At 52.5% G+C, this 139,691-nt stretch overlaps 1 protein-coding gene and 1 non-coding gene across 9 annotated transcripts; one reads left to right on the forward strand and one right to left on the reverse strand.

Annotated features, from left to right (window-relative positions):
- Positions 1–5,527: 5,527 nt before the first annotated feature.
- On the reverse strand, positions 5,528–82,431 carry LOC138824871 (monoglyceride lipase). 8 transcript variants are annotated; one of them, XM_070019282.1, is made up of 9 exons: positions 82,366–82,431; positions 80,622–80,766; positions 46,804–46,910; positions 29,084–29,220; positions 27,867–27,977; positions 21,749–21,826; positions 18,336–18,425; positions 9,527–9,742; positions 5,528–7,818 (listed from the first exon to the last, which is right to left on the reverse strand). In XM_070019282.1, exons 2-9 carry the CDS (start codon positions 80,744–80,746, stop codon positions 7,693–7,695), a joined length of 990 nt encoding a protein of 329 aa, XP_069875383.1. In that variant the 5' UTR covers positions 80,747–80,766; positions 82,366–82,431; the 3' UTR covers positions 5,528–7,692. The 8 variants fall into 8 exon arrangements, with proteins under 8 accessions (XP_069875383.1, XP_069875382.1, XP_069875379.1 ...); XM_070019281.1 differs by lacking the exon at positions 82,366–82,431 and adding an exon at positions 81,600–81,702; XM_070019278.1 differs by lacking the exon at positions 82,366–82,431 and adding an exon at positions 81,040–81,121.
- Trnaa-ugc (transfer RNA alanine (anticodon UGC)) lies at positions 29,376–29,440 on the forward strand. The gene has a single exon. It is a non-coding gene; the product is annotated as a tRNA-Ala (tRNA).
- Positions 82,432–139,691: the final 57,260 nt, after the last annotated feature.

Genomic DNA, 139,691 nt, shown 5'->3' on the forward strand with positions numbered 1-139,691 from the left:
CCGTCAGCACTGCACATCCCGCCCCCGCCCCTGCCCTCTCCTAGAACGTTTCGGATCTTATCTTCCCTGTCTAGAACATTTTCATTTTTTTGTTTCTTAAGATGGGGAGGGAGGGGGCCGCACCAGGAGCTGGCAGAGGGGATTTGCCTGTCTGGAGCCAGAGAGACAGAGACGGCTCCCCGGGGGCCTCAGGGCTGGGCTCATCTGCAGGAAGAGGCCAGTGCCACCCTGGTCTGCCGTGCCTCTCCCTACTGGGCTCTGCTCTGCCTCCATTTACCCACCAGTACACTGGCAGTTGAAGGTATAAGGACCACATTGATGCCAGGTGCGGGCTGCCCGGTGGGAGGAGTCAGCAGGCTTGCATTTTCAAAGCCTCACTTTAAGCCGGGCACCAGTGGCTCACGCCTGTAATCCTAGCGACTCAGGAGGCTGAGAGGATCGAGGTTCAAAGCCAGCCTGGGCAGGAGAGTCTGTGAGACTCGTATCTCCAATAAACCGCTCAGAAAACCAGAAGCAGCGCTGTGGCTCAAGTGGTAGAGCGCTAGCCTTGAGCTGAAGAGCTGAGGGACAGCACCCAGGCTGATTTCAAGCCCAGCAACCAACAAAAAAACAATAAACCTTGCTTTGGTGGCCAGAAAGGCCAGACTAGAGGCCTCCGGCCACACCCACCCTGGTGGGTCAAGGTCAGTAAGAGACATTCAGACCTCTGTGGAACAGACTTTAAGTGACCACGTGGTTAGTGGAACAGCCGGCTAGGACACTGACCTGCCTTCTGGTAGCTTCCATCTCCACTCCAGACCACGGAGGAAGTCAGGGGAAAAACAGATCAAGCTTCCAGGCTTGCTGCTGTGGCGAGCAGGCCTCCAGCCAAGGCATGTCAGCACCGCGCCCCTGAAGCCAGGCCTCGGGCTGGGGTGCGGGCAGGCCCCGAAGCCAGGCCTCGGGCTGGGGCGCGGGCAGGCCCTGAAGCCAGGCCTCGGGCTGGGGTGCGGGCAGGCCCTGAAGCCAGGCCTGGGGCGGGGGCAGGCCAGGCCGCGGGCTGGGGTGTGGGCTGCTCCCCCACTGCAGCACGTGGGTGGGAACCACTTCCTGTACGCGGCTGTGGTAGGCAAATAAACCGGAAGGCACAAAGGGCCCAGTCCCCTCAGCTGGCTGGGATTGGACTCGAAGCAATGCTCCCCGGGGCTGGACTGCAGATCCGAGGCCTCGGTGCCGAGCCTCAGGAGCCAGGGCTGCTCTGGTCACAGCCAGGCCGTGGCCATGACCTCTCAGTAGAGGCCCAGTGCCCTGGGCTTTAGCCACCAGCTTCCCTGGCTGGCGACTGCTCTGGCAAAGCCTCAGCACACTGCATGGCCAGAGGTGCAGCTCCCCCACCAAGGCCGGACTGACCTTGCCTTCAGCCTCAGCTGACCTGGCTCTACATTTCTGTGGTTCTTTTGTTGTCCGTCGAGGAGCTTGAACTCCGGGCCTGGGCACTGCCCCTGTGCTCTTCAGCTCAAGGCTAGCGCTCTGCTGCTTGAGCCACAGCGCCACTTCCAGTTTTCTAGTGGTTTATTGGAGATAAGAGTGTCACGGACTTTCCTGCCCAGACTGGCTTTGAACCGCGATCCTCAGATAGCCTCCTGAGTAGCCACCGGTGCCTGGCTTCCTCATCAGTTTTGGGGTTCTTCCCAGGCCGAGTCCAGTAAAGATACACTGCAGAAGGAAGCAGCCAGCTTCTACAGCCAGAGAGGGGCGTGGCTGGGGCATTCCACCAATCACAGCAGCCCTTCATGTAAATTAGGGCTGTGTTTGCACCAATCACAGCACGGCCACCGGAGGCAGTGCGCCCCCTCTGGCCCGGTGAGAATTGCAGTTGGGTCATGGAGAGTTGGCGGAGGCTGGTCTTGCTTAGCTGGGGCTTCTGGGCCCACACAACTGGAGCTTGTCTTCAGCTGTGCTGTGATTCTCTGCAGCTGCTGCAGGGTCCCCAGAGGGAAGGTGAGGTGTCCAAGACAGCCACTTGCCACTGAAGGGACTGCTGGGGCAGCTCCCCGCCCACGGCGGCCTTACTCCAGTGTAATGAACGGCAGAAAGCATCACTTTTGCTGCTCAGCATTATTTATGCCTGCACATGAATTTTTGGATTAATTCTGTGAGTAGTGACATTGGAGTTTTGGTAAGTTTGCACTGCATCTAGACTGCTCTCGGCAGTATGGCCATAATGATATGGATTCTGCCAATCCCCGAGTGTGGGAGGTCTTTCCATGTTCTGGTGTTTTTTCACGTTTTTTATCCTTCAAGGTTTTATAGTTTTCAATGTAGAGGTCTCTTATGTTGGTTAATGCTTAGGTATGAGATGGTTTTAGGAACTACTTGTGAGTGTAACTGTATTCCTGATTTCTTTCCCAGCCTGTTGTTAGTATGTAGAAAGGGCATTGAATTTTGAATATTGGTTTTATATCCTGCTGTCTTTCCAAATGTGTTTATCAGTTCTAGAAGGTTTTATGATGGGTTCTGTAGGATCATGTACAGTACAGGGTCATGTCATTAGCAAATACTGATACTTGATTTCTTCTTTCCTTATCTGTGTTCCTTTTATTTCCTGCCTCATTTCTCTGGTTAGGATTTCTAGTACCATACTGAGTAAGAGTGGAGAGACTGGACGCCTCTTCTCATGATTTCTGTTTTGCCCATCAATGTTCTCGAATTATCTTTGTTGTTGTTGTTATATCTCTATCTGGCTTTGGAATGAGCATAATTTTTTTTGGCTGTCCTGGGACTTGAACTCAGGGCCTGAGCACTGTCCCTAAGCCTCTCTGTGCTTAAGACTAGTGCTCTACCACTTGCCACAGTGCCACTTCTGGCTTTTTCTGCTTATGTGGTACTGAGGAATTGAACCCAGGGCTTCATGCATGCAAGGCAAGCACTCTACCACTGAGCTACCTTCCCAGTCCTGGAATGAGCCTAATTCTTGCCTCATAGTATGAGTGTGGTAGCCTTCCGTTTCTGTTTCATGAGTTTGAAGAGTATTGGTGTTTGTTCTTTTTTGAAGGTCTGGTAGAACTGAGCTGTGAGTCTGGCCCTGGGTTCTTTATTATAAGACTCTTTTTTTTTTAAGCATTTTTATTTATTTATTTATTTTATTTATTTTTTATTTTGCCAGTCATGGGGCCTGAACTCTGGGTCTGGGCACTGTCCCTCAGCTCTTTAGTTCAAGGCTAGCGCTCTACCACTGGAGCCACAGCACCACCTCCGGCTTTTTCTGCTTATGTGGTGCTGAGGAATAGAACCCAGGGCCTCATGCTTGCAAGGCAAGCACTCTACCACTGAGCCACCTTCCCAGCCCCTATTATAAGACTCTTTAGTACTGTTTCTATTTCATTACTTGTTATAGCTGTTTAAGTGGCTTATATAGTCTCATGGTTCAATTTTGGTGGATCAACTGTACTTAAATTTTTATTCATTTCTTCTAGATTTTCCAGAACTTGCAAGTCAACTTGGTATGGCCTGCTTTATCTAATTTCCATGCGTTGTCATGGAGCTTTGGCAGACCTGTTTTCAACGTCCTTTGTTACTTAACTTTTAGATTCAATTATTTTACCATTTGGACAATTGAGCTCCAGAATTCTGACTTATTTTTTCAGTGTTTCCATCTTTCTGGAATTTCTCTCCCACACTTTGTATTGTCTTTTTTGGTTCATTCAGCTGGCTGTATTCTCATTTGTTCACATCTACTTGTTTACTTCGTTCATGTTATCATTGTTTGGCTGAACTCATTATTTGGACTTTCTTCCTCTCCGTTGTCACTTCTTTATTCTGGCATTATTGGTTTTTGAGGAAGACATGTTGTCTTGTTTATGAATTTTGTGATCTCTCGCTGGGATTTATGTGCAGGGTCCGGGATTTGCTGCGATTTGTCTCCTGCACCCTTGTTGGTATTTTCCTGCTGCTTTGTTACGATGAGGTAGGGCTGAGTGGAGAGCTGGCTCTGGGAAGCCACCTCAGGCAACAGTGGCTGCTGACTGTGAGCGGCTCTGCCTAGGCCCTGGCCCAGCTTCTTGCGGGGATTCAGTCACTAGGCCCTGGCCCAGCTTCTTGCAGGGATTCAGTCACTGCACCCTGGCCCAGCTTCTTGCGGGGATTCAGTCACTGCACCCTGGCCCGGCTTCTTGCAGGGATTCAGTCACTAGGCCCTGGCCCAGCTTCTTGCAGGGATTCAGTCACTGCACCCTGGCCCAGCTTCTTGCGGGGATTCAGTCACTAGGCCCTGGCCCAGCTTCTTGCAGGGATTCAGTCACTAGGCCCTGGCCCAGCTTCTTGCAGGGATTCAGTCACTGCACCCTGGCCCAGCTTCTTGCAGGGATTCAGTCACTAGGCCCTGGCCCGGCTTCTTGCAGGGATTCAGTCACTAGGCCCTGGCCCAGCTTCTTGCGGGGATTCAGTCACTGCACCCTGGCCCGGTGGAGTTACTTCTCTCAGGGCAAAGCAGGGTCCCGTGGAGGGCTCAGTAGGGAGGAGAGAAACCCTGGACCTGGTCCAGCGCGGCCGCGCAGCTCCCTCCCTGGAGGCTTCCTTTGCCGTGGAGGTTATGCGGGTGTGCCAGTCTCCTCTCTCCCTGGCCCTGACTCCACAGCTCACGTCTGTGATGGCCGCCGCCTCCCCTGGCCCTGACTCCACAGCTCATGTCTGTGATGGCCGCCGCCTCCCCTGGCCCCTCCACAGCTCACATCTGTGATGGCCGCTGCCTCCCCACGGCAGGTGTTTGAAGCTGCTTTGGTGGGGCATTCCTTCTCCTTACTCTGGCCACAATGGACTGCAGACAGGATCCAACCTGGATGCTGGGGCATCCCAGCCCTCACGTGGTGCCCTGTACGCGGGACACTGTCCAGCCTGTGTGCTCTGCCCCGAGCTGCTCTCCAGCAGCTACCCTGCACTGCGGGGCAGGTGATGGATGACATCTCTACAACAGCAAAGATGGAGCAGACTCCCCACGGCTCACCCATACAGGACAGCCGTCTGCAGGCCACAGGGATTGGTACTATGGAAGGCTCCACCTAAGCAATCCCGAGACAATGACCTCCAGGCCATTTAACACTTGGAACCCCGCCCCCTCCCTTGCCCCTCTCCTATTAAAACCCAAAGTCCAAGCCCAGGGAGAAGAGCACCCGGCGCCTCCCCACTGGGCACTGCCACCCGGTCACCATTGCCTGTCCCTCATCTGGTGTGTGGCTCAGACCCCGTGGGGCCGGAGACAGCGGCTCAACCTCACTTTGGAGGACCTGACCGGCCACGCTGTCCGGGCGGAGCCGCGGCCTCCAGCGTGGGTGCGGGAGGGTCTGGCGCCACACGGAGCCGAGCCAGCGCAGCGGGCGGGCCGAGGTGGAGGCGGGCCGAGGTGGAGGCGGGGTGGGGCTGTGGGATTGTCTGGAACTGGCCGTGGAGGCAGCGTCTGCTGCGTGGCCACAGCATGGCGACCTCCCTGCAAGACGCCTGTCACGCAGACCAGGCCAGTGTGGCCGGCCGCAGGCACACACGCACAGGACACTGTCGGAAAACACCCGGTTTATTAGAGTTAGCAGAAGCGCACATTGGTTCCTTTAATATTTCTAAGCAGACACACGTGTTCCCCACTAGAGCACACACGTGGACACGTGTCAGGCCGCAGTGACAGTGACAAGTAGAAGTCATGTGACCCGCTAGGCAGCGGCGTGTGACTCTGAAGAGAGGACAGTGTGAGGCAGACTGGGGTGGGCGCTCCAGCCGCAGTGCTCCGCGTGGGCTGGGGTGGGGAGGGCGGCCCCGCCCCTCCCTGCGGGTGTCTCCGGGTCCTGGGTCCTGCCCTCCCACTTCCTCCCGCGGGCAGAGCCGTGTTATTCCTGCCAAACCCTCGCCTCCGGTCGGCAGGGCTGCCAGCTTTGGCATGCCAGAGAGGGCGCCCTGCAGTGGGCAGTGGGCGGGCGGCAGCGCGCACCTGGCGGGTCCCAGAATCTCCGGACTCATCCACCAATGCAGGGCGCCCCCGCCCTCCACCCCCCAAACAGTCCAGTCCAATCACTCCACCCCTTTCCAAGTATGAATCCTTTAACCAGACATCAACATGTCTGAGTTTGAATGCGTCTCTACAAGAGCTTTCATGTAAAAACACCATGCATCTGAGTGACACCCTGGGCCAACCAGGTGCCGTCACTGGGTGTGGGAGGCGGTGGGAGACGGGAAGACTCGGGCGCCAAGCAGGAGTCACAGCTCCAGGCCCCAGCACCGAGCCGTTGGGGCTGAGAGAGATTCCTGCTTGGAGCACAGCCTCGAGGCTGCCTGGTTTCATGGGGCAGAGGGGCATGGCAGGGTCAGCTCCGGACTCTGCCTGGAGGGCACGTAGGACCTGGGCAGTGGACACGACCTGCCCCCCCCAGAGGATCTTCAGCATCGGTGCAGCCAGGGTTGCAGGGGCCAAGGGTCCACGCTCTGGGAGCCCAGAAAAAGTCTGGAGCCGGACCTGACTCAGGGAGGGAGCAGCCTTCACCCAGGGGCCCGCGGCGGGCGGGACCATGGGGCCCTGAGGCGCACCTTGTTGTGGGGCTTGGGCACCGGCCCCGCCCTGGGGCTGAGCAGGCCTCCCGCCCTGCCCTGCAGCCCCACAGCTCACCAATGAGACGCCTGAGGGAAGTGCCGCTGCGGGGGCAGGGCGGTGCGCGCTCCCCTTTATTGCTGGCGCCAAGGCCAAGGGCAGGTGGGCGGGGGCACCTGGGTCCTGCTGTGGTCTGGCTCCCGCTGGGGCGTCGCTGGGGCGTCCCTGGCTCCGGGGGTCCCCAGGCGCTTGCATTGTGTCCTCCGGGGCTGCACGGTGGTCTCCTGCCACCAGAGGGCGCCAGGCCACTGCAGGCCCAGGTGGGCACCGCGTGTTCTATGGCCCCCTAGACGCGTCACTGCCCACTGGGGAAGGGGGGAGGTCCTGCCCCACCCGGGAAGGAGGGGGGCACCGTCCCCAGGGAGGGAAAGGCTGGACTAGCCCCTTCTTGGGGTGCAGTCCACTTCCCCACCCATATATCTCTGCTTTAGAATATACTTTCTATTAGAAATTCCTCTTCCGCATGGCTCTCCTCCACATTCAGGCAAGTTGGGGGAAGGGGACTGGGGGATATGCACAGCGCCCCGCGGGCGGCCGTGCCTCCTGGCAGGAGGAAAGGTAGACGAGAGCCAGGCTCCCCGCCCAGTGCTCAGCGGGGCAGGGCCCGGATGCCCACTTCCCCATCGGCCGGGACCTACGAGGTCCCGGGGTCCCAGGGGCGTGCGGGGCACGTGCTGGGGGCGGCTGGCACCGTGGGGACCTGCCACCAGCCACTCAGCTCAGGCCCAGAATGGCCAGGGAGAGGGTGGAGAGGGGGCTGGGGTATTGCGGTGGCCCCGCAGCCGGCGCTGGGGGAGGTGGGTGGAGGCTGTGCTTTGGGGGCATCTCCCTGCGGGGGGGGGGTGCTCAGCCCGTCTCCCCCGCCTGGCCTTTCCTGTGCACGAGGCCTCCGCCCGAGCAGGTCCGGCGGCAGCCTGCCTCACGCAGGACCAGGATGTCTTTTTCTTTTTAAGTAAATTGTGCTAAGGATTTCTCCAATTGTTTTGGTTTGGCTTTGGGGTTTTCTGCGAGCCACGTCTGAGAAGCCAGCTCTGCCCTCCTCTCCCGTGTGCCCGGGCGTGAGGGCCATGAGCGGCGCGCGGCCCTCAGGGTGGGGACCCTGCCCCTGCCTGGGCTGTCCTCTGCGAGACCCACGTGTTGATCTCCTGGAAGACGGAGTCGGTGACTTCGGGAAGCTCCTTGTGCAGCACGTGGTAGGCACCCTCGTAGATCTGTGGGGCGCAGCGGTGTCAGGGCCGGCCCTGCACGGCCGCGGCCTGTCCCCACACTGCCCGACGCCCCTCGTACCTGGACTCCAGCGGTGGCCCACACAGCCAGGACGGCGGGTGGGCTGTGCGCCCGCCGCTGAGCCGCCACCCCTTCCCATCCTCCTGCTCAGCTCCAGCGACCGTCCCTCTCCAGGGACTCCCTAGCCCACCCTCTCCCAACACTCCTTCAATTTCAAGACAGCCCTTCACGTGGAATGACTCTGGAACTTTCCTCCAGCTTCCTGCCCACAGCATTTACCTATATTCCCCAGGAGGTCTTAGTGTTTAAGGGGCCATGGGCATCACACCCAGACAAGGGGCCACGGGTGTCACCCACACAGACAAGGGGCCACGGGCGTCACACACAGACAAGGGGCCACGGGTGTCACCCACACAGACAAGGGGCCACGGGTGTCACCCACACAGACAAGGGCCATGGGCATCACACCCAGACAAGGGGCCACGGGTGTCACCCACACAGACAAGGGCCACGGGTGTCACACACAGACAAGGGGCCACGGGCGTCACACAGACAGACAAGGGGCCACGGGTGTCACACACACAGACAAGGGGCCACGGGCGTCACACACAGACAAGGGGCCACGGGTGTCACCCACACAGACAAGGGCCACTGGCGTCACCCACACAGACAAGGGGCCACGGGTGTCACCCACACAGACAAGGGGCCATGGGCGTCACCCACACAGACAAGGGGCCACGGGTGTCACCCACACAGACAAGGGGCCACGGGTTTCACCCACACAGACAAGGGGCCATGGGTGTCACCCACACAGACAAGGGGCCACGGGTGTCACCCACACAGACAAGGGGCCATGGGTGTCACCCACACAGACAAGGGGCCACGGGTGTCACCCACACAGACAAAGGGCCATGGGTGTCACCCACACAGACAAGGGGCCACGGGTGTCACAGACAAGGGGCCACGGGTGTCACCCACACAGACAAGGGGCCACGGGTGTCACACACAGACAAGGGGCCACGGGTGTCACAGACAAGGGGCCACGGGTGTCACCCACACAGACAAGGGGCCACGGGTGTCACCCACAGACAAGGGGCCACGGGTGTCACACAGACAAGGGGCCACGGGCGTCACACAGACAAGGGGCCACGGGCGTCACACACAGACAAGGGGCCACGGGTGTCACCCACAGACAAGGGGCCACGGGCGTCACACACAGACAAGGGGCCACGGGTGTCACGTAACCCTGCTCTTCCTGGAGTCTTTGTTTTTTGTTTTTTTTTTTTTTGGTCCGGTCATGGGGCCTGAACTCTGGACCTGGGCGCTGTCCCTCAGCTCTTCAGCTCAAGGCTAGTGCTCTACCACTTGAGCCACAGCGCCACTTCCGGCTTCTTTCTTTTTGCTTATGTGGTGCTGAGGAATCGAACCCAGGGCCTCTGGCATGCAAGGGAAGCGTTCTACCACTGAGCCACCTTCCCAGCCCCTCTTCCTGGAGTCTTAAGGCTGTCCTGGAGCTTGGACCTGACACTCCCAGAGCTCATCTGCCCAGTGTCCACTGGGTTCTTTTCTAACCACCGTCTCCGGACGGCCCCCTTCTCCATGAGCTCAAGGCATGAGCCCAGCGCATGCAACCTGCCGCAGGGCATCCGAGCCTGCTGGCAGCCCGAGGGGCGGTGAGGGGGCCATGCTCACCTTGAGCGTCTTGTCCAGGCTCCGGGCGGAGCCCATGAGCTGGTAGGCCCCCCTGCTGTCGCACAGCCGGTCAGCAGAGCCCTGCAGCAGCAGGAAGGGCACCGTCAGCTTGGGCAGGGCGCGCTCCACCCGCGACACAGCGTTCAGCAGCTGGATACCAAAGCACACCTTCAGCCCTGCGCGGCAGATCAGGGGGTCCGAGTTGTAAAGCTCGACCTGGGGAAACAGACAGGGCCAGGTCAGCGGGGAGGGGAGTCCCCACACCTCCCGGCCCAGTCCCCTGTGCGCCTTGCCCCAACAGACAAGCCTCCATCAGCACAGGGCAGACTGGTGGAGGGCCTCGCGGCCAGGCCTGGCGGGGGCAGAGGGCAGCGCCTCCTGACACGACAGGGCTCCGGTCTTACAGTCGCAGTGACGGGGGTGGGGGGCCCTCGCTTCCGCTGCCGGGCCTGCAGGCCTTGGCAAGGACTGCAGAGACATCAGGCTTCCTGCGGTCACCCCCCACACACTCGTCCTGATGCCAGACACGGGGGCCGGCGGAGACACGGGGGCCGGCGAGCCTCTCCCGGCCGCCCAGGCTGAGCCCTGCCCAGCCAGGCCATCTGTTTGGCAGGCCGTGAGGACAGGAGGCTGGCGGTGCTTGGGCAGCCAGTTAAGGCCGCTGTGAGCCCTGCTGGAGGAGAGCTGCGGCCCCAGCAGAGCCCAGCGCCAATGCTGAGAGACACAGGAAGGACCACACAGGGCAGACTAAGAACAGCGGACACCTGACCCTCGGGCGTCGGCACCAGGCGCTAGCGTGCCGCCGCCATCTGACCCTCGGGCGTCAGCACCAGGCGCCAGCGTGCCGCCGCCATCTGGCCCTCGCTGCCTCCCTCGCTGCCTCGTGTTGGCCGCGTTACACCCACAGGTGTCCTCTGGCTGCTGTGGGGGGTAGGCCTGTGCTCCTGGTAGGAGGCTCGGCGGCGGCTGCCTGGCGGAAGCAGTCCACTCTCCCCGTGGGAGCCCTGCTACTTTCTGAGAACCAGCTCCTCACCCCAGCCTCCCTTGCAGCCAAGTGCAGGCCACAGGACCTTGTTCTGGCCAATAGGTAGGCTGGAAGGCTGATGTGCACTAGGAGAATCTTTGCCCTTTGAAGGAGTGGTGGGGACATGTGGACAAGGTCACGGTCACAGACAGATGTCTACCAAGGACCAGCCCCCTCCTGAGCAAGACCTGTGGCCTGAGGTCTCTGTTCCGGCAGGCAAGCTGCGCTCTGCGTCAGCTCTAGCCTGGGTCTCCTCCAGGGGTCTGGGACCATGGCCCTGTGTGTGTGTGTGTGTGTGTGTGTGTATTGTGTTGGTATGTAGGTATGTGGGTGTAGATATGTGTGTGGATATGTGGACGTGTAGGTATGGACATGTGTATGTGGATATGTGTGTGTTGGTGTGTGTGGATATGTATTACATATATGGATGTGTGTTGGTGTGCATATGTGTGGTGGCGTGTGTGTGGATGTCTTTGTATACGTGTGGGTGTGGGTATGTGCGTATGTATGTGTTGTGTGTGGGTATGGATGTATGTGGATATGCAGATGTGTGTTGGTGTGTATGTGTGTGTACACAGAGGTGTGTCTGTACACACGAGAGGTCCAGCCTGAGGCTGAGATGCATGCCCTGACCGCCTCTGTCCCGAGCTGGACAGCAGGGGGCCGTCCAGTCCTCTGACCTGCAGCGCAGAGGGCTGGCCCCCTGGGAGGCTCTCCGCAGGCCTGGGGCTTCCTTCCCGCCAGGGCTCAGTTCCTGTCCTGGTCACGTAGACCCTGTTTACACAATGTTCTATCTGAAGCTGCCAGATGTGCAGGGGAAAGGGCTGTGTGAGCAAGGCCAAAAGGCGGGCTGTGAGGGGAAAGGTGAACTGAGCAGGGGGAGGTGAACTGTGAGGGGTGGGGGGGAGGGGGAAAGGTGAACTGAGCAGGGGGAGGGGGAGGGAGGGTGAACTGTGTGGGGGGGGAGGCTGTGTGTGTGTGTGTGTGTGTGTGTGTGTGTGTGTGCAAGGCCAAAGGGCGGGCTGTGAGGGGAAAGGTGAACTGAGCAAGGGGAGGGGGGGAGGGAGGGGGGAAGGTGAACTGTGGGGGGGAGGGGGGAGGGGGGGAAAGGTGAACTGTGTGTGGGGGGGAGGCTGTGTGTGTGTGTGTGTGTGTGTGTGTGTGTGTGTCTGAGCAAGGCCAAAGGGCAGGCTGTGGGGGGGGGGGTGAACTGTGCGGGGTGGGGGGAGGGGTGGGGGGGGAGGTGAACTGAGCAGGGGGAGGGAGGGAGGGAGGGAGGAAGGTGAACTGTGTGTGGGGGGAAGGCTCTGTGTGTGTGTGTGTGTGTGTGTGTGTGTGTGTGTGTGCAAGGCCAAAGGGCGGGCTGTGAGGGGCAAGGTGAACTGAGCAGGGGAAAGGGCAGGCTGTGGTATGAGCATAGAGGGAGAGGCGGAGGGAAGCTGAGGAGAGGAGGGGCACAGGGAGACACTGAGGCCCCCAAGCAGCAATTCTGAACCAGCCACAGAAACTTCTCTTTCTGGTGACGATTAGAAGGGCAGCCTAGGCCTTGGGTTCACTGAGCAAACGCTCTGTCACTGAGCCCAGCACTGAGGTGACATTCTTGCTCGTGCACACCATGGTCCTGGGGCTTGAACTCAGGGCCTAGGTGCTGTCCCTGACTGTTTCTTTTCCTTTCTTTCCTCAAAACTTGTGCTCTACCACTTGAGCCACCACTCACCAACAAGGTCAGTGTTTGCGTTGTGTGCTAGGATGATGCTGCGGACCTCAGCCTACCAGCGTTCTCCACTGCCAGCCAGGCCTACCAACCTGTGACGGAGTGGGTGGCCGCTGGTCCACCAGAAACCAAGCAAGTGGCAGAAAAGACAGGCACACAGGACACACAGCTGGTCAGACTGCGACGGAACTTGGCAGAGCCCAGAGGTGAGGGGAGGATGGGCCCTGGGCAGGCTTCCTTCCCAGCCCTCCCCCCCTCACAGAGCCAGCCCCCCGGGGGCCAGTGCTCCGGGGGACGCGGCACGCCCCGCAGGCTCTCTGAAGACAGGTTTCCCTGCCCACCCGCCCTTCCTCGGCAGCCCAGACTCTTCATTCCTCTGGGAGATGAGAGCTCTCCGGCACAGCAGAGAATGTGGGCACCGGCAGGACCAGGTGGGCGGCGCTGCCTGCGGCCCGCTCCTGTCCTGAGCAGGAGGAGATGGGCTTGCTGAGGAGAGGGGGAGCATCAGCCAAAAGGAGACTATGAAGCCCTGACTTGTACGACCGGAGACTCTGTGCGACCCCCTGATAATCACAGTAAGACGGCATAGAACACTCTTACCACGGCCTTCGTCTGGCCTGCTCTCTGTTGGATGAAACTTCTGTCTCCCTTGAGCTAAGACTTCACCGAGCCCTTTCCAGCCTCATGTGGGTGGCCTGCCTGCTCCCCACTGGGGCCTGGTATGTGGCCAGGGGGTCACTGGCTATTGTGCAGCGTGCTGGGTGGGGGGGGGCAGGCTTATGGAATATTCTGAACTCACGTAGAAAATGCCGGAGGAACTGGGCTGTGCACGGAGCACAGGAAATGCGGGGAGCAGCAGTGCGGGCCTCAGCCGCCCACCCTGTGGCCTGCTGGGGCGCGGCTGCCCGGCAGGCCGTGTGCATCGGCGCCCGGCAGGGACGCCCGACCCCTCCACCAGCACCTCTCCTTCACGGGCACCTCTGCCCTCACACGGCCACAATGATGGACCCCGGCTCAGCTGCCTGGCCCCTCCCAGGGCCCCTGGGCCTTGCCCTGGCCCTCAGCCTTCTTCCTTTGTGCGGAGCCCTGGCCCTGCCATCCCCAGCATCTGTACGTCCTTCCCCCAGCCGCCAGCCACCCGCACACCCTCACCGAGCGCCTCCCCCGTGGCCCACACTCAGACAACCCTAGTGACAGCACGCCAGACATCAGCGGGGAGAGGCATGTCGTCCCCGGGTCAGACGAGGAGGAGGGGGGGGAGGAAGAGGAGGATGAGGAGGAAGAGGAGGGGGAGGAGGAAGAGGAGGAAGAGGAGGAAGAGGAGGATGAGGAGGAAGAGGAGGAAGAGGAGGGGAGGAGGGGAGGAGGATGAGGAGGAAGAGGAGGAAGAGGAGGGGGAGGAGGGGGAGGAGGATGAGGAGGATGAGGAGGAAGAGGAGGGGGAGGAGGGGGAGGAGGAAGAGGAGGGGGAGGAGGAAGAGGAGGATGAGGAGGAAGAGGAGGAAGAGGAGGAAGAGGAGGGGGAGGAGGGGGAGGAGGAAGAGGAGGAAGAGGAGGGGGAGGAGGGGGAGGAGGGGGAGGAGGAAGAGGAGGGGGAGGAGGAAGAGGAGGGGAGGAGGGGGAGGAGGAAGAGGAGGATGAGGAGGATGAGGAGGAAGAGGAGGGGGAGGAGGGGGAGGAGGATGAGGAGGGGGAGGAGGAAGAGGAGGGGGAGGAGGGGGAGGAGGAAGAGGAGGGGGAGGAGGGGGAGGAGGAAGAGGAGGGGGAGGAGGAAGAGGAGGGGGAGGAGGAAGAGGAGGGGGAGGAGGAAGAGGAGGATGAGGAGGAAGAGGAGGGGAGGAGGGGGAGGAGGATGAGGAGGAAGAGGAGGAAGAGGAGGGGAGGAGGAGGACGAGGAGGAAGAGAAAGGGGAGGAAGGCGAGGAGGAAGAGGAGGAAGAGGAGGAAGGAAGGGGAGGAGGAGGGGAAGGAGGTGGAGGGGGGAGGAGGAGGAGAAAGAGGAAAGGAAGGAGGGAGAGGAGGAAGAGGGGGAGGAGGAGGAAGAAGAGAAAGGGGAGGAGGGGAAGGAAGAGGAGAGGGGGAAGGGGAGGAGGAGGAGAGGGAGGAGGAGGAAGAGGAGGGGGAGGAGGAAGAAGAGAGGGGGAAGAGGAGGGGGAAGAGGAAGAGGAGGAAGAAGAGGAGGGGGAGGAAGGGGAGGAGGAAGAGGAGGAGGGAGAGGAGGGCGAGGAAGAAGAGGAGGAGGAAGAGGAGGAGGAGGAAGAGGAGGAGGGGGAGGGGGAGGGGGAGGAGGGGGAGGGGGAGGGGGAGGGGGAGGAGGGGGAGGAGGGGGAGGGGGAGGGGAGTGAGGTCCAGGCTTGGAGTTTGCACTAGAAAGCTGTGCTCTTCCCTCAGGTGGCCTCCCTCCACTTGGCTGTGCGGTCCCAGGGCTGCCGGCCGCCCAGTGGGCCCAGGCCAGCCCTGTTTATGAGCAGGCCCGCATCGGGTCCCAGGGCTGCCCGGCCGCCCAGTGGGCCCAGGCCAGCCCTGTTTATGAGCAGGCCCGCATCGGGTCCCAGGGCTGCCCGGCCACCCAGTGGGCCCAGGCCAGCCCTGTTTATGAGCAGGCCCGCATCGGGTCCCAGGGCTGCCCGGCCGCCCAGTGGGCCCAGGCCAGCCCTGTTTATGAGCAGGCCCGCATCCGGGCCGAGGCTGCCGGCCGCCCAGTGGGCCCAGGCCAGCCCTGTTTATGAGCAGGCCCGCATCGGGTCCCAGGGCTGCCCGGCCGCCCAGTGGGCCCAGGCCAGCCCTGTTTATGAGCAGGCCCGCATCCGGGCCGGGGTCTCACACCACCCCAGGCCAGTGCAGAGAAGAACCATTCAGAAATAAGGCCTTGCCCCACCCCCACCACATTCTCCTGATATCCGTGAACTGGTGGGGTTGGCCTACACCCTGCGGTGCTCAGTGCACTACAGCTCCTGCTTGGAGACCACCCCGAGCTGCCCAGTAGCCACAAGCCAGATGTGGTCTGTGGGTCATCACCTGGGGCAAATGGGAACCTAAGCCCACCCCGAGGTGCAGGGGGCCCCTCTGGAAGCCAAAGGGGCTCTCCAGCCAGAAGGGTTCAAAATGTGGGCCCCTCTTGCTCCGGGGAGGGGCTGCAGACAGGGCTCCCAGGCGCCCGGGGAAGGGGGCGGCACACGGGCTGGGCCTTCCTGTGGGGTTCAGGGGTGAAGCCGGGGCTGCTGGAGCAGGCAGGCACACTCGGCTGACAACCACCCTGCAGCCACAGACAGGTCACAGCCGTCCTGTGCTCAGGCTCAAGGTTTTGTGTTCTTATCAGGAAGGAATCAACTTAGGGGATGAAGACAGCTGGTTCTGCTGCCCCTGGCCCGTGGGAGGGCCTGGCCTTGGTCTCCCCGCGAACGCCTACCTCTAAATGGGGGGGAGAGGGCAAGTTGGGCCTCTGCTGCTGGGAGCCAGACTCCAGGTCCCCGAGCAACAGCGTGGAGCCTGAGGTGCAGTTTGCTCTGTTGCCCTAGCCCCTGCAAGCCTTCATCCTGTGGACAGATCCTGCTCACTACTTGCTTTTTCTTTGTGCAAATGCCTTACAGACAGACACGCTGAACTATGTGTGTGCTGCTTCGTCTCCAAGACCTTGGGGTGCTGGCTGCCCACGTGGTCCCCTCCACCCTGCTCTCGTGTGTGTGTGTGTGTGTGTGTGTGTGTGTGTTCCCTCACAGACAGCCTGACTGGGCTGGCCTGTGGTTCTCGGCCACTGAGGATGGCCTTGAGCTCTGGCATGTGGGCCCCTTTCTACCCTGGGGCGAGCTCCTTTTCTGTGGCTCTGACCACTTTTTTGCTGTCCTGTGGGCAAGCTAAGGGGAGCCTGACAGCGGTCACAAAGTAAGACCTTCCAGCCTCGCGCGCTCCTGCAGGGCAGGAGGGAGGGTGGGCAGGGAGGGCGGGGCGGGAGGGCGGGGCTGGCCCATCCACGCAGAGGTGCCAGGGGGCACGGGCCTCCTCCCGACGCGGGGCACGTCTGAAGCACTGTGTGGAAGGAAATAAGCAGAGCTGCCCCTGTCCCGAGCTCCTGGTGCCAGAGCTCACCTGGCCTGGCTGCCCGCATCACAGGGGGCGCTGGAGACACTGGGCTTCCACAGGAGAAGAAAGAGCACCTCCAGGGCTCCATGGGGGAGCCCTCTCAGGGCCCGCGTCCCTCCCTGCCTCTCCCCTCCAACCTCCCCACACTGCTTTCCCCCTGCCTTATAGTAGGTCCAAGGCTTAGCACCGCAAGAGCCACCCAGCCACCTCTCCCTCTCCCTCCTCTCCCATCCAGGACCAGAGAACAATTCAGAATCACACCAAGGCTTTTGGGGGAGGGAAAGCACTCTAACCAGGCACCCCTGGTGGTCACAGGCAGCAGAGGCCTGTCACAGCCGCCAGGCTCAGGGTTGCCAACCAGGTCCAAACCCCTGGAGCTGGGCTGGGACGGCTGGGCTGGCCTCTGCTGGGCCGCACAGAAGTGGGGAGACTGTGCTCGGGGTGGGGGTGGGGCACGGAGCAACCCAAACACACAGCTCCCTGTCCACGTCCACCACAGTGACACCTGCTTCCTCGGCCATCCACCCCATGCCTGGCCTGTGCCTGCAGGCCCGCCCGCCCGGCCTACATCACCTGCACCCCGGTGGGACCCCGCCGGCACCCCCTTACCTAGCTTGTCAGGGAACGTATCTGCCTTTGGAGGTTTCTATAGCTGCAGGGGTCCTGGGATACCTGGGCTGAAGCTGTGCCTTGGCACGGATGAGGGGGCCGAGGGGCTGAGCCCCGTGCGCTCCCCAGCTACAGTGCAGGTGTCTATCCCTCAGTCCAGGGCGCCGGCACCCCACAGGGGGGCACCCCGGGCTGGAACGCTGACTCTCACCAGATCTGGTCACTGGAGTCCGCACCCTTCTTGCATCTCCCAGAAGGAAAAGGGGGTCGTTTTAAACAGCTCCACCCTCCCCTGACCCAAACCTGGCCATGGTAGAGGCTGGAGGGGAGGAAACACTACAGGCTCAAGTCCAGAAAGGTCCCTTCCATTTTTTCTCCTGATCAGACCTTCAGTAATTTAACCAATAGATCAAAGCTCCGTAACTCCACGTTTCTCAGCAGGGAAGGGGGTCTGAAATAATTCTTTCCTCTTTATCTCCCAGACCTTTGTAGAGGGGAGAAAGCAACCTGGGTGCTCCGACCCAAAGACCGCACAGGCAAGCTAGTCTGTCTGTCTGTCTCTGATGAAGATAGCTGGGCTCTCCACAGGTCCCACGTTCAGGCCAAAGCCACGGTGTGCGGGGTGGGCAGGAGAGAGACCCCTGCCGCCCACCAGGGCTCCTTGCACGCAGCAGCGGCGTGGCAGCTCACCAACAGGAAGGCTTCCCCATGTCCAGACCCAGGACCAAGCAGGTCCTCAGTGAGCCAAGGAAGTGAGTTGTTCACAGGCCTGTGCGGCGGTCTGTCCTTCCTGTTAGCCCAATCCTGGAGCCGCTCTTCCCCTACTCTCAGGCTATGAGTTTAGGTGGGGCTAACACCACTCCTTTCCTAGACAAGAACCCAGGCCTGCACAGTCAGTCAGTAAGAATCTGCCCGAAAGGGGCTGTCTGCGCCCCAGGGCGGCTAGGGGAGAGCTGCCAGCGGCCGCCTTTGCCCACGCGTAGGCCCAGCCAGCCTGGGAACCAAGTCGAGCCAGAGGGAATGAGGGCCGAGCAGAGGCGGATGGAAAACAGGACTGTAACGCCCTAGATCCAGACACGCCTGAAGCTTTCAGTTGCTGCATCCAATAAATCTTTTGCCTAATCTCACTTTGGATTTTGGTCACGTGCACTCCAAAGCGAGCAGGCTGCTGCTGGTCCCCTGGTAAGCTCCGCAGACTGTGAGGACACAGCTCAAACACTCAGCCGGAAGACGACAGGACCGCTTCCTTCCTGTGTCTCCCATCGCTGGGCACAGGGCCATAGAACCCACTGCAGGACAGACCCCAGACAGCTTCCCACCGGGAAATACACTGACCTTACTCAAAGGCCATGAACGCACTCCAGGCTCACCCCAAACTCTCACCTCTGTCTTATTCCTTGAGATCACGCTGGAGTCGATGGGCCCCAGTGACATGTTTGGCATGACCAGGTTGAGTACTTTTGCGGCAAGAATCTAGAGAGGAAGACGAAAGAGAAGCCATGAGCATCCTTGGACCCATGCCCGGCCCTCCCTGGAGACAGCTGACCCCCCCCCACCTCCCCCCCAGCTGCCCTCCCGGGCCTGGGAGCGCAGAAGCTCCAGGGCCCATGGGCTCCAGGACCTCTGCTCTACGTGTCTGCCTGCTTTGAGGTCTGCACAGCAGCCACCCCACAGTCATACAGGGTCTTAGGGAATCACTGCGCACTGCTGCCCAGAATGCAGTGTGCACAGCCCTTCCTTGCAGCAGGGACAAAACCATCCAGAACCATCCAGACCAGCGGAGAGCAAAGAAGCACGGCCTTCCAAGCTGGGAGGGAGGAAGTCGCAGGGCCCCTCAGGAGGAGCCCGGAAGAGGGCAGGAGGCCCGGCGGAGATGCCCGCCGTGAGCGGGAGCTGGGTCCTCACCGACCAGGCCTCTCCAATTTACTAGCTGGGGCTCCAAGAGGCTACAGGGGGAATTATGGACACCTGAGGGCAAAGCCAGGCAGACAGCAGGTGTTTAACACATGCACATGGCACCTGAACCTGGTTCTGGTCTCCCTCTTCCCCTCCCCTTTCCCCTTTTAGATTAATGCATTCTCAGGGAAGGAGAGAACTCAAAGGGGCTGTGATGAGCACATACTCAAGGTGAAGATGCTACTTCAACAGTGAGCTGTGAAGGCTGGGAAGGTGGCTCAGTGGTAGAGCGCTTGCCTTGCAGGCATGAGGCCTGGGGTTCGATTCCTCAGCACCACATAAGCAAAAAGAAAAAAGCCAGAAATGGCGCTGTGGCTCAAGTAGTAAAGCGCTAGCCTTGAGCTGTGAGGGGCAGCACCCAGGCCAGAGTTCAGGCACCAACCACGTCTGACCAAAACAAACAAAAAAAGTGTGAGCTGTGAAATGCAGGACTCAGAATGGACAGAGTGTGTTGAAGGTATAGTGACGGAGGCCAAGCCTGCTTCTGACAGTGTCTCAGCTCTCTGAGACAACTGACCTACACCTGACAGTGAGAGTTCACTCCTGCTGACTGCTGCTCAATCACTGTCCAGGGCTCTGTCTTTGGGCTCCGGGGGTGAGGTGCTGAGGAGTCCCACTGGGGGCTGGTATCTATGTGGTCACCGTCCCAGAGTCAGATTCTGTGGGCCAGCTCTGCACACACGCGTGGGAAAGGCTCAGTGGTGGACCACATGGTGCTCCAGGGAGACATGCACTCCCCGAGAGGAAACTGTGAGACACTCATCTCCAGTGAGCCACCAGAAAACCACAAGTGGCACTGTAGCTCCAAGTGGCAAGATTAGCCTGAGCCCAAGAGCTTAGGGACAGAGCCCAGGCCTTGAGTTCAAGCCCCACAACTAAAAAGGAGAAATTAGGTGCGTTAGCTTCTTCCCATAATAAAGCAAGAAAGTGGGGAACTGTTTCTCCAGCAGGATGGCTTGAGCCCCACCTTCCACCTCCTTTACGGTGGGCTGGGGGTGGAGGCAGAGTGGGAGAAGAGCCTGAGGAGCAGAGCAGGCAGACTGCACACAAGGCCCTGGGCAGCAGGAAGGGACAGCCAACAGCGAGTCCCAGGTAAGTGTGACCATCATCTCCAGCCTCCACCAGTCCCCAGTGCAAGGACAGGCGGTCAGCCTCCACCATGGACCTCAGAGCCCGATCTCCAGTGTAAGGACAGACGGTCAGCCTCCACCATGGACCTCAGAGCCCGATCTCCAGTGTAAGGACAGGCGGTCAGCCTCCACCATGGACCTCAGAGCCCGATCTCCAGTGTAAGGACAGGAGGTCAGCCTCCACCAGGGACCTCAGAGCCCAATCTCCAGTGTAAGGACAGGTGGTCAGCCTCCACCATGGACCTCAGAGCCCGATCTCCAGTACAAGGACAGGTGGTCAGCCTCCACCATGGACCTCACAGCCCGATCTCCAGTGTAAGGACAGGTGGTCAGCCTCCACCATGGACCTCAGAGCCCGATCTCCAGTACAAGGACAGGTGGTCAGCCTCCACCATGGACCTCAGAGCCCAATCTCCAGTGTAAGGACAGGTGGTCAGCCTCCACCATGGACCTCAGAGCCCGATCTCCAGTACAAGGACAGGTGGCCAGCCTCCACCATGGACCTCAGAGCCCGATCTCCAGTGTAAGGACGGATGGTCAGCCTCCACCATGGACCTCAGAGCCCGATCTCCAGTACAAGGACAGGTGGTCAGCCTCCACCATGGACCTCAGAGCCCAATCTCCAGTACAAAGACAGATGGTCAGTCTCCACCATGGACCTCAGAGCCCGATCCCCAGTGCAAGGACAGGCGGTCAGCCTCCACCATGGACCTCAGAGCCCGATCTCCAGTGTAAGGACAGGTGGTCAGCCTCCACCATGGACCTCACAGCCCGATCTCCAGTGTAAGGACGGATGGTCAGCCTCCACCAGGGACCTCAGAGCCCGATCTCCAGTACAAGGACAGATGGTCAGTCTCCACCATGGACCTCATAGCCCGATCTCCAGTGTAAGGACGGATGGTCAGCCTCCACCATGGACCTCAGAGCCAGATCTCCAGTACAAGGACAGGTGGTCAGCCTCCACCATGGACCTCAGAGCCCGATCTCCAGTGTAAGGACGGATGGTCAGCCTCCACCATGGACCTCAGAGCCCGATCTCCAGTGTAAGGACAGGTGGTCAGTCTCCACCATGGACCTCAGAGCCCAATCTCCAGTGTAAGGACGGATGGTCAGCCTCCACCATGGACCTCAGAGCCCGATCTCCAGTACAAGGACAGGTGGTCAGCCTCCACCATGGACCTCAGAGCCCGATCTCCAGTGTAAGGACAGGTGGTCAGCCTCCACCATGGACCTCAGAGCCCGATCTCCAGTGTAAGGACAGGTGGTCAGCCTCCACCATGGACCTCAGAGCCCGATCTCCAGTGTAAGGACGGATGCTCAGCCTCCACCATGGACCTCAGAGCCCGATCTCCAGTGTAAGGACAGACGGTCAGCCTCCACCATGGACCTCAGAGCCCGATCTCCAGTGTAAGGACAGGTGGTCAGTCTCCACCATGGACCTCAGAGCCTGATCTCCAGTATAAGGACAGGTGGCCAGCCTCCACCAGGGACCTCAGAGCCCGATCTCCAGTACAAGGACAGGTGGCCAGCCTCCACCATGGACCTCAGAGCCCGATCTCCAGTACAAGGACAGATGGTCAGTCTCCACCATGGACCTCAGAGCCCGATCTCCAGTGTAAGGACGGATGGTCAGCCTCCACCAGGGACCTCAGAGCCGAGCCCCCAGGACAAAGATAGTCAAGGAGGTGCAGTGGGGAGAGGAATGCTCACCCATACAAGAAGTGGTAGCCAAACAAATGTCAATCTCAATTTCGTTCGTGTCCAGTCTTGCACAGTCCTCGGAAAATCCTGTGGGGTATGGAGAAACCTATGGGCCAGCCGGGGAGGAGTCGGCCAGCTCTGCAGCTGGGCTGCAGCCTGCCTCCTGTAACCGTGTGCCGCCTCAAAGCCCTGTCCCAGTGTCCAAGGAGCAGGAAGCCCGTGAGGACACGGGCACGGCCACCACACCTCCACAAGCACATCCACGGCCACCACACCTCCATGAGCACACGCACGGCCACACCTCCATGAGAACATCCACGGCCACCACACCTCCATGAGCACACGCACGGCCACCACACCTCCATGAGCACACGCATGGCCACACCTCCATGAGCACACGCATGACCACCACACCTCCATGAGAACATCCACGGCCACCACACCTCCATGAGCACACGCATGGCCACACCTCCATGAGCACACGCATGGTCACACCTCCATGAGCACACCATGGCCACCACACCTCCATGAGCACACGCATGACCACCACACCTCCATGAGCACACGCATAGCCACACCTCCATGAGCACACGCATGGCCACACCTCCATGAGCACACGCATGGTCATACCTCCATGAGCACACACATGGTCACACCTCCATGAGCACACGCATGGTCACACCTCCATGAGCACACGCATGGCCACCACACCTCCATGAGCACACGCACGGCCACACCTCCATGAGCACACGCATGGCCACACCTCCATGAGCACACGCATGGTCATACCTCCATGAGCACACACATGGTCACACCTCCATGAGCACACGCATGGTCACACCTCCATGAGCACATGCATGGTCACACCTCCATGAGCACACGCACGGTCACCACACCTCCATGAGCACACGCATGGTCACACCTCCATGAGCACACGCATGGTCACCACACCTCCATGAGCACACGCATGGCCACACCTCCATGAGCACACGCATGGTCACACCTCCATTAGCACATGCATGGTCACACCTCCATGAGCACACGCATGGCCACCACACCTCCATGAGCACACGCACGGTCACACCTCCATGAGCACACGCATGGTCACACCTCCATGAGCACACGCATGGCCACACCTCCATGAGCACACGCATGGTCACACCTCCATGAGCACACGCATGGTCACCACACCTCCATGAGCACACGCACGGTCACCACACCTCCATGAGCACACGCATGGTCACACCTCCATGAGCACACGCATGGTCACACCTCCATGAGCACACGCATGGTCACCACACCTCCATGAGCACACGCATGGCCACACCTCCATGAGCACACGCATGGCCACACCTCCATGAGCACACGCATGGTCACACCTCCATGAGCACACACATGGTCACACCTCCATGAGCACACGCATGGCCACCACACCTCCATGAGCACACGCACGGTCACACCTCCATGAGCACACGCATGGTCACACCTCCATGAGCACACGCATGGCCACACCTCCATGAGCACACGCATGGTCACACCTCCATGAGCACACGCATGGTCACCACACCTCCATGAGCACACGCATGGCCACACCTCCATGAGCACACGCATGGCCACACCTCCATGAGCACACGCATGGTCACACCTCCATGAGCACACGCATGGTCACACCTCCATGAGCACACGCATGGCCACCACACCTCCATGAGCACACGCACGGTCACACCTCCATGAGCACACGCATGGTCACACCTCCATGAGCACACGCATGGCCACACCTCCATGAGCACACGCATGGTCACACCTCCATGAGCACACGCATGGTCACCACACCTCCATGAGCACACGCACGGTCACCACACCTCCATGAGCACATGCATGGTCACACCTCCATGAGCACACGCATGGTCACACCTCCATGAGCACACGCATGGTCACACCTCCATGAGCACACGCATGGCCACACCTCCATGAGCACACGCATGGTCACACCTCCATGAGCACACGCATGGTCACCACACCTCCATGAGCACACGCACGGTCACACCTCCATGAGCACACTCACGGTCACACCTCCATGAGCACACGCATGGTCACACCTCCATGAGCACACGCATGGTCACACCTCCATGAGCACACGCATGGTCATCACACCTCCATGAGCACACGCACGGTCACACCTCCATGAGCACACACATGGTCACACCTCCATGAGCACACACATGGTCACACCTACATGAGCACACACATGGTCACCACACCTCCATGAGCACACACATGGTCACCATACCTCCATGAGGACACATGTGTTCCTCACATGCATGGTTCTCAAACCTCCACATTCCACAGACTTGTGTTCTCCACAGCATTCTCCCCACATCCAGTCCTGACCTCTAGCCCTGAGAAGTTAGGTAACTGCCATCAGGCCAGCAGCATGAGGAAGCAAATAGCACCCATGCAGAGAAGCAGGGACAGGGGGCTGGGGAGCGTGGGGACAGGGGGCTGGGGAGCGTGGGGACAGGGGGCTGGGGAGAGTGGGGACAGGGGGCTGGGGAGTGTGGGGACAGGGGCCTGGGGAGCGTGGGGACAGGGGGCTGGGGAGTGTGGGGACAGGGGCCTGGGGAGCGTGGGGACAGGGGGCTGGGGAGCGTGGGGACAGGGGGCTAGGGAGCGTGGGGACAGGGGGCTGGGGAGCGTGGGGACAGGGCTGGGGAGCGTGGGGACAGGGGGCTGGGGAGCGTGGGGACAGGGCTGGGGAGCCTGTTGCTCCCCCACAGGCAAGGCCAGCTGGCCTGCTGGGGCGGGGCCGTGGGCCGCCAGGCACAGCGTCCATCACCATAAGCAGCAGATGCACTAAGCGCCTTTATTGATCCTCAAGGTTTTAATGGCTCCCTTGATTGTGTTTAAGCATCTGCCAGTGGAGGACTTGTGGGGAAGAGGTGATTATCGTTTTTCTTCCGGCAGAGTGGCTCAGCAGCTAACCTCTGTCGGGCGTGGAGTCGGGACCCTGTGCCTTCTGTGGGGCAGCGTGGCGCCCAGGGCAAGGGACCGCCGCATCTGTGAGACCATCAAGAACTTGAGGCCGCCCAGCTTTGCTTGGGAGGAAATCTGTGCCCCGTGGGGCTCCCCGACCACGGGAACCGCTGTTGGCGCTGAGGGGCTGGGTGGCACGTGCGGCAGAAACTGCTCATTCAGTCCCACGTGTCCCGGCTGTCGGGAGCTGCCAGGCACCGGGCGAGGGCCGCCTTCTCTGCCACCTCTGCTCCCTCACACGGCTGCACTGCCGGGTTTCCCAGCCCTGTGGCCAACAGCAGACCCCTGGCCTTGAGAGGTAAGTGGCTCAGGCACATTAGGGCTGTCCCAGCCCTCCTGCCCGCTGCTGCTCAAACAGACCCCGAGCAAGACAATGCCTCATTTCCTCTCCCACAACATGGCCACCACGTCCTTCCAGTCATGGTGCCAAGAGGAAACAGCACAGGCCAGGCCTTGGGACCCACGGACCTCGGGACTTTGCCCACAGTGACAACCCCTTCTCCCAGCACGGTAGGGCAGACGTTTACCATGTGCTCCACCGGCCAGGCAGAGCCCTCGCCACAACTCTACTCAGAGAAAGACAGGGCCTGTACCCTACAACGCTCTGTGTGGTCCCAGACAAGCCCAGAGCAGGAGACCCAAGGCCACGGGCGGGGGGGGGGGGGGGGGGGGCGTGACCAGGTCCATCTGAGAAACAAGGCCACAGCTGGGGGCCAGGGCCCCTGTGCCCCTGTGCCCCTGTGCCCCTGTGCCCCGGGGCCGCAGGAGGCCCAGGAAATGGCCCCACACTCAGCTCTGTGGAATTTTTGTTGCTAGATTTCTGTGCCCCCAGGGTCTTTCTAAGAGCTTCCCAGGTGGGGAGGAGGATCCCCCTTTCTCCTGTCTTTCTTGGGCGTCGTATTCTTCAAGCCTTACCGGCCTGGGAGTAGAATGTGCTGTCCCCCACCTCTGGGGCCTCACACCTGGCTCGGTTCAAGGATTCAGAGCCCTGTAGCGTGCACCTCAGCAGTGGCTGGGCTTGCTTTACCTGCGGGTATCCAGAGCCAGGAGACAAGCTGTGGAACCCCTCATTCCGTGGGTCCTGGGGACGCCGGGACCTCAGACACGCTGGGGGAGGCTGGGAGGGCTGAGGAACAAGATCAGGACTCCAGGCCGCGCTCTGCTGCCCCTCCACAGAACCCCAACCCAGAGCACAGCGAGATGATCACCGAGGCTCAGAGGGACCTGAGGTCAGGCACGGGCCAGGAGCTATCACTAAAGGGAGACCCAGAGCACCAAGAAGAGCGTGTAAACAACCACAGCAAAACCAAACCACACGGGAAAGGGAACCAACCGTGCTCCCCAAGAACCTACACAGGCCCGTTCTCCTGCCCACACGGGGGGCCCGCCACCTGCGGAGTACAGACAGACACCGCTGCTGGGCCTCCCCCCAGCTAGGTCCTTCCCATCTTGAACTGACTGGGCAAATTACTGCTAAATTTCAGACCGAACTATAAGAGAAAAAGATTCTGAGTTGCTTGAGACCTTGTCAGAAAAGGCCCGGTCACCTGTGGGAGGCAGGCTCCTGTCCCGGGCAGGTGGGCCAGTGAATCACACATGCTGTCAATCAAAACGACCAGGAGGCAGGGCAGAGGCCTGGTTAATAAGAGGAGACCCACCTCCCCCCAGGGACAGCGGGCCCCGGATCCACAGGGTCATCTATTAGCACCAGGCCCGAAAGGTCGCCACACAGACCGCACCAGAAGGGCAGTCTTGGCCTGCACTGCACAAGGCTCCCAGAGCCTTGTCGGTCAGTCCCTCCTCTGAGCACAGCTGCTGTGTCCTCCCTGTGCACTTTGCCCGGTCCCCAGCTTCTCCCTCCGGGGCAGCAGACATGCACCGTCTTCTGTAGGAAGCACCTGACATGTGGAGCGCCCAGACCCAGACCCACCAACAGACTCCAGCTGACTCACCAACAAGTGTGGGTGGCGGTGGAGGGGATGGTCTCCGTTTCCCCACCAGGAACATTGGTCCTGACCTCTCCCTAGGCTGAGGCAACATGTGTGAGCTGGGGGCCTGGTGAGCCGCACGCAGTCCACAGTCAATCGCTGGATGCAGGGCACCTTCCTCCAGGCCCAGCCTTGCCTATTCCACTTTAGTAAGGACCTGAGACTTACTCTTCCCCCACCACATCACCACCGTGACTACCGGATGCTCTAGAGGTCACATCTGCGCTGCCCCTGCCTCGCGCGTGGCCCATGGCCGCCCACAGCCTCCCTCAGCACGGAGATCTACCGACGGTCCTACGGCAATGGCTGCATCGTCCCGGTGCTCTGCTTCACGTGGCCCTGCAGAGCTGCTCTCCCCCTCTCTGCTGGGGAGGCTCCTCGTCTGCCATCCCACCCCGACCTCGGAGGAAAGAGATCCTCTGGTGGAGCGTGTGGCATGGGATGGAAGGTGCTGGGGTGCTCCCGGCGGGCCGTGCTGGGCGGGGGGCTGGTTCTGAGGGCACACAGAACCACCTGGCACAGTGTCAGCCCTCAGGACAGGTCTACACAGACACCACAACCCCTACTCACCAGCAGACACCCCTGTGGGCTGCTGGCTCCGTCTCCCTTCTCCCCCTACTTCCAGGTACTGTTTCTGGGCTCATTTCACCTGTCAAGAGGAGCCCAATGCGTGCTGTTCATGTGGGACTCTATATCCAGAGAAACAAAGCAGCGATGAGGGCCTGGAGCTGGGGTGGGCTGGGAATGCCCCATCATCCCCTCCCGCCCCCGACTCCTTCCTTCTGCAGACGCTCCAGGAAGAACAGCTCAAGCCCCTTGAATGGGATTTGTTGGTGAGCGTGATTCTGCTGGACACACAATACACACAACCTTTCCCCTCAACTTCTGCCGATAAAGCCGGCACAAACAGGAAGGCATTTTCCTGCTGTCTTTGGGCCTTTAGAAGTGATACAGCCCCAGTGACGACAATGTCTGGTACTCGCCCAGGTGTTTGCACAGTGGCGCACAGAGCGTGGGAGTAGTCTCCAGCCCTTTCACCAGCCCAACCACAGCCATGTCCCCAGGCTGGGGCTCGCAGGGACTGTGTGGCCCAGAAGGCGCTTTACCTTGAATGTTGTTGCTGACTCGGGACTGGCGACCACCAGAGGTGAAATGAGGACCATGCCGGAGAAGTGGCTGGGCCTCTCGGCTGCGGTGAGAATGGCGATGGCCCCACCCTGCAAGGCAAACGACAGAGTGGCTGCGGTGCCGGCTCATGCCTGGGGCGCAGGCCGTGGCCGGCTGGTAAACCGGAAACCGAAGCTGCGGTGATTTCATCATAGCCCCTCCCTGGTCCGGGTTTCCACGAGCAAACGTGTCAGAGATGTAGAGTAAAATAATAAAATGAAATCAGTTTCTGCCGTGGGTGGCCTGGACGCTAAACACTAACACACTCTGTTTCATTTCAAGCCCAGGCCGGTGGGCCTCCCCCATTCTGGTGAGTTTTTGTTTAGTGGGGTGGGGAAGAAAAGGCAATGCGGTCACGGGGTGGGTTGCTAAGGGTTTCTGCTGGGTGCTAAAGATCCCAGAAATGAACATTCCAGGAGAAGTGCCCATAGGGAGGAAAGAGGCCATGTCTGTCTGGAGCTCAAGGGTCATTTAAACCTAAGGCTCAGCCTCTGGGTGCACAGGGGCCGGCGGGGATGCAGGCTCAGCCCCCCCCCCAGCACTTCCCAGACCCCCACCTGCCAGCCAGGAGGAATGTGTTTTCATCACATTCCTTCCCCTCCTCTCTCCCTTTATCTCCCCTTCTTCCTTCTTCCTCCCAGCCTGGATATTGAACCAGGGCCTCTAACAACGCTCTGCCTTTCTTTTTTTTTTTATGGAGACAAGGTACAGCTACATTTTTGCCTGGGTTGGCCTCAAACTCACTTCCTTCCTGCCTGGCCTCCCCTCCTGCTTGGTTTATAGGCATGTGCTACTAAGCCCTAACTAGCTTTTCTGTGGGGAGATGGGCCTGCACAGCTGTGGGTTCAGAGGTTAAACATGGCTGAATCCCCTTTCAGGGAGTTCCCACCACGGTCTTCCCTGCCTGTGGCCGCCTACAAGGTGGGGGTCTGGGAACCTTTAGGTACTTCGCACTGACGGAGCCCTGTGCCCCTGAGATGGGGCAGTTGCTGGCCTTGCTGTGTCCTTGCTATGGAATGGCCGCCTGGGCCTCTTGGGCGGACTGGCAGTGCCCGCTGGCCCTACAGCCCTGAGGAGGGTGGAGAGGGGAGAGGAGCTCTGAGGGGGAGAGGAGACCCGCAGGGAGTCAGGGCGAGGCTCTCTGTGCTCTCCTTACCATGGAGTGACCCAAGAGGAAGACAGGCAGCCGGGGGTGGTCCTTCTGCACCAGGTCCACGTGCTGCAGCACATCCCTGACAAACACCTGGAAGTCAGACACCATCATCCGCTCTCCCTCACTCTGTCCGTGGCCCACTGGAAGGAAGGAAGGAGAGAGGCTCTGTCGCCTGTGTGTCACATGTGCCCTTCATTCACGGGCTCTTTTCAGCCTCTCAAGCCAGTCTAGAATGCTGGAGTTTGTCCCCACCCATTTTGCAGATTAGAAAGTTGAGGCACAGAGGGGCTGGGAAGGTGGCTCAGTGGTAGAGCGCTTGCCTTGCATGCAGGAGGCCCTGGGTTCGATTCCCCAGCACCACATAAGCAAAAAGAAAAAAAACAGAAGTGGCGCTGTGGCTCAAGTGGTACAGCGCTAGCCTTGAGCTGAAGAGCTGAGGGACAGCGCCCAGGCCCAGAGTTCAGGCCCCACGACCGGAATCCCCCCCGCCCCCCCCAAAAAAAATTTGAGGCACCGAGTGGTTAAGGAACTGGCCTGGGGCCACGGGGCTCAGAAGGGCATCACCACAGACACACTGCGCTCCGCCATGGTAGATGACCCAGAATGCCCGCCATGCTGTCTGACCACACTCTACGCCAAGTTCTAACATGGGTGTGTGTGTGTGTGTGTGTGTGTGTAAAAGTCCTCGCTCCCGTCCCCAAACGGTGATGTCTCCCTTCCACAGAAAAGCTGCTGTATCAATGAAGTCCGGTCTGCTTCTGGATCTTATTCTGTTTATTTACCTGCTCTTTGGAGCTGGAGGGTCTGCTCTGTTGCCCACGCTGGCCCTGAACTTCTGGTCTCAAGTGATCCTCCTGCCTCAGCCCTGAGTGTTGTTACTACGGTGAGCGCCATGGTGGCAGCTCCACTATGTTTTTATTGCATCCTGACGCTCTAACACCTTATGCCTTGTGGATCCTGGAGGGGCTGCTCCTTCCCTACGCCTCCCTGTCAGCTCACGCCAGGAGGCGGAGCAAAGCCTGAGCTCACCTTTATTAAACACCAGCCAACCAGGCCCCCCGTGGTCAGCCACCTCCTCCCAGGCTCCCAGGCTCTGCTCACCTCAGTCACCCCAGGACAGGATCAGGCAGGGCCTGCGTCTCTGAAACCTCCCCCGCCTGCATCAGTGCAGCCTCACCCTCTCCTCACCCTGCCTCGGTCAGCACGGCCGGCTGGGCCTCTTGCTTCTAGGGGTCCATGAGCAGGACTGCGCTTCGTTCATCACAGTCATCTGTGCATCGCCCTGTCTTACCATCGTCCACTACAGCACAGGACACTAAAGCATTCTGGCAGGGGCTGGGGTGCAGTTCACAAGTCAGTGAGTGCCTCACAGAGCAAGGCCCCGGGCTCCATTCCTGTACCCCAAAATAAAACTAAACCAGGACACCCAGAAGTATCTGACACAAAATATGCACTTAATACATCTAACAATTAACCAGTCTCCATGTCTTTGTTCCCAGAAAATGCTTCTACTTGAGAACAACTTCCCACGTTCCCGGGGGCACGTCCAGAAAGCTGATGGCCACAGACCTGGGGTGTCCACCTCCCTGTTTTCCCAGAACCCTACTTAGGACTCACTTTCTCATGGAAGAGAAAGCTGGTAAAGCAACCAAGACAGGCAGACCGGACGCAGAGCAGGTTACAAAGCACCACCAGCGCTCATCAGCCACTCCTAGGTGTGTGGGCCAGGGCTTTGCGTTTCCCTTTGCCGCCTGAGGATGCGGACCCTCAGGAACTAAGTGGTGGAGCTCAAGGCCTGGCCAGCGAGGGGGGTAGGCAGGGACTCTGCCGTCTCCAGTCTAGCACCTGCAGTCATGGGTCAGGGCAAAGCAGGCAGGAGGTCAACATCTTCAGGGGGGAGGTGGGAGTAATCTGCTGGGAACACTTGGGGCTCCCCCCAGCAGGTCCCCAGGGGCTTCCCTGCTGCTGCGCAGGCCCAGGGCTGCATCCTGCTAGGGGGTGAAGGTGGGGGGAAGCAGGTGGGCTCTGACTTCCCAACCAGTCTGCCTCTGCCCCAGGAAGACCCCAGAGCAGGTTCCCACTCCTCTGGGTCTCGCCGCCTCCTCTTATTCAGGGTCGCCACGGGCCTCTGGATCACCAGTCCATCAGAGTCCATGCCGGCTGACCGCTCTGGGCGGCGCTGGACCCAGAGGAGTGGCCGATAATTATTAGTGGTGGAAATGCCTAGAGAGGCCTCCAAGGCACAGCGCAGAATGAGAAAATGCCCGCTGCTTGAGCAGCGCCTCAGGGCTGGCCTCAGGGCTTTCAAAGAGTCACACAACACTCTCCAGGGCTGGGAAGGTGGCTCAGGGGTAGAGGGCTACTACTTCAACAATGCCTCCTCCTCGCCTTCCTCCTCCATTTCCCTTGGGACAGGCCCGCTACGCACACACTCTACCACCGGCTCCACCTCCGCTTTTCCGTTGTTTTTAAGCATCCCTTATCTTCACCCTGGCTGGGAGAGAACTAGAGAACCCAACAACAGGTCAAGAAGTAGCCTGGGCTTTGGAGCAACTTGTGTGAGTCCTGATCGCCACCCCCAGTAGGTGGGGCCCAGGAACGGCCTCCGTTTCAGCACTTCTCCACTATTGTTTTGTCTTCTGGTTCCGGTCTTTAAGGTCTTTAACCTCCGAGCTCGGTTGGAACGAAGACACCAGTGTCCATGCGCTTCCTTTTTTCTTTATACTCCACTTGACAAAGCCTTCAAAAGTTTCAGTGTCACGTTTTCCAACTGAGCTTTCTAGTGAAGGTCACGTTTTCCAACTGAGCTTTCTAGTGAAGGTCTGGCTTGTCTCTTGGCCTGCAAGGCCCATGAGGATAGCAGAAAACCCTAGGACAGTGACAAAGTCGAAGAACAGCGTCCTTAGACGAGAGGACATATGTCCATTTGTTGCCCTCAGAAAGAGCGTCTGGCCATCCACCAACATCTTGTCAGTACTGAAAACAAACATTCCATCGATGGCAGGGCTCACCGGACCAGGGACTCAAAGTCAGAGGTCAAAAGCAGGAGAGAGGCTGGGCACTAGTGGCTCGTGCCTGGAATCTTAGCCACTTGGAAGGCTGAAATCTAAGCATCATGGTTCAAAGCCAGACCAGGCAGGAAAGTCTGTGAGACTCTTATCTCTACCACCAGAAAGCTGGAAATGGAGCTGTGACTCAAGTGGTAGAGTATCAGCCCCCCAAAAAAGGGGGGTAAGGGACTGGCTGGAGATTAGGCAAGAGTGGCGTGCCTGTGTGGAGACTAACTTCCCCTCTTCTAGCAGCGGCCCAGGCCACGCGGGAAACGTTTCCCTTCCTCTCTTTTCCTAAAAGTACATCTGGCAAAAGTCTCAGACCACAGCTCAGGCTGGGAGAGCGGCTGGCTTCTGCCTCCTCTGTCCAGTGTCCATCTGCACACTCAAGGAACCGGCTGTGCCGTCCACTCTTCACTGGCCCCTGGGCACCTTCGCTGAGAGCAGGATGCCCCTCTTCAGCACCCAGCACCAGCCTGATTTTGCAAAGGAGACCAAGGCAGAAATTAATTTCTGTGCTAATTGACAACAGCTTGGGAGAGGCACAAAGATGCCAGAATTTAGCATATGGGCTATGGAGACACATTTCGACTCAGATTTTTTTTAAGCTGTTACAACATGCTTTATAATGTAACTGACTAAAAGACTTATCTGCGCTGTGTCTTCGAAGCAATGCATCCTCAGGATGTCATATTTAGAGGATTTATTTGGGAACACCCCACTTCGGTTGTATAAATAAGAGGAAACAGCAGGACAAAAAGTGTCATAACTGTGGTTCTTGGCATCCTTCCGTGCCGTGCTGGGGGGCAGCGTCTGGGGGCTCAGCCGCGGCATTCCCGAGGCCTGGCCGTGCTGGCCCTCACTTGTGGGCTTCTCTCTGCGGTGATGAGGCTCTGGCCACTCCCGGCTGACCAGAATCACCCAGAGACGCTTCCCTGTCCCCGGATTCTTCTGGCGAAAGTGGCTTCTAAACAGGCAGTAGCTGTGGGGCGGACAGAAGCTTTTACCACCAGACTTCCAGGATGTGACAGATCTAGGAATAAAAAGTCTGTGACAGTAACAGGATGCCCTGCAGGTTCCAAAGAATGCTTGAGATGGCTGCAGAGCGCCCACCCGGGGCCTCTTCAAATCCAGAGAAAGGCTTAGCAGAAGAGCAGCCTTCCATATCGGCAGAGCCAGATCAAGGGGAGGGGGAGGCCGGCAGAGGGATCGGCACGTCTGGAAGTCAGTGAGGTCCTGGCGTGTCTGGGTTTTTCAGAATACTTCATGTTAAATATTTTCTTCCTATCCCTAAAATAACCTTTATTTGTGTTGGCAGACAAGTTATTCTTTTTTTGGGGGGGGATCTGGTCGTGGGGTCTGAACTCTGGGCCTGGGCGCTGTCCCTCAGCTCTTCAGCTCAAGGCTAGCGCTCTACCACTTGAGCCACAGCGCCACTTCCGGCTATTTTTCTTTTTGCGTATGTGGTGCTGGGGAATTGAACCCAGGGCCTCATGCATGCAAGGCAAGCACTCTACCACTGAGCCACCTTCCTAGCCCTGGAAGACAAGTTAAAGAGGCTCTTTTGTCAGTGGCTCATGCTTGTACTCCTAGGAGACTGAGAACTGAGGATCAAGTATCGAAGAGCCTGGCAGGAAAGTCAGTGAGATCCTTAGCTCCGACTAAGATGGAAGTGGCGCTGTGGCTCAAGTGATGAGCTCAGGAAGAGAAGAGCCCCAAATTCAAGTCCGAGGACTGGCAAAAAAAAGAAAAAAGAAAGGAAGACTGTGCTTTGCCTAATTTATTTCCTCCATGTCGTAATGCTGTCGAGTAGTGTTTTTTGAGGACAGCAGAACAAAGCCTCACTTCAGCAGGAGTCATGGGTTTGGATGGGGAGCCCCGCTGCGCTCTGCCCAGGGGGAACTGGTTACCTGGCAGGTTGCTGAGGAGTTACATGAGACAGCACCCACCACACAGTACACTCCAGACACATGCCAGTCTTCCTTCGTCCTCGTTCCAGGCTTTGTTCTTGCAGGCAGCGCTCCGGAACAAGAAGGCCTGCTGAGAACATGTAAGCTCTGGACGTGGTGGCTGGGCCTCTTCTCCAGCCCAGTCTCTCTGCTTGTGGCCAAACGAGGCGGCTGCAGTGGTTGGACTCTAGCAAGACCTGGTGTCAGGGTGCTGTTGCTATGGCAACTGTCCTCCTGAGTACAGACCTCACAGGGAGAAAGGTGCTCTGACCTCTTAAGACCAGACGTGGAATTGAACGTCTCTGTGCACAGTGGGACCGCAGGGCGGTTCTCCAGGCATCCATCTTCCCGCTCACCCTCACCCCTTCCTCTGAAGGAATGTGTGCTCCTCTCTGCCACGCTCCTCACTCCCCGCATGTCTACTGGACTGGGGCCAGGCCTCCACCTTCTCCCCGCTCCCTCTCTGACACACTCCCCCAGCCCAGCCGGTTCCACAGAACACACCCCACCCCCCCCCCCCCCCCCCCGGCCCTGGAGACACTCCTGGCTGCCTTCTTCCCCTTTTCCTCAGGAGGGCCTGCGGATCTGGCAGCTGCACCCCGTCAGGAGGGGTCTCCCTCCCCAGGGCGCCCTCTTCAGCTGCACCCTCTGCCTGGGTATGTCTGAGCCGGGCCTGGACCTCAGGCAGGACGGTGGTCACCCTGCTCCCCAGAGCCCCTCAGCCATCCTGTGTCTGGGCACTGGGGGCCTGGCCTGCTCCCGCTCTGCTGGATCTCTTCCTGCGGGCCTCCTCTCCTCTCCCTGTGCGCCCACAGAGCCAAGTCTGCTATGATGGCACAAGGCTATGCTCTCAGAAACACCATCTCTACCGACCAGGGCTGGGGGAGGGGGTGGGGTCTTGGGAGTGGGAGAAGGGATCCGAATGAGCAGCGGTAACCTGTGGGTCACTCACAAGAGGTTCACTCCAAGGAACTAAGACATCATGGGGCTCTGAACACAGCTCCTACAAGTCAGTCCCAGAGCTGTGTGCTGGAGTCTGGCCTCGGCTAGCACACCGTGGTCCTGAGGAGGCTTGCTCTGCACAGAAAAGTGACCAGGCCACATCCTGGGGCACCTGGGCTCAGCCCTGACACTCTGAGGGCTGCTGTCTGGGCAGAGGTGCTCGGCGCTCTGAGAGGGTGGCCGGGTCCTGGCTGTCAGCAGGAAGCTCAGAAGGATTCTCGCAGCCCTGTGTTTCCCAAGCTGGGCTGAAGCCCAGGGCCCCATACAGAAGCATCTAACTGACAAGTGTTTCAAGTAATCCAAAACAGATCCTGGCTGGCCAGTCTCCCTGGTGTGCATGTGTGTCTATGCACAGGCACGTGTGCATACATGCATGGGTGTGAATTAATGTCTTCCATAAGCTGCTCACCACATCCACTCCTACCAGGCCCTAAGATGCTCCCTGAAGCTCTTTTTCCATTTTTTCAGGTAGTGCAAAAATCAGGGATAAGGCCTGCAAAAAGGTGAGGCTCGATCCAGGGTCTGGGGGGGGGGGGAGGGGAGCCCAACGTGCTGGCAAGACACTGGCCTGCTGTTTTTCCACTCGTCTCTCTTTCTCTCCCTTTTTCTGTGTGTCTATCTGTCTCACACACATACACAACAGGACATACCACACACAGGCTCTGGGGTATTGCTGGGTGATCGATGATTAAAGCTATTTTCATTTTTTGGTCTGTTTTTGTGGATTTTCAAAATTTCTGCAACAAGCTAGTATTTTGTCATGAAAGGAAAAAAACCAAAGACAAAAAAATCACACTTGTACATATGTACAGACACAGAAAGCATGAAAGTCACACTGCCCGGTGTGGCCTGCAGCCAGCAGCCAGCTGCTCTGGAGATGTGGCCGTAATTGGTGCGTTTGTACGCTGCACAGAGGTGCTTGGCCGCGGTGAGGTGCTGAGGACAGGAAAATAAATGAGCTAAGTGTGCGCGGGGGCGGGGCGGGGGCAGGCCAGCAGCGTGTGCACAGCGTTTTTGGAGCAGTGTTTCTGCTGGCCTGGGTTCCAGCCACCGGCACGGTCGCCCCAAGCAATGCTCTTCCTGCTCTGAGAGGCACAGCCTCGCTGCTCAGTAGGCAGCCAGCACTCTGCGCATCCAGGACTTCACAGGGCTGGTGCTGAACCAGGCGGGGCTGGGAGGGGCCCGCAGTTCCCTGGTGAGCTCCTCAAATCCAGCCGGACCTGCAGAGGACAGGGACTCTCCCCGCAACTACCTACCAAGTCAGCCCCGTCCAGAGCCGACTGCCCCATTGCAGTCACCACCCGCATGCGGGCCAGCCCTCCTAGGCAGAGACAGACAGACACCAGAGCAGCCCCACAGACACCTGCGGTGGTAAGCCTCGGGTCCTGGGGCGCAGTCAATGCCGATGGATTGACAGCTGTCACGTATCTGGACAGACTATAGCCGGACTTGAACTGGCCCTCAGAGAATCCTGTTCCAGAACATGAAGCTCTAGCCACCGTTCCTGTGACAAATGGCTCCTACTGACTTCAAGTCAGTACTTACTGTATACATCCTGTTTGCACACACACACACACACACACCACGCCCACTCCCAGGCACACTGTTCACACTGACTCCTACTTCCACGTGCCTCCCTTCCACTCCTGTCTTCCCCCTTAATATCATGGAGTCCTTTCCACAGCCATCCTGGGGCTCGAACTCGGCCTGGGCGCTGTCCCTGAGCCTCTTTGGGCCCAAGGCTAGCGCTCTACCACTTGAGCCACAGTGCCATTTCTAGATTTTTCTGAGTAGTTAATTGGAGAGAAGAGTCTCTCCAGGGCTTCCTGCCCGGGCTGGCTTTGAACCACCATCCTCAGCTCTCAGCCTCCCGAGTAGCTAGGATGGCAGGCGCGAGCCACCGGCGCCCAGGTGGAGCTCCTTTCTCAGTCATGGTCAGGTCTCAGTATGCCTTGGTTTTCCTGCCCGTCCCTCGCTGTTCCTGACTCTCCAACAAGCAGCTTGGTCTCAGGAGTAACCCTTCCCAAATCGGAGCTGCCCGCCACGTCCCTGTCTCCTCTGCCTGCTCCGTGCAGTGCTTTCTCCCAGCCTCCCCGTCTATGGAGCATGGGCTGGCCAGGCCTCCTCTCCCCGACTTGAATCTAACCAACGCATACGCAAGGGCTATTTTTTCGTAAGAGGGTGAAAAATCACCCTCAACTGATTTTTTTTTTTTTTTGCCTCAATGATCCCTCATTAAAAAAATAGAACACTTTCTTCTGTTGAGCTTGAAGATGAACACAGATTCAGTGAGAAGGCCCTGAGGGGGGGTGAGCATGACAGAAACGGTCATGGCGCTCCTGGGGTGCGCACAGAGCAGCCCCTGGACGCACGCCGGCGCAGCGCAGGAGCAGGGCAGCAGCGGTCACAGCACAGCTCACGCATGGGTGTTCTGGAGGGTTCCAGAATGCTGCGGGAGAGCCCAGAGTGGACGGACGCACCCTTCCCACAGGGCCATCGGCACCAGCTTCTTTTCAAGCCAGGCTCCACACAGTCTCTCACTCTCATTGGCTCACACCGGGAGGCACCTCCTGTAGGCACTGGCCCATCAGCTCTGTACAAAGCCCATCTGAGGTCTTCGACTCCCTGGTCTCGGCCCCTGCCGTGTCCGGTGTCTCACTCATCCTGAGCCTCACAACGTGAGCAAGGGACCCTTTCCCCTCAGGACCTCTGCACCGGCTGTCCGCCTTCCCCAAGCCCCACAGGTCTCCAGCCACCGTTCTCAGCTGGCTGCCCCCATCCACCCTGACCTGTTTTATCTGTGTGTGGCGTTGGCTCACAGGGACCTACACTGCAGCGGTCACTGCGGTCTGAGGGCAGGAGTCTGCATCTCTCAATCCAAATCCTAGGTGAAGGAGACACCTTGAGGACCCCATCAGCCTGTGCCAGCTGCTCTGTAAGTTACAGAGTAAACGAGCTAGTGAGTGAATGAACCAAGTTCAGAGATGCGGCCCTCGCTGCAGCTGTGCCTGTGCTGCTGAGAAAGGTGCCCTGCTCGGGGGCCCAGAGGAGGGCGTCAATCTGCTTGTTCACGATGCTGCCGTTCGCGCAGCGGGAGAGTGGGGGAGGCCCTACAGTTTTCCTTTCTCTCTTGTGCCTTCAAAAGGCCTTCAAGAATCAGATCCACTTTCTAGAGAGACCGGGAGAGCCTGCCAACAAAACCCACCACTGACAGCGGGCGTGGTACGCGCGGAGGGATGGGACCGGCACTCTGACACACAGACGCCACTGGCTGTGCAGGGCTGTCCCTCTGGTAAGCCCTGGCCTCTGGCTCTAACAGCTCGCACCAGCACGGCCCCTGTGGCTGGGACGCACAGGTCGGGTGACCCCAGCCAGCGCCTCACCCCCTCTGGGGCCCGGGCCCCTCGGATGCACGAGCAGAGTTCGCCGCGTGCCAGGCACTGAGCAGGTGCTGGCTAAGGCCAGTATGCCTCCCCCCTCTGACGTCTACAGGACGCTCCTCTGGGTGCCGGTCTGTTCTCTACCTGCCTCCCCCTGGGGAGGAAGGCGGGCACCTCAGCTGGCTCTGGCCCCAGGGGCTCTCGTGTGTGCCTGGAGAGCAGAGGACGGCCTGCACCTCCCCACCACGCCATCAACCTAGCCTCCTCCCACACTCTCCGGGACCAGTCTCCCCCTCCTGCCTGTAGACTAAGTAAAGCATTCTTCTCCCTTTTTTGGTAGCAAAGCTTGCTCTGGATAAAAGCCGGAAGCTGTTTTCCGCCCTGCAGTGACTGGGGAAAGCACTTTGAGGGGGACTCTGCCATCCTGCAGGCGGCCCCGGCCCACGGGCAGCCTGTGGGCCGCCACTCAGCCTGCACGGGCCTGGCCAGCCAGCTGGCAGGAGCTGGCGCGGGAAGGCAGGGTGTTGTGGGTAGGAGCCGGCGTGCGTTTCCCGGATCTGAGTCTGTGACACATTCTGTATTTAGTGTTTCTGCAGGAAGTGGCAGCCCGGCCCTTCGCTAGGGAGCCTGAAGCCCGGAGAGAGAGAAGGAAGGGGTGGCGCTGGCAGCGCACACATGGGCAGGCCCGCACCTCACCGGCAGATTCAGAACAGCTCCGCAGCATCCCACAGCACCGTGCGAAGATGGTGTCTGTGTTCCTGGGCTCTATCCAGATGGCACCTGGCTCTCACCGGTTCAGGAGTCCCCCCTCCGATGGGAGGAGGGGTGCCTAGCAGAGCCCTCCCTCCGATGGGAGGGGTGCCTAACAGAGCCCTCCCTCTGATGGGAGGAGGGGCGCTAGCAGAGCCCCCCTCTGATGGGAGGAGGGGTGCCTAGCAGAGCTCCCCTCTGATGGGAGGTGGGACGCTAACAGAGCCCCCCATGGGAGGAGGGGCGCCTAGCAGAGCTTGGCCGGGGTGGGGAGCTGGCACAGAACCCTGGCACCCAGCTTCTCCAGCTATTTCTGGAGCCTCGGCTGCACGTGGGTCACACAGTACAAATGCCCAGGGCCACCTGCCCAGAGATGGCTCCACCCAGATGCAGGGGGGGGGCAGGATTCTACAGCGCCCCCTCAGAGCATTTCCCCAAGTTAAGCTTGTAGCCAGGTGGGCGGGCTCTGTCGCCTTGGGTTTGTCTCCAGAGGAGCTGCCGCCCTCCTCTCTGTGCGGCCCTGGGACATCAGTGGTGTGATCCGAGAGCACTGCCACCAGCACAGACATGACCAGACCTCCCTGTTGGCATGTCAACAAGGCCGTCCTCGGGTCCGAACGTACATCCCCACACAGCTGATTCATGCATGAGGCTCAACTTGGGCAGGTCCAGAGAAGCTGCGGTTCTACCAAATGCCTTACACTATGGCAGTACTGGCTGAGCAGCTAGAGCGCGCTGGGGACCAGGCGCGGTGTAAGCAGTTTGAAGTGGAAGAGTTCACTCAGGCCCCATTCTGCCCACAGCGGCCCTGGGCCGCCTGGCTCTGCAGGGCTCACAGGGCAATGGGTGTCACACACTGGGTGCCATCTACCAGGGCCTTTGACTGGGGCTGATGCCTTGGGGGGTGTGAGATGCTGAGGGGAATGGGCAGGAGGTACCTCGCCAAGGCCGGCGCCTTCAGAACGCCGTGGGGACAGGGGACGGGGGGGGGAGCCTCAACGGAGCCCACAGGAAGCTTGGTCCGAGTAACCACCCCACGGTGGTCCAGGCTGGGCCGGCCAGGTCAGGGTCTGTGGCTGCTTGGCAAGCCACTGCTGTGCACACGAGCCCTGAGCGGACCCGCACAATGCCGGCGGGCCCCCAGGAACCTCACTCTTTCGTGGCAGGTCTCCCATGGAACTCACTGGGAGAAGGAAGACACTAATTGTGCGTGGCACGCCCGGGCACTGGCAGCTAGGCCTGCCTGCCTGCGCCGCCCGGGCACAGGCCCTGGCGCTGCCGCCTGCCCCTCCCTCCTCTGGGAGGTGAGCTCCTGCCTGCCTGCAAAGCCCCTCACACACTGGAGTTAAACAGGGCCACGGAGACCTTCAGAAAGCCATGGCAGGAACGCAAACAGTTCTTTCTTTCTTCTAAGACGGTCGCGTGGATTCTACGTCACCCCCAGAGGCTGACCCGGCCCCGGTGCCCTCACGAGGCTGTCTCTCCGGCGGGGGAGCCCGGGGGACGCGCCCCCTCCCCTCCCCTCCCCTCCCCGTCCGCGTGTTCTCCCGGCCTGCCCTGACAGTTGGCAGGGTGGCAGCCACTTATTTTTAGCTCTCAGTGGGCTGGCCGTTTCCTGGTCACATGCTGCTGGAGCTCAGCTTCAGAAAGGCTGGCTCACCAAGCAGCCTCTGCCCCACCGGCCTCCAGGGTGGTCCCACACGCGCGGCTTCTCGGGGCGTTTCGGCGAGGCCGCCCGCGGCCTTCCACGCTCCGAGCCATCTGCAGCTAGTTATTTCCAATCTTCTCTTACTGAGGGGGAGGAGCTGCGATTTCCCAGTGTGGGCAGAAGCACCGGCTCTGGGGGCTCCGGGCTCCCACCTGCCCGTGCTCCGTGGGTGAAGGCCACCGCCCACCCATCACGCTATACAAGGGCCTCTCTGCCACTCAGAGACAGCAATCGCGCACGTCTGTGTTTTAGCTCTGGCTGGGCGTGCGTCTTTGTCCTGGTGCCACCAGCAGGGCTGGTAAGCCCCATGCCAAGCGCCACCCCCGCCCCGTGGTGGGGCTCCGCCTCCGCCCACGGCAGGTCCCTGCCTGCCCGGGAGCTGCGAGGAGCGCAGGGGCATCCGTGGCGTCTGCCTGCCGGCCGTAGCAGCTGACTCCCAGCTTTCAGCTCCACTGTGCCACACGGAAGGCCACACTGTGCCACACTGGCTGGCTGGGGACAGACAGTCCCTCTCCCATAAAGAAAACGTGCAGAGTTCAGGGTTGGGGCGATGTCCCCGGCCACTGCCACCTGACCAGGACGTGCACAATTTAAATTTGTGCCCCAGGAGCTGCAGTGGGGCTGGGCGTGCTCTGCGGGGAGAGGCTCCAGAGCAGACAGTCCAGAGAGGCCTCTCCACAGCACATTTCTTTCGCTGTTTTGGGCTTGTTTTACTTAGTGGTACCGGTGTGTGAACTCAGGGCATCGCTCTTTCTAGGCAGGTGCTCTACCACGTTAGCCACACCTCCAGCCCTTTTTGGCTCAGTTCCTCTTCAGGAGGAGTCGTGCATGTTTGCCCAGAGCCTGCGGGGACGGTGGCTCTTCGGCATGCAGCCTCCCACAGAGCCAGGACCTCAGGTGTGGGCCGCCACACCAGCTTACAGACAGAGTGGACACCCTTGAATCTCCATCCTGCAGGCTGACCCCAGCCTCTCAAGGAACAGCAGCACCTAGCCAGAGTGAGATTTAAGACTCCAGTGAGAACATGCGCTAAGCAGACTGTGGAAGGAAAGCACCACCCAGCACCCAGCACCCAGCACTCAGCACCCAGCACCGAGCACCCAGGCAGCCCAGCTCCTCCAGCCCAGGCCCGTCCTACTCCTTTGGGATGGAGACCTCAGAGGCCAGGAGTATGGTCTCTACTCCCCACGCCTGCCAGAACCCTGAGCCCTCCAACCACAGCCCTTCTGGGTTTCCCGTGGTCCCAACCTAGCCGGAGGAAACTGCCTGCCTCAGCCCCCGCAGTTCTCCCCTCCCCGCCACCTCCTTCAGCCCCCCTCCTCTCCCACCTCCCTCCCTGCCCAGTCTCCTCATTCCACCCGGCCTCCCCAACTAAGCCTCAGTGGTACTCTAAGAGATGGAAAGGGAAAAAAATAGACCTCCAGACTGGCATCCAACCCAGGAAAGCCAAGTGGGGCAGGGAAGCAGATCCACAAACAGCTAACCAGGGGCCCGGGGGCGTGGCCCAGCGGGCAGCAGCAGCCTGGCCCAAGGCTCCAGTTCACAAAAACAAGAACAGCACCTGCAGTGCGCACTGGAGCCCGGGGAAGGGGGCTGGGGCTGGCGGGTGGGGACGCCAGGCCTCTGGGCGTGGGAAGCCCCACTGTGGCACCTCCACGGGTTTCCAAAGTGCTACCTGTGTGCACAGGCTAGCTGGAGGGCGGCAGCCGGGCGCAGAGCGGCTTGACGTGGAGACCCAGCAGCGGACAGCCTGGACGGCAGCCAGCCCGCTGGGGGGCTTGCAGGGGGCTGGGGGAGAGGGACGGCTGCCCACGTGCCTACCGCGTCCTCCCCCACGGCTCAGTCACCTCCAAACGCCTGCCCAGGACACCCAGCCCAGGCCCCGCCGTGCGCCCCGGTCCGGGGTGGAGTCCTGACCCTCTCCTCAGCAGCAGGGTGCCTTCCCAGCTGCCTGACCCAGGCCTGGCCCTCACCTCTGCCAGTCCTGCTCCTCACCTCTGAATGCAGGGGCAGGACCCAAGGGACAGGACAGGCAGACTCCCCGTCATCTCCCTGGACTGGTCCTTCAAGTTTAGGAATTCCCAGAGCTACTGTGCCCTCCCGCGGCTCTCGGGTCTGCTCGGCTTGGGATCCTGCTTCTCCTCTCTTCATCCTCACAGCCACAGTGCTGGTGTGCATGTGTGCGTGCACGTGCATGTGCGTGTGCACATGTGGTGTGTAACCATCACCTCCATTTTACGGCCTCTTGGGGACGTTGAGAACTCAAGAAAGAGGCAATGACTGTCTATCCGGTGTGAACTCATACTAGAGACTTACATCAGACTCGAAGGGGGAGGGAGGGGGCAGAGGGAGGCAGGCAGAGGCGCGAGCGGCTGCGCCCATCCTCACCCCTGCCCACCGGGCTGGGAGCTCCGGAGCTGATCATGGCCCCTCCACCCATTATTTCCACTCTTGTATTTACTAAAGCGAGGAAAGTTGTCAACACATTTTCAAACATTTCCAACAAAAATATATTTGTTGTAACTGATGGCAATCTATTTTGGAATACACCCCACCAGGGGCCTCCACACTTCTATCATCTTCCCCCACTGTTTTCTAAATATTCCTTTCCTGTCCGCACCAGGCCCATCCCTGTGAGAATCGGCACCGCTGCCACCCACAGACTCCCTCCAAGCCCCTCTTCTCTCCAGCCTGGCTGGGCTAAAAGGAGAAAAAAGAAGAAAAAAAAAAAAAGCCTTCCTTTAGCACTTTCCCTCAAATATTTGCAGATAATTAATTCACTGTTAATCGGTCCAGGATGGCTCCTTTATACTTTGTAAATACAGAGAAGGCTCTGACCCCAGCAAATTATTTCCACACGCTTGCTCCCGGGCAGTGTTCCTCAGCGGAGTGGAGCAAGTGGGTACTGTGCCCCGAGTCCCGCCCCAGCAGCAAGCCGGTTTCTACTGTGCCCGTTAGGGAGCTAGGGTCAGACATACCCGGGGCGCCACGGGATCCAGACTTCCATCCGTCCCAACCTCACATCTCTCTAGTCACCCTGGCCAGCTGCCCGTGGGGGAAGATGGCGTTTCCAGTGAGTCACGCAGGCAGCTGGCACCCGGGGGCCACGGGCACACCCACCTGGGCTTTCTCCCAGCTAGATTTAGAATGTCACAGGAAACCCATCGGTGCAGATGCAGTGGGCCACTCCACTCCCACCAACCCCCAACCTGTCTCTCCAGGGGCTCTGCCCTGGATTCCCTCTTCTGGTGACCCACACAGCCCGGAGTCCTTCCTGCGCTGCCCAGCTGCGCCTCCCCTGCCGCACGGCTGCTGTGGCTCCGGGACGGCTCACAGACTCTGAGCTGCGCAGGCCAGGGCCCGCCCTCTGCCCTCGCTGCTGCACAGCTTAGCGTCCAGCCACGTCGGCGGTGGGGGTTTCTGCCTGACTAGGACACGGGTGCCTGGCACGGAACCTCCTCAGCCCTGGGCCAGGTGGTGGCATCATGTCCTCAGCTTTGCGGGCTGCGTGGCTTCCCTGGCTCACAGCACAGCAGACTCTCAATTGAGTGCACATCAGACTCACCTAGATGATTCAAACCCCAGTGTCTGGCCCCACCAAAGACTAGGACATCAGGGAGAAGCCAGGCAGCCATCTTTGTCAGGGCTGCAGGGACTCCATCCACAGACAAGATAGAGCCATGGCTCTCAATGGGTGACCCGGCCCCCACCAGGCCCCGGGATCAGGGATGCCGGTGTCTCCAAGGAGCCGTGCAGCCTCGTGGCTGCTCTGCTCTGCCACATCCACAGGCCTTTGGCCACTCCTTCGATCCCCTGGCCTCAAGACGCGGGGTTCCAGTAACCACACGTCTGCACCTGCTCCAGGGCAATGCATCCTCACCACGATGCTCACATGGATGCTTGAATACGAACATCCTACCCCCTGCACTGAAAACACTTCTGGAAGGATCTAATCTGAATTACGAATTATTTTTCTTTTCTTTTTTTTGGTCCGGTTGTGAGGCCTAAACTCTGGGCCTGGGCACTGTCCCTCAGCTCTTCAGCTCAAGGCTAGCGCTCTACCACTTGAGCCACAGCACCACTTCTGGCTTTTTTCTTCTTATGTGATACTGAGGAATTGAACCCAGGGCCTCATGCATGTGAGGCTAGCACTCTACCACTGAGCCACCTTCCCAGTCCCTCTCCCTCTACTTTAAAGAAGGTCCCTTCAGGCCAAGCAAGGCTGTGAGACTCATACTTCCAATTAACCACACACACACACACACACACACACACACACACACACACACACACACACACACACACACACACACACACGCAAGTCTGAGACTCATACCTCCAATTAACCACACACACATACACATACACACACCAGAAGTAAAGCTATGACTCAAGTGGTAGAGTGCTAGCATTGAGCAAAGAAAGAAAGAAAGAAAGAAAGAAAGAAAGAAAGAAAGAAAGAAAGAAAGAAAGGAAGGAAGGAAGGAAGGAAGGAAGGAAGGAAGGAAGGAAGGAAGGAGAAGGAAGGAAGGAAAAAGGCAAGCTCAAAGTGCCCAGATGTTGAGTTCAAGCCCAAGACCAACACAAAAGATTTCAGAAAAGAGTCCCTTCAGAAAAGCATTTTCTCAGATGTCACCCTCAGCATGTTTACTTAATTCTGCAGATTTGGGGGAGTCCATCTGATAAAGAGATACTGAAGTTCAAGGCAGATATTGAAATTGCATAGTGTAACTCTTCCTTTCCTTGAAGACATCTCCAACACAGTGATGAGATTACCACCATCTCTAATGGAGGGGCGGGGGAGGAGGGAGCCAGGCCTTTACAGGGTATGCAAAGGTCCAGCTAGTGACGACACAGTCCCACAGAAGAAGCTGGGAGTAATCTAGAAAATCATCTGCCAGGTGACTGCAGAGCACTAGAGACACTACAATTATGACAGGAAAGCACTTAGTCTCCCCTCAGTTGGGGGACACTGCATATATACATTCAGAAAGGGCTCCTGGAAAAGCAAATGAGCAGATCTTTCCATGGGCAATGCCCAGCCGGCCGCCCTCTGGGCTAATGTCTGTGCAGACACAAGCCTCTCCTTCCAGAGGCCTCGTGGCCCCTGCCTGGCCCCTGCGCCCTCTTCTCTGCCGCATTACCTAATTACATGCTTTCAAGCCAGTTGTGTGTTTCGGCACTGAGGCTGAGGGAAAACACCATGTTCAGCCACAGGGAATGCTTAAGACAGACAAAGAACAAAACCGGGAGAACCACAGGCAGGACTGAATTTGCACAGATGTGTGAGCTACACATTGTGTGGCAGTGGTGGAGTTACATGTGGAGGTGTGTGTGCACACTCAGATACATGTACACTGCGCACAGACAGCACACACAATGCACTCACGGGTCTACATGTATCACACATGTGTGTGTAGTGTTGTGCGTACATGTGCACACTTGTGTTACATAGATTTTGCGTGAGTGTGCATGGCCACGCGTGTGCGTGCCGGTGCTCTTGCGTCTTTGCTTTGTATTTTCTTGAGAGCCCCGGTTCTCCGGGCTTCAGATGCTTTGTGAGTCTCTCCCGGGTAATCCCGGATTTAAATTGAACTTGAACTGCCTCACCTCATCCATTTGGAGTCCCTTGGGAGAAAACCAGGCCCATTTGGAGAGAAAGCACTTTATAAACATAACTGAAGATTGCTTGGCCCTGGGGCAAGTGCTTATGTAAACACATTCAACCTGAGGTTTTCACCGGAGAGTTCCAATCACCTGCACGTGGGCTCAGACTGGGCAGGAGCGCTGGGCAGACACTGTTCTACTTACAGAGAGAGCTGTGCGTTTCAGCCCTGAAGAAGGCAGAGGAGAGAGGCGGCCACGGCCTGCTCCCTGCACTCACCGTGGTCATGGGCGAACACCAGCAGGTCCAGCCTCAGCAGCATCTGAGCCAGGTCTTCATAGCGGCCACAGTGCTCCCCGGCGCCATGGGACACAAAGACCAGGGCCCTGGAGGGGAGAGGGAGCCGGTCAGGAAGGCACAGCTGGAACCTGAACTCAATTCACAGCCCTTAGCATTATCCCCGCTACTGGTCCTCAGCTCCAGCCCGACCTGAGCTCCTCCCTGCCCCAAAGTTCCCACCATATAGCTGGCCACTCCCTCTCTCCAACAACCCCAGACCTTCCTGCAAATGCCGCTACCCCCAGAGCGACCCACCCGGATGAGAGCTGAGGCCATTCTGCTCCTCTCCTGGGGAGATATGGCCCCTCTAATAAACCTTACAATCGTGTTTCTCCTGCGCCCGCCGGCCTCTGTGTGGCCCCCTGGGACGTCTGTGATGGACCCTAACAGTGGCCATGTGGGAGCGGGTGCTTGTGAGCCGCCCTGGTTGATGCGAGCCAGGCGCCGGGCCCAGCGCTGCGCGTGGAGGCGGCGGGAGGGCTGAGCTGTCCTCAGAACCACCCGGACCTCCACTGCCAGGGTGAGCTGCTGCCTGGGTTCCGGGACCGCTCTGGCCAGGACAACCACCCTGACAAGTCTGTGTCTCCCACCCCTGCCCAGACCCAGCCTGAAGCCAAACCTGTGTTCCGGCAGTTGGGAACCCCAGGATGTCCCCACCCCAGCCCCATCCCTGCCAGCCCTGAGCCTGGGTGCTGGCAAACACTTAGGTGGAGGCCCAGTGGGCGAGGCCTGCCTACCTGAGCCCCGCCCCGCATCCGCCTGGACCTCCGCGGCCGGGTGGTCCCTGTGTGGCCGGCTCTGACCTCAGCAGTGGGGACGCCCACTCAGGTAGCTGGGGAGGGGGGGTTACCTCTCAGAGCCATGCCCCCAGCCAGGAAACCCGCAGGTCACCTGACCAGAGACTTGGCCATCAGGCCCCAGGCCCCAGGCTGGAGCCTCCAGAGCCAGCCAGGCTGCGCTGGTGAGCAAGTGGCCACTGCCGCCCCTCCTCCTGCTCCCTCGGCTCCCTCCCTCCCTCTCCCCCAGGTCTAACCTGGCTAGGCTTCCAGCCTCCATACCTGTCCCCAGGGTGAACATTCAACCCTGGCTGCTGCCTGCCATGTGGAAGCTCTACTTTGTGTTTTCACAGAACATTAGGATCACGTGTCTGCTGGGAAAATGCCAGGACCAGCACGCCGCGTGAGTGGCTCTACCTCATGGCTGCCGGAAGGCTGTTCAGAGCACTGTGACGGGGTCCCGGCACGCGGACCCTGCCAGGTCGCCTGACGCGGTGAGGAGGAGAGGAAGAGGCCTGCGTGTCGTGGCACAGGGCCGTCTGGAAGTATGGCTGAGCTTGCTGGAGCCAGGCCTGGGAGCTACAGACCATTGTCACCCCTGCCAGCTAGCTTAGAGTCAGAGACAGACCTCCACAGGACGTGTGCATGAGGCTGTGCTGTGAGGGGCAAAATGAGGGGCCCAGAAGCCAGGCCTGAGGAGAGCTGGCCAGGCCTGAGGAGAGCTGGCCAGGCCTGAGGAGAGCTGGCCAGGCCTGAGGACAGCTGGCCAGGCCTGAGGACAGCTGGCCAGGCCTGAGGACAGCTGGCCAGGTAGGCGGACACGTGCACCATTCCAGGCCCAGAAGGGGAGCTGGTGTCGAGGCACTGTGGAGAGGAGGCCCCGGCGTCCTCCGCAGGGAGAGCGGGAGCTGGGCAGGTGGTGACCCTGCGTGACCTCAGGTTTGGGAGGCTCACAAGCTAAGTGCTGCTGGGATCAGGAACAGGGATGGTATCTGTCCCATCTGACAGGCCAGAGCCCCGCGCCGGAGCCCCGGCGGCTGAGGAGGAGGCTTCTGAAGAAGAGGCTGCAGAAATCTTTTTCCTGGAGCTTCCCTCGGGGCTGGAGCCAGCCGGGGCCGTCATTGGGAAGAGGCCGACAGCGGGCGGGGCAGCCCCAGAAGCAGATGGCCTCCCTGGCAGCCGGCCCTGGAGGCGGGGCCCACCCCAGTCAAGTGCTTGAAGCCCCGAGATGAACAAGACGCAGAGCGCAGAATGTATAAACGCAGCCCGCTCACCCTGCCCACCAGGGTGGCATGGCTTTTCTTCCCCCACCCAACAACCCCCCATTTCTGAATTGCTTGTTTTAGGTGACCCGACTTCTTGGCTGACCTGTCTGTGAAGTGGGAGGCCACTGTCAGACTGTTCTAGGCTGCCCCGGCCTCTGGAAAGCCCTCCGTGTTGTCCCGTGCGCCCTGCCCCAGGCAGCTGAGTCACCGTGGGACTGGATGGCTCCGCCGGTGCACTGGGGGGCGGGCGCCTTCCACGCCGTGCCAGGCTTCAGAGGAGAACCTGACCTTCCGGCTGAAGACCCGCCCCGCGAGAGGCCTGGGAAGGCAGTGGCTGTGGGCAGTGAGCCCCGGGCCCATGGAGCCCATTCCTACCACAGGGCCGCAGGGTGGCTCCCGGGGGACACACTGTGACCTCAAGCCCCAGTGACCCGCACTCCGCAGTGAGGGGTGCACTGCTCTGAGCTCTGGCATCTTTCGGAAACAGCCGCTGGCTCCCTGAGTCGCCTTATCAGCCATATCCGCCCCAGACTCCGGCCCGCCTGCCAAACCTCATGGCTTTAAAACTATCCCAGGCTGGGTGTGAGCCTCTGAGCGCAGCAGCGGGATGAACCCTCAGGTTTGAGTTTTGTCCTCCCCACCCCCTGCCCGGCCCGCCCCATGGGGGAGGGGGACCCCAGGGCTCTGTGGCCTCTCCCCTTGGAGGCCCATGGCTCCAGCTCCACCTCCCCACCCCCATCTCTCACAGAGGACAAGACAAGAGTAAAGCCAAACACACCAAGGATTCAGAGGAAAGGAGACTGGCCTGTCCCCAGCGACAGAGACAGATCATGCCAACGGTGCGTGACGTCACAGGGCCCCTGGGCACACTGGCAGCGGCAGTCTGGGAGCAGTTATGTGTTATACAATCAGCAAGCCAGCAGCACACTGGCTCTGGCCAGGCCCTGGTCTAAGAATGCTGCTTTCATAACACCACCATGGCTGTGGGTGAGTGCGGCACACGCTGGCATGTTCTCCATTTTCAGATGAGGAAAGTGAATTCCCTCCTCCCACCTGGTCCTCTAGACAGAGGAGGATACTGGTTTGCTAATACCTGCCTCTGTCTATGCCCCAGGTCCAGACATGCCAGACTTTCCCTGTGAGGTTGTTAGCACTTTCTCCCCAGAACTAATGCCCCTTCCTGGGGCCCTAACATCTCTGTTCACACCTCCATCCCCTGGCATTCATCATAATCTAGTGTGAGTAGACCCTGTGCTCTTTGAAGACAAAGTCCCATTGATTCATTCTGGTGCCTAGTCCTTAGTGAGGGCAAGGCCTCTGCTCCATCAAAATGGAATGAACACATGTGTGCATGGATGCACACATGGGTAGATGGGTGCGTGCATGCGTGGACTTATGCACACGTGGATAGATGAATGAACAGAGCATTTAGACAGCCACAGTGTGTTTACTCCAGGGCCCTGAAAGCACCTACTTCCCCCACCAAACCCCTTTGCCTGCCTGTCATCTGTGACTGGCCCAGGTGGAGCAGCACACAGCTTCCAGGCAAGGTGGAGACGGGAGAGGGAAGACTGGAGAAAGATGAGCTTGGGGCCAGCTACCGAAGGACTGAGAGTGCTCCCTGAGGCACCACACCGGGCTCCCTGAGGACTGGAGAGTCAGGGACCCTGTGATTGGAAGGGAGAATTGAGATTTCCATAAACAGAAAGGGAACTGGATGACTCATCTGACTGAAGGCCAACCCAATCTTCCTTTCTTAGAGGAGCTTTTCAAAAAGAAAACAAGATCAAATTCATAACAAAGCCACAGCCTAAGTATTCTTCTAGCATTCTTTCCTTCAGTACAGCCTTCAGAGCAGCAGTCAGCTGAGAGCTGGTGGCTCCTGCCCTGTAATCCTAGCCTAATCCTTCAGCACCTAGTAATCCCAGCTGCTCAGGGATGAGATCTGTGGAACGTAGTTCACAGCCGGACCAGGCAGGAAAGGCCACGGGCTCAGTGATCTCCAGTTAAGCACCAAAAAACAAAACAACAACAACAAAATCCAGCTAGAAGTGGAGTTGTGGTTCAAGAAGTAGAGCACTAGCCTTGAGCAAAAGAAGCTCGGGACAGTGACCAGGTCAAGATTTCTAGCCCAGTGACTGGCAGAAAACAACAACAAAAACCAGTCACACCCAGAACTTGACCTTCAGAGAATTCAACTTTAAATGTAAACTTTAAATGTAAACACTACCAACAGTAGACTGGGGATAGACCTAGACCTCGCATTCGTGCTCAGCTCCGGGTGCCGCTCTTCGGGAGGAGGGCGGAGGACAGTGAATCCCAGTCAGAGGGACAGACCGTGTCTGGAGCTCAGCTGCTCAAATCTGCTCTAAGCTCTCTGGGTACTAAAGTAAGAACAGAGCACTAACTTCCCCAGCAATGATTTGCGACGTGGATTATTTTGTGTGGTGGCCCTGCCCGGTGCCCTGCTCTCTGGCCTCCCTCTCTGCCCAGCCACAGACAGAGTGCCTGGCCTTGAAATATGGATACCGGGCCTATAAAACCCGGTCTTGTCCTCAGGGCCACCTTGCCCCTGAATAATGATGGAGGCTTTTTACCCAGTTCTAAAAACTACAGATGGAACACCCAGAGTGTCACGGGTTGTTAGGCTCCAGGAAATACCTGCGCCAGGCTGTTAAAATTCCTACCTCTCATTGTTCTCCCCAGTAACCTTTGAACGGGCGTGTTCTACTTTTGTAAACACTTTTGTTTTGCTAGTCCCCACTCCCAGCGGCTTTTGCCTTGACGTGGCTTGGACGTCTGTTGGTCCGCTGGCAGGGACACTCCCAGCTGGACCTCTGGGAGTGCGGCTTCTCCACCGCTGATCAAATCCCGCAGACCAGCCTTCCGGCAGACCCCAGGCCCTCACGCTCCGGAACACCTGGCGCCGCTCAGAGCCTCTCCCATCCCTGCTGTTCCCCCCACTCTCCTGACTACGCCGCCCTGGGACCTGTCCTCCCGGCCACCCTGTCTGCTGCAGCGCTCCCGAGGGGCCCACGTGCCTGGAGCAGGCTGCCCGAGCCCTGCTCCCCACGCACAATACCCTCCTACACCAAAGGGCACCCAGGATTGCGGAACAAATGGCGGGGAACACACCCAGTGTGCAGCCACACGCAGGGCTTCAGGCTGTCCTGGTGTGCACGCGTAGGGGACAGGATGCCGGCCATCCCTGAGTGGTAGGCTTGCTCAGCAAGCCTCGCCCCAACTTCCAGCTGTGTCATTTCATGAGCCTTCCTAAGATCACGGAACTCCGAGGTGGGTGGGAATGCTCACCTCTAGGCCCTACCTCCCTGGGGCTTGGCAGAAGCACTGTCTACCCATCCCCTCTTCCTTTCCTCTTTGTCTCGGAGCTGTCGTTAGAAAGCTCCCGGAGAAGAATCTGTGGCCTCCAGGGTAAATGCTCAGACAGCCACTCTGGAATTCCATGTCCTGATTATTCCACACGGCTGCCCTTGGCTGTTTTGGTATTTATGTTGGAAATATCTGTGTGTCTCTTAGTTACCTCTCCTGTCAAAGGGGAGAGGTTCCTCGTCACTGAGTCAGGTGGAGGTGCTGTATTTGTTTACTCTGTGGGATAAACCTCCTTCTGCAGACGTCTGTATCCATCTCTCTGGCTATAAGAGACTTTCACTGGGGCAGAGGCCCTGATTCCACCTCTAGCACCAAAAGGGGGCATGAAAGGCACTTGTGTTACACATACCCCCCACAAAGCAGAAAAGCCCTCCCTGGGCCCCAAGCACGGCTGTGCACGGTGACGGGAGGGGCCAGAGGAAGCTGATAAAGTCATTCAGAGCCTCCCAGGCCCTACCGGGAAGTCTGGGACCCGAGCCTTGGCCTTCTGCCAGGAGGCACACACTGAAGGACCCACCCCCGCCGTTTTCCAGGAGAGCCACCAAAGATCTGCACCGATAGCCAGACCAGCGGGGCACTTTATCTAAGGCCTGCGGTAAACATCCCGAAAAGCCCACCCCCCTCCCTTGACCTAGTGGCTTTTTCATTAACCCCTGCTCCCTGCTCCTACCTCATAAAACCCCTTCCGGAGCCCAGCTCTACACTCAGTCTCCAAGCTGGAGGGAAGGCCCCTGGGTGCTCTATCTCAGTAAACAGTCCCAGCCTAGATCTTTCCTTTCTCCTCCCTGTCTGATAGCTGCTGGTTCCTTTCCCTGGCCACCTCCCAGCCCCTTCAGGTGGAGAGTGTGCGGAGGGGTGCCCGCTCATCCCTGTCCCTCCCCCTCACAGGGGCCTTCTGGGTCTGGGTTTTGCGTACTTCACCTGGCCCAGGAAGTACTCCACTGGTGCCTAGAGCTAACGGCCCTAGTCCCTCTGGGACCCCACGGTGACATTGTTCTAAGGTCTGAGTCTGCCAGCCAAGGAAGGCCCCACCCTGTGTCCCCGCCTGTTTACAGAAATCAGTTAAGTTTCTACATCTCAGACACTGCAGTGTTGTTTTCCCTGGTGTGACTTACAAATTCCTGCCACAGTCTGGTTACCCTCCTCATCGGAATGTGAGCCCCCCCCTCCAGGATTCCACCCTATTGTGCAGGGCCAGGTAGAATGCCAGGTATGTGGGAGCTTGTTTGATGTGCCCGCAGGATGATCCTGGGCTGTAAACTTCCCGTTGTCGGGCTCAACCAGAAAGCCCCACTTCCCTGGGCCTACTGGCTTTTTCATTCACCTCTGCCTTCCTGCTCTGACCTCACAAGAACCCAGCTCCTGTTCCAACTCGTGCAGTCTCCAAGCCTGTAGAAGATCAATCCTGGCCTGTTTCCTTCCTTTCTCCTCCATTTGCCAACCACTCGTAACACCTTCATAACACCTCCTCTCAGAACCGACCCTACCCCGAGTTTCCATAGTCTTTGTAATGTGACCCATGTGACAGCCCCTAACAGTTTGTTTAAATCCTGCCCCAACCTGTCATGGCCGCTGCCTCCATTCCGCTTGGGGCAGCCCGGCAGGTCTGCTCTCAATAAAGCCTTGAGCTGGTTGCTTGCACTGCCCCTCATTTTTCACAGTTGTCACTGGGGACCAAAGAAGGCGTCTGTCAGTCCAGTTTGTCAGGTGGGACGGTCCCCTAGCCCCTTTGGGCCTTCCCAGCTCCAGCGCGCTGACCACCGCAGCTCCGGGAGAATGGACCCAGACACGCCGAGAGGTAGCGGTGGCCGGGGCCTGGCTGCCCAGCAGCTCCACCCATTCCCGCTGGTGTCCAGGGAGGAGGGACTGCCCAGGGGAAGTTTACAAGTGCCACTTGACCCTGATAAACACCAGAGAATTGAGCTGTAGATGCACTGTGTTTAGCTTTTAAGTGGCAGCACACAGTCTGAGCATGCATATGCGGCCCACCTCCTGGGCTGAGGGCCCATCCCCCAGGCATAGACCCTTCAGGTTAGGGCTGTTCTCCCCTACGCCAGCCAGCGTGGTGTGGTGCGAGTCCCCAGGCCGCCACCGTGGAGTGTGTGGTGGGGGGTGACGTTCCCACAGCCCAGCACAGGCAGGCAGGCAGGCAGGCGGGCAGGCCACCCGTGATTTCCCAGCAGGCTCTGTCTCTTTTTTTGTTTGTTTTGCCTGTTTTTTTGTTTTTGTATGTAGCCCATGCTGGCCTCAGATTCTCCTGCCATCGCCTCCCAAGTGCCGGGACTATAGGTGTGCACCACCATACCGACAAGGACCTACCTCTCCAGGCTGTCACAACATCCTGAGCACTGGCATCCTCCTGCACGAATGCATGGCCCGTGGCTCACACTACCAAACCATGGGTGTGTCTCTGGACTTCCTCCCTTCACAAGGCTAAGGTGTATCTCGTGTTAGTACCGGAGGAGGGGATTACAGGGGTTCCTGTCCAATCCTTCAGCCCAGACAAAACACAAGTTTTAGAACTACCAGAAATAGCTATTAAAATTATGTCAAGGAGGAGTCATTAATGTTTCTGGTGAATTCATGAAGTGAAAAAGCATGCCACTGAATCTCCAATTATGTAATAGCACAAAAAGGGACCTACCCACTCACATGCTTAATTTATGTATGCTTGAGGCAGGAATATGGGTCACTGCAGAAAAACAGAAAAACATAGAAAGCACAAAGAAAAGAAAATCTACCCACAATCCCAGAGTACCATCAGGAACAACGGAATTTATTTCCCGCTGCTTTCTCCCTTTCTACATATATTAAACTTTGCTTATAATACTTGTTCTTTAATTACACATTTATCATTAGAATCTGCCACTGTAATTATAACCGCACAGCATGTTACATTTTGGGGCCTGCTTTCAAGTCCTCAACATCCTTTTTTTTTTGGTCCGTCGTAGGGGCTGAACTCTGGGCGTGGGCGCTGCCCCTCAGCTCTTCAGCTCAAGACAAGCACGCTACCACTTGAGCCACAGTACTTATGTGGTGCTGTAGAATCTAATCCAGGGCCTTATGCATGCAAGGCAAGCACTCTACCACTGAGCCACCTTCCCAGCCCCTCCTCAACATCTTTCTACGGACATTTTCCCACTGGAATAACACCAACATCCACTTCCAGAGTTGTGGTGAAGGCAATTGGAAGAACGCTAAACACCCAGTACAGCACCCAACACCTAGCAGGTATTTAGGAAGTGGTTATAGAGCCCATACCTCCCCTCCTGAACTCAGAGCAAACATCGCTAATCAGTCACAGCCTCCGGGACTCAGAACGGACATCACTAGTCAGTCAGCCTACAGGACTCAGAGTAGACATCACCATTCAATGACAGCTTCCCTTCCTGGTGGAAGCCCCAGTATCTGTGAGTCTTTTTAGTGCCACACTCTCAACAACTACATTATTACCTTCCTGCACTGGGCCCTGGCTTTGGAAAGACTGACTGAGAAGCTTTAGCTCAATTTTCCCCTAGGACTAAGTCACCACTAATAGCATTTGATTAATCTGCAGTTGAAATGCCACTAAAAAAGCCCTGTGGAGCTGCCGTGTTGGGTCCCTGAAACCAGGGTTTGGAATCAAAACCTCAGGCTAGACACTGGGAGCGTCAGGCACGTCCCTGCTGCTGGCTGAGCAGCAGACCTTCAGTCTGTCCCTCTGGGTTCGGGAGCTGACAGGACACGGGACCGATTAGCACACCAGTCATGTGGTACAGGCAAAGGTACCCTGTGTGACTGCCCACTCCCTGAGCACCAACCTCAGCAAGCTCCCACCACGGAGCATCATTAAACCCCAAAGTGAGCCTACCCTGGACTTATTCAACTAGAAAATTACAAGCCCCCGTAAAGATGTGTTTCACATAAACGTACCAAGCGAATCTGGCATCCTGACAGCCTGAGGCAGAGGGGGCTGGGTGGCTCGATGGATGGCCCATGTCTTGCCCACGTGGCGGTACAAGCCGGGGAAGCCTGCTGTCAGGTGGGGCGGCAGAAGAGCCCAGCCAGGCCAGGCAGTCCCCAGGCCTGGGAGGGCGCCCGGTGCCTTGATATTCTCCTGTTGTCCTTGGCCCGTGTCCCTGCAGAGAACATGTCCCAGACAGCTGTCCGGTCAATGTCCATCATTCCCTGCTGTCTGAGACCCCCAAAGCTGGCTCCTCTCTTTTCTTCACATGCAAAGCAGGGCCAAGGTAAGACTCCCTCCTCAGTCTCCAGCCCGGCTTCCTGCAAGCAAAGAAGACTGTCTCCGAGATGAACAAGAGCACCGTGTCTATCAGGTAGTATTTCCTCTTCACCTTTCCAGATGTGGTCCCGCGTGCAACGCACACAGCCTGCTTTCTGATCCGTGAGACCCATGAAAAACAACCCCAGCTCAAAATGTGGGGCGTGAACCTTTTCCGTGTCTTTTTACTTAAATGCCTAAGACTACATACACTGACCGTATTCTAAAATAGCCCAAAATTCCTGCTGGAGGTGTTTCCTAAGCGGTAGAAAACACTCTTCTACCAAGCACAGGTTCAAACTACACAGCACCACCAAAAACAAAATAGCAAAAAAAAAAGTCAAAGTTCCTTTATACAGCTTGGGAAGGCCAAAATGTCCCCAAACCACATCTCCAGCTACAACCTGGGTCAGCAGCACACAACCAGCAGGCCTGTGTGATTTCCCACTGAAAAAGAGAAACAACTACGAAAGAATACAAGCAATCCAACCCACCGGTGCAGGTCTGCTAACCATTACCTCCAGCTGGAGAAACCGCACTGGTAACTACAATCATCAGAAAGACGTGTGTGCCTTCTCCCTACAGAAGCTGCCAGGGTCTCAACTTCTGTGACTTTCTCACCTGTGTCTCTTCCTACTTTAATCACGAAGTGTGCAGGCAAACACCCCTGTTTGGGGTCATCTACGTATAGCTTTTACACTAACAGATTCACGCTAATAACTTTCTAAGTCTTGCTTCTATGGTGTCTCAGCTGTACTGCTCTGTGTACCAGCAGTGTACATTCAGTGCTCTAAGGATTTTCTAGTATTTCCCTCGCTAGCCTCCTGTTGACAGTCACGTGGTCATCTCCAGTTGGACCTGTTTCCAGTCCTGCTATCTGGGCAGTCTTGTGTCTCTAGATGCCTAGGGGCCCAAGTTTCTGATGAAATATGAGTTGTCTGAATCAAGATGGGGTTGCTTGTAAAACAAAACAACAAGAAGTAGGTGAAACCAGAAGCACAGTTCTTAACACAACTGCCAATGGGGACAGTCACAGAGACCTGGCCAGGTGGCAGCCACAGAGGCGTTGTACAGAAAGAGGGCCAGTGGCCCCGGCATTGGCCTCAGCCTCGGGTAGGTACCACGCTGGTGATGAATCACGCTGCTGGAGGGCTATTGTTTCAAATATCTGATCTGACGTAACACTCTTCTTTTTATCTTTATTTTTTTGTTCTGTTGGACTTTTTTGGGGGGGGCTGGGTCAGTTGTGGGGCTTGAACTCTGGGCTTGGGCGCTGTCCCTCAGCTCTTCAGCTCAAGATGAGTGCTCTATCACTTGAGCCACAGCAACACTTCCAGTTTTCTAGTGGTTTTATAAGAGTCTCATGTCCTTTCCTGCCCGGGCTGGCTTTGAACCGCGATCCTCAGATCTCAGCCTCCCGAGTAGCTAGGATGACAGGCGTGAGCCACTGGCGCCCGGCTCTGTTGGACTTTTTTTTTAAATTGGAAGTCTGGGGCTCAGAGGAGAGAGGAAAGCCTGGGCCTGGCTACGTAACTCGCAGCCTTGAACTTTAATCCCCCTGCCCCGTCCCTGGAGTGCACCCCCTCTCCCAGTCCCACATTTCTATCTTTAAAATGTCCCCCTTGCCCTCCCTGCTGGAGCATGCCCGTGGTCTGCCGTGGCACAGAGCTCTGCTGTTCTCTGGAGAATCTGGCTGTTGTTTCCTTTTTTCTTTTTTAGTTTAGGGTCACAGAGCTCCAGCTCATGGTAGAGTCCCAGGCCAGCATGAAGGTGTGCAGGATTACCGGCTTGTGCTACTGCTCTGCAGGGTGAGTGTCCCTTACCGCCGCCTGCTCCGTCCTGACGCCGATGTGGAACAGGTAAGAGCAACACTTCCTTGTCCTGTGGGGGTGGGGAGGCTGCACATCTACGTCTTCTTGCCCATGTCTTGAGTCTCCTGGGCCCAGCTGGCACACACCCCACGACCACACACATCCTATTTCTCAGGCTCATCTGCCCTTCGCCGCCTCTGCCTGGCGGCTTGCTGCTCAAACTGCAGCTCCCGGGGCTTGTGGGTCCCGGCAGCTTGCTGGGGCACCACCGCCCCGTTGCCCTGTCTCCACGCTGTCTGGAACAGTGCCTGGCAGAGTGGCAGTTCTCTGGGTTCTTTCAACCCCCTCCCCCGACCCCAGTCCTGGGGCTGGAAATCCGGGCCTGGACACCATCCCTGAGCTCCATTGCTCAAGGCTAGTGCTCTACCACTTGAACCACGACACTACTTCCAGCTTTTTTCATAATTAATTGAAAATAAGAGTCTCGCAGACTTTCCTGCCTGGGGCTGGCTTTTGAACCTTGATCCTCAGATCTCAGCCTCTTGAGGAGCTAGGATGACAGGCGTGAGCCACCAGCATCAGGCTCAAAGTGTTCTTGATGGACTTCATCAGGCTTAGACAAAACCTTATTCCTCCCATCAAAGAGTAGCTTAGGTGAAAAGAAACTCTGGATCCACGCGAACAGTTGGTCTGGACAGCGCACCAGCATTCTGGGTGCTGGCCAGCACACAGTGAATTCCTGGGTGCCCCAAAGGGACACACGCACCACCCACTCCCACGGCCACTTCTGTCCCGAACACCCCGGGCTCCAGAGGGCTGCCCGCCCCTCCGCCTCCGCCAGTGTGTGTCCTGCAGACTGCAGACCGCCTCCATGGGTGCAGGACCTCCCTCCACACGGACCCCCCTGCAGACCGCCTCCATGGGTGCAGGACCTCCCTCCACACGGACCCCCCTGCAGGCCTCGCCTCTGCTCACTTGCTCCTCCCACTCCCTCAGTTACCACCCTCGGCCCTTCTCACCCCAGACCCAAGCAGCATGGCAGCCTCCTAGTTGACACCCTGCCCCCAGCCTCTCCCACTCAAATCTGTGCTCGCACAAACTTCATCTTTCTGCTGTGCTGCCAGCCAGACATTGCCAACAGCTCGTCTCTGCGCCTGCACCAACCCTGTTTACCCTACAGCTTCAACCCCCTCCCCTCCCCCGGCTCATCCCGCCCACCATCACGAGGTCTTGCTGATGGCCGTCCCTGCACTGCACCACCGTCACGGGCAAGGGCGTAGGCATCAGGGATTCAGGACGAGCAGGCACCTCGAGCAACGTGGCCGAGCAGGAGGGCACCCAGAAGAAATCAGGCCGAGCGGCCAGGAGGCAAGGGAAACAGCCAGGACTTGATGGAGACCCCCTTGCAGGGCTGGTGGGGTCAGCTGGTTTCAGGCCAGCTGAACTCTTGGAGTATCATCAGTACGCACCACAGACTGTCAGGGACCAAAAGCTCTGAAAACTCCAGAGGGAAAGAAAACCCACAGCAAGGGAGCAACCCCTTATCCAAACCGTTATCTCGATGGGCCTTCCTGGCACTCCTCCGTTAGTCAGGTACCGCCACCACAATGCAGTGCAGTAGAATACCTGGCAGAGCTTCCTGTGAAGGAAGCCTGGGGTATTTAGCTCACAGCTCTGAAGGCTTGGCAGGCCCTACTGAGAGCTCCACTTCATGGACGGGGCCAGAGAGGGCCAGGTGCCTGCCCAAAGCCACAGAGTGGAAAGTATTGTATGTATTCAGTATTCTCACACAGACACATGGCCATGCACACACCTGATCAATACTGAGCCTTCTTGGGCACCTCTGGGATGAGCAGAGGTTCCTGGTGAATCCTGTCAGGGGACACGTATGTGAATCTCAGTGCGTGCGGCAATAGTGCTGTTTACACACGTGACCTCCGCACCTCTGCTCTGCAAAGAGCACGGCTGTCCCGGAGGTCTACAGGAGCCTTGCACAGTGACAGTGAGGGTGGAGCCAACTCATCCCAGGTGCTGTGGCAGTGTGGGAAAGGCACCCCTGGGAGTCGGCTCTCTGCGGGATCTCCGCCCTGGAGCCCAGCATCACTGCACAACCAGTGTTCCACTTGCTCTGACTTGGGTGTCGTTCAGTTGTGTCCCTGTGTTGAAGGTGTGGTCTGGGGGTGTGTGGAGAGGTGGTGGGAACATTAAAGGTGCAGCTGGTGGCAGAAGTTTGATCGCTGGGGATGTGACCTCAGACAGCAGTTCTCCTTGGGCCGCCTTTGTTTCCTCCTGGGTGGGTCAAGCCTGGCCACCCTCAGCCTCCTTTGCTTCCTGGTGTGGGACAATCTTGATCCTGTGGGTATTCCCTCCATGGCATGTGCCGCACTACAATATGGCACCGCACAGTGGGAACAGTTTTATGTTGGTCCCTGTGTGGTCAACGATGTGTCTATCATCCTCATATTCATTTAACTGCAAAGTCTCCAGATGGTAAAGACCCCCCCTGCCCCCCCCCACCAGCACAGCTTCCACAGGGCCTGGCCTGTGGCTGACTCTCATTTCCTGCCTCTACACTCAGCTCCACATCCCACAGAGCTCTTGGGCTCCAGGCCAGCCTCAGAAGCAGCCACTTGGACTTGAACTTACATGTACGCAGAGAAGGTCGAGAGGAAGGGAGAACAATGTCAGTGCTGTGGGTGAAGCCACTGGGAGGAGTGGAGCTGCAAGGTGAGGTCAGCAGGTGGAGCCCCGGGGCCCCACCCCCTGGCTCTGGGGACACAGGAACAGCCACATGCGCCCTGCCTCCTGCCAGTGACCCCTGCAGTGGCTCAGCAAGAGGATGCAGTCACACGAAGCCCTTGAACCTTGATCGGAGGTGTGAGCCAAAATAAACGTCTTGTTTTACTAGCGTGTGCAGTCTGTGGTACTGTATTATTAGTAATAGCAAATCGACCAAGTTACTAATTAAAAAAGAGCCATGAAGGCTGGGAAGGTGGCTCAGTGGTAGAGTGCTTGCTTCACATGCATGAGGCCCTGGGTTTGATGCCTCAGCCCAACACAAGCAGAAAAAGCCGGATGTGGCACTGTTGTACAACTGGTAGAGTGCTTGCCTTCAGCTGAAGAGCTGAGGGACAGCACCCAAGGCCCAGAGTTCAGGCCCCATGACCAGCAAAACAAAAAGAAAAAGTAAAAAAAAAAAAAGAGCCATGTTTACAAAGTTCTGATGTATACTAGGTATTCTTTCCAGGAGAAAAAAATGTACCAATGTAGCCTAAATCTTAAATGTGTATTTTAATGTGTACATAATAGTCTGTAAGCATATGTCATAGTAAATTTCACATGATATGTAGAGAGGAGACGTTGCTATGGTTACGCTGTGAGGCAAAGAGGCCACGTGCGCCCAGGCCACCCTGTGTGCGGACATGGGACTATCAGAGTGAAACTCCTGCACAGCTGATATATGCCAGAGCGCTGTCCTGCAGGAGCGGGCCAGCTGCGTCAGACACTCTGCCCTTCCAGAGCTTCCAGCTTAGTTTCAGAGGCAGGTTCCACGAAGCAGGCCTCGGACAGGGACATTCCACCTCCTCCCTCCCTCACAGCACAGAACTGCTTCCCACAGTACGAGATACTGGAGTTGAAGGATTTAAGAGATACGGGGCTGGGGCCAAGGCCAGTGCCAGAGCATCTGCCTAGCAAGTATGAGGGCTTGAGTGCAAAAGAAGTAAAGGGGGGGGGGGCGGGCGGTGAAGACAGACAGACAGACAGACAGACAGACAGACAGACAATGGGCTGGGCAGAGCAGCTTACACCTGTAATTCCAGCTAAAACTCAGAAAACTGAGGATGACAGGCTGAGGCCTGGGGAAGCAGGAAGTGCGGCTCAAGTGGCAGAGCACCTGCTCCCAGCTTGAGGCCGGAGTGCAAACCCCAGTAACCAACAAAAAAGAACAAAGGAAAAAAAGAGGGAGATACAAATTGGATACCAAGTTACACAGAAGAGATACATTATGGCTTAGGCAATTATTGATAACAATAAACTGTATAGATCAAAAACGCTAGAAGAAAGGATCTTGGATATTTTTAACCACTCATAAATTATAAATATTTGAGAAAACAGATTGTCCTTTCTTGATTAGAACTTTATACAACGTGTGCATGTACTGAAACACTACATAGTATCCCATAAGCATGCCTGATTTTGTGCGTCTGATTTTTAAATTTAGAAAAATAAAGTGCCACATGGAGTGAGACACAGTCTTGCCAGTGTGACAAGCTGGTGGAGGGCAGACTACTCCGGTGACCGTGTCCCACAAAGCCACACGTCCTGTGACATCACGGCCACCCCACCCTGTGAGGCCTGCACAAAACAAAACCAACTGCGCTTCTCAGATCATGCCCCCTGGGTTAAGCAACACTGGCCTGGGCCAGGCGCCTGGGTCTGGCCAGAGAGGATGCCCCCCCGCCCCCCCCCCCCCCCGGGGCAGCCAATACCGTGCAGACAGGCCGTTAGCAGTCGACAGTACTGGTGCCCAAAATGCTCTAATCACGAGCAAAGCTGACATCCTGCCTCCCCTAATTAGGCATAATTATTCTCTCCCACATTTCCCTTCCTCCTGTAATCTCCTAAAGGTGCAGAAAACATGTCAGTGCCGGTGAAGTGAGAGGGGTAACTGCCTTTCACAAACTAGGTTCAAAACTTAAGAACACCAGGTATCTCTGCCTCAAGCCAGTTCCTTGAGCTTGGGGGCTGCAGCCTCTGGAGCGATCTGTTTGTGTGGAACGGCGGCTCTGCTTTGAGTCCAGGAGATGAAGGAGCTTCATTAGCAGGCAGAACCTCTTCAGAGCCTCCACAGGGCCTGGCTGGCTCCAGAAAGGCTCTTAACCTTTCCTCAGGCCGCACCCAAATCAATGTTGGGAACTGGCCTTCTGGGAGTCGCTAATGGCCTATGAAAGCGCATGGTGTGACTTTTAGGCTGGTCCATTAATGAAGAGCTTCGCAGCCATCTCAAGATTCCAGAAAAGACAGTCAAGGGCAGGTGCTGGTGAGTCTGACTGACCGCAATGCAAGAGCTCTAAGATCAACTTCCAAAACTGAGTCACTTCTGCGGGGTACAGGGGCCTGCGCTTACTCCTGCCAAATGACAGACAGCTCCAGACCCGAAGGGTGAAGGGGTGCGGCAGCACCAACAGGCCCTGTAACAAACCACAGCCAACATGCTGTGGGAGTCCGGATGCTCTTACTGTGCATGCAATCTGTGGAGGGGAGGTACAGCACGCAGGGGAGAGGACAGCTTTTGATCAGCATGTACAACAGAAAGAAGAAAACAATCTGAAGATAGCTAACCTATCACCTCTTAGAGAGAGGCCAAAACCCTCGAGTTTACCAGAGTGCCCTTCCTCTGCTGTGTGTAGGACCCGAGTCTCCTGGGGTAAGACACCACAGCCGCGCTCAGGATGGCTAAGGTGTGCTGGTGTGGCACCCAGTCTGGGGTAAGACACCACAGCCGCGCTCAGGATGGCTAAGGTGTGCTGGTGTGGCACCCAGTCTGGGGTAAGAGCCACGCTCAGGATGGCTAGGGTGTGGTGGTGTGGCACCCAGTCTGGGGTAAGAGCCGCGCTCAGGATGGCTAAGGTGTGCTGGTGTGGCACCCAGTGACACGGAGCCCACCGGGCTCACTACTGTTCCCTTGCCATCTCACAAAACCCTGCGCACAAAAGGCAGAAGCTGGGGCCCCGCCACGTGGCGCATGCTCGGCACCACTTCCAGCACAAGACCCCAGATTGAGGCTTCTTGGCAGGTCTCCGTGTGGAACTAGAATTTGGCACCAGGTTTGTTTTCTCCCTGTGCCCACCTATTTGTGGTATCTGACAAGAAACAGTTTCTTATGTCCTGTATTAGAATAAAGTTTGTTCTCAAAATAGGTTTAAAGTAAAAATAACAAAAAAGAAAGAAAGCTGATTTAAAAGAAAAATAAGGACAAATAATGTGGAATTAAAATAGCTGCAGCAAAAACCCGGAGGAAAGCAGGTAGGCAGCTGGGGTTTGCAACAGAAACAAGGTAACTGGTGAGAACATGACCTCTAATGTGACCTTGGGATGAGAAAGGGGCCACAATCTAACGAGGTGGGCAGTGAGCAGGGGGTGGACAGCGTCCCGGCAGTGAGCAGGGGGTGGACAGCGTCCCGGCAGTGAGCAGGGGGTGAACAGCGCCCCGGCAGTGAGCAGGGGGGTGGACAGCATCCCGGCAGTGATCAAGGGGGTGGACAGCGCCCCGGCAGTGATCAAGGGGGTGGACAGCATCCCGGCAGTGAGCAGGGGGGTGGACAGCATCCCGGCAGTGAGCAGGGGGGTGGACAGCGCCCCGGCAGTGAGCAGGGGGTGGACAGCGTCCCGGCAGTGAGCAGGGGGTGGACAGTGTCCCGGCAGTGAGCAGGGGGTGGACAGCGTCCCGGCAGTGAGCAGGGGGTGGACAGCGCCCCGGCCACGGCCTGGCCATCAGGCTCCTACGCCTGCTCAGACAGAGGTCCTGGCTCCCGAGCCAGCTGACCACCTCTGCTCATCTCCTTCATCTCACACTGGCCCTCCTGCTTGCTTGCCAGCTGTCAGGTACCTGAGGATGCTCCTACTGCTACCACCTGTGTCTCCACGTCTTCTGTGCCTCAGTTTCCCACTACACAGCACAGCCAACGAATTAGATTATCTTTGCAATGCTATCCAACTTCTGAGTGTGGGCAGCTTAACAGTCATTCAGGTGATCCTCCTTCAATGAACATGTACACGTGTACACGAGCACACAATACGTGCATACATGTATGTACGCGCACACACACACTTTTTTTGGTAACAACTGAATAACCCAAGATAAGCCAATCTGCAAGGGAGGCAGGTGCCAGGAGGTTGAGTCAGGGTCCCTGTGGGTCTCTAGGCCCCAGGCCCGTGAGACCACCCTAACCCCACCCAAAAACTAGGGATAGGGAGTCCAATACAGATCCCAGAAGTATCTTTGAGAGGGCAGGCCTCTCTCTGCAGACACTGAGCTAGCATTTGATTCTATTTTAAAGGTTCTACAAGAGAGAATGATTAGAAAGACAGCTGCAGGGAGATTCTGGACCAAGACGAGACAGGAAGCAGCAGGTAGAGCAGCTGAAACGAGTTCCTCAGTGGGAGGAGGGGCTCCCGGACCTCCCTGCCCGAATGCACCGGGCTTGGGCTTATGTAACGGCAGTTTTTTCCTGGAAGGAGAACAGCATGAACTCCCCAGGGCTGCAGATGGCTCCCAGTTCTTTTGGGTGGTAAAATGCCAAATGGATGGCAGTGAGTGATCAGGAGTCTGTGAAAGCAGGAGAGGTGAGGGAGCTCTGTGCTGAGCTGCAGGCACAGCACTGGCTGCAGATGTGGTGGGGCCTCCAGCCTCCACAGGCAGCTGCGACTGGCCGGTGAACACGGGCAGGGGCTGCAGCTGGACGCCTAAGGGGTCACGTGGCCCACATGCGCCACGAGACCCGTCATTCCTAGGTATGGCGTCTCTGCCACCGAGCCTCTCCCAGCCTACTCCTTGTCACAGTAGAACGCAGCTATCACCGTCCCTCCTGGGACTGACCTGAGGGCTGGGCAGCTGCTGCACACTACTGGGTCACATACGCAGCCCCGTGGATGCTTCATGTGTTGGAGATGAGTACTGGAGAAAGAATGATGCTTTTGGAGCAAACAGATTTGGGTGCTGGTCCTGGTTCTGCCACTAACTAGCATCAGATTGCATGAGACGCAATTTCTATAGCAATAAAGTAGCAAGAATGCTGCCAACCACACCACAGATGTTGGGGGGGGGGAGGTGAGGGGGAGGCAATATGGCAGACACAGGCTTGGAGACACCTAAAAATTAGCTTCCTTCCCATTTCCAAAGATGATACAGGCTTAAACAAAAAGCTGTTACAGAACATTCATTCTTACGACACGTATCAAAAGGAATAGGTCTCTCCTGGGAGCTCAGGGGTGATGGTGCCCCAGGGTGTCGGAGGCTCTTAGGCGATGACTTCAGAGAGCCAGCCAGACACGCTCTTCTTTGGCCTGCCGTAGGGAACTCCCAAGGCAGCACCTGGTCTAGAAGGGTGTAAAGAAGGGACTCCTAGTATTTCCTCGTCGGCAAAGCTCTCTGATTTCTCCCGGTGAAGGGCTTCACGTAGCCCTCAGATCCCAGCAAGGGCATTAGTGTTTTGCCACCTGCCGTCTCCAGCACCGCGTGGGCTCTTGGAAGGTTCTTGGGCACTCCAGGGCCGGGACTACCAGAACTAGAAGAGCTGCTTCTCCTTACTCATGATTTTATTCAGGAATTGCAGAAAAACCCAAGTCAGCAGATGGGTAACAAACACTTCTTGAGTGCACACTCTGTGGCAGGCTTGTGTTGGGTCTCTGGACCCTCAGCCCCCATAGCAACAAATGTTACAGCTCTCCGGCCTGGGGTTTTTGGTCTGCTGGCCTCGTGTATGTATGTGTATGTGCGTGTGTGCACGCATGCACACACACACACTGATACTGGAGCTTGAAGGGCCTCACACTGCTTGACTATTTTGCTCAGGGTTAGCACTCTACTGGAGTCATATCTCCACTTCCATCTTTTGGTAAATAACTGGAGAAAAGAATCAATCAGATTTCCCTGCCAGGCTGGTTTTGAATCTTGAACCTCAGATCTCAGCCTCCTAAGTAGTTAGAATTACAAGCTTGAGACATCAGCCTTTTTTAAAAAAAAAACAAAAAACCAAAGGCTTGACTGTTCTTAGAATTCTTCTAGCAATAGGAACCTATAACTTTGTGTTTCTGGCTCTTTATGGCCTTCTATTTTCTTTCAGCCCTAGTGGTCCGCCCTTTCTCATTCTTTCCTGCTCTAACATCTCCTTTCTGTTTCTATCTTGGCTGCTGTCTGGAACTATGTATAGAGTGCTCCTCTAATGTTAGATCAAAATAAGCAAGAAAATGGCTAGAGAGAAGGCTTTTAATGGTCCTCCTGTTGCAACAACCGGGTAGTAAAGAAAGCATATTCAGACTGACTAGAAAAGCTGCAGATCCTACTCATATACTAAAAAGGGGTGTGTGTGGCAAAGGCATGCACACCAATCACTGCCCTTCATGCAAATGAAGGGTTATGCTTAACACCAATCTCAGCAACCTTCCAGCAAATGAAGGATTGTGTCGGTCCCATCCACAGCAGGGCCCTCCATGCAAATTGATAACTTAGCACCAATCACAGGCCTTACTGTAGGACACCAGGAGCAACACTTTCCTCACTGGCCCGGGTGAAAATTGCTTGCTAGAGCATATTGAGGCTTCTGCGTGTGGATAGTTTTATTTGCTTCTGGTACAATTCTTGCTCCAAGTCTATTCTGATTTCCCATTTACTTTGAGTCAGTTTTGGTAGTTTATATCTTTCTATAAATTTTTCCTTGTTCTTCCAAGTTATCCAATTTATTGGTATCCAATTGTTCGGCATAGTCCTCTATAACCCTTTTCATTTCTGGAAAATTTGTAATAACATCCTGTTTTTCATTCCTGATTTAGTAACTTGAGTCTTCTACTTTTTCTAGATTAATAATTTGCCAATTTTGTTGATATTTTCTAATAGCCAACTTTAGATTCATTTCCTCTTATCATTTTTCTATCCTCTTTTTCATTAATTTCTGACCTAACTGAATCATTTCTTTCTTTCTGCCTGCTTTAGGTTTTTAAGATATATCTTCAGGGAGAATTTTAGTATGCAAATCTCTGGTTGGCAGACTCTGTAAGGGACAAGGAGAGAGAAGACAATCTCTCTTGACCTTTGAAGACTTTTGAAGAGAGAACAACACAAGAACATTGAAAGATGTCTTCTGCTCACACTCTGGTTCACTCCTTCCTCGGCTCCAGCATCTACCCTTCTAATCTATCAGTCTCCTACCTGCCTGGTGCCCCAGGCTGGCAACTTTTCCACATAGACCGATTCTCTGCACTGTGGTGGTAAATGCTGCCACACCTACTAGCTCATGCAACTGTTCGCTCAGCCCTGTAGGGCTCGATTCAAGGGGTCACACAGCCTGACCTTGACTTGTTACCTCACAGCGCCTCTTGAAGCGGGGCCCATGTCTAGTTTACCTCCCTTCATGGCCCTAAGCCTCTTCCCAGAAATTGCTGGGGGGAAAAAAATCTCACTCATACAAGGTATGAGAATCAGTCACTGTGGCTTGGTGGCAAGGAGGGGAGCATTTAAAGTGCAAAAAGCTAAGCCTGGCACAGGATCAGCCCCTGAGCAGGAGGGTCGACACCACTAATGCAGGGGGTGGAAGCAGCCGTGGTCTCAGGTTTGGGGCCTACTGATGGAAAAGGAGATGGGTACTGGGGAGACAGCTGGCCAATTCCTGCTCAGCACCCACTGTTCCCAGCACCACACAGGGCTTCTACTCAGGCTGAGACACAGGGCTACAACCCACCCTGGTCCTCTCAAGCCCTGGATGCCTTCTGGCGCCCTCTGAGCTGTAAGCAGTCACCCCACGCCCACTCCCCTCCATCAGAACACAGACAGAGGCTGAGATGCATGGTTGTGGATTTTCTCCTATCAGTCCGTCTAGAGGCAGGACTGGTATAGACTCTCAGCCCTTCCCCCGACTCTGCTGCGCACCCATGGTCATCCTGGGAATGCCTGTGTGTCTGGCTGTCCGAGACCAGCAAGGCAGGCGCTGCACTGCACGTGTATGACTCCCGTCAAAAACAGAGAGTATGTGCATGTCTTGGAACCACATGGAAACTTGTCTCAGTCATCATGAAGTCCTATAGCCAGCAGTGGTTGCAAAGCACATAGAAAAATGGTCTGATCAAGACCAACCATGTGCCTTACCCTAGAGGTGGAAAATCAGCCATGGGAAGGGGAGGGAGATGCCAAAGGGAAGGCATCTACCGACCAGCTCAGGGCGTGCTCTCCATGCAGGCCGACCGACCAGCTCAGGGCGTGCTCTCCATGCAGGCCGGGCGACCAGCTCAGGGCGTGCTCTCCATGCAGGCCGGCCGACCAGCTCAGGGCGTGCTCTCCATGCAGGCCTACTGCAGACACGCTCCCATCCGCTGTCCTTGAGGCAGGTGGCCACCGGGGCAGGGACAGACCAGCACTCTACATGGGCTGGGCATCCGCACAAGCCCACAGAGAAGCACAGATGTCAAGAGGCAGGATGCTCATCCAACTCTAGCGATTCGGCCATATGGAGCCTTGAAGACCTCCCAGTTGCTTTTAAAGTATGAGACTGTAAACAATAACCAGCCTCGTGTGAACCCTGCATCCTTCCCAGGGAGGCCCGGACTCCGTGGCAGGACTCTCTCTGGCTGCCATTCTCCGAAGGGCGCACAGACGGGCAGAGGCTCAGGAGAAGCATCTGCTCCTACCTTGGCCTGAAGACTGCAAGCTCCAAACCTGTCAGAAAGTAAGTTCTGCTTTTTAAGCTGCCTCACCTGTGGAATTTGGTTACAGTGGTCCTAGCAGACAAATACAACGACCATCCAATTCAGGCTCCCAAACTAGACACTCCAATTTCACCTTCTGCCATGCACTTTGCCCTGGTTTCCAAAGAGTTCCTGGCATTTTCAAGGGATACTACGCCCTTTTCACCCTACAGAGCCGGCTGAAAGTTCCCTGAACTTCTTAGCGACCCAAGGCCGAGGCCATGGCCCTCACGGGCAGACTCCTATACAGAGCCCTCTTCAAAATGGTGCAGGGCCATCTCCCTCTGTGTCTCCACATGGAGTGAGACCTGATTCAGACAAGGCGTGAGCTGAACTCAGGCCCGGAATCCAGGCTGTTGGTGGCCCTCCACTGCTGCTCACTTCTAGAAGCTGAGTTTCCCTTTGGAGTAAGTCAGTAGTTGTACCATCCGTCTCACAACAAAACAAGGAAGCAGACACCACCTCCAGATTTTGCCACCTATGCTGACTCAGGGGCAAGGATGGAAAATATCAGCCACCCTGCAGCTCACTCTTGCAGGTATGTTTTTACTGGCACAGTTTTATATCAGAGTTAGGCGACGAAGGCATCCATCATCTCAAGGGTTTTCTGCAAGGAATGCTCTTTTTCTTGGCGTCTTATTCTACAAGGAGATTTTGAGATTTGGGCACTGTTTCCTGCAAAGGAAGTCAGCCCCTCTGAAACACTCTCAACCCCATGATCTGCTCTGTTCCCAAAGCTCCACAGCAGCAGAGACTGCAAATCATCTGACCTGATTCCCCACAGTAAACACCGGGAGCTCCTCTATTCAGGCAAGGAAAATGCTCTGGTCCCTTGTTCTGTACCAGTCACGAAACTCTACAGATGAGCCCTGGAGACGCTTACAGGTTTTTCTACTACCATGAGAGGCAAACATGTCAATGATGTAAAGTATAAAACCTCTGGGAGGGCTGGGAAGGTGGCTCAGTGGTAGAGTGCTTGCCTTGCATGCATGAGGCCCTGGGTTTGATTCCTCAGCACCACATAAGAAAAAAGAAAAAAGCCGGAAGTGGCGCTGTGGCTCAAGTGGTAGAGCGCTAGCCTTGAGCTGAAGAGCTGAGGGACAGCGCCCAGGCCCAGAGTTCAGGCCCCACAACCAGACCAAAAAAAAAAAAAAAAAAAAAAACCCAACCTCTGGGAACTTACTGGAAGGTATTAGAGGTGGTATCTCATGTAAAGTCACTCAAAGGCAAATGCAATAATAAAACTTCAACAATAGTCCAAATTCAGTACAAAGATCTTTGTCTCAGAAGTAGTGCTGTGACTAAAAGTGGTAGAGCACTAGCCTTGAGCAAAAGAGCTCAGGGACAGTGCCAGGCCCTGACTTCAAGCTCTAAGACTGAGAAAAGAGTGTTAGATTTCAAAAATGACCATGAAATTTCCTCTCCCACCCATGCTTCTTGGACATCACATTCTGCCTCCCTGTTTGCTTGGCCTCAGGGACACAGGTGAACCTGATGCAACCAGAGACTTGAAAAGCATCAGAACATACTCCTTCTTGACCTCTGCTATTTGGAGTGTCCCCAGGGCCTCAGCCTGCGGCACCATCACCCCTCCCTCCCTCCCCCTCCCCCCTTCCCCCCCCCCCCAGCCTGTCAGCACCTGTTCTCCAGCAGCCCACCTCAGAAACAGCCAGGGAAATGGCCAGGGCCAGCAAAGAGCTGCTGGACTGAACCTGCACAGACTCCGTAACAGCAATGGGTGGGATGCTGGACACACCCAGGGCTCTGCGGCTGCGGGTCTGGGAAGCGCAGTACAGCACCCACACCCATAGCTCACTCCTGGACACACGGGCATCGCCACACCCCTAGCTATGGAACGTCTGCCTTAGCACGCAGATCTGATCATCAGGTGTGTCTATAAAGGGTATTTGAGTAGCAAAGACAGATAACAGAGTCATGATCACAGTGATCCCATGTGTGCACATTAAAGTAATAAGCAATAAAATTTTAAAAATGCTGGCCAAAATGTAGAAGAAAGGGAAGTTCCACACACTGGTGCAGCCCCGACGGAACACACACAGGGGCTCCTCCAAATACTACGAGGAGACCTCCCATCCCGTCCAGCCCCACCTCTCCTGAGCACAGGTCAAGGGAGGTGAAACGGCGAAACCTGCATTCCCGTGGTAACTGGATAAAATGAACAGTCTCAGCTGTGAACATGAAGGAAACACTATCTTTGCAGCACTGTGGATGGAACCAGAAGACATTAATACGGGAAACAAACCTGGCCCAGAAAGACAAGTGCAGCAGAACCTCCTCAGATGCAGCATTTTAAAGTTAATTTTGTAATGCAGAGAGCACAACAGTCCACCTATAAAGTCCAGGAAAGGCGGAAGAGGAGAGGAGAGGAGCAGGCACCAGAGCACGGTTGGAGAAAAGGATTAAGTTCTGGCACTCTATAGCACAAGGGGTAACTACAGGGCACAACAACAACTTATTCTATATTTTATAAAGAACCACAGGAGAGCCCTGTTCACATAGAGAAACGGTCAGAGCATTGGGAGATGGCAAATGCCAGTCATCCTGACCTGGCCATTCAGCATCACATGCACATATTAAATCATCACACTGTACCCCAGGATACGCACAACTATTATGTGCCAATTAGAACAATGCTAAAAGTACTCAGCAGACACTGCGTGGAAAATGAACTCTGCAGCTGGTGGGCAGGGACAGGAAAGGGAAACAGGGAGAACAAAGAAAGGGGTAACACTGTCCAAAAAGAAATGTACTCATCACCTGACTTACGAAACAGTAACTCCTCTCTTCAACACCTTAATGAAATTATGCTTTTTAAGGCACTCAAAAAAAAAAACCTGACATACATACAATTATATTATAAATACTGGTATGACTTAAACGTGTCAAATTACCTGTGTTTTATTTTACAAAGAACTTCACCAGCAATGACTTGTTCCTGTGGCTTTCTCGTGTAAAGTCAATGAGCCTGTAGCACCCATGGAAGGTTATAGGAAGTGGAAGTGAGACTTGACGGTTGGAAATAGCAAGTCATCTAGGGCAGGGGAGGCAGGGACCCGTGGCTGCTGGAGCAGGCCAAGGCCATTTATAAAACTCATCTGCTCTGTTGCTAGGGCTTAGGGCGGAAGAGGGTGGGACAGGAAGCAACTCTAAAGTAACAGCCACAGAACAGACCTGACCAGGTGAGAGGTCACATTTCCACTGCCTTCCAAGTGCCCAAACCACCCCACACTTCTATTAAACCTGTGGAATCACTCCATGGGAGAGGGGCTCTGTTCCGGTATCTCTCCCCAGTACCTCAGTTCTTCTCCACTGCCCATCATTTTTGTCGCCCACAGACAAGGTTTTCCTGAATGGCTTCCTTCAAAGGCCAACTTAATGCGCAGACAGTGAAACTTCTAAAATGGCTACAGAGGCAGGGCTTTCATGACTAGATGTTTTTCACCTCTAATCCTTTAAAGCCATGAGTAAAGCTGCTTTCACTGAAGGGTACAAAAGAATTACCTGGGTCCATGAATTAACTAAACGCAGGATAGAACTGGGCGTCTCTGCCTCCATGTTGTATCTATGTCCTGTGCCTTGCCAGTCTTCCTTGCAGTTCCTTTGTAACCATCTTGGAACCAGAGGCCTAGGACCCCTGCCAGGTGACAAGTCCCCAGACAACCAATCCTCAGATGTGAACTGGCCAAGTCTGCCATCCGACATCTATGACTTAGGACCAATTATGCATCTCTTTCTCCCCCAGTGCCTCTACTTGTCTGTTTAAACCTTCTCATCTGAAGACGTCTTCCCATGGCATGCCTGTTCCATGCGATGAATCTCTTTCCTCTGCCCTTCTCTACATCTCTTCTACTCGTCGTCAGTTGTGAGGCCTGTTGAACTCTGGGCCTGGGCGCTGTCCCTCAGCTCTTCAGCTCAAGGTGAGCGCTCTACTGCTTCAGCCACAGCACCACTTCCCCGTTTTGTGGTGGTTTATGGGAGATTAGAGTCTCACGGACTTTCCTGCCCAGGTTGGCTTTGAACCTCCATCTTCAGATCTCAGCCTCCTCAGTCACTAGGATTACAGGCGTGAGCCACCAGCACCCCGCTCTTCTTTTCTCTATCCCTCCTTCCTCTTTGTCCTTCCTTTTTGCCCTCATTCTTTGCTTTCTGAAAGTTGATAGGATGATGACCCCCCTCAAGAAACACCTTTACGGGAAAGGTAGGCACGACTGCATGGTCACACAGGAGAACGCCACGGGGGTCCCGTGGGCAGCACTCTCCGCAGAGGAGTGCCTGTCAGACGGAGCGGAGTGTTCGGCCTGGGTGCTGCAACTGGGGGGGGGCACGGGCAGCGCTCTGCAGCCCCCCACGTTCCACTCGCGGGCAGCATGTATCCCCCGCCCCTGCCCCTGCGGAGCAAGGCTGTGAGAAATGACAAACACCTCCCCTCAAAGAGCCCGGGACGACCCGCACAGATGGGGACAAGGGTCATCTTGTCATCCCAGCTGTAAAAATTCGCACCACCAAAGGCTATTTCCTCCGTTTACACAAAGACCAATAGCTTGGTTTGCACCCTTGGACAAAGCATCTGGGATTAAGATTTCAACCTAAAAGGTGCCGATAAATAGACAATGGTGGACAATGGCTGCTATTCAGAGAGCTGCTTATCTCGCTATTTTGTTTCTGAGCTCCACTGCAAAACAAAGCCAGACTTGTATCTGTAGAACATTCTTAGAGCAACTGGAAGAAATTATCCCTTACTGAAGCAGTTGGAAAATCAACTGCCAGAGCCGCGGCAGGCCTCCCCTCTCACCATCAAAAGATCTCTGCTATCCGAGGAGTGGGGGGAAAAAAAGCCCAGAAGAGATGCCCTATTTAAAAGGAAGACAGTCGGCTGTGCTGCGGAAAAGGAAAAAGCCGAGGCAGGAAAATAACAGCTTCCTGAGAGAGAAGGAAACTTTGGGAGATCCTTAAAATAGGCAAAAGAATAGACAGGTGCACAAAGAAGCGCCATCTGATGAAGCTATCTACAGCGGGGTCTGTTTCAGAGCCTTTCCACTCTGAATCCCACGGCGAAGAGACAGGGCGCGTCGTGATTCCTCTCCTCAGGGAACTCATTGGTACCGACGCCTGGGTCCTCCGGGTGATGCTGGACCTGGCTTCAGCCGGGGGCCAGGCTGGCCTGGGGAGCCCAGGCTCTGTCCTCCACCCTGCCCAGGGTTTATTCCAGAGCTGCTCCGATGAATGTCTCAGTGTCTGGGGAAGCATGTGTGCTCCCTGCGGGAGTGCATCTCCTGAACGACGGATACGCTAACGGCGTGTGCTGCTAAGAGGCGCTGTGCCCTGACGTTGGGTGACTCACCTGGGGCTCACCCCTTCCCTTCGCGCCCTCTCTCAGCAAGCATGGTCAACTTCTATCTTCCTCAACGGTTGCCACCGTGCCACCTGCCGCTCTGCTGAGGCCTGGCCTCCCTCACCTGCCACCCCGAGCGGTGCAAGGCGCACCTTCCCAAAGGTGTGACTTGGTCAGAGGCCCCGGGCAAGTGGAAGGAGCTGGTCCAGCCCACGTTGTGCCCGTGCGGCCTGGGGCTTTACGGAGCTCACGCCGGGCTGGCAGGAGCCCCGTGCTGGACCCATGCCACACGGTGGCTCTCCACGTGGCCTCTGACCGTCCCTTCATCCGATAGAGGCCTGTGCCAAGCACGCCCTGCCTGGCAGCCACACGCTTGCACACGAGGGGGCAACAGGAAGCGCGTGCTGAGTGGATGTGCAGAATGAGGCCTGACGAGCAAGGAGAGGCCCCGAGGAGCCCGCGCTGCCCGCTTGCTGGGGGCCTGCGGAGCCAGGGGCAGCCCGGCCCGTCAGCCACGGTAAAGGGGCCTGCTGGTCATTTACCGAAGGAGACCACCAGAAGGTGACTCAGGTGGCCACCAAGTAGCTCAGGAAGATGGCAAGCACAGGCCTTCCAGCCAGGCAACAAGGCAGAGGTGTGGAGACACCATCCAGGTGCGTGAGGCGAGAAGGGCAAGTGGGACTGGACAGGCCTTCCTGCTCCTCTGTGTGCGCAAGGCAGGGGCTGCCTTCACTAAATTGGAACCAATGTATCGCACCGGGGACAAGAGAGCCGGTGAAGAACTGGCCACAACCGCCTAGAAAACAAGAGGAGGGCAGGTGTGGGCTGATCTTTGAGAATGAAGTTTCCAGAAGGCGGAGGGGATGGAAGTCAAGCCCAGGCAGATGGTGACAATTCTTCCTCTCCAGGTTCTAGATCTAGATGGCTGGGAGGGGCCCTGAGCCCTGGAACGGGTGGCAGGGTGGCACCGGAAAGGCCTGGCACGAGGGCGCTGTGGGGCTGGAGGGCAGCGTGCACTGCGTGCGTGCACTGCAGCTGGGGCAGTGTGTGGGAGAAGGATGCTAGCACGCCACGGCCAGTGTTCTAGGAAGTGCCTAGGAAGAGCCAAAGTGACCCAGAAAAAGGGCAGATGGGTGGTCCCGGAACGGAGAGGAGACAGCCCCAGCAGGATTGCAGGCAAAGGCAGAAGTGACAAAGCCTCGCCAGTTCATCCCCGGCCACGCACCCCAATCACAGTCCTGACTCCAAGTCGCCCACAGCAAAGTCCTGACAAGCACACAGGAGCATCCTGCCGGGGCCTGGGGAGCTGGGAGGCCAGAGAGGAGGCTGCTCTGGGGGAGGACACTGGTGCAGGCTGGTAGAAGGAAGACCACAGTGCTGAAGTCTGAAATGAGAAACAAAAAGGCAGAGCCAGGGAGGACTAGCGGACAGGCTTAGGTTTGGGAAGAGCTCAGCAAGTGTGGGGGAGTACAGAACAAAATGCCAAGAGAGATACAAGATAAAGAGGCTTTCTGAGGCCCCGAGACTCAGTTCTCAAGGCCTCTCACCCCCAACCCAGGACACACTGTCTCGGGACAGCACAGGAGACGTGTGCTTCTACAACCGCTGAAGTCAAATACAGGAAGCACAGGGGGCACGAGACTGAAGAACACACCTGTGCTCAACCCACCCACTTGGCACCTGCACGCAGGTGAAGCAAACTGCCTCCTGCCTTGAGCAGCCACCTGGTGGGGGTCGGAGCTGGAGAGTTACCAAGTTCTCCAGCCTTCCGGGTCATACACTTTGGGGGCCTCTAAATCATCAAATCAGTGTTCAGGACGAATTGCTACCCCTACTCCTAGTGCTACTCAACCATTCGCCAGGGGCCAGAGGGACCCTCCCTGCAGCCGTGTGTCCACATCACTCCCAGTTATCCGTTCAAGGCTCCGCTTCAGCGGACAAGGGCCACCTGATAGAATAAACCAGCACTCAGAGTAACCCTGAGCCTCCCAGCTCTAGAGTCCCAGACCCCTGGGCCCCTCGACGCCTGGCAATGACTACACCTGCAGTGGGAGTCCACCTTAAAAAAAAAGAAAAAGAAAAGGGGCTGGGAAGGTGGCTCAGTGGTAGAGCGCTTGCCTTGCATGCCTGAGGCCCTGGGTTCAATTCCTCAGCACCACATAAGCAAAAAAGCAAAAAGCCGGAAGTGACGCTGTGGCTCAAGTGGTAGAGCACTAGCCTTGAGCTGAAGAGCTGAGGGACAGCACCCAGGCCCAGAGTTCAGGCCCCACGACCGGACCCAAAAAAAAAAGAAAAGAAAAAAACCCACAGCATTTGAAGGAGTCCCAGTGTGGAGTCCCGATAAGAGCTGCCAGGGCGTAAGATTGAATATTTGTTTTTAATCTACTTCTTGTTTCACAGATGGAATACAAGATTCTGGAGAACTGATTACTCTTTCTTTTTGCCCTAGGATATGATCTGCACAGGAAAACACAACCCCACGGGTAAAATCTGACAGGCACGGTGGGTGGATTGTCAAGACGAACAAAGCCAGATATTGCTAGCTGGGACATCCAGGTCAAGCCATCGCGGTGGACCTGTTTCCTCCCACAGAGGGCAGCAAGGACACCACCAAAGCTGGTCTCGCAGATCACTGTGAACCCTAACTGAGATCTAGTCTGTGCCAGTCTACTCCAGATCCCAGATCCCTACTTGGTATTCAGTTCAGAAGACATCTACCAGAACTAGTAAAAGTATTTTTTTTTTTTTTTTTGTCGGTCGTGGGGCTTGAACTCTGGGCCTGGGCGCTGTCCCTCAGCTCTTCAGCTCAAGGCGAGTGCTCTACCACTTGAGCTACAGCGCCACTTCCGGTTTTCTGGTGGTTTATTGGAGATAGGAGTCTCACGGTCTCTCCTGCCCGGGCTGGCTTTGAACTGCGATCCTCAGATCTCAGCCTCCTGAGTAGCTAGGATTACAGGCGTGAGCCACCAGCGCTCGGCTGTAAAAGTATTTTTTTAAGGACTGTATATACTGCTGAGTAGGACTGACACACGGAGGTATGAATGCTTTGATCATAATAACCAAACCCAGAAACTCTAGCCTGCTATATTAAACACAGCCTTGTGTTTGTACAGAGAGCAGTGACTACCCAACACGCACTTTCTTCTCCGTGTCTGTCAGTCTGAGGAATTTACATAACTTGTTTCCGGAAAGCAGGCTAGGCCGGTTGGCCAGCGTGCAGCAGAGACTGTGAGTGAGCACCTGCAGCGCCAGTCCTGGCGTCCGGCAAGTTCTGCTGAGGGTGGAATGCTCCAGTATTTCAAGATTCTGGTGCTCCTGGGAGGTCCAGGGAGCAGGGGGCAGCTTGTTGTCCAGAAGATCAACCCAAACCAGAGCCAAGTGACCAAGGCAGGCCCAGCCCTCCCTCCGCCTCAAGGCCTCCTGAGGTCTCAACCACTCTGGGAAAGATGGTAGAGAAGCAGGTGGAGATGAGGTGGGTTCCTGTGGTCCTGACTGGTGGAGCAAGTTCAGCTAGGATCAGTTTCCTTTCTTTCTCTCCCCTCCTGTTCCCTCCTACCCAGCTGGGAGGAGGCAGGATTGTGTGCGGGAGGGGCCCTATTGCAGGGAGCAGAAGGAAAGGGCCTGGGGGAGGAGAGGGCTCAAGTCCAAGATGACCTGAGGTACCTAGCCTCTTCCAGACAGCAAGCTACATGACTCCAGAGGCCACGTGAGGGGCGGCCGGGCAGCCAGCAGCTGCTCTCCTATCAGATCTGGAGACGCTTGTCCAGCAGCTGCCCAACCCTGCGCCCACAGCCCGAACCTCCCTAACACCCCCACTGCTATGGGCCTTCTCCAGAGCCAGCTGGCCCTCTCCTGGCCCAGCAATCATGGGGCTGCACCTATTACTCCAGGGGGCTTCCAGGACCCTGTTCTAGGCAGAGTCAGTTGTAAAATGTTTCCAGACTGCCCTCAAGCCCCTAAGGGAGCTCATCAATCCTGTCTCCAGGAGGCAGGGTGGGTGGTGACAAGGGGCCCGAATCACCGCCATCATGGGATGGCAGTTCGTGAGCGGCAAAGGCTGGTTGTTGGGCTGCTCCCCACGGTACTTCTCCTTCCCTTTTCTCTACCTGCCTTTCTTCTGACCGCAGGGCTCAATCCTGTCCACACCCACAGCAGACACTGACCTCCAAGAGGCAGCTGGCCTTCGTCAACGGAGGTGGGTTACCTCTGCAGAGCAAGAGCAGCCTGGCAGAGAGCCGCTTGTGGGCCACTGGGCGGAGGTTCTGAAAACCACCCACAGTCAGGGCGAGGGCAGCCAACTGGGCCACCCCGCCAGTCCCCCCCCCCCAGGCCTCCAGGCCCTCTTTCTTTTTCTAACTCCAAACTAGGACACCCTCACTACACTGAACCGACAAAGCCCCCCAAGTATGGGCTGGGCATTAAGAATGGACTCCTCTGTATTGCACATGAATCAAATCACTTGCCACATAACACTTTGCTAGAAATTAAACCAGGATGTGACCTCCAGTTAAGCCAGCTCAGTCAGAATTAATGACTAGGTGACACGCATGCACACACACACGCACACCCTTTCCTCTAGAGGAGATCCTGCAGGACTGACGGGATTGCGGTCCATCAGAGAAGACAATCACAAGTCCTCTAGCCACCCCTGAAGTTATAGCTCCAACCCAGGACTCCAAAGTCCTCATATCCACTCTGGGAGTATCCAGCTGCCTGAATCACACACCACCACTGAAGACAAGGGAGGAAGGCCCAGCTCTGAGGGGCCAGGTAAACAGCCCTTGGAAAGGGAAGAGGGCACAGGAAACATTCCCTTGTCACCAGGCCAACTGGTTGCCACAAATAATCTCTTTCCCTGACTGACACCCACAGCAGAATTTTCCTGCTTCGTCCAAGAGCAGCAGAGCAGCGGAGGGCAGCTGTCAGCCTGCCCAAGGCCTATCTCCAACACCAAGGAGGACCGGGCCGTTCATAGGAAAGGGGCCTTCTCACAGCAGCACCCAGACTCCCCGTTCCAAAGCTCAGAATAAAGCAGGAAGAGAGAGCAAGGCCACACACACACACACACACACACACACACACACACACACACACACACACACACACACACACACACACACACACACACACACACACACACACCACATGCAATTTTTGTTTTCCTATGCCTTTCGGGGTCGGGGATTCCTTAATTGTTTGGGCTGATTTTAGGTGAATGCTGGACAAAACTTGTCAGGTGACATTTCTGAAGATCGCCACCCCGTAGAATCCGTATCCCAGTTGTTACCATGAAAAGAGAGCATGTGTGCGTCTTCATTTTACAGCAACCAGTACGGTGCCCGGTGCCCGGCCTCGCTGGCACGGGAAGCAGGGCACGGGGAGGGGGGGAAGGGAAGGGGAGGCGGGCACAGGTGCAGGGCAGCCAGGCAGGCCGTGAGGACTTACTTGGGTGTGCCGACGGGCTTCCAGTACCTGCAAAAGAGGTACTGTCCATCTGCGTTGACCAGGTGGGGCAGGTCCTGGTACGGAACGTTCTGAGGGGTCCGTCTTGGGGAACTTTCCTCTGGCATTCTGGAAGGTCCTTCCAGTCCTGCAAAGAAAGGCGGACACATCCGGTCAGAACGACAGCACGGCTAAGTCTCCTTCGGAGTCCTCGCTGGCCCGCCCGCCCCGCCGTGCGGCTGGGGTGCCCACTTTATTTTCTGGGGGCCTCGCTGCGGCTGCGCCCTCCTTCCCGTCTGCGTTTGCTTAAATCGTGCGGGAACTTCCTCAAGCCTGTTTTGGCCGCGATCGTCAGGAGACGCCGGCCCGGCCCCGTACAAAGCCGCGGCGGCGCGGGGCGGCGCGCGAAGGGGAGACCAACCTGCGTCCATGCCGCCGGGCGGGCCTGCGTGCGGGCGGCGTCCGGCGGCTCCCGCGCCGCGCCGCGCGGGTCTGCGCTCCCGGGCTCCCGGCCGCCCGGCTGGCTCCCTCCCTCCGGGGCGGGGAAGGCGCCGCGCCGCCCCGCCACGGCTCCTGTCATCACTTTCCAAACCCACCGCGGGCGGCGCCGTCCCCGCACCCGCTCCCGCTCCCGGCTCCGCGCTCCCCGCACCCCCGCTCCTGCTCCCTGCACCCCCCGGCTCCCCGGCGGGCACAACGCGGGTTCTCCCCGCAAAGTCGCCCCGCGGCTGCGACAAACTTTGCCTCCCGCCGGGCGCGGGGCTGGCGCGGGGAGCGGAGCCCGGCGGCGGGGAGGGCGGGCGCGGGGCCGCGCGGGGGCCCCCGCGCCCGGCGCGAGGTGGCGTGGCGGGGACGAGCCGCTTTGGGGCCCGGGGCGCGCGCCCGCGCCGGCACGCGCGCACACAGCCGCGCACCCGCACCGGGCGCCCGCGCCGCGCGTGCGGCGACCCCGGCGGGGAGGACGGGGCGGGGCGCGGTTACCGGGGCCTGGAGCGCCGCCGTCGCCTCCCCCGAGCGCTGCGGGTCCGGGTCTGCGGCCGGCCAGGGCGGACGGAGCTGCGCGGCGGGCTGCGCGGCGACTGGGCGCGGCGTCCGCGCCGCCACTTTATCCGCGGGCGGCCGCGCGGCGACGGCGGGCGCGGTGGGTGGGGACGCGCGGGGGGCGGCGCCGGGCCGCGGGTGCCGGCCCCGCGGGGCGGACGGGGACCCGCCACGCGCGCCCGCCCGCCCGGGGCTGTCACGGGGCCCCCGCGCCCCCAGACCCGCGCCCGGCGAGCCCGCCCCCGCGCCCCCAGACCCGCGCCCGGTGAGCCCGCCCCCGCGCCCCCAGACCCGCGCCCGGTGAGCCCGCCCCCGCGCCCGGCGAGCCCGCCCCCGCGCCCCCAGACCCGCGCCCGGTGAGCCCGCCCCCGCGCCCGGTGAGCCCGCCCCCGCGCCCCCAGACCCGCGCCCGGTGAGCCCGCCCCCGCGCCCCCAGACCCGCGCCCGGTGAGCCCGCCCCCGCGCCCGGTGAGCCCGCCCCCGCGCCCCCAGACCCGCGCCCGGTGAGCCCGCCCCCGCGCCCGGTGAGCCCGCCCCCGCGCCCCCAGACCCGCGCCCGGCGAGCCCGCCCGCACGCGCCCGGCCCCACTGACAGCACCGCAGGACCCAGGCCCGCGGCCCCACGCGCGCCGGCGCCCCGCCCTACGCGCCTCCACTGGACGCCCTTGCACGCTGGCCGGGCCCGCACACGCGCGCGCACACTCACCGGGTGCGGACGCTCCCTTCCGCTGCCCTAGCCTGGAGCTGGAAGTCGGGCGGGGGGAGGCGGCCCGGGCGCCGGGGTGGGGCGGGGCGGCTGCCAGACGGGACGGCCTTCCTTCCCCTGCCGGGACACCTGGAAGGCGTCCCTGGGCGGCCGCAGCCGGGGCGCGCACGCCGCCGCCCAAAGGCAGGGCTGGAAGGGGCCGGCTGGGAGGCGCGGGCCGAGGGTCCTCGGGTGTCTGGGGCTGCAGTGGCGCACGCCTGTACCGGGCCCAGGCGGGGAGGAGGCGCAGCACCCGAGTGTGAGTGCTCTTCCCAGCCCACCCGTAGCCCGACCCGGTCAGGAACAATCCAGGGCTACTTGGGGAGCTCGCCTCCAGCACCCAAAGCCAAATCAGGAGCCCTCTGACCGCACGGGCTCTCCGCGCGCGTGCGCCCCCGCAGCCCTGGCCGGCACAGGACCATCCCACGGTAGATGCACACTTTATTTAACCACCTACCCGTGGAAGGATATTGAGGGTTTTTTTCCCCTACTGTGTCCTCATCATCTGGGACAAATGTCCTCGAGTGATGTTTCTGGGCTCATGGAAGTTGCATGCTTAGGGTGTGCGTGTGCGTGTTCAGAGGCCACAAAACAGTGTTTGCTCATGCCCCTTGCACATATGAGCAGTGAGCACTCCAGCTTCCTGATAGTCTTGCCAGCATTTAATGTCCCATTACCCTGTGTGTTTCTGATAGCGGTTCTACCCATATTTGCCAAACAGCTTAGGAGTGTCTTTTTTTTGGTCGGTCGTGGGCCTGAGCTCTGGGCCTGGGCGCTGTCCCTCAGCTCTTCAGCTCAAGGCTAGTGCTCTACCACTTGAGCCATAGCGCCACTTCCGGCTTCTTTCTTTTTGCTTATGTGGTGATGAGGAATCGAACCCAGGGCCTCTGGCATGCAAGGCAAGCGTTCTACCACTGAGCCACCTTCCCAGCCCCACAGAAGACTTTTATTAGAAAGTGCACCTGGCGCTTTATTTTGGCAGGGAGCTCCCTGGGCCACCAAACCCTCACCTCTTAGGTGACACATGATGTAAAGATCTTCAAGAGAAGAGCTGGCTGGCAGAATCTGCTCCTGGGCCTAAGATGAAGAGGCTGGCTGACAACCCAAGGAAAAGTGGCATTTTTCTGCCCACATAAGTGTTCTTACATGAGCTTCAGAGTCTCTCTGAGGCCAGAGGAGAGTAGAAAGTGCTGGGAACTTCTGTGAGGAGAAAGGGTGGGATGGATCTCAGAGGCCTAAGAGAGCCAGGAGTTTGTCTTACGTGAAGTAGCGCCATGAATTCATCTTCTTGCAATGACAGGAGTCTGGGTGGTCAGTTATGCCCCTCCAGGTAGGGAGGAGCGGCGGCTGGGAACAGGGATTGCGTTCAGGGACACAACCAAGACCACGGCTGACCCTGGGGGAAAGAAAGCTGAGCAAAGTCACTAAAGCCGGAGCAGCAGCTGCCCTGAGGAGCAGTGTGCCTGCGGGGGGTCCCTGGCCTGGCACCCACTTCTACCCCCTCAGGGTTGGAGATTGGCGAGGCCTTGTCTGTGGTGTGTGGTGGCTTAGCTCACGCTAAGTCAGGGGTGGCAGCCTGGTGGCTAACACATCAACTCTGACCCAAGAGAAACTGCCTTTCCATCTAAACGTTGTTACCATACATTTTAGAAGCTGGTGATTTCACATGGCAAATCTAGATTCTCAGTTCCTCTGGCGGAAGCCCGCATGTGGGCTTGGGATGTGAGAGGCTGTTGGGTAGCTGGGCTTGTGGATCTGAAACCCTGGAGAGCTCGGGCTGGAGGCAGATTAGGACTCAGTCCAGACATAGCCACTTAGCTGGAGAGACAGCCAGCCGCCTGGGAGATTAGGCAGTGGCATGGCTGGCAGCTGCCGAGTGCCTGGGCTGCAGAAGATTCGGCCTGTATGATGGTTTACAATATCTGAATAGGCAGCCAACAGTGAACGCCCAGGACCTAATCATGTTGGGCTGGATTTCCTCTGAAAGTCCACCAGGCTTGGGCTGCGCCTGGCCACGGCCTGCCCGCTGTTGGGCAGAGACTGCCCCCTTCAGGTAGTGCCGGTCTCTGCCTACCCATCACCTCTGGAAGGGCCAGCCTGCGGTTTTGGTTCATGTCACTGGTTGGTGGTGCCTTCCTGAACTGTAGAACGTAAAAGGAAGGGAGGCGCCGCAGGTTATGGGGGAGGTTGCTGGGAGGGGCAGTGGAGGTCCAGGCGGAGGTGAAGGTCTGAAAGCGGTCTGTCAGTTATGATCACCAATGTCTTCAGCAGGGGTTAGACTGCCCAGGGGAGGTCGACTGGAAGGACAGTGATCCTGGGGAAAACACTGTGAGGAGGAGGAAGAGGAAGAGGAAGAGGAAGAGGAGGAGGAGGAGGAGGAGGACGTGGTGGTGGTAGAGGAGAAGAAAGAGGAAGTGGAGAAGAAGGAGGGAGAGGAGGTGGTAGAGGAGGAGAAGGAGGTGGAAGAGGAGGGGGGAGGGAAGGGAGAGGAGGTGTTAAGGGAGAGGGGGAGAAGGAAGAGGAGGAGGGGGAGGAGGGTATGAAGAAGGTACAGTCTCAGAGACTGCAGCCCCGAGTACGCTTCTAGAGAGAGGCTGTGGCCTGCAGACGTCAGGCACTAGGCCTGGGACCTGTGCCTCAGCTCAGTGACTGACCTTGGGGAGGTCAGCTCATGGGTAAACGGGGCAGACTTAGAAAGTGAGGGGGAACTGACAGAGATGGCAAGTAGAGACGACCATTTACAGCGCACAGGACAGCGCAAGGTCAACAGGCCTCAGAGTCGGGTGCCCTGGGCTCAGATCCTAGCTCAACTAGCCTAGAACCCCATGATCACAGACAGGTGCCCGACTGACTTCTTATGTCTCTATAAAACGAGGATTAATGAATGAAAGACTTGTCTACTTTGTGGCAGAAAATGGAGTGACGTTTGTGGACTATTTAGCATCATGCTGGCACAGGATGAGTTCAGGGTGCGGAAACTATAGTTAGGAAGGAACGAGAAACACTGGTGGGGCCACTAGCTGAGTATTCTGTGTTCTGTGCATTTTAGGGTTAGGAGAAAGGATTTTGAAGGTTTTTACCATAAAGGAGTGATTTGATTTAACCTGAGTGATATGATTTAACCTGATTTAAATATTGCACAGTTTATACACGTATCCAGACATCACATGCAACCCCATTAATATATATAATCTTTCTGAGACACGGTCTCACTATGTATTGCAGGCTGACCTTGAATTCAAGGTGTGTATCTCCACACCTGGCTCTATGTACAATTTTTATGTCTGTAGGTACTGGTTAAAAATAAATTGTATTCAGCCAAGCCCTGGTAGCTCATGTCTATAATCCTATAATCCTAGCTACTCAAGAGGTTGAGACCTGAGGATCACAGCTCAAACCAAGCCTGGGAAGGAAAGTCCATGAGACTCTTATATCCAAGAAGCCAGAAGTGAAGCTGTGACTCAAGCAGTAGGGCACCAGCCTTGAGAAAAAAAAGCTAAGGGACCATTCCTCCAGCCCTGAGTTCATGCCTCAGGGGACACACACACACACACACACACACACACACACACACACACACACACACACACACACACACACACACACACACACACACACACACACACACACACACACACACAGAGTATTAAAAATAAGGAATAGACGCATGCTGGTGGCTCACACCTGTGATCCTAGCTACTCAGGAGGCTGAGATCTGAGGACTGTGGTTTGAATCCAGGCCAGCCAGGAAAGTCAGCCTGAGACTCTCATCTCCAATAAACAACTCAAAAAAAGCTTGAAGTAGAGCTGTGGCTCAAGTGGTAGAATACTAGCCTTGAGCTTTAAAATAAAGCTCAGGGAGAGGACTCAGGCCCTGAGTTCAAGCCCCAGCACTGGTACACAACAACAACAATAAGGAAGAAAAGCTATAGATGCACAAGTTAAAATTGTAAATAAGATTGAGTTAGCCATGTGCTGTGAGTCTCCCGTTCGCTGTGGCCTGAGGGGCGGTGCAGGAGATGCCTGAGGGGAAAGACCAAGGCAAGCTAGAGCAGGGAAGGTGCCAGGACACCACCGTAGCTAGAGTGGTGAGCATCCTGGTGGCTGCAGATGGCCGGGCTGCTGGTACCAGGACACGCTGGTACGGGTAGGGATTAGGACAGTTTGTTAGCACTCCTCGGCCCCAGGGAATGGCCTCCCTGTGTCCCGCCCTCTGTACTGGTTGGAGGCTCTTGCCTCAAAAGGTGGAGTGGTTGGTTGACCTCCCTGGCCATGATACAGTGGCTAGAAGGACACCAGGCCAGACCGGGCCAGGTGTCAAGAGGCGGTCTCACCTCTCCTCCTGCTGCCACGTGAGCCCCCCCCCCACAACAGCCGTGGCACACGTGGTCATAGACCATGTGGGGAGCCGAGGCCCTGAGGCAGACAAGTGCCAGTGCCTCTGGAGACTGTGACCTGAAGACGTCCAGTGATGCAGGAGGAAGTTCCACTAAGACTAAAAGACCACAAGCAGAGCCCAGCCCGAGCCGCTGTTCCACAAAACCGTGAGCTAAAGACGCTGCGGCGTGGTAGGCCTCCAAGTTCGACTGGCTTGTTATGCAGCAATAGCTGGCCGATGTAGCCAGTCTGCTATCCTGTGTGTCCTCCACACACTCCAACCCCTTCACGTGCGGCTACAAAGTGGGCTCTTGCTGTTCACTGGGGGCGGCTTCACAGGGTCAGCCTCCTGATCTCACCCTGCCAGCCAGCTGAGATTACAGGCCTGAGCCCCACCACACCAGGCCCTTCTGTGGACTCTTCGTTTGCCTGAGGCCACCGACACGTCAGGAGTGGCAGGGCCACCTCCTGACCTCCTGACCTCCTGGGTCACCCCTTTCCTGCCTGTGTAGTGAGGCGTGAAGCAGGCCAGGGAGGCGGGCACCAAGTAACATCACGCTTCACTGTGAGAAAGTCCCCCTCTAGCAGCTTCCGTCCTTCCTGTTAGTCGAGACAGTCCTGGGGGGCAGGGGTCTGACGAATCTGGGTGCTGTTCGTCCTCCTTTTCACAAAGGCATTCATGTGTAGCTGGGCATCAGCAACTCAGCTTCACTTGCATCGACTGTATTTGTAGGGTTATCTTTATGTGTTTTTATGAAAGCTTTTAAAAAATTAAGTGTAACAGATTTAAAACATGGCTTCATTTAAGGGAAGATAAGATATAAAGAAGAGTGCCCCCGGGGCCTTGATAAAGCAGGCCATCATGGAAGTGTTGGTTTCCAAGAGGGTCGGGACTCAGGGTGGAGCTCGGGAGGGAGGGCTGAATTAGGGCTCTTTCCTGCTCAGGCTCCTTCACCCCAGCAGATTTCAATTTTGCAGTCAGCTTCTTGTGTAGAGATCAAGGTGGGCCGCATGGTCTACAACGGTCCTTCCAGCCCTCAGAGACAGTCATCCAGTGAAGGGCTATTTTTACCATGTGTTTATGCACAGAGGGCAGGCCTCTTGGGAATGGCCATTAAGTACAATCAAATCTACCAGGAGGAGAGTATGCGTCCCCACCCACATGTCACTTCCTTTAACTGCATTTGGCAAGTGCTGAATGCCAGTAACTGGGCCCAAGCACTGTAATGAGATCTGGACTCGGTGGAGGAGGAAGAATCCTCCCACAGGCTAATCAGGTTAGTGAGGCAGAGGAAAGTGGTTCTCATAAAAATTACTCCATTGGAGTCACTATAGGCGTAAGAAGCACAGACTGCCAGCGAACAGAGGTGCCAGGCCGTGTGCGGGAGCAAAGGTGCCAGGACACAAGTATGCATGGTTGTTTGGGCTTCTCCTGAAGCGGTGCCACTGACCTAACACGGGAGGTCCACAGGGGAGGCCAGTGAAGGGCTGGGCAACGGTGCACAAAGCACTACCATGTACAGACATGGACAGACAATTAAGTTGAGATTGGGGAGGGGGAAATGAGCTACACAGTTTTCCTTAATAATCCTAAATATGGGCATGTGTGTGTGCACGTGTGTATGCGTGTGTGCGTAAGATGCTGGGGACCAAACCCAGGACCTCTTTAAAGCTGAACAAGCACTCTACCACTGAGCCATACCTCCAACTCTGATTTTTCTTGTCTGGTTTGGAACACAAAGGGCATGTGGTGCAAAGGACACAGACCCTTGGGACTTAGAAGCGTTGACTTTGACCAAGTTATTTAGGCTCTCTGCCTGTTCCCTCATCCACACAATAGGGGCAATAAGGATATTTCCTTCACAGAATTTTTGTGGACATTAAGGGAATTTGCATACATTAAAAGTGCTTAGGCAACAGCTGGCCCATGGTCAGGAGGAAAGGTCAGGAGCAGAGACCCCTGTCCTGTGAAGCCCCATTCCCTCACCCACTGTCACGCGCACGGTCCTCAAACAACCAGAGCGCCCGGCAGGTCTGGGAGGAGGCTGCCATTTAGTAGATGAAGCCACTTGCTTGAGGGGGGAGGAACCCCCCCCCACCTACACACACACACACACACACACACACACACCACACACACACACCTTGGACACTGCTCTAACATTCTGCACTGCCAGTACATTCCTAGGGTTTCCAGGTGAGGAAAGAATCTGATAACAGGAACTGGGGCACCTGGGTTCCCACACCCTTCTGCAGGCCTGGGTCGGACTTTCTACATTTCCTTCAAAGCCCTAAGAGGTCTATGGGCAGGCTTATCTGATTTGTTTGCCTGACTTTTTCTTATACAATAGTTTCTCGCAACTGTGTGCTAGGGCCAGGCATGGTGGCTCATGCCTCCAATCCTAGCTACTTGGTGAGGCACAATAAGAAGAGTGATTAGAATAGGAGGCCAGCCCCAGGAAAAAGTAAAAGACCCTATCTGAAAGATAACAAAAGCAAAAAGGACTAGACACACGGCTCAAATGGTAGCGTACTCGTGCAGTAAGCACATGTCCCAAGTTCAACCCCTCTACAGACAAAATCATAAGAGCAAGAAGAAAATAGACTGATTGCACACTCAGTGCTGAAGCTAGATTCTGTGTTCAAGAATTCAACCAACTTTGGATTGACAATGGTGGAGGAAAAATTTGGGGTCTATATGAAACATGTACAGATGTTTTCATACTGTCTTGTTATTAGGTAAGAAGTATAGAGATTATTTCAGTTACACAAGATGATATACAGAGGTTATGTAAGAATACTATGCTATTTTATGTAAGGAACTTGAACTTTCCCTGACTCGGGTATCTGTGAGAAGAGGAAGGTCGTGGAATCAGTCCTCTGGTGTGAACCACCAGTGCTCAGCTTTGTTCTTACTTTCTTTTAATTCCAGAGAAGAGCTGAGTGTGTCACTAAGTAGTAGAACATATGCTTATTATGTTGAGTTCAGGAGGAAAAGACAGAAGAAACTCTTTAATATCTGATCATGCAATAAAGCCTTATTAGAAATTAAAGCATACCTTCTAGAACAGTGTGGCACTAGCACATAAATAGACCAATGGCCCAATTTTCAAAAAGAATACAAAGTTCAACAACAGACCCAAGTACATATAGAAAAGTACTATTTGGAAAAGAAGGTCACTAAGATCTAGGGGGGCCAATGGCCTTTCAAACAAGGTTATCTGGGAAGCAGTCACATTAAAGTCATGCTCATACCCTATGGGAGAACAAACTCCAAATGGATCAGAGATCTACATTCTTAGAGAACTACTGATGTCAGGAACTCCTCCTGTCTGTGTAGCCTCTCAGAAGCTGATATTTAAACTATTTTTTGGCCAAGTGACTTAATGCAGAAAGTCCCCCAAGCAATATATATTCTTTGTGGTTTTTAGACCACCTCTGGCCCATTGGCCTGTGTGTCATGAAATGAAAAATGACTTACAGAGCCAGCACCGGTGGCTTATGCCTATAATTCCAGCTACACAGAAAGCTGAGATGTTAGGATGATGGTTCAAAGCCAGCCCCATGCAGGAAAGTCCACAAGACTCTAATCTCCAATTAACCATCAGAAAACTGGAAGTGGAGCTGTGGCTCCAAGTGGTAAATAAAGTGCTAGCCTTGAGCAAAAGAATTTAGGAGCAGCGCCCAGGCCCTGAATTCAAGCCTCAAGACTGACAAAAAGAAAAGAAAAGAAAAGGACTTGCAGGGTGTATTAAAGTCATCCCTGGCAGAGACTGCTAGCCCTGTTCTTCATGGGGCTTCCAGCTGCCCTCGGAGTTCCCATCCTGCCAATGGAGCATGGCAGGAAATGAATGTGCCAACAACCAGGCTTAACCCATGACACCTCTCCTCCCTTTCCCTCTCTCCCCTCCTCCCTTCATCTCCTTCCCTTTGTCTCCCAATCATGGGGGAAAAGCATTCCTAGAAGGCATTGTGGTCCATACAACCTAATGAATGAGGGTCCTGAATGGCTGTATAGAGCAAAGAAATACCCCACCCCAACAACTTGACTTGGGCTGTGCAGTGAAATGAGAAATCACTTCTGATGAGTTAGGTCACTGAGATGTGGATTTCTTCCTGTGACAGCAGCTAACATCCTTCTAATTAATATGGCTCTTGAACTGTTGCTACCAAAATCAGTAACCCAGCATGTTAGAGTCCTTTAGCTCTTCCCTGACTCAGTCTTCTCATGATATGTCAACACAAGGATATGCCCAGTTTAAGCAGAGTAGCTAGATGACTTCAAGCAGTGTAGGGACATAGAGAGTGTGGGCATGTGACACTCTCAAAGAGACAGTCTTGGAACCCCTGAAGTCCAAGTTCCAGAAAATTGCAAATAATGTGTGGGTGTACTTCTAATTTTAAACTCATTTGTTTAGAGGTTATAAGGAGCATGGGTATAGTAATAAAAACACTCCTGTACGGACACGGCGAACTCAGTCGGATGGATGAGGGGCAGCCCAGACAGGATCCAGAAGGGATCCAGCAGAGGTAGCACAGAGAAAAGAAACATTTCCTTTCTTTATCTGGAACAAAATTTTCAAGAAGCCAGCAGTGGCATGCCTACAGTGAAAGAACCCCGGCGTCCTTCCCAGAGAGGGGTGTCTTAATCACCTTTATGGAAGTGCTGAGCACAGCAGACTCCCTGAGCTCAGCTGAGAGTTTCCGGGAGGAAACGTGGGGCACTTGGGAATGAATGGGAAGGCATGGGAAGAGGAGGTGATGGGAAAGAGGGGGAAAGGAGGAAGCAAGGAGGGCCTGGACTCAGTGGAGCCCGTCTATAGACAGGAGTGGGGGTGCTGCTCCCGGGGGGAACCCCCCCCCCGGTCCGGGACAAGCACTGCCAGCCCACGGGGCCCACAGAAGGCTCACTTCACGCCTGCCTTGGTGGTGGCGGCTAGGGACAGCACAGCACTCTGAACTCAAGCCCAGCAGAGGCACGGAGACTTGCTGGGTGTCAGGCCTCCTGATTAAAAGAAAGGACAAAACCCTGCAGATGCCCAGAGAAGAGATGGTGATGCATGTACATTCCCTCTGTTTAGGCACAGGAAATAAATACAGTCCAGCCTTTATATCTGTGACCTCTGCTTCCACAGATTCAATTAAACAAAAGTTTGGAGATATTTTAAAAAATACTAAACAGGTACCAATACTTTTTCTGATCATCACTTCCCAAAGAATACAATATAAAACTATCGGCACCGTATTTGGCATTACAAATCATCTAGAGACAGCTTAAGGTGCCCGGGTTCTGCATAGTGCACAGGCTCCATGCACATCCTCTGCCGTGTTACATAGGAGACGGCCTAGCCATGGATTTGGGCATTCGTGGGGGGAGTTCTAGGGCTCATCCTTTAAGGGGTACCAAGGGAGCTGTACATTCAAAGGACGTGCCAGTGGCACAGGAGACCATGTGGGAGAAAATGTTTTTAAGTGTTCCTGGCACCCAGTGCTTACTAAGACCAGCACCGAGTGACTGTAAGTCTGGGGCATGGTGGATTCATTAAAACCTCTAGATTAAAAAACAAAAAGCTGGAAATGAAAGAGAAGGGAGCTAGCAAGCTATATCTGAAACACTAAAACGGGGGAACGGCTGTTAGGCCCTACTCCCTGGTACCATGAAAGGGCAGAATCTCAGCTAATGGTCCAGGAAGCAGGGACCTTCCCAGCCACTCTATCTAAGACTCCACAAAGCATCACATGTGCAATACTCAAGCTGGTTATTTCTATGTGTTTAACCGTATACCATAGCTTGCCTTGTTGTTTACTGAGTAGAAGAGCACTGACCAATAGGGCATCGGGGCCACAGATGGCTGCTGACGCCTTGAAATCTAGAGTATCAAATACACACTGCGTTTTGAAGCCAGATTAAAAGAGCAACTAACATATAGATAGCATCAATTGTTCTTATGTTGTTAACACTTTGAGATGAGGTTATTTTGGATATACTGATCTAGTCATAATGATTAAAATTAACCGCCTTTTGTATCTTTTTACTTTGGCAGCAGGTCTACTAGGAAGTCTGAAGTTGCTCATGTCTTGTATTTGTATCTTGGATATTTCCAAATAGATTCTCCCTGAGAACAAGGCTCGTGACTGCCGGGCACATACAGCAGGCTTAGTTGAGTGTGTTTGTTGAAAACTTAATAAAATGCTAAGCTTTTTCTCCTCTTGCTCCTGGTCCCTCTTAGTCCTCCTCCCCCACCTCCTTCTGTCCTTGCAAATAAGCTGGCAACATTCCTTATCTGATTAGCCTCTTTTTGAACAGATATATATCGTATCTCTGTCATTTTTGGCAGTACTGAGATTTGAGCTCTGGGTTCCAGGACTACACGGAGCCACACCTCTAGTCTTTTTCTCCATGGAGACCCTTTCTGCGGCTGACCGAGAGCCACGGGATCTCTTGATCTTAGTCCCCCAACTACCTTGGGATGCCAGCTAGATACCACTCCACCCAAGCTATGGGTGAAAAGTGTCTGCAAACTCTTCTACCCAGAGCTTCTCTCTCCCCAACCCCAAATTCCTACGTCATCAGGACTACAGGTGTGAGCCATAGGCGCCCAGCATCTTTGTTGAACTTTTCCCCAAGCTAGCCTCAAACAGGGTAGGTCTCCCACAAGTGTTTCCAGGGGAAACACCCCAGTTGCGCTAAGAACCTTTCACAAGACCCACCTCAACAATGTCACACTTAGAAATGAGCCTCCAAGACACAACACGTTGGAAACACCCACACTGAGACCATAGCATCCAACCTGTGGGCAGATGTTTCATTAAAAATTAACCTGAAAGAATGCGTGAAAGAAAATGGAAAACAAAACAAAGATAATAAGTTGTGGAGGGAAACAGCACTCACAGGTCAGGAGTTGGCAAAGGCCTGTAGTCAGCATGTGCCACACATCTGACAAAGAAGGGACAGGAGCAAAGACAGCGCAGGGGACAGTCACCGGGATGTTCCCTGATTAGTCCAGGAAGGCACCACTGGGTCAGGCTGATGTGGCCACTGCATCTACAAAAAAGAGACTCCTCCCAGTGCCTGGTTCTACACATACAGTGAGAATAAGAGACAAGAGGCTCTATTTGTTCTGTGTGCGTGTGCGTGTGTGTGTGCGTGTGTGTGTGTGTGAGAGAGAGAGAGAGACAGAGAGAGAGACAGAGACAGAGTACTGGGGCTTGGGTTTGAACTCTGAGCCTCAGTCGTGCTAGGCAAGCATTCCACCACGTGAGCCACACCCCCATAGCTTTTGCTTTAGTTTATCTTTCAAATAAGGCCCCACATGTTTCCCAGTGTTGACCTCAGACCACAGTCCTCCCAGGCTCTGCCTCCTAAATGTCTGAGAGCGTAAGCAGGAGTCCCTATGCCTGGACTCAGTCTTTCTGGGGTATTTATATCCTAGCTAAAGGAGTCAGAAAATGAACAAATGAGCAAATGAAGACATAATACATGTAAGTATACATGTTTTGCTTTTACATGTCCAATGCTTAAAATCTAGTTTGGGGATAGTCAGACATTAGAAGTCCTCTTAGTTTTAAGATGTTTATAAATTAAGGCTATTTAAAGTGAATACCTACAGAAGTAAAACTCATGCTGGACATGAGATTATGGAGTCTGCTTTCTAAGGGCGCATGCCAAGTGTGTGTGGACACTGCCCCAGAGCTTCTCAGGCCACTGCTAAGTTCTGTGGATGGCGGAGGGTCACTGGCACGCGCGGCTCCAAGACCTCACACCAGTTACATGTCAAAGCCTAGAAAATGCTGACATCAGTTCCAGCATTGGAATAGCACTAGCACAAAATGCACCTGCAGAACTGCTACAGTGGCTGTGATATTTGGCTCAGGAAAAGCATAGCAGGGCAAAACATAATGCCCACCAAACAGAAGCTACTCCCTGGAGAACCTTTGACTTCTACAGTGTCCCAGGGCAGGACGGCCATCTCTCTCCTAGCTTTTAGCATCCCTGAGCACTTTCTGGAAACTGCTAACACAGCAGCCCAGATGGCTCATTTAGAGCAGAAAGAAGGAACAGCTACAAGCAAGCAAAGGCTTGGAGTTAAAATTCTGCAATGCCTGCAGTACTGGGGTGAGGGGCCCATTTACAGGATTATTTAGCTGAGGAGACCTGACAAACCCACAATGCAAGTCTGCGGGCACATGTATAATCAGTCCCCTGGCTTATACATTATATAAGAGTAAATCTGTGCTCATTGGGTTTCTGTAGGAGGAAGAGTGTGCTAGACACAAGTGGTGTCTTAGCAGAGAAAGAACAATCTTTTAAACAATGAAGATCTGTATGGGTACACATGCGGTGATGTCATCTGTACTCATTCATCAGTCACTGCAGGTCTGTTCACGTCGTTTACAAAGCCAGGGTTGAGTCCCTGACTTTAAAGAATGACAGTCTAGTGTAAAACATCAACATATGGGTAAATAATTAGAGTGCTGTGTCGGAAGTGCAAAGGGAGATGTGGAAGCTTTAATACAGGCTCAAAAAGGAGGAATATTAGAGTCTGCCTAGTAGTGGCTGGGAATCAGGGAAGGCTGCCAAGAAGGGAATATCTGAGTGGGTTATCAAAGGATAAGTAGGAGTTTGCTAGAGATGAGAGAGGAGGGAGAGGCACAAAAGCCAAGAAGCTCATCAGCAAAAGAGCAGGTATAGCAGCCAGGCTGGACACGCGGCCGTGTGAGGAAGGAGCAGGTGTAGCAGCCAGGCTGGACACGCGGCCGTGTGAGGAGAGGAAGGAGCAGGTGCAGCAGCCAGGCTGGACACGCGGCTGTGTGAGGAAGGAGCAGGTGCAGCAGCCAGGCTGGACACGCGGCCGTGTGAGGAGAGGAAGGAGCAGGTGCAGCAGCCAGGCTGGACACACGGCCGTGTGAGGAAGGAGCAGGTGCAGCAGCCAGGCTGGACACGCGGCCGTGTGAGGAGAGGAAGGAGCAGGTACAGCAGCCAGGCTGGACACGTGGCCGTGTGAGGAAGGAGCAGGTGCAGCAGCCAGGCTGGACACGCGGCCGTGTGAGGAGAGGAAGGAGCAGGTGCAGCAGCCAGGCTGGACACGCGGCCGTGTGAGAAGAGGAAGGGAAGAGGGTGAGGTGAGGTTTACTGTGGTTTTGGTGTTGGTTTGTACATCAGTGTAGCTGCTCTAAAAAAAAAAATCCCTGAATCATCCTGACTTTACAAAAGAAAGTTCTAGCAGGGTGCCAGTGGCTCGTGCCAGCCCGTTAGGGCATGGATCTGGTCAGAGGGCCAGAGGTTCACGTTGTGTTCCTGCCTGCTATTAGTGCTCTGTAGTCTCCTTACCTTCTCTGTGTTCACAGTGTGCGATGAAGTCTCACTCACCTTCTGCCCTCCAGCTGAGGGGGCAGGGCCGCCTCTTCCCTACGAGGCACAACCGAGAAGCTGCAAGACTGCTCGTGTGTGTGCTGACACGGTAGGAGCAGGGATGAGGCACCTGGGCACAGGAAACCTAACTCTGGTCCTGACAGCCACACGGGCATCTGTCTTCAAGAGTGGATTGGGAGAAAGGAGGGTGGATGCTTGGACCTGCCAAGGGGAAGCCCTGCCCTGGTTTCACCTCAGTGCACTGTGATCTCTAGGATCACTCTGGGGTAAGCGACCGCAGTGTGCCTGGGTACAGCATGCTGGGTAGCCCCGGATACCATGAGGTGAGCGGTTTTCCTCAGCCACACGCTCACTAACACCGTGGTACCTTGACCCAAGCAAGAGGTCCTGACCACAGACCGAAACTTCTGAAGCCTGTCCACACCTCAGCTGAGTTATCTCGGGCGCTCTGCCACAGCATGGAAAGCTAATGCAGTCCACAACGCACTCTGCAGTGGGTCCCGAGAACTCCCAGTGGTACAGCTGGTCCCCAGCATGGACGCTCCCTTTGGAATTACAAGAGTTCTCTCTGGATGTCTACATGTCCCACATGTTCCTGTTTGTATTTATCTTATTCACTACATTTTGTGCTGGTAGGGGGCTTCACCTCAGGACCCCACCCTCTCCTTTAGCTTTTGTGCTCAAGGCTGGCACTCTACCACTTGAGCCACACCGCCACTTCTGGATTTGGGGTGGTTAATTGGTCAGAGTCTCTCTCAGATTTGTGTGCCTGGGCTAACAAACCTGACTGAACTCTGATCCTCAGATCTCAGCCTTCTGAGTAACTAGAATTACAGGCATGAACTATCAGTGCCCAGCTCACACTCCTACTTTTAAACAGATTTTAAAAAGACAGTAATGCAGTGGTTTTCATGAGGAAGATAATTCTTTTGTTCTTGTATGGGTGCCTTTAAAGTTTTTATTTCTGTTTAAAATCTAAAACAGTGAAATGGGGTTTGAGCTGCAGCATAAATGTCTCTTTAAAAACTTAATGTGCTTAGAACTATTAATCCACTGCCTCTGACACTTGGATGACTATGCACGGGCACACACATTGCCAGGGAAGTGTGCACACTGTTCAGTAAATGAGTGCTCTCAGGGCTGGGAAGGTGGCTCAATGGTAGAGTGCTTGCCTAGCCTGCATGAAGCCCAGGGTTCAATTCCTCAATACCACATACACAGAAAAAGCCAGAACTGGCACTGTGGCTCAAGTGGTAGAGTGCCAGCCTTGAGCAAAAGAAGCTCAGGGACAGTGCCCAGGCCCTGAGTTCAAGCCCAGGATTGGCAAAAAAAAAAAAAAACTCCCATTTCTTACAGCATTTGTCTTCTAGACATTGTTACCTTGCTTGTTTCCTGACTATTACATGAAAGGATTGTGTTGAGTGAAAGTGGAAAGGGTTAAAAGACGGCTTTCTTCAGTGACTCCAACGCATTAGGTAAGACAGCACTAGCTAAGACAGCAGGTTGAGCCCAGGATTGTCCCTGATTCTTTCCCAGCTGGTCTCTTCGACAATGGGAAGTGAGGGAGCAGGGAGGACACACAGCACAGCTCGGGGAGCCAGGGCACAGAAGACGGCCGCAGTGGCACACCGCACAGCCAGAAGCCCTGAGCCGAGCAGAGGAGATATAGCCAGATCACCTGCACAGCCCAGGCTGTGCCATCCAGACTCGGAACTTGCCTCTGACAGTAGGGGTGAAGTAGAGGAAGTCTAGGGGAGAGGGTGGCAGGCTTGTGAGGAGCAGCCAGACCCAGCCCTTTTCCACTGGCAACTGCCCTCCTCCCAACCTAACAGGAAGAGATGGTTGCGGGGAGCCGGGGAGTTGGGGGGGGGCAGCCGGGGAGTTGGGGGGGGGGGCGGCCTGGCCAGGGTCTCAGAGAGGAGCGCGTGCCATGGATGTGCTTGTCCTGGCTCACTTTCCACAGTCTATCTGGAGACGGGAGAGTCCTGCTGGACACCGGCTCCTCCTGGGGGAACCACCCTGCACGCCCAGGACCCCAGGAATAAACCCGACTTTCAAACCTTTTTCTGTGAGCTATATTCTCTCTAGTCGCCTGGCACTTTTCTTTCATGGGGTCCCAATAGATCTTTGCCGATACATCTTTGACCCAATAAACCTCAGTAAATTCTTTCACCAACCCATGAAATTTATATTTGAAGAGAGGGAGAGAAAAATAGGACTTTTCCCTTTCAAATTACCTATTCACATCATCTTTACTTTTTATTGTTGTGGTGGTAGTTGTTATAATGAACCTCTACTGCAGCTGTGAAATATGGCTTATTTTTATTTACTTATTTTTGCAGCACTGGTAATTGAATCTAGGGCCTCAACCATGCTAGGCATGCTTGAATATACTCTTCCACCTGAGCCCAGCTCCAGAGCCTTTTTGCACTGGTTATTTTTTAGGTAGGGCCTTGATTTGTGCCCAGGCCAGCTTGAGCTACAATTCTCCTACTTCCAGCCTGAGCTACAATTCTCCTACTTGTGCTTCCTTGTGTCTCTGGGGATGACAGACACACACAACTGCTTATGATATATTCTCACAAACTTTTATGCCTGGCTGGCTTCAAAATGGGATCCCCTGGTCTCTGCCTCCCTCTCTACTTAGCTAGCATTGCAGGCTGGAATCACCTTGCCCAGCTAACACATATTAAAAAAAATTACTGGGGTTTGTGAAGAACTTTTATACACAGTAGATAAGAAATATTATGTTTGGTCATGAAGACCAAATGTAATCCTCATGTGACCACTTTAAGTTAAAAGTACAAGAATGCACCCAGAAAATGAATCAAACCGTATAAATATTCATAGAAAACAAATGGAAGGAAATCACTAAAATGTTAACAGTGGGTGGCCTACACAGTGAAATCATAGATAATTATTTCTTCCCTTTTAGTTTTTAATATTCCCAATTTTCTATTAAAAGCATGCATTATTTTTATAATTGAAAAAAATAAGCACTATTTTTACAGAGCCTAAATGTAACTGCCAAGTACACTCTGGTACTCGTGCCAATGGGTTCCACATTTTCTTCCCAGCAGGAACGCCTGCTTGGGAAACAGTAAAAATCAGAGATGTTCTTGGAGGACATGGGTTTTAAAGATGAAATTAAAGATGCATGGGTGAGTCCAAGCGATGGTGTTATTTCACACTCGAGGAAAAGAGAGGGCCGAGACGGGGGCTGGAAGAGCCACCCCCAGCTGCTCTGGTGAGTGGACCGAGCCGAGCCAGCAGCTCTGCTGTGTCCTGCCAGTGGCCAGACACTCAGCAGCCTAGAGGAGGCCCCCTCCCAGGTTTGTACTTGACACATGCTAATGAGCTGCTATTTTCCATATAGACCAGATTTCTGACTCCAGTATGTCTAACCACACCTACTCCTTCAACACCCCCAGGCTGTGTGGTATTCCCAGCAGGCTGCTTATTGCTTCTTTCGTTGGTGGTTTCCGGAAGGTTGGTGACAGAGGGTAGGTTACAGCTCAAGAGGAACAAGCCCCTGCCTGGGACACAGACCTCACCAGCTCTCGCTGAACGGACCCTCCTCGCCTGCCACCCCCCACTCCAGCCCCACCCCCACCATCTGCAGGCTTGAGCTCTGCGCAAGGCCCTTGGTGAAAGGCACGTGCCAAGAGGAGATGATGTGCCTGGATTACAGGGGCTCCCAACCAGAGAAAGTCAGACAGAAAAAACAGGGCTGCTGGGTAGAACAGTCAGAGGGCAGAAAGGTCAAGATACAATGCTTTGTAGAAGAGTGGCTTTCTTCTACAAAGAAGACTTTTTCCCTCATCCCACGTCTTTTTTTTTTTTTTTTTGTCGGTCGTGGGGCTTGAACTCTGGGCCTGGGCGCTGTCCCTCAGCTCTTCAGCTCAAGGCGAGCGCTCTACCACTTGAGCTACAGCGCCACTTCCGGTTTTCTGGTGGTTTATTGGAGATAGGAGTCTCACGGTCTCTCCTGCCCGGGCTGGCTTTGAACCGCGATCCTCAGATCTCAGCCTCCTGAGTAGCTAGGATTACAGGCGTGAGCCACCAGCGCCCGGCCTCATCCCACGTCTTTTAAGGCCCAGGTCACTTGCATGCCCTTCATCCAAACTGCGCTCATCTCCCTGCTCTGCAGGTGACAGAACTGGAGCATCGCCAGTGACTACTCTGTCACACAATGGACCATTATTCCTACTAAAACCAGATGGCCACAGATAATGGGGAACTTGGGTGTGGCTGATGATCTGAATTCTCTCAACTGATCTACCAGTTGACCAGAAACAAAGGTAACAAGAGAACTTGGTGAACATCACACATGTGCAACTAATCATAGTATATAGGACAGGGAAAACTACAGGACAGGCCGTCTGAAGAAGAAGAGGGTAAGGAAGTCAGGTGAGATTCCTTATCTTAAAGAGATTTAAGATGCAAATAGAATATAAAGTTCTCATCACACAAACTAATGGGAGGTATGGCTCAGTGGTAGAGCATATACCTGGCATGCGAAAAGGCCAGGACTATATCCCCGGCACCACAAAAACAATACCTAATCTCTCCTGATTCACATAAACTAGTACAATGAGTTATGAATACGTGAGGGTAATATGAATATAGGATACCCGACAATATGACTGGATAACTGCTATAGTTCAGACTGACTTTAAAATAATCTATCACAATATAAGGGAAGAGAGTTAAGTTAAAATTGATTGGTAATTGATAGCTGTTGACAGAAACTATTCTGTTTTATGTACATTCAAATTTTTCCAAAATAAAGTATAAAATGTTTGACTTTTTCCCAGAGCCTCCTGAATCCACTTCAGAGGAGCTATCCAAACAAAGAATGAGTTTTGGTTTCCTTGTAAGCTAAATCAAGGTGTCGAGAGTAAAGGTTAGAAGTTCAGTCCAGGGTCCTGTGGTGGCACAGTACGTTACGGTGGACACATGTGGCAGAGAAGAACTGCCGATGTCATGGCCAGGAGATGAAAGGGAGGGGAGAGGCGGGGTCCCCCAATCCACTAGGAGCACGTGTTCCAAAGCCCTCCAGTCCTCTCACCAGCCCCACCTCCCAAAGGCTCCCCCCCCCCCCAGGAGTGCCACACTAGGGACTGTGCCAGGCTAGGGACTGAGCCTGTAACACCTGAGCTGCTGGGGAACAGTCTAGATCCAAATGACAGAACTAAGTACAGATGACCAACTTTAGAAATCTATACTAGGCAACTTAAGACGTAGGTTTCAAGCAGAAAAGATGCTGATGCCAAAGATAAATGTGATTGCTGGGTACCAGTGACTCATGCCTGTAATCCGAGCTACTCAGGAGGCTGAGAGATCTGAGGAACAAGGTTCAAAGCCAGCCTAGGTAGAAAATTCTGGTTCAAAGCCAGCCTAGGTAGAAAATTCTATGAGACTCTGATCCATAGTTAACCAGCAAAAAGGTGGAAGTGAAGGTATGGGTCAAGCAGTACAGCATCAACCTTAAGTGAAAATTTTTTTTTTTTTTTTTTTTTTTTTTTTACGCTGCAAACATTTTAATGATTATTGTTGAGCATACATTTTGGAAATTTACTTCAAACTGCAACAAGTTTAAATAAATGTTTATAATATACAAAGAAAATACAACCAAACATAAAACTTGCTTCAAGTGTGCCTTGCAGCCTTGCACCTAGACCAGTGTTAAGTGAAAATTTAAGGGACAGTCATGTTCAAACCCCAGTGTTGATGCATGTACGCATGTGCGTGCAGACACACACACACACACACACACACACACACGCACGCACGCACACACACCTGGCAGGGTTGAGGCCTTTTTAAAGGCCTGTGAGGAAAAAAGTCTGTTCTAAGCCTCTCTCCTTGGCTCAGAGATGTATTATTGATCCACCAGTACACTAGACGTTGCACAGAGATGCTCCTCAAATTCTACCATCACTTCCTCGGGACTTCTCCTGTGTGTATCTCTAAGTTTTCCCTCTAAGGACAACAGTCCCTTTGGGTCGGGGCCTGCTCCACGGACCTCGCTTTGACTGGATCAGCTCTGTGACTATGTATAAAGTAAGGACCCATGTGGGGGACACATTCCATTCATAATACTACGGTGATGATTCTCTATCCCAGGTAGGGATCTGCTCTTAGAGACATTCTCCTTCCTACCATTTCATTCAGAGGGTACACATGGTTCATTTGACCAGTCTGCTATATTTGGCCACTGCTGGAAACTAGGCTTCACCAGGTTCGTCCGGCATCTTCTCATGGTCATGAGGTTGCCTGTGCATTTGTAACCTAACAGCAACGCCAGCCAGGATCTCATCTGTGGAGCTGTGGCTCCTCACCTCGTTCAGGAGGCTTGTTCCTCCAGCCTCGCTGGGGAAGTACAGCTTACTCAGATTCTTGCCAATCTGCTTTCGTTGTATTGTTTGGTTCTCACTCCTTTCATGGGTGGGGTTAAGTGTCTTTCCACATATTCCTGGTTCATCCCAGAGTTGACACTTTTCTTGTTGGATAGTTGCCTCATTTTATTCTAGATTTCTAGACACTTCTTACATTAACCAGAGTAGCCCTCTGGCTGTGGTGTGAGACACAGGTATGTTCTCAAATCCATCATTTGTCTACCAACTTAGCTTTTTTTGGCTTTTCATTTTGGAAATTTCCAGGCATGTGCATAAGTGGAGAGTTATGTAATGAGCCCCTTGTGCTTACCACTCAAGTTCAGCAGCCAGCACCACAGGGTCCTACTCCATCCAGCATACCGTCACTCCCACCTGTCCGTCATGTAGCTCTCCTCTGTAAACAGTCCAGTGGGATCTGCAAAGGATTATATTTGTATCTTTTTCAAATAAAATCTAACCACAGTATCACTATTACACATACAAAATTAACAGGATTTCCTTAGTATCAGGGAATTATCAATGGTCAAATTTCCCTGGATATAGGCTGTTATTAGTCGATATGTTTTAAATCTCTTTTCATCTATAGTCATCCATGAATTTTATTCTTTGAGAAATTGGGTTCCTAGTGGGGCAGGGTTTCCCATAGTCTGAGCTTTGCAGTATGCATCTCTACTGGGTCTTTCAACATGTCCCTCTGTCCTTGAAGTTTCTGTAAATTGGTAAATAGAGCTACAGGCTTTATCTGATGTGTGATTGGAGGAGAGCAAGACAGCATCACTGGTGATGCTGTGTCTCTTTTAAGAGGCATGTTGTGTCAGACATAGTGCTACATGTCTGTAATCCCAACACCGAGAAAGAAGAGGAGAGGAAAGAGGAAGGGGAGGGGAAGATCTATTTGTTATACCATTTTGTTGGGGAAATAGGGGAGAACGGAAAAGGAATAGGCCAGACTCAATCATCAACAGATGAGCCCTGTTTATTAAGGAACAGGAGGGCACAGATCTTCCATGGGTTTGGAGGTTGTGCAAGGGAATGGATTTTGGGGTGGGCTTATACAGGGTTTAACATGGAAGAAGAAATGTGGTCAGGGTGTGTTTTCCCTGCTGTTCATGTTAACTGGCCCTGCCCCTTGTCAGCCTTTTGCCTGACCTCACAGGACACCACTTGGGATCAAGTCAAGGCCATCCTATTCCTGCAGGCAACCAGAGGCTTTGCCTGCCCAGTGCAGAGCTGGACCCTGAAGACCCCAGCCCCAGTGATTCCTTGACGCCCCCAGGTTGGCAGAAGTAGCCAGAAAAGACCACGATGTCCCTTGACTTTTTATACTCCTAGACTACACCCTAAACAGAACTTTCTCATATACTACTTGATGAACTGAAAGTATAGCAAAGTCTGATAAATGCTTGATTCCTCTCTTGTATGGCCACTTTAAAGAACAGTAATGGGCTTCTTAGGACTCACCAAATGGGAGATGTTTATTATTAATTTCAGCATATTGTATACTTCAATCTGTCATAGTAATTATCTTTACTGATGCCCAGTTGTCCTATCTTTGGCCAGCAAAGACTGTGTTAATTGGTTCCTGAACTCTTTGGATACAACCTCTGTCACCACAGTGACTCTCCCTGCTGGTCCTGCTCATGAGTTGTTGCTGCTCCATCTTGCATATTTCCCACTTGGCATTTGGAATCAGGCTTTCCTCTAAAAAGCCTTCTTTTTTGTGTGATAAATGGTATTTAGAGATGACAATGCAGACATTCGTATGAAATAATATATTCTAATTTGCATGTGGAGCCTTATTTGCTGCTGTGTAAAAGAAATGGTCAAAACCCCAGTGTATTTAGAATGTGTCTACTGAAATGAAACTATCAATGGGCACATCAAACATAATGGGCATGAGAGAATACCAAGTTAAGGATTCAGAAAATATAATCAAGTAAAACACCTAAGATATAAAGCAAAAAGACAAATGGAAAAACATGGGGAAAAAAAGCCAAGGGGCACAGAAAATAGTTCTAAAAGCTTCGATGCAGCAAAAGTGATAATGACTTAGGAAAACATTAATAGTGTAGATGTAATGGGTCCTCTGTATCCATGGGTTTTGCATGGGTAGATGTATTCAACCTGAGAATTATCCCGAGAATACTCAGGAAAAACAATTACACTTATACTAAATGTACAGACTTTTTTCTTGTAATTATTTCCTAAACAATACACTAAGGCAGCCAACTGCCTGGTGTTTACATGTACTTGATACTATACACAATCTAGAGATTATCTAAAGCAAGTGAAAAAAATGTGTGTGTTCTATGCAAATGGGCTTGAGCACCCATGAATTCTGGTGCCCATGAGGGCCCCAAAACAATCCCCCTTGGATGCCAAGGGACAACCATTCTGTTCAGCCCACTGGTACTTTCTTAGAAATAGGACAGTAACTGAATCAACTTAATTATTAAAACAGACTGTGGGAATGTGTTTCCAATATAGTAATTTACTTAGAAACAGCAAATATTTAGGTCTTTATCTTTTATTCTTCATACATGTTTGTGTAAGTTGGAGTTTTTACACTTATCTAGGTCAAGTACACATTCACTTAGGCTCTTCCTTCCCCTGGAGTTTCCAAAGTGACTCTATGTACAGTCTTAGCCTTTGCTTGCTTCTCCTTTCAAAGGCCATCAAGGGAATCAAGGCTTTTAGTTAGGAAAGAAGATGTTAAGAGAAAGAGAGGATATACAGTATCAACAAAATAAATACAAAAAGGGCAAAGTGATTTCTCTGTTGACCTAGAGCAGAAGGTAGCAGGTAAAGACATGGGCTTTGATCAAATCCAGTTCTACTGCTTTTGTGTGACCTGCAAGGTATGAATGTTTTCTTTTTTTCATGAAAAGAGTCAAAAGGAGAATGATTAGAGTGGAATATATACTACACTGTGAAAAATACATGAACTTAGCCAGGTGCTGGTGGCTCATGCCTATAATCCTAGCTACTCAGGAGGCTGAGATCTGAGGATCACAGCTCAAAGCCAGCCCAGGCAGGAAAGGCCGTGAGACCAGAAAACCAGAAGTGGTGCTATGGCTCAAGTGATAGAGTGCTTGCCTTGAGCTGAAGAGCTGTGAGACAGTGTTCAGGCCCAGAGTTCAAACCCCACAATTGACTGAAAAATACCCCGAATTCCAGTGCCTATCAAGGATGCCTCACTGAGCCACACTTGTCTGTTTGCATGCTGTGAGGGTTACTTTCAAGTTACAGTTGGGCATTTGCAGCTGATGCTTCGGCCCGATGGCCAGCAAAACCTACTTACTTACTATCCAGCAGTATTTACAAGATTTATTGCCTCCTGGCCTAGAAAGTGTGGTAACCTCATAGCATTCCCTTTGGAAACAGATGAAGGGATGCACCTCTCTCTCTCTGGAGCATTGTCAAGCATTATCAAAGCACTGCTAAATGTTATTAGAGCACTGCTGGTGTAATGGTGAGGTAAGCACCCCTTCTAATGTTTATTTTTCCTTTCAGTGGGCTGAGATGACTTTATACTGGTTGACAACTCTCAGATCCCCCCTGGGAGCCCCGTTTGAGCGGAGGATTATCAGCAAAGCAGCCAGTTAACTGACCCTGGCACCATCTTTGTTTGGAAGCTTTGAACATTCTACGGCCCCCTTGAGGAAGCTCCGTAAGATCCACAGCAGCCCGCTGCCAGCACACAGTGGAGGGCCCCGAAGACATTGCCACAGCAACTCGCTTGCACCCAAGCCTTGGCAAACTCTAGATGACCCTGCAGCCATTTCCACTCAGGTCAGAGGGGGACCAATCCCCCTGGTGGCCCAGCAGAAAGCCTGTGATTGGTGCAAACACAACCCTTCATTAACATAAGGGGCTGTCCTGACTGGTGATAGCAGAGCCAGTGCCGTTGCCACAGTCCCTTGAAGCTCCGTAAGCAGGTGTTGCCAAACCTGTGAGTCAGGAGGGCAGCACCATCCTATGGTGCTCTCAGGGGTTGCAACATCAGCCCCAATGAAACCTCCTTGAGTAGTCTTCTTGCCTACTTGGAGCAACTGATCCATCAACGAAGAAAAAGAGAGAAGTAGCAACTGAGGCCGCGGCGCTGCCCCCCGCCCCAACACGTACACAGAAAAAGTGGTCGAGTGGAAAACTCAGCTGAGGCAGCATTGGGACTTAAACCGAGAAGGAGCCGGTGGCGGGAGTGGCACAGAGCCAACGGTGACTCCCACCGATAATGGAAGCCAAGGCAGCAGCCACACCAGACAGTAACCTGTCAACACGGTGGCAATGGAAGCAGAGGGAAGCTCAGGGAGGAGACTCTGCGGACAGTGCAAGAGAGCGGTAAGCGCTCCACGCCCTCAATCGCAAAGCACAGGAGCTCTCATCCCCGTGACCCTCCTCACCACCCAGGCCACGGCGTCAGCCTCGGAGCCCAGTGCTGGGGTGCGGAGGTGGGGGGAGCTGCAGTTACTTGCTGCTGTTTACCAGAAGTTTTAGTTGCGTCCTCTGTCCTTGCATTTGTGCCAGAGAAGATTGCAAGATGTGAAGTCTACTGAAAGCAACAGCAAAGGTCATGAGGAAAGTAAAGTTTACTAAAGGAAGGGAGACTGTAGCCCCATAGAGGAGGTTAGGTCATCTCAGACAGACAATCAATGTCATATTCCTCTGGGGTTTCGTTTTCTTGAGGTTTAAGGGGGAGTTTTTAGAGAATCTTTGGTAAGTTTACCAAGACAGCACTGGGATTTGTAACGATTATATTTTATTATAAGCAGTAATATAGCCCTTTGCAATAAGCTTATTTTTTTAATTCTTCCATATTTTGTCCTACTTTTATATATTTTTATTTTGGAAGAATCTTTTATTTAAAGATAAAACCTTATATATAAATCATTTGTCCCTGAGCTGCTTTTGCTCAAGGCTAGCACTCTATCACTTGAGCCACAGCACCACTTCTGGCTTTTTCTGTTTATGTGGAACTGAGAATCAAACCCAGGGCTTTATGCATGCAAGGCAAGCGCTCTATCACGAAACCCAACTTATCCAAAAGCCTTGTTCCAACGCTCATAATCTGTGTGCTCAGACAGCTTTCCTCTTTGACTAGAAGAACATCCCTTTTTCTCCACTAGTGGCTGTGCATGTCCAATGCCTCTCAGCCTGTTCCTGGACCACTGAGAAAATATATTCATTTATCTCTGTGTCTCAGTCTCTCAGCTGCCAATTTGTCCTGTATGCTGAACGCCAAAGTTACTTTTGTGGGTGCTGGTACTGGAGCTTTAATTCAGGGTCCCACTCCCCGACTTGGCTTTTTCACTCCAGACTGGCACTCTCCCACTCCCAGCTTTTTGGTGGTCATTGGGAGAGAGCAGTCTCATGGATTTTCCTGTCTGGGCTGGCTTCCAACCATGATCCTTTTAAAGCCATCAGAATTCAATCCCAAAGTTACTTCTGAATCATGCGCCTGTCCATCTAGTGTTCTTTCTGTTAAGTAAAATGGTTCAAATACGTCTCCTTTGCAGTCATACAGTTGCCTTCTTTCCATGATTATCTATTGAATTAGAAATGACTACTTTTTCATTAAAAAGTAAATACTTCGAATAATGGGTTAAAATATCTGACTTGCCATTCAGGTTTCTGATCTAGTTATAAAGTTATTAACCCAAAAATGTATGAAACTAAAATACAACATAAAGCAGACTATACCTTCCTGCTATGTGAAGAAGCTATGTGCCACCAGACTGCACCCTTTACAGAGTGCAAATAGCTCCTGTCTCCTTCATTAATGCTTTCAGTTATGCTTCTGTGATATAAGTTACGATTTAAAACGTGATTAAAAGCTGGGCGCTGGTGGCTCACGCCTGTAATCCTAGCTACTCAGGAGGCTGAGAACTGAGGATCATGGTTTAAAGTTAGCCTGGGCAGGAAAGTCCATGAGACTCTTATCTCCAATAAACCAGTAGAAAACCAGAAGTGGCGCTGTGGCTCAAGCGGTAGAGCGCTCGCCTACCTAGAGCTGAGGGATAGTGCCCAACCCCTGAGTTCAAGCCCCACGACCGACAAAAAATAAAAAATAAATAAATAAAATATGATTAACTACTGACTTGATGTAAGCGAAATCCACACATCAGTAACCTATGTACTCCAGAAAGAGTTGGTGGTCTCATAAATGACCTTTTCAAACTTACATCAAAACATACATCAATAAAGACATCTCTACTCCACAGAATTACAGCTTTTTGCCTCAACCTTGTATGTCCATTTTGTTTTCATTACCAATGACTCCACAACCCATTTTATAAACCTGACATAACTATATGGAAAAAATACAAGGCAAAAGGATGTGGTATCTTGCTGCATTTGCCTCACCAGATTGGTAAAAAGACTCACTGTGCGGCTTCACTCTACAGCTGCACCCCAGCAGCTTGGAGCGACGAGACAGCACCCACCATGCTCTGCATTATCCTTTTTCTTTGCCATTTCCCCTAGCTCATCATAACGTAATTATGTTCCTTTCCCTGTAGCCAGGGGCTGGAATTTGCTTTCCAACAGGACAACAGCTGCAATGCTCAACCTGGATGCCTCCTTAAAATGGCAGAATGTGTTTGCTTTTGTCTAGGCTTGGCAATTCCAGTCTTCATACTGCCTGGCAAATTTTCTTGCTTCCAAATAAAAAAGCATTCAACCCTGAAACTTTCACAGGGATGTGCAAGGGCGCTTCCAGGGTACTTAGTACTTGTCTGTACTGTAATTTATCTTTGAGTCAAGTTGTTTTGGAAATGTGTTGAGAAGATTAATACTGCTCTCATTCTTTTTATAGCCTCATAATTGCTGAAGGAGAATTGTCTTTTGTGTCAGACCAATCTGAACATTTTTATTCTTCTCTCTATTTATGTCTACTCATGTATACTCACATCAACGTTTTCAGAGTTCGGGACATCAGGCCAAAACCTTGTCAATAAAACTCTCAGGCTTCATGGCAAAAATTCTGAGACCTTGAGTGAATATTAATAATAGCCAATAATTGATTGGGCACTGCTCTGTGACAAACATGTTCTAAAGGCTTGTGGTGAAATACGTATTTTTTTTACAAAAGCCTAACAAGGTTTTTCTCAAAAGCCACCACTCTTATTTTTCAAGGGAGGGGAAGGAGACTGAGAAGGTTTTGATAATCTTCTCTGAGACAAGAGTCAGAGACAGGGATGTACCCAGGAGCCTAAGCCATTCAGTCTCCTTTGGCCCATTGTCAAACAGGTGATGAGGAGGCTTTTAGGATCATAGGCCCAGTCACCAACTGTTAGAACCTCATAAGGAAACTTAGACAAGGCTTCTTAGGCAATCCATTTTGCCACCAGACTCACAGACATAAACAAATAGTTGTTATTTTCCAAACCACTCCTTTGGGGTAGTTTGATACTAAAATATCATGTAAGACAACAGCAGAGAACCCCTGTACAAATCCCACAGACTTACATTTGGACTGGGTGCATGCAACCCACTGTTGTAATGTGCTAATGACATCTGTTGTGTGGAAGCTGTGGGTAGCAGGGGTAGGCATGGCCATCTGTTGGAGATGTAGCCCATAAATTAGATCTTATATGAAAGGCGGCATGGACATTTTGCCCACAACCTAAGAACTACGAAAAAAGCATGATCAATCCAGAAACAAGACCAAGTGTGAAGGCCTTGAAGAGGCAGTAAATTAAAGCCATTCTCTGCAATGTGACTGAGAGGCTGAGTCTGTGGAGCCTTGAGGATGCCTTCCACACGGACATGGAAAGTAAGAATTCTCATGAAGAGCTGTTCTAGCAGGTAGGCAAGTAGGGAGTGAGGAATGAAGCCTCCGTTCTAAGTCTACAAACTCAGATTTTAATAAGCTGAACTTATTTTATGCTTTTCTATATTCAGAGTTTTAGTTTGTTCTCCGTAACATTTAATAAGATCCTTTTGAAAATTCTAAACTATTTTGGCTATAGGATAGAAAATTCTACATGGGTTATTATTTTAAAGAGGGAGCAATATATATCCGGAGATTGAGGTATGGGAGTAGCATAATGAAAAAGAAATGGCACTTCAGAGTTATTATGGCTATTAAGAAAAACACGGAAAAAAGTGTTGGCAAAAATGTAGAGAAATTGGAGCACTTACGCACTAATGGAGAGGATTTAAACTGGTGCATTGTTAAGGCAAAGTGTTTGGCAATTTCTCCAACAAATAATAATAGAATTGCTATATGACCCAGAAATTCTACTGTGATAGACAGCCAAAAGAATGGAATCAGGGACTGAAAACAGGTACCAATGTCTGCAACAATGTCAACAGCAGTTCTTTTCACAGCAGTTAAAACGTAGAGAGAGCTGATCATGTCCACTGAAAGACGACAAATGACTTCAACAAATAAGGTATATACAGTTGTCTCTTGTAATCAGCAGGGGCTTGGTTCCAAGATGCAAATCTGCTGGAGGCTCAAGTCCCTTATATGATGTGCAGTGTTTGCACAGAACCATCTTTATACTTCAAGTCACCTGCAGACTAACACAACGTAAATATTACGTAAATATTTGCTATGTTGTAATGGTCAGAGGAGAATAACAACAAAAAATCTACACATGTTCAGTACAGACACAATACTTGTTCTAAATATTCTTGTTCATGATTGATTGAGTCTGCAAATGTAGAACCTGTAGACACAAGGCTAACTGTACATATCGTGGAATTTTATTCAGCCTTAACATGGAATGAAATTCTGAAATATACTACAACATATATGTCCCTTGAAAACATCTTAAGTGAAATATCCAGACACAAAAGTACATATATTATATGGTTCTACTTATAAAAAGTATCTGGGCTGGTTGCCGGTGGCTCATGCCTACAATCTCAGCTGCTCAGGAAGCTGAGATCTGAGGATCACAGTTTGAAGGTAGGACAGGAAGGTTTGCATACAAAAAAAAGATGTTTTTCTTGCTATATCATCTCAAATGTAATTGCTTTTTATAACTTTTTTGGGGGGGGTCTGGTCGTGGGGCCTGAACTCTGGGTCTGGGCGCTGTCCCTCAGCTCTTCAGCTCAAGGCTAGCGCTCTACCACTTGAGCCACAGTACCACTTCTGGCTTTTTCTGCTTATGTGGTGTTGAGGAATTGAACCCAGGGCCTCATGCTTGCAAGGCAAGCACTCTAGCACTGAGCCACCTTCCCAGCCCATCTGTGCCTGCTTTTTAAGCTAAGTTTTATCATATACATATATGTTTAGGAAAAAACATCTTATCTATAGGGTTCCTGTATGTGCTATGGTTTGAAGCTGAAATGTTCCAGAAAGCTCATATGTTAAAGGCTTGGACACCCTGGTGGTTGATGGGGCCTTGGGAAGTGGTAGATCCTGAGGGCGCTAGCCCCATCAACAGATTATTAATACACTGATGGGTTCATAACTGAGTGGGCTGCTGAAAGGTGGAGGCTGATTTAGAGTAGGTCTTTGAAGGGTGTATCTTGTCGCTGGCTCCTTCTGGTCTGCTGCTTCCCTTCCCATCATCTCTGTCATGTGCTCCTCCTCACCACAGGCCTACTGACGTACAGTCAGATACCATGGACTGACACCTCTCAAATCATGAACCCGCAGACAGCTCTCCTTTCCATTCTTTATGTCAGGGATTTTGTCATAGCAATGAAACTAACACACTATGATTTCAGGCACCAACTGGGCCTCTTGGGCCATGCGCACTACAAATAAGGGATATATTACTGTACACAAGGAGTCAGACTAAGTGAGTTTGCATACTGAGACTCAAGTACATGTGTTGACGTTAATGCAAACACTGAGTCATACTCCAGTGTGTTAAACATTATTACAGGTGCAGTACAGGCCAGTGCATGAACATCTGTGTGAAGGCCATGAACTCTGAGGTAAGACAAACCTCAGTGCCTGATACCTCTGCAATGTTCCTTCCAGAGGTGTGGCCGATAGCCACCTTGCTAATCTCACTAAGCCTCGGTTAAATTAGGTTCAATTATCTGCAGAAGCCAGTAACGCAGTCAATTTGCAAAACCAGAACTTGGGAGCTGTCTAGCTCCAAAGCCCAGGCTGTTTCTACCGTCCGGTGCATATTCAAGGAAATACGGTAGGGAGCCAGCCGGCACACGGACCCATGGCACAGCCAGGGCTCCACATACCATCTTGCGACATCACACCCCTCTTTCCTCTGAACTCTTCCTTGATGGGCAGTAACTTCCTTCAAAACCAACTTTTGGATCATTGGGCCAAGTTTCTTTGGAGGGCCATGCTCTCAACGTAGGATGCTCATGTCTTCCTTGTTTGTTTTTAACCATCCACTGGGGAATGCCTTCTCTCCCACACCATTTTCACCAGCATGTGTTCTGCAGAAAATGGGAAACCATGTTGCAGTCTCACCCTTTGTTGAGGTAAACTCCTGCTACTAATTCCAAGGTTGGTCTTTTGGTTCCTTACTGGTTAGTTAGCTTTTATCATTGTGACAAAATGCCTACAATGAACAACTCAAAGGAGAAATGGCTTACTTTTGCTCATTTTCTCTTGGCTCTGGCTCTGTGGCCTGGCTCATCACAGTGGGAGCACATAGCATGCCATGGCAGCTGAGAAGCCTCCACTTCCCTTCCCCTCCTCCCCGCCCTGGTCATAAAGGCCCCACTAGTTCCCAACAGTGCCAGGCAGAAATAAGTGATCCTCCTGATCCTGGGTCATACTTAAAACTCTACCATGGTTTTCTTTGTTGACTCAAGACCCTATCTCTAGTCACATTTACTACTTTTAAAATTTGTTTAATTTGGGAAATTCTATTGCATCTCTCCGCAGCGTTTTATCTCCACACCTGGCTGGAGGAGCATCAGCTTGCTAAGTCCATGCACGCCTGCTAATGTTTCCACAATGTTTTGGAAATCTGGCGCACTCTGGCTTTGAAACACGCTTGTGGAAGATTTTTTACCCTAAGAAGCCCTGAATACATTGTTATTCTTAAATAGATGTATGCAACTGTTAAAATTTGTGTTTCTTAAATATTATTCCCCACAGCTGACCGGGCACATTCCCAGTGAGGAAATAAGATCAGCAAAACAGCTGCAATGGTTTTAAAACACAAACAAACAAAAAAGGGGACCCGTGGCCATGAGAGAGAACTAATAAAGGAATGCTGCCGCAGTTGTGACGTGACTCTGTGGGAAAAGGAGATGTACAATCCCCGAGTGGACTCTGACAGGCCCAAAATCCATAAATACGCTGACTGCACTTCTCGGAGAATGTAACATTTATCCTAATCTAATGAATATTAGGTTGTGGAAGAAACATGAACACTTTTCTTCCTAAAAAGCAGGTATTTTTCTAATCCAAGCCTGAATCTGTGTAGATGTATGACTAAAGGTGTGTCATTTATACAACCTGGGCCTCAGTTTCCTTATCTGGAACCCAATGGTTTCTCAAGGTTGGTCATCTTATCATACATTTTCCTTTTGTTTTTTGTGGGGTTTTTTGCCGGTCATGGGTTTGAACTCTGGGCATGAACATTGTCCTACAGCTCTTCAGCTCAAGGCTAGTGCTCTACTTCTGGTTTTCTGAGTGATCTATTGGAGATAAGAGTCTCATGGCCTTTCCTTCCTGGGCTGGCTTTGAACGGTAATCCTCAGATCTCAGCTTCCAGAGTAGCTAGGATTATAGGCATGAGCCACCGGCACCCGGCTCATTTTCCTTTTGAAGAAGTAATTCTCTGAGAATACTGTGAGTTGGTTTCATGTACTCTGTTGTAATCACTGCACTCTGTTGTAATGAAAGAACAGTATGGGAATATTTTTTCCCATGGTGAGGCTAATCTTTAAAGCACAGGAAAGCCAGCAAATGCATCTGCCCATGTCTTGGTTAAACTCTCAAGACTAACTGTTCACATTTGAAGTCAGATCCTCTGTGCTATAATTTGGATCAAAGCGTGTCAAAGTCCTGGTCCCCAGCCTGGGGCACCCGAGCAAGATGGTGGAACCTTTAGAAGGTGAGACCTGGTTGGTGAAGTCGGGTCAGGAGAAGCGTGGCCTTGAGGGGGACACTGGAGCCCGGGCCTCTCCTCCTCCTCTTAGCTTCCCAACTGCCAGAGAGCAGGCGGCCTTTACCACGTGCTCCTGCCATGCCTGGCATACAGCGCCACTACAGGCCCAAGCCGCCGCACCAAAGCAGCCACCAACTGGAACCTCTAAAGAGAGGAGCCAGAACACATCTTTCCTCCTTTTTTTATTTTATTTTTGTCGGTTGTGGGCCTTGAACTCTGGGCCTGAGCACTGTCCCTCAGCTCGTCAGCTCAAGTCTAGCGCTCTACCACTGGAGCTACAGCGCCACTTCCCATCTTTCCTCCTTTTAAGCTTAGTACCTCAGGTACTTTTTCACAGTGGCAGAAAACTAATAAGCTCTGCATTAGTTACGTGATAAAATAATTCATAAATGACTGTACTTCATGCTTGAATTCCATCCTTCCACGGCCTTTCATAGGCCATGGATTACTATGGTCTTTCTCTGTAACAAAAATATAGATTTATGGCATATAAAAATATAGATTCATTGCCATCTTTCTTAAAAAGCTTACATCAGCCGGGCACCGGAGGCTCACGCCTGTAATCCTAGCCACTCAGGAGCCTGAGATCTGAGGCCAGGCAGGAAAGTCCATGAGACTTTTATCTCCAAAACTACTCAGAATAAAATGGAAGTGGTGCTGTGGCTTGAGTATTAGAATACTAGCCTTGAGCACACAGAGAGGCTCAGGGACAGTGCAGTGCCCAGACCTGAGTTCAAGTGCCCAGGACTGGCAAAAACAAAACAAAACTTACATCATCAAAATAATTTGCTAAAACCTGTAGATGTACAATTCTTAAATAAGCTGTCACATACAAGTACATGTCCCTCAAGTACATGAGCTACTGTTTCTCATAGATTGTAACTTTTCCCTTAAACTATATAATTGTCATTTAGAATGACTGGAACATAATTATACAGTGAATATAACAATTTAATGGAGTTGATTATAACAATTCTTAGTCAATTTCTCTTAGGCTGGAAAAGGTAAACTAAGGTCTATTAGTTTTTTGGGTTTTTTTTTGTTTTTTGTTTTTTTTACTATTTTTCCTTACATCTCTCTAATACAGGCTTCATAAAAGAACCTACTAATATTTGATAAATAGGTATTTATAACAAGATATTTTCAGCCTGAAAATCTTTTTCTCCTAATGACTAAGCTGTATTTCCATTTGCTACTGTAATGTATATGTTTAATCTTAGTTCTGTGATGTTCTATATCTCTTTTTTTTTTTTTGTCGGTCATGGGGCTTGAACTCTGGGCCTGGGCGCTGTCCCTCAGCTCTTCAGCTCAAGGCGAGTGCTCTACCACTTGAGCTACAGCGCCACTTCTGGTTTTCTGGTGGTTTATTGGAGATAGGAGTCTCACAGTCTCTCCTGCCTGGGCTGGCTTTGAACCGCGATCCTCAGATCTCAGCCTCCTGAGTAGCTAGGATTACAGGCGTGAGCCACCAGCGCCTGGCTCTATATCTCTTTTATATACTGTATTTTAACAATTCTTAAACTGCTTCACACTTTAACATCTTTAAAACTGAGGTGTGTCTTAAAGTGAATGGTATGTCATGGCTTAACTGGGCAATATTTTTCTTACATAGAAATGATTAAAATATAGTGATCTTACAATTAAGAATGTTTTGGATTTATGACATATTAATATTACATATAACTTACCTTCCCCTTTAACAAAACACCCCAACGTTCTGTAGCTTGTATCAATGATGGTCCTTATTTCTTACAGTCCTGTGCACTGGCTTGGTGGCTCTTCCGGTACGGACCAGAGTGGCCACATCATTAGTGATGCGGCCAGAAATTTGGGCTGGCCTGACTAATGTCATCCGTCTCCAGTCATTAGCAGGCGGCCTGGACTTGCCCCCTGGGAGTCGGGGCCTCCAGCAGCAGGAGGGCAAGCCCTGACTCATCAGCCCTTCAAAAAAGCCCCCGCTTGTCTCCCCTCTACATCTGCTCCAGTGGCCAAATCACAGGGCCAAGCCCAGACTCGGGGTGAAGCAGAGGGCCATTCTTCATCATGAGTCTACCCCTAGTCTAATACATTCTTCTTTGCCTTGCTTTTTGCCTAAGCTATGTTGTTAAATGTATCCATCATGCAATCCTTTTCTGAAGATTCCTGCCATCTTATGGCTGGCTGAGTTAATCCCCCAGTGAGTCCCTAAGGAGGGGCCAGGAGGGGAGGTGGAAGAACATTATCTTCCAATGTATATAGAGACACTGTATGCACTGCCTGCAGCCCTGATCTTCAGTTGCACTAGAGAAAGCATGCATCTATCAAGGGCAAGAATGTGGTTAGAACACAGGCTAGGAGGCCACTCTACTCATGTATCAGAGGAAGAGACAGAGGGAAACAGAGAGAGACAGAGAGAGAAACAGAGATAAAGACAGAGATAGAGACTGGGACAAGACTGAGAGAAAGAGAAAAACAGAGAGGCAAAAATACTTACTATAGGAATTGGCCCACATTATTATGGAGGCTGAGAAGTTCCTCAATCCATCATCTGAAACTGGAATCCCAGTGAGCTGAGGGTGTCACTCAGCTCTGAGACCCAATAGTGTAACTTTCCAGTCATGTCTGACACCTAAAAAGTAGGCTGTGATATCCAGGAGCAGGAGGGGTGGATATGGGAGCTCAGGAAAGGGAATGGCCTCCCTTACCTTTGCCTTTTGTTCTACAGGCTTTCCATAAATCAGGTGATGTCGCCATATTGGCGAGGGAAGATTTTCTTTACTAAGTCTTTCAAAATCACCCTGGTGGATATTCTGGAAAGAGTGCTTCGTCAGCTGTCCGCATGTCCCTATCGAGTTCACACAAAATTAACTACCATACCTGGGCAGTTACTTTTTATTCACAGTCAGCATTCAGCCCTCAACTCAGACCTCACTGAATCCAGAAAGAACTTCTCCATCCAAGATCCTGTGCTGAGTTCTCAAATGCCCTGGTGGCATCACTGGCTCCCCTATCAGAAGCGAAGACACCAGCAGCCAGCAGGGAGGAGGTTTGCCTCCCCGGTCCCTCACAGAGGCAGAAGCCTGAGCGTCCTTGTGAAATTGCACTTTCCCTCTGCTATGTCCATGGAAATGTCCCTGGCTAGTCCACTGATCCAATTAGGCTAAGATACATGGAGAAGAGATGTCCCAGCTGACCTGGAGATCTGCAACGAGAGGCAGAGCCTCCACGGTGACCATAGCTTAAAACAGAGCCACCCAAAGAGCCTAGGTCTTATTAACCCAGCCAGCCTGCCAGAGTTCGTGCAAGTATATTAAACAGATGAGTTTTGAGGTGGCTTGTTATACAGCAGTATTGCTGCTATTTGTGAGCTGCCCTACACTGGGCTATGATCCTAGAAAAACCCTCAGGGGCTTCAAGGAACAGACAACCTATTTCCTCCTCTCATGCCCAAGCTGGAGCTTTCCCTCCCATTGCTTTCCAACAGTCAGGCAACACTGTACTCACCAAATGGCTAGAAGCCACATATGTGATGTCTATGCACTCTCATATTTTCCAAGTTCTCTTCCCTTTTTTTTTTTTTTTTTTTTTTTTTGTCGGTCCTGGGGCTTGAACTCTGGGCTTGGGTGCTGTCTCTGTGCTCAGCTCAAGACAAACGCTCTACCACTTGATCTACAGCGTCACTTCCGGTTTTCTAGTGGTTTATTGGAGATGAGAGTCTCACAAGCTTTCCTGCCAGGGCTGGCTTTGAACCGTGGTCCTCAGATCTCAGCCTCCTGAATAGCTAGGATGACAGGCATGAGCCACTGGTGCCCGGCTCCAAGTTTTCTTCCTTTACCATGCCTGGACTCTGAAATTCCTCTAGCTTTCACACTCAACACAGAACAGCGGACCCAGGAGACACTGCACACTTATTGTTTGAATTAATTAATCAGTAAATCTAACTGAAAACTTATTTTCTGAAAGTTGACAAAGGACCCATGGGAGGCAAAAGGCCCACCATTTCTTGTACCTAATGCACTTAAATACACCAATGACATTTGGGACAAATAAATAAATTCATCAAAATTAGATTTTGATTGCATTTCACTTAAAATCTAGCTCCAGGAATTCCACATTGATACACATTTTAATGGGCTGCAGGGACTGTGACCAAAGAAGAAAAATTCCATTAAATCTCTTCAAGACCTTCCAAAATTGGTGTTAAGGGAAACCTGTTTGGTTTTTTAAAAAATTTGTCCCTTGGACTAATAAACTTGCTTAATCACTCAGCAGAATTAAAACTGCACTCTTTACCGCTGTACTTCTCAGAACTTTTAATATGCTAATGTACATTGTACAGCTCTGAGAGGGGGAATTAGTATGCAGCAATCCCTAAGCCAATTTGGCCCTGGAACCCTGAGAACTTTTTGTGCTTAGGACATTTTATGATTCATATCAGCCCATGAAACTCAGTTTGAGAAACTCTGATCTCTTCCAAGGACCTAAGAGGTAATGAATCATTCTGTCAGTTACACAGTCATATTTAAATCCCACCATCCTGGCCCTAAATTGACTTCCCCAGTGGTTGGTCACCTTTTCATAGCACACTGAAGGGACAGAAAGGCAGGAGGATGGGGGCAGGAGTGGAAAGCCACTAAACAAGTCAGAAATAATTATAATGAAAGCCAATCTTGGGCTGAACAGAGTCTCAAGGTCTAGATTTTTAAAGTCCACAGATATCTCACTATTCACCCTACAACACTGGGACTTTGAGGAGAACTCAGGAAGTAGACTCAAACTAATGAGGCAAGAATGTGGAGCTTTCCAGAGAGCTCTGCTGTGAAGCCCTGACTGCCAGGACATTGCTCCCCTAACTCCTCTTGGTTATAAGCTTTTTTTTTTTTAACATTTCTCGGCCACATCAGGGCCACAAAGCCGTCAAAACTCACTTGTAATAAAACAAAGTCACATGGGTGCAAAATTACGTAACACACCTGTCCTCAGAAATCATAGCAAGATCCTGGCAAACTGGAAAGTAACGGCCAATTGCAGAAAATCACATGGTGCTAAAAATACATAAGTAACAGAGATTAAACAATATCCAAAGGATCCTGATTTTCCTGCAATTATACCCTCCTTCATTTAAAGTTATTTCAAACAAACAAAAACAAAAGGAAAAGAAAAATGTCTTCAGCACTCTGGCCTTCTAAGGCCGTAGACCACATGGCAGTCTTATATCTCTACGCATCGGAAGCTAAAGACTGGGTGGCTGGTGCCATGGTGTGGAAGTGTTCCCTGAAAGACCACGTGTTAATGGCCCGAGCCTCAGCCCGTGGCTCTATTGAAAAGTGGGAGATCTTTAGGAATTGAGGTGTAGTGGGAGCCCACCAGCTTCTCCTCTTTTTTTCCTAAGTCTGAGTGAGAAGTTTCCTCCATCACATGCTCCCACTGTAATATTCTGCCTGCTACAGGCACAAAACAATAGAGCCAACCAACTACGGACTGAAACTCCCAAAACTGTGCACCCAAATAAACCATTTCTGTTCAGGTGGTGATTACAGGATTTTTTTTCTTTGTTTTGTGCCATGTCTGGGGCTTGAACTCAGAGCCTGGGCACTGTCCCTGAACTTTTGTAACCAAGGCTGGTTGCTCTACCAGTTGAGCCACTTCTGGCTTTTGGTGGTTATTAGAGATAAGACTCTTACAGACCTTCCCATCCAGGCTAGCTTCCCTTCAGATCTTAGCCTCCTGAGTAGTTAAGATTACAGGCACGGGCCACCAGTGCCTGGCTATTTCACATTTTTATTACAGTAACATGAAGCTAACTAACACCGAGAACAACCAAAAGTGTATGTATGACACATGGCTTGTATCTGACTGTCTTGCCCCTCAAAAAGACTCCAGCTGCCCTGCAATGAAGCAGAAAAGGAGCTAGATCGTGTATAGGACCCCACTCAATGAATCATTACGCCGCACAGAAATGAAGGGACAAAGGGTAAACAAATGCAGCAGTGGAACTTACTAGACACTATGCTGAAAATGAACTATACAACTTGTGGGCAGAACCAGAGGGAAAAACTAGGAGACAGCAAGACATTGTCCAAAAAGGTATATACTCATTACCTGACTTATGTTACTGTAACTCCTCTGTATAACAACAAAACTACTAAAATTTAAAAAAACATGACATTTCGCACCACACCTCCGATGTGTAAAGCAGTGTTTACATACAAGAGATACACACACAGAGCACACATGTGCCACCAACACAAGGAAGGCCTTTCCCAAGATGTGCTGGGATGTAAGAAAGCTGCTTTACTTCTTACTTGTCAATCATTTGCCAGTTAGAAAAGAAGTGGAAAAGAAGGGGTAGTTCACATTTTAACTAATATCTGAAGAATAAGCTAAACAACCAATCTCGTGAAGAGATAAATATATATCATACCAAGGTAAACCACAGAATACTCTAATACATGAGATGGTATGAACTAGATTTGGAATGGAATACTCAATTTTGAAAAATTATTCTTTCCCTAAAGTAATATTTTACATTTTTTGGAATTCTAGATGAAATTACAATCCAATATTTCTTAAAAATTATTCTAACATTGATACAGAAAAACATACATGAAATAGCCAAAGAAAAAAGAAAGAAAAAGATGAAATTTTGGAAGTGGCACTGTGGTAGAGCGCTAGCCTTGAGCTGAAGGGTTGAGGGACAGCACCCAAGCCCAGAATTCAAGCCACAGGACCAACAAAAAAAAGAAAAAAAAAAAGAAATTTGTCTCAGCATTTGTCAAAGAATATTAAGTCAAGATATAGAAATTAAAGTGGGATGTTAGGAAGACAGAACAAACAGAACAAGAGGAAAAGGGAACACAGCAATAAAAAGAGAAACTGAATATAGGAAAAGTTAGATGATAAATGCTTATAGAGATAGCTGATTTAAACATATTATACAATGTATACATATATCAAAGCATGACATGGTACATGATAATTTTTACAATTTTATATTGTATTTATCCATTTAAAAATAATCTTTTTTTTTTTTTTTTGTCGGTCGTGGGACTTGAACTCTGGGCTTGGGTGCTGCCCCTCAGCTCTTCAGCTCAAGGCTAGCACTCTACCACTTGAGCCACAGTGCCACTTCCGGTTTTCTGGGTGGTTTATTGGAGATAAGAGTCTCACAGTCTTTCCTGCTAGGGCTGGCTTTGAACCGATCCTCAGATCTCAGCCTCCTGAGTAGCTGGGATTACAGGTGTGAGCCACTGGCACCTGGCTAAAAATAATCTTTTTTAAGAGAGAAAAAAATGAGGGATTTCAGATCAGAACACTCCAAATAGAGCAGGTGATAAAGAGGTTAGAAAATTTAAATACTGAAGGGGAAAATCCACATCTCCACATCCCTCTTTGGCATAATAAATTTCAAATGGATAAAATATTTAAAGATTTAAGATAGACAAGGCCATCAAGACCTTAGAAGAAAAAAAACTGTTTATGAATTAAAATGGAAAAAATATATCTTAACCATGATGCAAAAACCATTAATCATCAAGTATTTTTGTGAGTGCCAGTATTGGAGCTTGAACTCAGGGCCTTGTGCTCTTGCTTAACTTTTTTGCTCAAAGCTAGTGCTCTACCATTTGAAACATAACTCTACTTCTGGCTTTTGGCTAGAGAGAAAAATTTCTTGGAATTGTCTGCCCAGGTTGGCTTTGAACCATGATCCTCAGATCTCAGTCTCATGAATAGCTAGGATTAGAGGCATGAGATACAGGTGCCCAGCATTAACATTTTTTTTTTCCTTTGGTAGGTCGTGGGGCTTGAACTCTGTGCCTGGGCACTATCCCTGAGTTCTTCAGCTCAAGGCAAGTGTTCTACCACTTGAGCCACAGTACGACTTCCAGTTTTCTGGTGGTTAATTAGAGATAGGTTTCACGGCCTTTTCTGCCTGGGCTGGTTTTGAACCCTGAGTGATTCTCAGATCTCAGCCTCCTGAGTAGCTATAATTACAGGCATGAGCCACTGGCATCCAGAAACAATTATGTTTAACTCTAAAATATTGAAAAAAAAAGGAAAGAAATATTTATAATACAATAAATAAGCTAGTGCTCAATGTCATTTATACATCAAACCTTAAGCAATAATAAATACAGGTATTCCTCTGCATCCACAGATTCAAAAAACATTTAAATTAATCTATTTTTAAAATATATTTTAAGCCAAGTGTTAGTGGCTCATACCTATAATCCTAGCTACTCAGGAAGCTGAGATCTGAGGACTGTGGTTTGAAGCCAGCCTAGGCAGGAAAGTCTATGAGACTCTTATCTCCAATTAACCTCCAAAAATCTAGAAGTGGAGCTGTGGCTTAAGTGGTAAGAGTACTAGCCTTGAGTGAAAATGCTCAAGGATAGTACTCAGGCACTGAGCTCAAGCCCCAGAACCAGTACAAAGACATTTTTTAATACATAGTTAAATATTCACATCTAACCAAGTATGGTGGCATGTACCTATGACGTCAGCTTCTTGGAAAGTGGAGTTCAAGACAGTTCAAGGACAGTTAGGCAGAAGTTAGCAAGACCCTATCACAAAAACAACCCAGCTACTTAGGTAGAGGTAGGAAGATCAAGGTTCAAGGTCAGCCAGGTAAAGTTAGCATGAAAGGCTATCTAAAAAAACAAATTAAAAGCAAAAGGTATGGGAGGGTAGAGGCCTACATAGGTGCTAGACCCGCAGCTCAATTCTCAATGAAAAAAAACAAACACAACACAACACTTATCTATCTGAACAGACTTTTGTCTTATTATTTCCTAAAGAACTACTGCTGTAACAACTATTTACATTGCACTTACATCCACTTATATCCTGTTGGGCGTTGGGATGACAAGGGCATGATGAAATGTTTTTAAAGAATATAAGAAAGGGACATTTACCTTGTTGACAGAGTCAAATTACTGTTTGGAAACATGAATAGTGGTACAGATGGAAGCGCAGGCAGAAGTCTGAAATTAAGAGGGTGGACAGGGAGTCCAGAAAAATTAGTCAGTCATATACAGGAATTTAGCTTACGATCATCAAGCTGGAAATTTTAAGTTAGTAGGGAAAAGATCAATTGTTTAATAAATACTGATGGAGAAATTATTGACTATATAGGAAAAATAGTGGATACTCTCCTTTGACTACGAATTTATTAAAGTTTTAAATAGAAGGACTAGGGTACAACTCAGTACAACACTTGCCGTGTGTGATGCCCTGCGTTTAAATCCCAGGGCTGCAAAAAAATCAAACGTAGAGAATGCAGACAAGAATGCTACTAAACCCAACAGTGGAGGGTTTTAATCAACCTTTTACTTCTAAGTATGAGGATACTAGAAGCTCCAAAAGAAAAAAGGGACAAATCTGATGATAATGAATTTTAAATTCTATAGCTAAAAGTTCCATATGCTGAATCTATCTAAAATAATAAGTTGACAAGAATGTACAAGGGGGAAAGTTGACAAGAATGTACAAGGGGGAAAGTTGACAAGAATGTACAAGGGGGATTGTTGGGTGAAACTGGTGGGTATTAGAGGGGGAAATGAGAGGTTGTTGGAACAATGAATATGATTGATGTGTGTGTGTGTGTGTGTGTGTGTGTGTGTGTGTGTATACACACACAGAGCACACAATCTCATTTGTACAGAACATACCCCCACATTATACATACATGCACCTTGACGGACCAAAGGATGCTGACCAAATCACTGAGACTTAGAACTTTACTTTTTTCTTTGAACTTCTCTGTATTTACTATATTTTATTAACTTGGATATATTTTTCAGTATAGTTTTCTCCCCCCAAAATAAATGACATAAATTAAACTAAGACTCAGACTTGCAGATGGAAGTTACATGACCAGGTAGTCATAGTCAGCTACCAGGAAAGAAGCTTCAGAGCTCTTAGATGTGTGTGCAGGTGGTTTATTGGGGAGTGAGGAACATCGGGTAAGGTAACAGGAATTACCAGAAGGAAAGGTGAGCTATATGCAACAGCAGTCCAGGCCTCTGCGGCCTTCAGACAGGACTCTGGAGCTAGGATGCCCTTCAGTTATCCCAAGTGAGGGCCTTTGTACCCCTCAACCACCAGTCACTGTACACAGACTGTCCCCAGGGAGGAGGCGAAACCCTAGCCAAGGCTGCTCACCTCAGTCCAGAGCAATTCCAGGATCAGACTCAGCCAAGAGGCCTCGTGGCCAAATGTGCCTCTGTGCTGACACCACAGCATCTGCAGTGCTGGAACAGGCACCAAGTGGGGCCTGCAGACAGAGAAAGGAAGGAGAAAAAAATCAGAACTAATATGCCACACACTGCAAGCCATGGGTTTGCTACTCTCTGATCTCCTATTTGATCTCAGAAGTCGTACAAGCCAAGGGCTTGATTTCATCATTGTTTTTCTATCTATAGAAACCAAAGCTCAATGATAGAAGTAAAACTTGTCTAAGAAGCAGAATTAAGATTTAAACCCAGACAGAAAACCTTTCGTCCACAGCCTTTTCTACCCCCAGAATTCACTCCCAAAGATGAAGCCTTGTTTGGATTAACTAAAATGAAAAATGTTAACAGCTAATGGCATCCCAAAAGACCTTTAAAGACACACTGGCAACAAGAACAAAGAAGAGAAAGCTCTGCTTTGGACAGAAGTGGTGCAAGCAGGCTAATAATGAAAGGGGTGTAAGCAGGCTAGCACTGGGAGGCATGTAAGCAGGATAATACTAGAAGAGTTGCTCAGTACAATTATATTTTTCTTCAAATCTTCCTCAAAGTTAAAGTGTGTGTCAAAAGTGCATGACCTGAATCTAACAAAGCAGGAGAAAATATTGAAAAACAAACTCAACAGAATGACTCTATAACCAGCTTGAATCTTCCAAAAATGTCAAGGTCACTCAAAGCAAAAGAAATCTGAATAACTATTTCACATGAAAGGAGACCAAAGAGAAATAAGAAGTAAGTGGAACACATGGTCTTGCTTTAGGGAAAATGATGTAAAGGACACTCTTAGGACTTGGGCCAATTTTAGTATGGACTTCATGGACTGCAATGTTTTGTTTAGTAACATGAGCTTCCTTTTAGTAATCATACATACATATTTAAAGGAATGTGCTTGTTCTAGGATTACATGCTTAACTCATTACCTAGAGATGAGAACTCAAGACACTGGGAGCCAGCTCTTGTCTTGGCTAGTTTCTGTGGCTCTAAGAAAACACCTGAGGGTTGGTAATTTAGTAAAATCAACAACAACCAAAAAAAAAATCAAACAAATTTATTTTGACTCATCTCTGGAGTCTGTATCTGGTAAGGGCCTTGCACTCCTCTGTAAGCTGGGATAGTGTTCCAGTTGGTGTTTTTGCTTATTGCTGGGATAAGGTTGGTTCGATCCCATATTGGAGAGGGGTGACTGAGAGTTTAGATGAGTCTGTCTGTGCCAATAAGATCCCTTTATTTCCAAATTTAAGCAACAAGGAGATCACAGAAATAGTTTCCAATCAAGGTTTATCTGGAACTTATTAGGAATAAAAGTTAAGTTTGGCCAATAAGTACTTGTAAGAGTTATTTATTCCTCTATAAGTCTGACTATAAATACTGTAGAGTATTAAATCTGTTATGACAAAAGACTTAAGAATAGTCATGATGAAAGTTTGAAACAGTAATTGCTTAAACAATTTAGTTATATTTGTTGTATATAGGGTTTTAGGATACTAATTAAGATTGACAATATTATATGCAACCAAGCCATTTTAATCACAATGAGGAATGTGCTTGGGACATTAATTTGGCATTAAAGCTACATGATGAATGTAATGTCCTTCCCCATTTTGTATCCAAGGTGGTTTAGATACTTAGTTAAAAGGTGACCATTTGTAGAACACTGACATAAACACTTAAATGAATGTTGGCTTATTTACTACTTAGTTTTACATCAGTGTATTAATTTTGTTCTTAGTAAATAATCTTTAAATCAGTATTTAAGACAATTTGCACTCTCCAAATTTTTTAAATTATAAACCCTTAGATACATTTGTTAGGTACTAACAAATATTAAAATGTTTAAAGTAGCTTTCCCCCACCCCTTTTTTCAGCCTGTTGAGTCAGGTACCCCTTGGTTAGAATGCTAACACTTTTCATGTGAAATTCCAGTGGTAAATGACATATTTTTGCCCAAAACTTGATAGACCAATGCAGGAGCAGGGTGACAAGATGGCACAGACCATCTTAAAGCTTAAGTTGGATGAAACCACATCGCTAATGTTAGAAAAACAAAGACTAAAAAAACTTTTGCCGGGGCTGGGAAGGTGGTTCAGTGGCAGAGCACTTCTTGCCTTGCATGCCTGAGGCCCTGGGTTTGATTCCTCAGCACCACATAAGCAAAATGAAAAAAGCCAGAAGTGGTACTGTGGCTCAAGTGGTAGAGCACTAGCCTTGAGCTGAAGAGCTGAGGGAAAGTGCCCAGGCCCAGAGTTCAGGTCCCACGACCGGACCCCAGAAAAAAAATTTTTTTTTTGCCAACAGCAAACAGAATCTCTACTCTTAAACATAGGTAACCAAGAACGAATACTTTTAGAACTTTATTGGAACAAGGCTTAACATTAGTATATGAATTAGCCTTTGAACACTGTTGCATGGGTTTTAGTTTGTTTATGATCTTTAAGGAGAAAGGCTGGACTTTTTGGATTGTGATTATGGCATACTATTTTTTTTATCTTGGCAGTGTCTGAGGCCAAGCTTGAACATGCCTGTGGGAATCACCCCTGGGACTTTTCTGTGTACTCAATATAAACATGCCTATGACTATCTCTATGGGTTCCCAGCTGCAAAATGGGAAGGAAACCGAGCTGGCCTATGAGGGTACGCCTTGTCCTCAGGCATCCCCAGGGCAAAATGCCCTTTAATTTCAGGGAGCCATCTCTCCCGCTTATGTCCCATATGTCTGTAGGTAAGACTGCTACCACTGCACTTACTCTACCCTATGGGTCATTGCCGCTCTCTAAGTTCCTGTGGGATTTTCTTTCTCCAATATCACCAATCCTGCCAAAATTGGAAAGCCTCGATCTCAAATTGTACTTTGGCTGGAAGGGTAAAGTTGAGTCTGGATAGACTAGGGGAAATGAGGCATGGCAGACAGGAGCCAGTAATTTGGAAACAAACAGTGCACTTAGAAGTAGGGAAATACTATCTTTGCCTCAACCCTTATACTCTCTCACAAGCTACAATATTAGGAAAAGAGGAAAAGCAGCTTCCCCCAGCTAACGATGTCTTCTGGCCCCAAGTAATTAATGTGCTCTCCAAACTGAGAAAGGATATCTCCAAAAGACATGCATCTGGAAAAGCAAACACCCAGGAGATTGGCCCCTCCCAGGACAAAGCACTTATCGAAAGGATAAACATGTTCCCTAGCATGCTGGATTTTTTTTCCCTAGAAGGGATGCCCAAACATAATGGTCAAAAATCTCAGAGCCCCTGAGCCCAGGTGACAATAGTTAACACCAAGAGTGATCAAGAGAGCAAAGATCAACACTTGTCTGAGCACAGTGAGAGCGCCCACACTCTGTCAGAGTGGCTGTGTCTGTCCACTTGCTCACAGAAGTGTGGACCAGGACCAAAGGGGCTTTTGGAGTCTAATGTCGGACCACTTATAGCAGAGTTCCAGAACTGTAAAGGTCAACCCACTCCAGAGGGAGATCAGAGAAGAACTCCAAAGAGAGGAAAAAAACAAACTGTGGCCTGGACCACAGGATGGCTGATGAATGTCAGAGATAAGCTACAATTTATATCTCCTTCTGAGGAAGGGTGGACTGACTCCCTTGGCTAAAGCAAAGCCTGGAGAGCAGCATGACCACTGCACTGCCTGGGGACAAAGACAGGAATTAGTCCTAATCTCAGGCAACACAGAGGCCTTCCAGACCTGGTGAAAGACAGTCCTGCACCGCTGCTGGGCCAGCCACTCACAGGGAGCGACAGATGCCCACAGGAGGAACAGGCTGGCCCAGAGAGAGTTGCCTCCACGCCCCCCACCCCACCCCCATCCACATGGCCTTGGCAGTTGGTATGAATCCCTGGTTGGCTCCTGGAGCAGCAGCTCCCTTCTGTGAGGGGGGAAGGTCCCAGGTTCCCTGCCTGTAAGCTAAAGGGGACTTGAGAGGAGCTTTCCCATTCCCTGGGAGGAAGTCTTAAGGGGAAAGAAAAAGAGATACTCCACTGGGAAGTTCCGCCTCATTTCCTCTCAACACTTGAGCTGCCAGACAATGTCCAGAAAATCAAGGCCTTTTCTGGAGACCAGTGTCAGGATTTAGGGATTACATTACCTTTTGCTGTCTTTGGCCCCATGTTGGGTGTCAAGATAATGCATGAGCCTTGTTACCATCCGATCCTTTTCTAGCCTGATGCGTTCTTGTTCTCTGATAGTATAAAAATAAAAGAGAACAATGAGCACAGTTGTAAAGAGTTTATTCAGTAATGAGAAAGTAAAGACCACTCAGGAGAGTACAAAGTGGGACCCAGACACCAGTTGCTTTGATTCTTACCATTTTTATAGGCACTCTTCAGGTCAAAAGAATTGCTGTACCATGCATCCCTAACTCCTAATTCTGGCTGTTTTTGACTCCCACACCACCCGTCCCTATTCCAACTGCCTTGGAGAGAGCTTCTAGGACAGCGTCATAAAGCCTTTCTCCATTAAGCTCTATGAAGAGAGTACAACACAAAACCTAGTTCATACATCTGGAGAAATATGAAAATTGGGGTACCGAGATGCAAAGGGAAAATCAGAAGTAGTATGAGAGGAAGCTAGTACAGGAAATATGAACTTGAAAGATGGAGTTTCCAGTGCCAGGTCCCTTACGTAGGGAGGGTGCCATCCTCTCATTTACCACTTACATCCTGGACACTGCATGCCCCGCACCCCACTGTGATGTGAGGAGGAACAAGAGACTAAGCAAAAAAAGCACTGTGCAAACTACAAGTGCTGAATACCCAGTAATTATACACTACTGCCTGCTGCAAAGTTTAACCAGAGCTCTATGGGACACAGACAGCAGCTCAATTCATGAACAAATCTAGTCTGCCACTTCTTTTTTTGTCGGTAGTAGGGCTTGAACTCTTTGCTTGGGCTGTCCCTCAGCTCTCCAGCCCAAGGCGAGCGCTCTACCGCTTGAACCACAGCCCCATTTCCGGTTTTCTTGTGGTTTTATTGGAGATAAGAGTCTCATGGACTTTCCTGCCTGGGCTGGCTTTGAACCACGATCCTCAGATCTCAGCCTCCTGAGTAGCTAGGATGACAGGCGTGAGCCACCAGTGCCCAGCTTCTGCCACTTCTTTTACAGCTGCTTTGAGAAGATTTGGGAGACAGGGACTCACTAATTTACAAATCTAATTATGTGTTGTCAGGCCAATGGAGGGCAGAGGCGGAGAAAAGCCACTTCCTTATACACCACCTGTCCCAACCTCCGGGGCACTGGCCTGAAACCACTCAAACTTGCAAAACAAGCTGTGCTAAAAGTTCCTGCTGACCCCAGCCATATAAACCTTGCTACAACCAGACGCTGCAGGACCTCTCTGATCCCAACCAGGGAGCTCGCCTGGGAGCGTACCCCAATAAACTTTTCTTTTATTCACCTTTACCTCTTCCTGCGTGTTCTTTCCTCGCCTAACACCTTACATGTGTTAACTGACAAACTTATTTGTGAGAATTCCCCCTTTTCTCTATTCTTCAAAAGAGTTTAGGCATTCGACACTCTGAGAGATTTTATGTGGCTTTTTCCTAGATACCTGCTCAGACCTCCCATCCTTCTCTTCCCACAAGCAACCAGAAGTCACTAAAAATTTATTTCTTTTCCTCTCACATTTCTTACAGTAAGAGCGTTCATTTCTCTGCTCCTCCACAGTGAAAATGGCTAGCCTTTCTGTCTCCATTTTGGTTGCTGTTCTGTCTGACTTCTTCAACCTGAGCCCCACAATTTCCTCCTTTCTGCACAGAATCTGCTCTATACAGACTTGGAGTTTCTGTTCTATCACACCCTTGCTTGGCCATTTTCCTACATGCATCCCACTGAATTGTAGTTTGCATTATACCCAGACCCATCTTCGGCTCAGAAATCCAGAGGTCTCAAAGTCAAAAACGCCCAGGAAACATTTTGGACTGCATTCTGATCCTCCAAAAGGGGCACAGAACTCAGCATTTTCTAAACTGTCCTAATTAGGACTCTGCTTCCTAAACCATCCTGATGGACAGACATTCCATTTCGTAGGACTGCACGTAGTTCCCACTCCTTCCAGGCCGAGGAAAGAGATAGCTCATCTTTTGCCTCAGTCCTTTATCTTTTCTGGAACAATCAATCTCCCCTGCAGCCAGTGGCCTACCACCCAGTCCTTGGGGCAGAAGGTAAATAGATAAAAGAATTTCCTCATCTAAAGTTGGCCCACACAAGCCTCCACAATTTTTTTTTTGGAGGGGGGGGCTTGAACTCCGGGGCCTGGGCACTGTCCCTCAGCTCTTCAACTCAAGGCAAGCACTTTATTGCTTAAGCCACAACGCCACTTCCGGTTTTCTAGTGGTTTATTGGAGATAGGAGTCTCACGGGCAGACTGGCTTTAAACCATGATCCTCAGATCTCAGCCTTCTGAGTAGCTAGGATTACAGGCGTGAGCCACCGGCGCCCAGCCTCCACAATCTTTTCCATGCTCTTTCCCTCTTCCTGAACCAAGAAAGAAACACCCAGGAGCCCTTGGGAGAGCACAAAGCCACTTGCAGCCAAGGTCCTCTACTGGCCATGTGGCGGAACTGCTGCAACCCGCTCAATGCCTGCTTAGGACTATTTCATCAGCAAAATAAGCCCCAGAATAACATGTAAAATTATAACAGGAAGCCATGACACTTTAAGACTAGTCAGCCTCACTGAGTAATACTATCCTGTTTTCTCTTTCACTCCCATTAATTTACCTTCTGTTCTCTACATTGTCATTGAGAAAGCCCATGAGCACACACTTGACTGTGTGTGTGTGTGTGTGTGTGTGTGTGTGTGTGTGTGTGTGTCGGCTGTGGGGCTTGAACTCTGGACTTGAGTGCTCTACCACTTGTGTGTGTGTGTGTGTGTGTGTGTGTGTGTGTGTGTGTCGGCTGTGGGGCTTGAACTCTGGACTTGAGTGCTCTACCACTTAAGCCACAGTGCCACTTCTGGTTTTCTGGTGGTTTATTGGAGGTAAGAGTCTCACGGACTTTCCTGCTGGCTTTGAACCATGATCCTCAGATCTCAGGCTCCTGAGTAGCTAGGATTACAGGCACCGGGCTCAGGCTTGACTTTGGTCAAATACCGAATCCTTGTCCCAGACCAAACCTCTCCATGCCATCTGAACTTGTTCACTGTTGTCTGAGTATCTGCAAGTCTTTCTGTTGTTCTGGGACTATGACATACACAATCTTCACCCCCAGCTTTTGTTCTCTCTTGTGTTACTCTCTCACATAGTTTCCTGACTGACCCCTTAGTTTCTATCATTTCATTCATACACTGCTTTAGGGCCTCAGGCTGATGGCAACTCATTAAACCTTACACCCATGCCCCAGATTGTTCTTTCCCAATTGCTATGGGATTTCTTCACTTAGAAGAAACGTCTCAGTAAACAGATATGGCCAGGAACAGTCACCTGCAATTGCCATGTGATTCCTTCCTATCTTTTAAGTCACCGCTGACATACACTCTTCTAATTGCCCTACATGTGGTATCACCCCATCTCACCCCTTTCTATTCCCTTAGCCTGAATTTTAAAAATAAGTTTTGTGTTAGCATTCATTTGTCATAGCAGGGGATTTCACTGAGATCTTTCAATGAAAGGAAGATACACCTAATGTACTTTGAACATATTCAGCTCTCCATCTTATTCCTGTTCTTTCTTTTCTTTCTCCCTCCACTTTTCAGTGTTTGATGGCTTTCCTAATGCCATACTTACACACATGAAGACAGAAACATACACATATCTGTAATATCCTTCAATCCTCTTTACTCCTTAGAAAACCTTTCTACCTCTATCCCCTCCCCACCAATCCCTTCCAAGCTGTCCTCACTTAAAATTCAGGTCCAGTACCTCATCATCATCATCATTGTATGTCTATACTCCAGAAATGAACATGAACATGAGAAATTTTCTGGAGTTTGGCTTATGTCACTCAACATGATCTCCATATCCATCCATTTCTCTGTAAATGACAAAATTTCATTTTTATGGGTAAATAATATCCATGATATGTGTACATATCATGTTGGGCCTGTTTTGTCTTCCTTTACAGCCTTATTGTTGCTTGGGAATCTATCAAATCTTGTTTGTATTGTGTTTGTCTCACAGGGAAGTGGTTTTCTATTTGTGTTATATTATTAGTACTTGTAACAGTGGCTTGCATATAGTAGTTGTTCATCAAAACTGTTAAAGTAACTAAGGCCCAAATGTTCTTCTGTTTTAAGGGGTGTGTGTGTGTGTGTGTGTGTGTGTGTGTGTGTGTGTATGTGTGTGTGCGCGCGTGCACGCCAGTCCTAGAGCTTGAACTCAGGACCTGGGCACTATCCTTGAGCTTTTGCTCAAAGCTAGTACTCTAGCACTTACGGTTTTTTGGTAGTTAATTGGAGACATTCCTGCTCCAGATGGATTCAAACTGCAGTTTTCAGCCTCCTGAGTAGCTAGGAGTACTGGTGTGAGCTACCATTGTTTGGCTGCTTTAGTTTTTTTCAGATACATTTTCACCCAGGACTGGGCTTAGGCCAGAATGGTCCTCCCTAAAGCCTCCTGTGTACATAGGATCATAGGTGCATAAAATCAAGTCAGGTTTGTAACATGCTATAACACGGCAGAAGGGCAAGTGAGAACACATGTTACAAAGAGAGACACCTGGGTAGAATTCTTGCACTAACTAACCCACTACCTTGATAATGGCTTAATCCATCTTGAAGGCATTGCTCTCGTGATCTAGCACTTTTTAATGATTGTACTTCACAGTGGCAAATGAATGTCAACGTAAATTTTGGAGGGAACATTCAGGCCATAGGAGCCATGTGCTAATAATCCCTGTGGACACAGAGATCAGTGGATCGTACTTCCCTGAAGAATCTCACCATGTGGCAAGGCATGAAACCCTAAACGACTTCAATGCTAAGGACTGAAGCTATCTTCCCGTGGTGGGACGAAGTGGGGGTGCTCTGGAAACACAGACGACAGAACCAGTATCTACCAAGATCTGCTCTGGAAGAGATAAAAAGAGAAATGGCATTTGAACTGGAATTAGGAGGTGATGAGAAGCCCCTAAGTTTATTTATTTATTTATTCATACAACAGCTGGCTGTGCCAAGTACTGTGTTAGCCTTTGGGGAGACAGGAAAGAACTGAGTTCCTGCCCTCAAAGAATCCATAGTCACACAATTACCTCAACGATGTACAACTACATCTAGGGGGCAGTAGCAAGGACAGCTTTAAAGTTTTGTGAAATATGAAATCAATGTTTGTGAGTTAACAAATCTATAGACAAGGTGTATGGCAAAAAATGCTATCTCTAGGTATATCAGAATCTCACTCCCCATTTCTTCTGAGTAAAAATATACTGATTCTCAGTATTGTTTTAGTAATTGAGTAAACTAGTTTCCCTTGAAGTTCTTTGACCAAACAGCTTGATTGGAGGCAGTGACAGGAAACAGAAGTCATGTCTGTGACCTCTGGGTATCCACTAGAGGGAAGGGTTTGCCCTCCCCCTCTCCTTCCTGTAGCTGGCAGCAGTGGGGAACATGGGCAATACTTGGTGGACAGTGAAACAAGAGATAAGCCTGGGTCGCTGAAACCCTGGAGCCACCTCAGCAGCCTTGAAATGCTCCAGTCCAGGCAGCTGTGCAAAAGAAAATACATGTGCTCTACTTCAGAGAACTCTCATTCTAATTATTTACTTGTTAGACTGGTCAAGCCAAGTGGTCATATATCTTAATATGTGCGATAAATCATGTCTCTGTTCAATAATTCAGTGAACAATAACAATAACGTTCATGTTAAGAAATTGCTCAAGCCAGGCACTGGTGGCTCACGCCTGATGCTGGAGCCTGCCGTCAACAAAATGGAATCCTGAATTAGGGGGCGAGGACGGAAAAATAAAGACATTAAGACAAAGAATGGGGTCCGGAGGTCTGCAGCTCAAGACTGCAGCACCGTTTATTTTTAACTCTCCTTATTATATACTACTAGAAGTCAAGAGGTAACATAAGGTTACAATAGTCCAGAAAAACAAGGAAAATTTCAGTAAAAAACAGAGTGCAGTAAAAACAAGACAAGGTCAACTGGTAGAAAGTAAAACAAACTCTGCAGACATAGCAAAGCAATCCTGGGCACCTGGTGTTTTTTTGTTTTTTTGTTTTTTTTTGGTCCGGTTGTGGGGCCTGAACTCTGGGCCTGGGCGCTGTCCCTCAGCTCTTCAGCTCAAGGCTAGTGCCCTACCACTTCAGCCACAGCGCCACTTCTGGCTTTTTTATTTTTGCTTATGTGGTGCTGAGGAATCGAACCCAGGGCCTCAGGCATGCAAGGCAAGCGTTCTACCACTGAGCCAACTTCCCAGCCCCACCTGGTGTTTTTTAAGTAAGTCAGCTCCTTGTACATGCCTTCAAGTGAGCTCCGGGGTCAAGATGACCTTAGAGCTTTACTGTTGGCTCCCAACAGCCTGTAATCCTAGCTACTCAGGAGGCTGAGATCTGAGGATCACAGTTCAAAGCCAGCCCTGGCAGAAAGGCCATGAGACTCTTATTTCCAATTATCCACCAAAAAAACAGAAGTGGTGCTGTGGCTCAAGTGGTAAAGCACTAGTCTTGAGCTGAAGAGCTCATGGAGAGTGCCCAGGCCCAAAGTTCAAGGCCCACAATTGACAAAAAAAAAAGATAGAGAGAGAGAGAAAGAGAAAGAGAAAAAAAAAGAAACTGCTCAGAATCTACCTAAAACAGGGTTTGATTATTCATCTAATCAGGATTGGTGGATTTCATTGCTATACAAAAAGAAATGGACGTGGGACACAGACCGAAGTTTGGCTTCTAGGTTTCATAACTTTTTAAAACCTTGTATCTACTGGATTAAATTGTGTGCAGCCTCAAATAACCTCAGGATAGACGGAAGAGGTATCTGAACATAGCTTATCATCACTCAAGAGGAAAAGTGTGGCTTAGCAAACAACTCTATCCTCCGAGCTTCTCTGTGATACAATCCTAAAATAGAAGAAACTCCAAATGAATTATGATCCTTATCTACCTTATGACAGGATGAAATAGATTATCAATAGGAGTTGGGTTTCTTTCATTTTCTAGATCTTTATGAAAAGATTCACATTTAATAACATGTGCCTTGTCAGGAGAAAATGATTTGGTGTAACTTTATACTTTATTAAAGCACTTTCACACCCACCAGCTCTCCTATTTCATCCCCCTCATAACCTAGATGTGAGACAGACTGATTACCATCTGCGTCTTCTCCAGGGACCTGAGTGAGCCATGGGAAGCCAGGAGGCTGCAGGGAGCAGAGCCCCACAAGCTCACCTTCCTTAGCAATCATCCAAAATCAGTAACCCTTCCTTGACCACTTGTTTTGTCCTACTGAGAGCCTGAACTAGGCAAATGAGTGGGCCACAAAGGTGGACAGGACAGAGGTCTTGGCTGATGGCCCTCTTCAGACTTGGTGGTGCTCCAGTTTGGATCTGGTCCCATCTCAGTGTTACTGGCAGGTGGTAGAAACTTGAAGACCTGCAGTCTAGTGGGAAGTCTTCACATTGGTAGGGATGGGCCTCTTCTGCTTCCTGGCTCTGAAAGGAGTGACTCTGCCCCACCTCATGTTTCTGCCTGGTGGACTCCCCAAGCCCAAAGACAATGGGGTTGAAGGCTCCAGAACCGTTAAGCCAGAGTAAGCCTGTTCCTTTTATTTTTTTTTATTGCAAAGATGCTATACAGATGAGACCTGCTCCTTTATAAGCTAATTATCTCAAGGATTTGTTAAAACAGCGGAAAGCTAACGTGTTGGGAAAACTCAAAAGTGGATGCACCTGACTGGAAGGTGAATCTCTAAATGAGAAACACAATGTGCTAGGCACCAACAAAAATGTCTGAGCTTTTCTAACAAGAATCCCAGAAAGGACCACACAAAAAGAAAAGGCATTGCAACTGCTGGAGGCCCAAATGCTAACAATGTTCCTACACACACAGCTCCGCAGAGTACTGAACATGAGGCCACCAACTTGTTTTTGAAGTCAAAACCCAGACACTGATGGTTCATGCTTGTAACCCTAGCTCCTCTGAAGAACCACAGTTCAAGGCCAGTCTGCTCAGAGCAGTTTGCAGACTCTATATATATCCAAAATAATCAGAAAAAGAAACTGGGCTAGAGGTGTGAAGTGGAAGAGCACCAACCTAGCAAGAGCAAGCAAGACCCAGAGTTCAAACCCCAATATTGCCAAGCAAAAAAAAGAGAAAAAAAAAAGTCAACCCCCAATTTCAAGTGTCCTGGACTTAGTTTTTGGTAAATCAATATGGCTGATAAATATTAACACTTCATTAATAATTAAATGATTGTTTTGAGACTCTACTAAAGTCACTTAGTAATACAGCCAGGAGTCCAAGCTCCAACTCTGCATGTGATATCCCACTTCCTCTTGAGACAAATGAAAACAGTGAAATAAAATAGCCAAATAGGAAATCAGAGTATTTCAAAGAAAGCTGAGAAAGACTCATTAGCTTCATACATAAAATACAGGAATAGAAACAATTACAGAAAGATCTAGATGGGTCTAATAGATCAAGTGATGTTTGTGAGAAATGGTGAGAGGAATTTCCACAAATAACTACAAATAAATATTCAAATACAAATGCATTAGAGAGCACACCATTGAAATGTATACCTTCTAAAACATTTTAAGGGGCTTTGCCAAGATATATTTGTTTTCTTTTTTTTCCTCCTTTTCCTTTTTTTTTTTTTTTTTTTTTGGTCAGTTATGGGGCTGGAACTCTGGGCCTGGGTGCTGTCCCTCAGCATTTCAGCTCAAGGCAAGCACTCTAACACTTGAGCCACAGCACCACTTCCGGTTTTCTGAGTGGTTTATTGGAGATAAGCGTCTCACAAACTTTCCTGCCTGGGCTGGCTTTGAACCATGATCCTCAGATCTCAACCTCCTGAGTAGCTAGGATTCTAGGTGTGAGCCATCACGCCCAGCTCATATTTGTTTTCAAAGTGACATAATGCAATATTATTAAACCATGAAAAATATGGACATTTTTGGGATATGTTACAATATAGATAAACCTTGAGGACATTATGCTAAACTCAATACACATAAAATGACAAGTAGTACATGCTTCTGACTATGTAAGGCACCCAAACTAGGCAAATTCAAAAGCAGAAAACAGAATATAAGTGAGTGCTTCTGGAAAGGGAAAAGTGGGAGTTGATTTGTTTTGCTTTTTTAATGAGTACAAAGTTTTCATTCAGCATGATGAAAAACTTCTGGAAACAATGATGGTGGTTGTGTTAGTCCATTTCTCATTACCATAATGAAATATCTGAGATAACTAACTTATAAAGACAAAAGGCTTTACTTTGGCTCATAGTTTTGTGGGGTACAGTCCAAGACTGGTTTGGGTGGCTGGTGGCACCTGGGTTTACCAGTGGTGGGGAGTGGGAGTGTGTGATAGAACAAAATGTTTACAGCATTGCTAGGAAGCAGAAGAGGACACCTTTTATCCCTTCCTTCAGTCAATAACAATTCTTCCCAATGCTTCCAGTGACCAAGGACCTCCTGTTAGGCTACCCTGGGGTTCCACCATCTCCTCACGGCACCACCTAGACCAAGCTTCAATACATGGATCTTTGGAGTTTTTCAACGTTGTCAATATAATTAATAACACCAGATTGAATATTTAAAATGGTTAAATGGTAAATTTTGTTGTTGTTGTTTTTTGGGGGGGTCTGGTCGTGGGGCCTGAACTCTGGGCCTGGGCGCTATCCCTCAGCTCTTCAGCTCAAGGCTAGCGCTCTACCATTTGAGCCACAGTGCCACTTCCGGCTTTTTTCTTTTTGCTTATGTGGTGCTAAGGAATTGAACCCAGGGCCTCAGGCATGAAAGGCAAGCGCTCTACCACTGAGCCACCTTCCCAGTCCCCTAAATGGTAAATTTTGTGTAGCACATATTTTATCACAACAATACAAAGACATAAAGAGAAGAGTTTATATCAGAGTGATGAACTGTGATGTTTGTGAGAAATGGTTACAAGAATTTCCTCAGATAACTGTAAATAAATTCAAATATAAATGCATGCAAGAATACTGACATGTACCTTCTAAAATGTTTTACGAGATGTTGCCAAAATCATAGCTTTGTGATCCTGGCTTGTAAGATGGAGGAAGGAACTCTATGCTAAAGAAAGAGAACTGTGATTACAGACTGATGTCTGTGATACTAGCTTCTCAGGAGACTGAGATCTGATGATCACAGTTCAAAGCCAGCAGGACAGTCCCTGATACTCTTATCTCCAATTAACCATCAAAAAACCCAGAAGTGGCACCGTGGCTCAAGTCTTCAGCTGAAGAGCTCAGGAACAGTGCCCAGACTCTGAGTTCAAACTCCACGACCAGAAGAAAAAAAAAAAAGAGAGAGAGAGAGAGAGAGAGAGAGAGAGAACTACTTCTAGAAGCTGTTAAAGGCAAGGAGACATCACTGCTACAATTTACAGAAAGAACAACACATTCCTGATAACACCTTTATTTTAAACCACTGAGAACCTATTTTGTATTTCTGGCCTCCAGAGCTATAAAATACTAAAGATAACAAATTGGTGTTAACACTACTAAAAGCAGTATTTTTTTGTCAGTCATGGGGCTTGAACTCTGGGCCTGGGCACTGTCCCTCATCATTTCAGCTCAAGGTGAGCGCTCTACCACTGGAGTCACAGAACCACTTATGGTTTTCTAGTGGTTTATTGGAGATGAGAGTCTGACAGACTTTCCTACCCAGGCTGGCTTTGAACAGCAATCTTCAGATCTCATTATTTTTGTTTTGTTTTAAACCCACTGACTTAATACTGTTTCCTTATCCAAACAG

The sequence above is a fragment of the Dipodomys merriami genome, unplaced genomic scaffold, assembly GCF_024711535.1.
Source record: "Dipodomys merriami isolate MVZ:Mamm:240054 unplaced genomic scaffold, mDipMer1.0.p SCAF_13, whole genome shotgun sequence".
Classification (NCBI taxonomy): Eukaryota; Metazoa; Chordata; class Mammalia; order Rodentia; family Heteromyidae; genus Dipodomys; species Dipodomys merriami.

Coding starts and splice junctions, on each gene's coding strand:
- LOC138824871 (XM_070019278.1), bottom strand. Junction 46,911..80,621: donor AAGCCCGTCGGCACACCCAA/GTAAGTCCTCAC, acceptor TCTCCCCTCCAG/GGCCCTGGTCTTTGTGTCCC. Junction 7,819..9,526: donor GCCTGGACAAGACGCTCAAG/GTGAGCATGGCC, acceptor TGCGCCCCACAG/ATCTACGAGGGTGCCTACCA.